The 144,179-nt window shown below is 40.5% G+C and overlaps 5 protein-coding genes across 6 annotated transcripts; 2 read left to right on the top strand and 3 right to left on the bottom strand.

Moving 5' to 3' along the window:
- Window positions 1-4,001: 4,001 nt before the first annotated feature.
- Window positions 4,002-30,346, top strand: rasef (RAS and EF-hand domain containing). The gene is made up of 17 exons (XM_002932243.3): window positions 4,002-5,017; window positions 11,933-12,088; window positions 13,721-13,811; window positions 17,788-17,883; window positions 20,140-20,217; window positions 20,575-20,690; window positions 21,068-21,136; window positions 22,039-22,117; window positions 22,631-22,680; window positions 24,267-24,462; window positions 24,595-24,696; window positions 25,743-25,890; window positions 26,426-26,507; window positions 28,199-28,313; window positions 28,516-28,620; window positions 28,722-28,798; window positions 29,658-30,346. The coding sequence occupies exons 1-17, from the start codon at window positions 4,713-4,715 to the stop codon at window positions 29,752-29,754; spliced, it is 1,962 nt and encodes a 653-aa protein (XP_002932289.1). The 5' UTR covers window positions 4,002-4,712; the 3' UTR covers window positions 29,755-30,346.
- A 2,741-nt stretch (window positions 30,347-33,087) lies between these two features.
- On the bottom strand, window positions 33,088-38,425 carry serf2 (small EDRK-rich factor 2). Its single transcript, XM_004912639.1, has 3 exons — window positions 38,290-38,425; window positions 34,285-34,387; window positions 33,088-33,568 (listed from the first exon to the last, which is right to left on the bottom strand). Exons 1-3 carry the CDS (start codon window positions 38,294-38,296, stop codon window positions 33,505-33,507), a joined length of 174 nt encoding a protein of 57 aa, XP_004912696.1. The 5' UTR covers window positions 38,297-38,425; the 3' UTR covers window positions 33,088-33,504.
- Window positions 38,426-42,656: 4,231 nt separating this feature from the next.
- Window positions 42,657-60,662, bottom strand: LOC100492768 (peptidyl-prolyl cis-trans isomerase FKBP8). Its single transcript, XM_002932260.5, has 8 exons — window positions 60,137-60,662; window positions 51,854-52,023; window positions 51,253-51,341; window positions 49,914-50,131; window positions 48,732-48,904; window positions 47,438-47,515; window positions 44,437-44,583; window positions 42,657-43,418 (listed from the first exon to the last, which is right to left on the bottom strand). Exons 1-8 carry the CDS (start codon window positions 60,531-60,533, stop codon window positions 43,332-43,334), a joined length of 1,359 nt encoding a protein of 452 aa, XP_002932306.2. The 5' UTR covers window positions 60,534-60,662; the 3' UTR covers window positions 42,657-43,331.
- Window positions 60,663-74,444: 13,782 nt separating this feature from the next.
- Window positions 74,445-123,817, top strand: ell3 (elongation factor RNA polymerase II-like 3). 2 transcript variants are annotated; one of them, XM_002932261.5, is made up of 12 exons: window positions 74,446-74,628; window positions 81,294-81,347; window positions 92,812-92,939; window positions 94,925-95,088; window positions 103,648-103,907; window positions 108,505-108,629; window positions 111,671-111,791; window positions 113,725-114,178; window positions 116,281-116,338; window positions 119,668-119,839; window positions 120,999-121,043; window positions 122,326-123,817. In XM_002932261.5, exons 1-12 carry the CDS (start codon window positions 74,491-74,493, stop codon window positions 122,431-122,433), a joined length of 1,827 nt encoding a protein of 608 aa, XP_002932307.1. In that variant the 5' UTR covers window positions 74,446-74,490; the 3' UTR covers window positions 122,434-123,817. The 2 variants fall into 2 exon arrangements, 1 of the variants encoding a protein (XP_002932307.1); XR_208412.3 differs by lacking the exon at window positions 116,281-116,338 and having other exon boundaries at window positions 74,445-74,628.
- Window positions 123,818-124,041: 224 nt separating this feature from the next.
- Window positions 124,042-136,802, bottom strand: pdia3 (protein disulfide isomerase family A member 3). Its single transcript, NM_203998.1, has 13 exons — window positions 136,603-136,802; window positions 134,003-134,081; window positions 132,370-132,487; window positions 130,750-130,857; window positions 129,958-130,087; window positions 129,601-129,720; window positions 129,145-129,270; window positions 127,755-127,937; window positions 126,430-126,538; window positions 126,209-126,337; window positions 126,000-126,079; window positions 125,444-125,501; window positions 124,042-124,518 (listed from the first exon to the last, which is right to left on the bottom strand). Exons 1-13 carry the CDS (start codon window positions 136,752-136,754, stop codon window positions 124,405-124,407), a joined length of 1,506 nt encoding a protein of 501 aa, NP_989329.1. The 5' UTR covers window positions 136,755-136,802; the 3' UTR covers window positions 124,042-124,404.
- Between the last annotated feature and the right edge of the window lie 7,377 nt (window positions 136,803-144,179).

The raw sequence follows: 144,179 nt of genomic DNA, 5'->3' as shown, positions 1-144,179 counted from the left end.
TCTGCCAGTTGGTGTGGGTGTGAGTGCCAGACATTTGTCGTTAAACGATTGTTCCCTGCGCACGTCATGATTGCCAGCGGAAGTCAACGAACATATATTGAGGTACACGAACATTCGTTGTGGAACCTTAATTTGCTTATTGCAGGGTTCACTATAATAATAATTGTTGTCCATGGATGGCATATCGTATGGCAAACCCAAACGATCGTGTACCAATTAGATTATTAGATCGCTGAATGAGTGAAATCGGTTCGTGTATGGCCACCTTTACACTTGCCTTAGGTGGCAGCAAAAGGCCAACCCTGGTAACTTAGTTTAGAAGATAATGTTTTGGGTTTCAATATTGAATTCTGCTTTTGTTGGTTAAGAGAGTATTGACAGTGGTGGGCATCTGGTCTGCCACCAAGGGCAGGAAAAAGCCTACAATTGCCAATGGGTTTACCCTACTAGTTAAATCCAAGTTACTAGTTTGGATTTAAGCACTTAAAAATTTGAGGTATTCATTCATTATGCACATGCCTGTGCCCAAAATGGCTGTCTGCACTGGTGTGAGGGCCAGAGCACTCTAAGGGACTTAGAAAAATACTTTAACAACCGTGTTATGTTAAGAGGACAGTTTTATAAGAGGCCCCTGGATCATTGAAGCACTGTGTTTTTCTAGCTGGATTGCCTAGGGTCTCTACTGTGCTACTTCTGATGCTATTGTTCCAGTTAACTTGAATATCTGGTCTTTTTTGTTCATTCCAGGTCTTATTTAGCTGTAGTCATACTTAGGCTCATTATGGAAATAGTTCTCAGAGACACCCGAGGCACCAGCATGAGAGTTTCCTTCTTGGCTAGGGCTTGTACCAATGTAGTGAACCAGTGGTGGAGTTGCGTGGAGTCAGTATGGTTCCTGTGCTTTATTGCCCATATGTGGTGTGCCCATTAGTGCTATATAGAAAGTTATATGCCAGATTTTCTTGGGGTGGGTTAATAAAAAAACAAACAAAAGAATTCAGAATTTGGTGATTTTAATAGGAATTTATATGTAGATCTGGAAAATATGAGGTGAATGCTTATTTGCTTGTCAGAACACTCAAGGAACTGTAGCATTGCGGGATGTATTCAAAACCTATTCCTGCTTAAAAGCACCTTGTTTTGGTAAAATGGTTCAGTCCATCCAGTAAACAGCCCACATACGCACGCACACTAATGCCAAGTTCACTCTGCACATGACACATTACATGACCCTGTTAATATAAAAGGGGCTGTCTAAATTATCTTTACTATCTGGCACAGCAAGTATATGGAACGGAAATTCATTACATTACTGTAAATGCCACTTCCTCATATCTACAAAAATCAGCCAAGCCCAAAAACCTTTCCAGTGTCAGGTGCTGTGATGGCATAGAACCAGGAATAGAACCAGTCTCTGCCATATCCTTGTTGCACATATATCTTTCCATTTTCTTCCTGTCTCCGACCTGCTTAGGGCAGAAACCTACTGTATATCCGCCAGTAGCTATTGGCTTAAGAATTTTCCTGTTTTTTGGCTCAACAACCCCATAATGCAGTTATCCATGATCGCTTCTCAGCCTTTTGGCTAAGATCGGGTGTAGTATCAAAATGAGAAACACTTGGTCCTCTGGCCTTTAGGTTGCCAAGTGGAAGCTTGATGAAAGCAGAGGAGCTGTTTTCCCATAACGTAGAGTGCCTGGCTTATTTTTTAATCGGAGGCTTTGCATATGCACCTTCTGCCTAATCATGCATTCACTTCCTTTGCCCGAGCCATTAGGCGGGTAGGAAGTATATATTCTCTTTTCTTTTTGGCCGCCAGCAGGAGCCTTACCAAGGCAATCAATGACATTGCACCCACACACTTCAGCACCCTTTTTGTGTTTAGTCCTCTGGGCTTGACCCCTGCCAAGACCTGGTGGGTCTCACCCTAGCTTCAGTGAAGGTGGATCTACCTGCCCATGCTGTTTGTTGGCGAAAGCCTTGGACACATGAGCATCGGAGCCCATGCCTTCGGTTAGGACTTACCCGTGATGATTCATCTAAGCCACTGTGTTTATTTTGCCATGTGGTTTATACTTTTTTTTTATATATAAGGTAGGGGTATGTTGATTTTATTGGACTATGTAAATTTAGGAAATTGGATGACATCAGAATCTTGGAAAAGTCATGCAAGCACCAACAAATTATTAACTTGAATGGGAACACAACAGAGAGAGGCCCAGAGAAAGTGGTGACGAACTGATGCGATATCTAACAACACTTGCATATGTTGTTGGGACCCTCAAATAATGCAACGATCCTAGTCCGCCTTTCTACTGCTATTGTAAGTGCAGTCAGTGTCAGACTTGATCACCGTGGTACCAGGGAAACTGCCAGTGGGCCCTTCTGCTCACCCCACAGAGTGGCTTTATATGCCTATACAAAACTGGTTGCTAGAAAACTGATGCATGTGACATAAGATTAATACCAAGGAGCAGGATTGTTAGTCTAATAGGAGCACAGAGTGATGAGGTACAGACTGGTGGGCCCTGCCGGGCCAGGACTGCTTCCTGCCCAGCAGGGCCACCATCAGAAATCATGGAGCCCCTCACAACAAAAAGTTAGCATCCTCCATGATAGGGGATACTCCAGTTAGGGCCCCACAGCAGAAGGGGCCCAAATGGATATAACATTTGAAGGGGGTGAGGTTCCTGGATGGGGTTTTGGCATAATAGGGCATTGGCAGATTAGGGGTGTAGCCCTGTGTGGCCATTTTTTTTTTTTATTGAGACCCTATTCTGTTTCTTGGCCTGGCCTCTGGTCCAAGTGACTTGTGCACTAATAATTGGTGTCCCCTAAGGGGAGGGGCATGGTAACTTAGAAGTATGGTGTCCCATGACTACTGATGGTGGCCCAGGGAACAACCTTGTGAGATGGTTATTCCATCAGACCAGCCTTGGCTAATATGTTTGAATTGTAATGCAATAGATGGTAATCAGTGGATGGAATATCAATGTAATATCTCTTTAAATACAATTGGTGCCCAATTTGCATTCAAGCAGTTACTGCACATCACAGGATGCCCAGAGAGCTGGGGATTGTAGTTCAGTGCTTATAGAGATGCCAGTAGAGACGACTAGTGGCATTAGTAAAGAACCATGCCTAGCAGAGGATGAGCCAGCTACAACCACTGATAATAGCAGGACTTTCACCGATGACTCCCTATAACTACTGACAGTTATTAAGGTTACACTAAATAGGCACAAGCGGCTACGGAGATCTGCACAAACATACGCAGATAGGGTTCCAAGGAGATGAGAGTTTCTAGTGCCAGGAAGGACCCTTAGTGGCGTCACCGAGATGGGAGGGGCTGGATTTGACAGTGGATATAGGAAGGGGCTACCCTACCTCAGAGGTATCAGAGAAAGCATGAAGTTGTGTCTTGTTTGAAGAGCATTAGCCTTCCCAGGATCTTACCTCCTCCTCACAGCCATTAATAGGAATTAACGGCTCCCCCCAGCATCCTCCTCTGGCTGCTTCCTCTTGCTATGTCCCCCCGCTCCCCGCTGCATCCACACGTTTACTAACATCAGATAATTCCCTGCCCTCTGTGCCCAGTCCAGCTAGGAAGTCACTACAGAAATAGATTCAGAATGTTGCATTAACCCCACACATGATATACATATGCGTGCGTTGAACTACAACTCTAAGAAGACCCAAGATATCCTGAAAGTTTAAAGCTTAAGGATCAACTGCAGAACTGCCCCCACATCACAGTAGAAAATAATAGTACAATCACATACCCTATAGAGCAGGGAGCAGGGTGTAGAACAGACAGGTTGAGCCTAAAAGAGCAAAAAAAGAATAGAAAACAGCAGCCTCTGTCTATACTATCCAATTGCATGCTGGGTATTGTAGTTACATATTTATTCTAGCTGTAGGCTAATTGTTAGCTACAAACTATATTTCCCAGCATGCAGTGGAACAGGCACACTAGGGGAAGAAAACTTTCAAAGTTAGTTTTCAAACTACAAACCCGCCAAGGCTCCAAAACCTAGCCCAAAACTGTACTTTGGCGGGTTTGTACTTTGGAAACCCCTTAGGGCTTTAAATTAGTAGCTCAATCTGGTGGAAAAACACACCAATCTGGCAACCCTGGGTTCCACAGAAGTGGTGCTTGTACCTAAGCAATAAAGGCAGGCAAGTATGCAGCAGGAGGGGCTGGGCGGGGAAGCTACTGTGCGTGCCTAAGGACATAACAGAGAAAGGGGTGGGGTTACAGGAATGGAATGAACAATTTGCCTCAGGGACTTTCAGGGACTACAGGTCCCAAACGCACATACGGGGAAGGTATCATTCCAGCTGGGGGCTGCTGTATACAGGAACTGCCCTACACCGCTCATGTAGCTGTGTTTATATATCGGAACTGGAGCAGACAAATCCTTCCCTATGGACTTAAAGCGACTCATGTGGGAGATCTGCGTATGTGTGTGGTGCTGAACAGTTACTTTCAGTCTGCGCTGGGAGTTCGGAATACACCCCCCCCCAAGTAACAGGTGCACCCCTGAGTTTTAGATTGGAATACGCCGCATAAGGAACAGACGGAACAGACTTGTGTTGCTATTTCATCTCAGGACCATTATTTGGAGCAGGGGAAGCTCTTTGTGGCTGCTGATACTTTGTACAGGTGCGACCCATAGTCAGAGCCGCCGGGTGGTATCGCCTGCGACCCCATGGGCTCCTCGCAGGAATTAACGCGACTTCAGAGCTTGTTCTCAGCGTGCGATGTGAGGGGCTCCGGGCTGGTGGAGCTGGATGACTTCGCCTCGGTGTGCACTGATCTGGGGGTGGAACCCAGCCTGGTGGAGCCGCTCTTTCGGATGCTGGATGTGGATGGGGACGGAATCATTGATTTCCAAGACTTCGCAGCGGGATTCGAGGAGGTCTCCCAAACTCTCAACCTGCAGCCTTCCCATCAGCCCCCCGCCTGGGAGGAGTTTGAGGGCAGGTTGAGGGGAGAGCTGCAGCACCTGAGCAGGTAGGGCGTCTGTGCAGCACAACTCAGAAATAGTCTGGGGCTTCATTTGCTTTTTCACTTGTCATTTGCTTGGGGGGGATTCCATTTCTTATTTACTGCAGCTGTCACTCACCGGGGAGGGGGATTTAATGAGACTCCATTGGTGCAATCCCGTATTGTACAAAGGGACCTGCAGTTGTGTATTCTGTAATTCAATAGAAATCGCCAGTATAAACACTAGGAGCATGGCTGTCAGAGCACTTCTAGTTAAAAGATAACAATCTATGGAGGTCTTTTATACTATTCTGTACTTTTGACAGGTGTAACAGGAATCCACAAAATCAGACATTTGCTTTAAAGCTGAATAGTATAAAAGACCTCCATAGATTATCTTTTAACTAGAAGTGCTCCTAGGTCTACACTACACAGGAGCCTTCAGGGGAGCAGGTCCCTACTCAGTGACCCATTATGAATCATTAGTTAAAATGTATTTTTAGTTCCAAGTTGTCCTTTCTCTGTCTAAAGTCTCCAGGTGTAGGTGAGCCTTTTGGGTGCCTGTACAAAAATATCATATTCTTTAAAGAAATGGGTAATCTTCTTTAATAAAGAGGCATTAATGTTCTCTCAGTGGATGTTAGTACAGAAGTATATCGAGCAAATCATCTTGCTTTAAAGTAGAATGACAGAGATTTATTACTGCCAGCATCACACCTTACTAAGGCATGCATATGAACCGCAATGATGGCCAATCAAGCTGCAGTACCCACAAAGGGGTACCCAACCCTTAGTGCTCAGTATCTTACAGAAACACAACTCCCAGCATGCTTCCTTCCAAGAAAACTTTGTACGATCACCCAATTGCTGGGTTTTAGCCACAGTGAACCGTAAGATTGTAACAATGTATTTTAGTGCCTTTGTCACTTGCAGGTAGTGCAGATTTCCCCCTGGCAATAAATCGCCTTGTCTGCCTTCACCCGCATTAGTCCTACCAGCTTTCCTTGGCACCCTGACCCCAGCTGTTGTGGCATGTAAACTTTTCAGCCACTTATTGGTGCAGATTTACTTAGCCAGTTATTGCTTGTGTAAAAGTTCGCTATTATATTATTATTATTATTATTATATATGTGTTAATTTGTGTAACTGTTTTATTATTAGGGTCAAAAATATCACTCCCTCAAAGTGTCTTTTATTGCAAATAGAATGATTCATTATCATTATTCATGCAAAGAATGTGTATCTGTGCATAACAGCCTTTAGCAAATAAACAGAAGCGATATACAGTATGTGTATGTGGCTGTGTCCCCTTGTGCCTATCAGTTATTTTCCCATACATTTGCTCACACTCTAAGGTATTATCATGTAATTCAGCCATATGTTTGGCCAACAAAACTCTCCCATGCCTGTCTCTGGAAAGACATATTAACTGACGCATTCTTATTAAGGATAGGACTCATTTCAGTATTATATAAAACAAAGCAGATTTTTTTTAAGATACCCTGTAAGATGCCATAGGCAGTCACTATATTGGGCCTGTGGGGGCTCTTTGGGCCTCTGTGTACTGGAAATGCAGCACCTATTTTAAATCCCAGTCTGGGCCTGGATATTTCTGTTCACATGGGGCTCCCAGTGGTCTCAAAGTAGGTGCTTATTTTTTCATTCTTGGCTTGAAGGCAAGTTTTGGTTGCATGAAAATCAGGTGTACTGCCAAAGAGAGCCTCTTGTAGGCTGCCAGACCATATAGGGGCCACCAAATAGCCAATCACAAGCCTTATTTGGCACCCCAGAAACATGTTTTATGCTTGTGCTGCTCCCCAAGTCTTTTTACATTTGAATGTGGCTCACGGGTAAAAAAGGTTGGGGATCCTTGCAGTACCCTATAGAACCTGAACCACTATTTTTTGGGCTACTGCATATGTTCTGTTTATTAAATGGAAACCAATTATATGTATGAATGAATCAATATTTATTGACATTTAAAACAACTTATTAGTATATGTGAATTTACACCTGAAACACATGACGTCTATAGTAGATTCAAGCAACCTGCAAATGATTTGTACAGTACTCGGCAGGGTCTTCCCAGTGGAACTTACTGCTGTAGCTGTTCCCTCTTCAGTCTTCAGACCTCTTCAGACCTTTTAATGGGTTCTCATGGACAAAGCACCATTGTGGACCACCTATAACAGTGATCCCCAACCAGTGTCTTGGGGGCAACATGTTGCTCCCCAACCCCTTGGATGTTGCTCTCAGTGCCCCCAAACCAGGAAGTTATTTTTGAATTCCTGACTTGGGGGCAAGTTTTGGTTGGATAAAAACAAGATTTCCTACCAAATAAAGCCCCCTGTAAACTGATAGGGTGCATAGAGGCTGCCTAATAGCCAATCACAGCCCTTATTTGAACTCCATGAACTTTTATGGTGCTTGTGTTGCTCTCCAAGTCTTTTTACATTTGACTGTGGCTCACGAGTAAGAAAGGTTGGGGATCCCTGACCTATAAAGTCCATCTGTTATAGTGTGTTGGCTGGCAAATTCTTTTCTCCTAAATAATAATTGAAATGCCTTTTCAGATAGGACCTGCTGGCCTTTTGCTGATGCAAGATCCTCCTTGAGAAATCTGAAATTGCCTGCAGGAAAATAAAACTCATAAGTTCCCAAACTGGATGCCTAAGTTGAAGCAGTAGATGGGCAGGGCTAGCCTGGTTCTTACACATGGGTGTTTTGTGCTTCATGTGATCCTTTATGGTGGCTTTGTTATGAATTTCGCGGGAACACATGAGTTAACAGACCCTGTTAACTTCTACCCTTATGTTACAGTACCCACGGCAGTGCACCGAACCACCGCAAATAGCAAAGCATTCTCCACATCAGGTTTTACATCATTGCTCTGAATCAATATATATATATATATTTTTTTTTTCCCTTTATCTAGGTGTGGAAAGGAGGGTAGATATGTGTATGTATTTCTGTAGTGCCACACATGTACTTAGTTCTAGTCTATAAATTAAAAGGGAATGGCAGTAAAGCTAATATGTACCAGAGTGTACTTTTCATGTGCTTCTTTCATAGTTTGTCACATACCGATGCAATGAAAGTTGTCATTATAAAGCATCATCTACACGGCAAAGGTTTCTTTATACACAACCTTTGCTAATTAGGGGCTAATAGAGAACATTGCTGACTGTTGTAGGGACTCAATTTGTACACCAATTACACAGATTTGCATGGTACTTATTACACACATTTTAATGACATTAAATCCTTTTATACAGCCTTGTCTCTGCACCGAAAATAGCCTGCCCTAAGTGCTGTTTTGTTTCTATTAGCCAGAGGCACGGGCCAGCGAGAGACACCAGCACCTCAGTAGCTACACAGGGACACTGCTTGGCATTTTCAGGGATTCTTTTGCTAGATCGGTTTAGGTGTAGTTCATCTGTGCTTTCTACAATTCCCCATTGTTGTACTTTAGCTCCCAGCATCCCCAGCTACACTGTTTGGCAGTCAGAGGGTAATAGGGAATTTGTTAAAATTCAGCAACAACGCCAGGCTGCAATTGGTACACCCATGATATGAAATGTCACTGCAGGCCCCTTACTCCCCAAAAGGTTATTTAGCACTAAAACTGCCTGAACCAGCAAAAGATTCAGACATTTGCCAATATAATTAACTTAATATTTTTCTTTTTGTAGAATCTTTCCCTAAGTTATAAAGGACCTGGTGTTCATTCCCTTTCTTAGATAATAAATTGGAAAAAAGGACCTATATATACACTTTTACAAATAGCAAGGATGTAAGGTAATACATTGTTTAGTTTGGCCCTTAGCAACAAGGATATTAAGGAATGAAAGACTAGTGAATTGCCTGTGAGCAATAAGTGTGTCATTCTCTCATATACACACTGATTCTCACCTGATTACGTTTTTGGCAAATCTACCTTCCTGGTTAGATGTGTTTGACTAGTAAAACCAGCTCCGTTGGCTGACTCACGGTTCATTACAGCACTTCTTAATCCATTCACATTGCATCGGTATTTAAAATACTGAGTATTACATCTGTTGTGTTGGTTATGGTGCTGTACAGGATGAAGTAACCGCAATCTTTAAATAGGAAATTTTAATTTAATAGGGTAATGATGTTCAACACACACACCTATTAAGAGATCTAAAACCTAACTAAAGAAGTAGAGCAGAAAAGTTGTTATATATAATATAAATATTTTGGTTTCCTGTACAAGCCCAAGGCAACCTGAGCCCTTTCACAGGAAAGAGCTGTGCCTCCAAAGATGCCCCAGTAGCTCCCCATCTTCTTTTCTGCTGATTCACTGCACATGCTCTGTGCTGCTGTCACTTACTGAGATTAGGGACCGACTAAATGTTACGATACAAACTTGATTAGTAATTTTTTCACATTTTGATTACATGTTACAGAAACCAGTGCAATTTGCATCAGAATTTAATAAACAGCCCTGTAGCATCAGCTTTTGACAGACCAGCCTAATTTTCTGCTTAATAATTTGCAACAACCCCTAAAGTTAGCTTCTCAACAGCAGAGTGCTCTGAGCATGTCTAGTGTCACTGACGCTTCTAACAAAATCCAAGATGGGGAGCTCCTGTGCACAGCTTTGAAGTCCTGGATGATTAAACTTTGCTTAAACTTTTGGCTGGTGCAGTAATTTTAGGATATACACTATAGTGTAGCTATATTCATTTTTAGGGTTTAGTTTTTCTTTATTACCTACTGCCCAATCTTTGCACATAAAAGTAATGTGTTTTGGTGTGTTCGCTTCCCTCAGGACTCTAAAACATTGCTCGTTTGTGTCACATAGACATTAAATACATGATTACTCAAGAGTGTGAACACTGGGTTGTATAACTTGATTGATCTGTCTTTTAAAACAGTGATATTGAATAACATTGAGAATGCCAGGCTGTGAGACCTTGTAGGATAAGGCGCATTATATTTTTGCTCTCATCTTTGCAAGAAACACCACTTTGGCTGTTCCACACCTTTGCTATAAAAATAGTTTTATAAAAGGGGTTGTTTGGCCAAATACCGGCAAGGATGAGTCACTGGTCACTGACTAAGCTTAGTGCATTCCCACCTACACTGTAAACAGAATAGAGATGCCAGCGGCGGTATTTTAGCTAGTACTAAGGCAGTCTCCGGGCCAGCGTTACACCTGTTTAAAGAAGATAAAGGGCATGTTACCTCCCACATTCCTCACAGTCCCAACCAGGAGTTACTGCATTATATAACGTGTATTGTGCTCATAATGCTGCCTCACTTCACCCCACCCAGCCATCTGATTGGAATCTACCTGCTGCTATTCTCATATGAACTACATTTGACCCAGTTGTGTTTAATGTAGAATAAAAGTCAAGAAGACATGTAGAGTTAGACTAAAGGCCTCTCATTCTAAGAATGAACAATGTATTTATACTTGTTGCTTAGTTGTTGGCAGTGCCAGATCATATTTATATTTCTTATTCTAATAACATTTTGGAGGCTGTCCGCACTAATACACAGATGCAGTGTATGAAGTCCTTACATTGCTATGATGGGGGACAGGAGAAAAGTAGCCTGAAGAGAGTTTAATGGTGGGGGCAAATGGTCTTTGCGCATCAGGGCAAATCCGCTTCTTCCCCTGAATCCTAACAGTGTAGCAATCCTCATAGATTTAAGGCTTTAAGAATAACATTTTTGGTCATGTTGGATGAAATGCCAGCTCTTGAAAGTGGTTGCAGGTAGCTATATATTGGTAGAGTGAGGTATGTGATGTAGATTGAGTGAATCATTTTTTAAATATGGGGGAATGTAAAAATAAGTACCAAGTAAGAGAATGTTGATCGTCTTGGCCTTGCAGACAATGCTTTTCACAAATGTTTCCACTTTAGCCAGCTAATTTGTTGCCAAAAGTAGAAAAAGCTTGAAGAATGGAAATGTATTTGGCAAAGAATTGTTTTCTAAAATCTGTTTATTTGGTGTCGATTTGCTGACAACTTAAGGAAAGCCTTATTCACTCGGGGATGCTGATATGTCCCCCAGTGAATTTGATCTCTCAAGTTTTTTTTTTTCTACAAGGTTGGTGCACTTTTGAGGAAAAATTGGCATCTTCATCGGAAAAAAATTAGTAGTGCAGCACTAGCATCTTGATCATCTTTCCCAGAGCTGTAAACCTTCCCTATGTTTTTGGGGGGTTGTCCGATTTTGGCTTTTTCCCCTCGGTCTCCCATCACCCAGTAGCATTCTCTCAATTTTTTTTGTAATCCCCTGAAGTTTGCGTCAATTTCCGGGTGACAAATTTGTGCAAATTTTCAGTGCTTCTCAGTTTGCTTTCTCAGGCATCTGCATTGCCATTGTGTCGGCCCCGTACAGCCAAACTAAGATCAAAATCCCATTGCATGCGTGTAGAGCGATCTGAAAACTGCAGTTGCAGCAGAGATAAAAATATCAGGTCAAGTGTATCAAGACATTTGTCAATTTCATTTTTACTCCAAAAAGGGTAAGCATTCAGTGAAATAATAAACGTGTTTGCTGAGACAATCTTCCAAAGGTTTATTTTGCTGTTTATTTTTATTTAGCAAATCCTGTGAGTGCCTTCATTGTTCATATCGTTTCTCAGTCTGGGCTATACTTACCTAGTGTATATTTAGTGCACCCATGCATTTTAATTGTAGACTGCTCCTTCCATGATGTTTATATAAAACATAGATAGATAGATAAATAGATATAGATTTTTTTTAGCCTTTACAAATTTGTCAGCTGATGCATGCTTTAGTTTACTTTAATATAGGGTTTCATTTGCCAAAGGCTAGTGTGCGTATTTAATATTTGATCTGTGGCAAATTATATGCCTTGAGTGGTGGGACATGTAAATATGGTAGGAATGCTTCTGTTTGTAAATCTCTTAGTTTACATATTTACTCTATTGATTTGCAGTTCTACAAAAGAGTGGTTGTATGGCTTTTACCAAGATCTGCAGGGGATATCTGTTCCGGGACTCATTCAGCAGTATGAGAGACTGGTTGAGAATGTGTTCTATGATTTTCGGGCTCAAAGGCTCAACATTGAGAAGTTGGAATCTGTACTTAAAAGGTTTGTTTATAAAATAAATAAATGTACTTTTCAAAAGATGGATCTGTAACCCCCTTACCCGAGGTCAAGATCAAAGATTTTCCCTCTGTACCCTTCCTGTGGTGTAACTATGACAACTATAATCATGGGGATTGCAGAGGGGCACCAGATACTGGAGACAATTGTGTGTGTGTCTGACACAGGAATAATGGAGATGATGCCATGTCAGCAGCACAGGATGGGGGGTGGAAAAGCAGGATACTGAATCAAACATCTTGCTTGTCTTAAAGTGGTAGTAAACTCCCTTGTTCAATATAAGTGCAATGAATAGAGCTTGTGCTAAACAAACTTCTTGCCCATCGTTGTTATCATGAAAAATCTATGTTTTTGGTATTTCTTGAGCTAAACATTAAGAAGAGGAAAACTGAAACTACTCCATGTTTGCTCCTTGAAAGGCAGATAATTACCAGTACCCGGGTACAACCTTTCCCTTTTTCATTTATTCCAACTGTTTTGGTTTACAGATAAGTAACCACTTATTCTCAGGGGATTATGTGTGAACTGGAAATGTAACCATCTAACTCACAAGGACCATGGACATGGGTAAGCTTTAATCTCCCTGTTTTCCCTGCTCAAGAAATAACAAAAACAAAGACTTTTCCTTAATAAAACAAAAGGCAAAAAGTATGTTCAGCACAAGCCCTGTTCATTGCGCCCTGTTCAGGGCCCTGCTCAATAAAGAGTGATTGAAGCATCCTGCAGGCTAGTTAAATTAGATACAGAGCATTTGTAATGTAAGTGCAATATTGTTATATAGACAGAGATGCAGGGCTCAAATATGAGGGCAAAAACATTCAGTTGTCAGAAATGTCAAGCCTTTGACCCTCCAGCACCCCTTGCTTTTTAGTAGGTTCTGAGAGTTTTACTTTACCTTGAGCTCAAGAGCCACAGGTTAGACAGCCGTTATGTATATAAAACTGAGAACATTCAAAAACTCTTTCAAAATGTCCCGTATTTGGGGTTTTTTTTGTGGGGGCCTCACGTAGTGATGGGGAGAAAGCAGGCCAAATGTCTTCTCTAACCCCCTGTTCTTGTACTAAAATCATCCCAGCCTGCAAGGTATATGCAATTTGGCAGCTAATGCATCTTCTGCGTTGGCTTTAGAGTGTTATGAAACCTTAGTTGAAGCTGAAACTTTGTTATTTTCTGTTAAAGGGGTGATTCACCTTTAAGTTAACTTGTAGTATGTTATAGAATGGCTAATTCTAAGCAACTTTTTAGTTTTAAATGGGGGTCACTGATCCCAGTAGCCAAAAACTATTGCTCCTCGAGGCTACAGTTTTTTTGTTATTGTTACTTTTTATAACACATTTTTCTATTCAGGTCCTCTCCTATAAATATATTAATCTCTCATTCAAACTACTCCCTGGTTCCTAATGTAATTTGGACCCTAGCAACCAGATAGCTGTTGAAACTCCAAACTGGAGAGCTGCTGAAAAAAAAAAAAAAAAAAACTACAAATAATAAAAAATGAGGACCAATTGCAAATTGTCTCAGAATATTACTCCCTACATTATACAAAAAGTTAACGCAAACGTGAACAACCCCTTTAATTTCCCTGTTCTTCCTCACTCCTGTGCATTTTCTGTGTAGGACTGAAGGGGCAACAGCCAAGCAGATTGCAGAAATGGAGGAAGATTTACAGCATCACCTTACCAAGATGGAGAGACAGATACAAGATGAGGTAAGAGAAGTTTGGGGCATTAACATTAGTTCAACTGGTTAAATGTGGTATCCAAATGATACACACAAAGCATAGGGTATATACAAAATGTGCCCTGCTGGGGAGATCACGCCTATTCTCTCTCAGACAGATGCTTCTGAACTACAAGACAATCTTTTCCTGCTGATTGGTCAAGTTCTAGCGTAGCAGCAACATGAGCCTTTGGGCTAATATGGCCTTCTACTGCCCAGTGTTTCTAATAACTGATATGAATGGCATCCACTTGTTAATGAGCACATGGGGTGCATCTAGGCAAGATGTAATTCATGTCAGTTACTACAGACACAGGAAGTATCTGTTTTCAATGCTAGTGGTAAAAATGTAATTATCCTAATACACAAGACCATATGTATGTATGTGCCAAAAGTCAAGGTTTCCTCTGTAGGAGGATCACCATGGTTTTTCCTGGCAATATTTAGAGCAACAGCCCTGTGTGCCTTCTTGGACACCACATGATGAGCCCCCCCCCAGGCATGGCTTGTTGCTTTTCAAGTATTTCATATGCTACAAAAAGTTGGCCAGGTTCTGTGTGATCGTAAGTACAGGCTTGTGCGCACGTGTGATTTACACATGCCACTGCCACCTGTCCCCACCTGGTGCACCAGATAAAAAGCTGTGGCTGTGTGCCACTGAAATGATGGCTGAGGTTTGGGTGTAAGTCACATATGGGTGTATGGGGGAAATGATGGCTGAAGTTTGGGTGTAAGTCACATAAGAGATAAGTAGCAGCAATATGTTCATTTATTAGGGGAGTAGTGCTAAATATTGTGCTTAGGCACTGCCTTAATGACTCAGGGAATGTGGAAATTCCACACTGCTTATACCACACACCCTTAATACATGACCCCCAGAGGTCTCATATATATAGTACCTGTACCACGCACCCTCAACAATTAACTCTCAGAATGTTAGAATTACACAAACTTCTAATACTTCCTTAATATATTACTCCCATGGCCTAATTTACCAATTTGTTAATTATTTTTTTATTCCTGTTATTTATATAGTGCTGACACATGCAGCGCTTTAAAGAGATTATACATCATTTACACCAGTCCCCTGCCCCAGAGGAGCTTACAATCTAAGATCCTTATCACATTCACACACACTATGGTCGGTTTAGTGAGAAGGCAATTAACCTGCTTGTATGTTTTTGGAGTGTGGGAGGAAACCAGAGTACCCAGAGGAAACCCACACAGGCACAGAGAGAACATACAAATTCATAACACTAATATATTTTATATAGTACCAACACAAATGATATTATTATCTGTTTATTTTATGTAGCACATATATATGCAAAGCAATTTTTTTGTACCAGTTTAGTCTTTCCATGCAGAGAGACACCCAGATGCATCAGTTTTTATTGCTAGGATGAAGTGCAAAAATTTGCAGGGACCACAGGGAGCCACATGTTTAGTTTATTTTTTACTTATCATTGAGGGATGCCATTTCCCCTTCTTGCACCTATAGCACTGATAAAGGAGCTCTTGAAAGTGCTTATACTCTAAATAAGTTTCTTAAATAAATTGTGTGTCCTATAAGAAAGACAACTGTAGGTTGTTCAGTTTGTGCTCTGGTTTATATTCCTGTTTGTATTGCATTGCAATTTGCATAGTGTCCTAAGCTCCAAACAAACACTCTATAATTATAATGGCACAATAATTGTTTATATCTTGGCATGACAATTAACATTTCTGGCTGGCATTAGACAATTAAGATGTTAAGATGCCTGTCTTCTTTATTGATTTTCCTGTATGACTGTCACATATTAAATTATCCTGCAATTATTGTAAATGCCTAAACTATATAAACAACTTTATATAAGTGCTCAGCAGTGAAAGGGCAGCAGCCACACCTAATGTTTTGACACTTGGGGGAATTAGATACATTGGGTAAGATGCCCTACACAGTGGGTCGACACAACAGGATCAGGACATGGCTCGAGTCCTGGTGCTAATGATTTCCTCAGTTTCAAATTAGTTTAAAGGGGTACTGACATTCGATTAAAGGGTTACTTTTTTAAAAAAAGAAAAGAGTTTATTCATGACTGAAAACTATTTCAAATGCATTTGATCAGTAGCACAGGATGATTGTTGATTAGTTTGCAGTCACACCTTCATTTACTTGAACTGGAAATGACTGAAAGCATGTTTTTTCGGGCGACCCTGAAATAATCTGTGGATTCTGGAAAATGCCAAAAGGGGCCGCTGTAAGATGCCATAGACCAGTGCTGTCCAACTTCTGTGGTACCGAGGGCCGGAATTTTTCCGGCCTCCGTGGTGGAGGGCCGATAATGGAAGCTGGTTTTGACCACTCCCCTTTTTGAAACCACACCCACTTGAAACCACACACCCATGTTATCGCATGACCATAGCCATATTAATGGTGGTAGTACAGCAAAAACCTGCCATACTCTGCCTTCCCTACCCTGCCTGTGTGTGCCATACTCTGCCTGTCCTATGCTGCTTGTGTGTGCAGCATAGGGCAGGCAGAGTATGGCACACACAGGCAGCCTACAGTGACGCAATGCTGGCACTGCTCCTACAGTCTTTACAATAGCTATATATTAAAAAACTTTTTAATTGCAGTACCACCACAGTATATGTTCTTTTTATAGTGTGCAGGGATTATTTGTGGGTTTCTACTGCTCCTACAGTCTGTCTGTGGTGTGAACAGGGGAACAATGTGGGTGCTTACAGCCTGAGCCTGAGGTGTGAACACTGCAGGGGGTGAACAATGCAGAGATTAAAAGGTGTGAACAACATAGTGGATTACATGTTTAAACAATACAGGGGGTTTACAGCCTGAATCTGAGGTGTTAACCATGCAGGGGGCCAGTACTGATACCATTTAAAGCTTACACAAAGGTAAGCCATCAAAGCAGCCAGACAGGTGGGGGGCCACACAGAGGGGTGTCGCGGGCCGCCAGTTGGACAGCACTGCCATAGACAGTCACTATTGGGCTGTTGGGGGGTTGTTTTTGAATCCCAGTTCAGGCCTGATCACATTTAAATAAATGGAGGGGTGATTCTGAGCTTTTTGTTCCCTGTCTAACAAGCAACAAAGCACAGGTGTAACAGCCCCAAATCGATCTGTGCGCTACTGCCCTAAAATGCCAGCCCACTCCTCTCCCCACCCCAAGGGCAGTAGCACCGAAAGGAATACCATACACCGGACACATGAAATTGCACACTTTGGTGTTTTGGAGCCAAAATCCATTTAGGAACAGTTTGACGATTTCTCTTCCAGCAGAAAGAATGTCATGTGTACCAGTAGCTTAAGCCCAGTGGCACACACAACTTTTATCTCCTCTGGTATAGATACTTATCTATCAGATCTGCTTATGTCCACCCTGTCTTGCGTGCACACTGATAGGCATGGCATCAGCCCATTACCGTGTAAATCAGGATTCTGGTGAAAAAATACAGTTAAATATTTTCACACCGAAATCTGACTTCCAAGAGCAGCCTTTTCTCTGCTGCCATGTATACTCTGCATACACCTGGCTTGGTGCGTGGTCTTTATCTAAATCACTCATAACTTTTTTCACTGACAAGAGATAAGGAAATGTATAGGGATACTATAACCATATGCTTTTGTTTATTTCCTTATCTCGCCCCCACTTTTCTTGGGAAAACTATTTGTTTGACAGCTGGGTTGGGATGTACAGTATATGAACACAGTTTCATAGTGAGCCCAAGGAAATTACACCACTGGGTGGGAAAAAACCCCCTGTTGAAAAAAGAACAGGCATCAAGTGGCCTATGTATATTTCTGTTGCAATATCTTTTGAGCAAAAGCATTCCCCAGAAACCTAAGGCTCGGGTTGGCTGTAGTAAAAGATAGGTATACTGTTGTGGTTTGTCCATACACTGCATGGCGTGAAACTTGGATCCCTTGGTTTCTGCTCAGCCCTTTCTCCCTTGTGTTACAGGAGTTGCTGCGGCTGAACACTGCTATCCAGGAACTACAAAGAAAGCATGAGATGGAAACCCTCAGCCTGCAGACAAAGATTGATCGCATGACAAAGGTGCACAGTGCCTTCCCTGTTCTCTTTTGCTCTATAGGCCAATGTGCATAGGTATGGCTAGGAGTCGAGAATTGCAAATTGTGGCTCTTTTTATAGAAACATTTAAAGGGCCAATAACACACAAAAAAAATGAAAGGACTTTTATTGAAACTGTTGTTTTATTGTAAAGAGCTGACAAATTACACAGCACTGTACAAGGAATGGGTGTGTACATTGAACATACAGAGTTACATACAAAACTACAGCTGATAACTGCTACAAGAGGAGCAGATTCTAAAGAATTTAAAGAAACAGTTCAGTATTAATAGTAAATAGGCTGTGCAAAATAAAAAATGTTTCTAATATAGTTAGTAAGGCAAAAATGTAATCTATAAAGGCTGTTGTGAACGGATGTCTAACATAATAGCCAGAACACTACTTCCTCCTTTCTACTCTCTAACTTTATAGTCCGTGACTTGAGGGGGGCTACATGGGACATAACTGTTCAGTTAGTTTGATTAGTCCTTAGCATGCAGGTCAGATTTAGAAGCAAACTAACTGAAAAGTTTTGTCACATGTGCCCCTCCAAGTCACGGATTGTTTAATGAATGGTAACAGGTTAGAGAACTGCAAAGGAGGAAGTAGTGTTTTGGCTATTATGTGAGACATCTGTTGCATAGCTTATCTATTTACCCAGTTTGCACAGAACAGTTAATTTAAGGCAGCTTTTATAATTGATACAGTAGTTGCTAACATTGGACAGATGCTGCTGAGAAATGTACCCACTAATGTAGCAAATTGTAACAGTTCAGCTCCTAGATTATTGAGCTGCCAGCCTGTAACATTAAACTTTTAGAAAAATTGTCAAAATAATGTTTTGAAAGCAATAGAAAGTACCATCTGGGAACACCTGAACAGAATAAAACGTTGAAGGTGAACAACTCCTTTCATTTGCTCCTGATAAAACTGACACTACTCTGTGTGAAAGTACTGGGGATTTAGTTTGTAAACTGCTCTGGGGCAGGGACTGATGTCAATGATGTATAATCTCTGTAAATGACTGCAGAATATGTCGGCGTTATATAAAAATGAAGAATAATAATAGCAGTGTAAAACTAAATCTAGATGAGCATATCCCCATGCAGTTCAAATCTTCCTCACGCGGTGCCCCTTTATCTAATGCTGTTAGCTGCATTGGAATGATATACTGTAGTTTTGGAAGTTCTGCTCTAAAATACAGAATTATTGTTCTTATAATCAGCAACTGATATGTTTTCAAGTGTGGTAGGATAGTTATGTAACCCCTGAACCCTTACCCAGAATTTAATGGTGCAGTTAATGTGCTTAACCTTAGGTGTCTATGTGGTCAGGCAGGTTTTATAACCTGTGTGTCAGCTATGCCAGAGTGTTTGGGAGTGTTTCACCCTTAGCAGCTTTACCAGAGGAGACTGGACTTTGCACCTTTCAGCATCAGAAATTAGAACAGAGCTGAGGATTTTTGCTGCTTTCCTGTCCCAACAAATGGGTAGCAGTCAAGGGGTGTTTATCCCTTAGCTTTCACTTGCTACTGGCTTGGCACAAAGGGGCAGCACAATAAAATACCCAATGCTTTAAAATGCATTTATATAAGTAAAATGGCAGAGACTTGCTGAACAGCAACCAAATTGGCTACAGACCACTTAACTACAGAAACCCCACAGCATCCTTCATTAACCTTATACCTTCCATTATAGAAGAAGGCAATCCCAAGTGGCATCATTCTTTTCACTGGTTCTGTAGTCCTAATGCGCCTGCCCACAGTCATTAAAGCCCCACTCCAAACACACAGAGAATAGTTAATTTAATTAGAAGTGAATTCACCTGCCGGTGTGCTTTTAAAACTTTGGCTGAAACCCATGCTGGCATGGACAGAACATACAGTACAGGCTCCATGCAGATAGTCTGATAGTACTCTGGATGGAATTAAAACTACTGTGCCAGTATGTAATTAATGTTGTTTTTTCAGTGCTATAATACACACTGTCTGGGTGGATTACAGGAGAAAGTTTGTTTAATCACATCCTACAACCCAATTTCATGGGTACTGTGCATTTACATGCCAAAAGACAAAGTTCATCTTACTTAACAGGATTATTAGGTGCTTTACTCATTAGTATCCCTTTAGAACATCAGCAAGTACACAAGTCTTCTCTGCTCAGCTAGACAAATTGTGGGAATTTTTTTGTACAATTATAAATCCATAATGACCTCAAAATACTTGTTCATGTTTCCCTAAAGCACAAGGATGAACGGCTGGCAATGGAATCCAAGGAGGAAAGTGCTAAGCTGAAAAACCAGATCTTTGACCTTTCACAGGTAAGCAGTTTCCTCTAGGAATGAACTATAAATGAGCAGTAATTATCTGCCCGAAGACTACCAGAGAAATCCATTATTGCTAATCCTGTCTGAATTTCTTGGAGTTTTCTGTCCAGCCTTAATCCTACACTATACACCACTGAACAAGCTTTTGCTTTTTTCAACAATGTAGGATGTTTGCACTTATATTTTTACGCCACTATATAAAAATGTGAAATGCAAACATGTTAAAAGTGAATACCCTCTGTATAAACAAGCAAAATTTCCCTTTCAGTAGCATTATAAGCATGGGTTAACCTTATGCACCATGTGGTGGGAACTTGTTTGGAGCTGTCATTTTCAATTTTTTTTCTTCAGGAGAACGAGGAGCTGAAGATGAACCTGCTTAGAGCACAAACGGACATCTCTCTGCTGCAGACAGAAGTGGACAGACTGAAGGACTACATGGCTGATCAGCAGTCGCACCATAACAGGTAAATGGGTGTGCCTTACTGTATTAGTTACATATCTGTAGCAGGGGTGAAGAGAACTTCATGGTTTCTGATTAAATGTGAGTTTCCTTTTTTTACTGCCATATGAATTTTGCAACTGCCAGGCAATTTACAGTCTATGACAAATAGCTGATTAATATAATTTATTTTGTTGTTGGATTTCTTTTTGTTGTGTCAAGGAGGAAAGGTATGAAAAGGGCAGGAATTTGTGTCTGACACAGAGGGAGGGGCTAGGGCCAGTCTTATTCCATAACAGCATTAGAACCTTTATAAAAATCAAAAGTTGTAGCCAAACAGAGCATTAGAATGTGTACTTAGAATATCATTTGTTTTATTATTATTTTTCCTATTAAATGTAGAGAGAAGGACCTGCTGAATAGTATGGTAGAGGAACGAAGAACATTTGCAAACCAAATTCAGATACTAAAGTGAGTAAATAATCTCCAGAGAGTTTCCATGCCAAACTAAGAACTAAAAATGTGGAGACTCCTGAACTTTCCTAACATTATATGTATAGCAACAAATGGGCCAGTTATGTGATGTTTGTGGACTGGTGTTAAACAAAAAAAAAAAAGTCATGCATACAAGTCTGTATAGCCCTTGGGCAGGCAGGGGGTCATAAAAATTCTTAGTAGGCCCCTGGTCCCCCCCACAGCTACCCAAAATGTAAAGCAGTGGCAGGGGGCATAGCCCGAGGGCCAGTTAAGGGGAGAATGCCTACTTGCTTTCCTAGGTAAAGTTGAAGGTCAGTTACATTCTAAGCTCTTGCGAGCAGGGCCCTCTGATCCTATTATTACTCTGTACCCCTGTTTGTTAAATCCCCATTTGTTTAAATTTATTGTGAAGTGCTGCGTAATTTGCTGGTGCTATATAAATAAATGATGATAATGATGAGTAAGGGCAGTGACACACGGGGAGATTAGTCTCCGCGTGACAAATCTTCATAGTCACGGGCGACTAATCTCCCCGCAATGCCATCCCACCGGCTAGAATGTAAATCGTCGGTGGGATGGCATACGCGGCGCCACAATTTGCCGAAGACACCCGAAGTTTCCTCTCAAGGCGACTTTGGCAAATTGTGCCGCTGCGGCATCTTGGAATTTCATGAACTAAGGACCAAATTGCTGCTGATAACTCACACAGGGTGTAAAGTAGGGGTAGGCAGACTAGGGATGCACCAAATCCACTATTTTGGTATTAGGTCGAACCCTGATTCCTTTGTAAAAGATTTTTTCCAAATCCCGGACGGAATCGTAATTTGCGTATGCTAATTAGTGTAGTGTATATTTTGAAATGAGAGTTAATTATAGAATGTGTATCCTACTTGCAGTGAAGCCAACAAATCTCTGTATGACAATAATGACAGCATGCGCTCTACTCTCACCAATATGGAAAATGAAAGGAAACGGGTGAGTTTATTTCATGATTTTAACAGTTATGGTTTACTGTGAAGTTAATGGTTATGCTCAACACATAAACATAGTACACAAGAGAAATAAACAAACATAACGTGAGGGGCTGCTGTAAGATGCCATAGGCAGTCACTATTTATTTGGCCTGTGGGGCTGTTTGAGCCTCTGTGTGCTCTAAATGCCAGGGCCTACTTTGAATCCCAGTCTGGACCTGAGGGCTCTGTACCTACCTTTTACTAGATGGTATCTACTGGCTTTTATACAATGATGCAGAGTTTTATGAAAGCTTTTTCTTGATAGTACCAAGAAAGTAAGGAAGTATCAGAAGAAATAGCAATTATAACTTTTTTCTTCAACTCTTATTTAGATCTAGACAAAGATTTTTTTCTGTTTATTCCAAAGTTATTCAGCCACAGAAAGCTGTGTATATAGGCCAGCATTTCAGGCCCTGCCAGAGCAAGAATGACCAAACTCACTATAAATATATTGTATTTCCTTTTCTTCTTTCAGCATTCTTCCCCCAGTCGACTCAGCGAACCCTCTGTGATCACCTACAGTAGGTAAGGTATATGGGAATGTCCTACTGAGGATCTAAAGCTAGAAGAATGAATATAAAATTGCACATTTTGTAATTGTTTTATTCTTTTCATGAAACTACTAATAAATCCCCCTCTCCTGTTCCCTACCCACCCTGTACCTTGTGCAAATTGGGGCAATTGGTCAGGGGGTAAGGACAGTGCAGGAGGCAGGGGGGTACAAGCTCTGGCATCCCCAGGGTCATAAATTACCCCTCATGTTTTTTCTACAGCTATTGTGTTTGCCGCCAGAGGGTTAAATTAATTATGCATAGGGGTGCACCAAATCCAGCATTCGGTTTGGGATTTGGCCTTTTTCAAGAGGATTCGAATGCAGCCAAGTGCCTGGCTGAACAGAATACGAATCTTTAAAATCATGTGTCTTTTTGTCACATGAACATGGTAGATGAAAATTTTAACCGTCCTTTTAGGATTCAGATTTGGCCAAATCTTTTTTGGTATTCAGGGTTTGGCCGAATTTGGCCTGCACTTTTGTGTTTTAGGTAAGAAATGACATTCACTGGGGGTGCCCCCCTTAATGATTAAGCTTTTCCTTCTCCTTTAAATGTGTAAAAGAAATAAAATAGTTACATACCTTCTATTCTGAAAACATAAATCATAAATGCTATTAAAATATGACTACTGATAAAGAGATATTTAACACCCTGGGCTATTGCACCTCTCGGGTAAAAAGATTAGCACTCCTGTGAGAATACTGTTACTGCCTCCAAACCGCAAGGTGGGGTAGCTCTGTAACATCAGGTGTAGGAAACTCAGGAAGGCCACATTATGTCCTTGTTGTACAGATGCTCAGGTTCACTGCCCAAGGTGAATGAGTTCAAGTGGAACTATATAGCAAACTATAATTGGCTGAGCATTCTATATTCTTTCTCTCAGAGTAGAAAGAAGCTCTGTTTTGTTTGTTAGAGAAACCAGCACTGAATTACTAATGTAACTGCCAAATTGCACCAGTGCCATTTCCAGTAACAATGACCAGCATACTGCATGTTAGAAAATGAAACCAGATATGTTGTGAAACCATTACAGTGGTTAGTAAATCAGCCGTAATATGCCTCAAAGACACAAAAAGAATTAAGAGCAGACTGTCAGGTGTTAAGTTAAAGCTGCAAATGTACACGTTTCACCCTTATGCACCTAATCACAGCCTATGATTAAGTGCATTAGAAACACAAAATGCACAAAACTGTATACCTGATTTGAGACTTCAATAAAATGTAACTTTAACCATATGCAATGACTAGTGATGGGCGAATCTGTTTGCAAACAGTGAAAAGTCTTGAAATGCATTAAAGTCAATGGGACTTTTGTTCCTGATTATGACCTATTGCTGATGTTCTGGGGCATAGAGCATATGTCAGCATTACATTCTCTCTTTCTCGGTTTATTGCAGTATATAGGAATAGCCCAGTTCTGATATCTTTGGATAATTAAGATTTTATTAAATTGTTTAAGTCACAAGTGTTTACTAATGGGGAGTCTGTGGATCAAAGGGATTTAAGTGATTTGTCTCGTTGGTCTATGCACCCCTCACACTGTAAATTTTCCTCCAGTTTTACAGCAGATGAAGATCCCTACAGGAAATTCTCTGATGTAGCCACTTGGGCTGACAGATGTATAGACAGTGGGGTATCCCTGCCACGCAGTGTGGGCTACAGTGATGTGGACAGTGAATTTGGAAGTGAGCATAGCAATAGCTCAGAGGAACGCTGGAATGGAAGCATCCATTATGGAAACTCAGAAATTGAGGTAACTTTTTTTTTTTTTGGTAGTTTTTCGATGCCCATTGCATGGCTGCTCACTTGGCTACTGATTATTGGAAACAGAAATGATTTATACAAATCTGTTGTTTAATTTGCTTTCTTTAATATTGTTTTCCAGTCAGAAGTAGATGGAAAACTAAAATGGAGCCCGTCTCGCCCTTTAAGCCGTGCTGAGTCTTCAGCTTCATCTAAGAGAAAGCTTCCTGCCTTTACACCCAGAGTGAGTAGAAGTGATCCCATGCATTAGAAAGTCTCCTTCATTCTAGGGGGCTGAGGTTAAATTAAGATTTTGAGAAAAAAATCATCCTAAATAAGTGTTTCTGTTTAGTTGCATATTGCTTACAGACATATTTCACCTCTATATTGGCTACATTGTCCAGTTTAATACAGGGGCTAGATTTCCTATTTGAAGCTGTCGCATTTTCAATGCACTGTTATTTGACTCTGCATATAACTTCTAACAACACAGGTTTCTGTTGTGCTGAGCAGTTACAATGGCCATAAGGTTAAAGGACAGGGAAACAAAATAACTGGTGGTGACAATATGTTAGGCACCCCCCAATGATTACAGTCGGTAATGTGCTACTGGTGCTTCTCTTTGCTAAATATCACATTGGCCCAGTGGTATAATTCTGCCAACTACCCATTGTCATGTTCTGAATGGTCCCAGAAGTCCCTAGTGATTTACATTTCCCTGACCTTTAAAAGACACCTTTTACATTATTCAAGCTTCTTATACAGCTAAAAAGAATGGCATTTCTAGAAGGCATCATTGGATTAAGAAAGCTGAACCATTTTTTTTGTTGGCACTGCACCTTGTGGCTAAACCAATACCAAATAAACTGCCCATAAATTTCCACAAGAGGAGTCCCAGTGGCCTGGGATCATGATGGGTATGCAGGTATATATTTTTAGAGCGCCTGGTTACTATTGATTTCATAACATTTATGACACACTTTCAATTTCTGTTCTGTTCTAAAAGGCAAGTGTCATGTCATTCTGTGATGTATTTCCTGCTTCCTGCATTGCTCATCAGGCTTCCACATGCAGGTGCAAGTTGAGAGGATTTGAGAGTTCCCTTAGGGAAGATATATGCCCCACCGAAATAAATATGGCCGGGGGAATATTAGGTGTGGCGGCAACTCGGCCAACACTAGCAATGATGTAACCAGCAAAAGCATTAATGTGCAGACGATGCAGATTATGTTGCCTTTACAGAATACATTCTGGGTGTGCTTGCTTATCTTGTGCTTCATGTCTTTACAGAAACAGGGGGTGCCATCAGAAGAGGTTTCCCAGGCGTCCAGCCCAATATACAGACTTGTGCTTGCTGGTGATGCTGGTTCTGGGAAATCCAGTTTCCTTCTCAGACTGTGCCTGAACGAGTTCCGGGGAGACATTCCAACAACATTAGGTTGGGTGTAGTTCTGTTTCCATCCCACCAACCCAGCCTCTAGTAATGCTGATCATGTGTTTCCTCATGATCCTTCCTAGTTTGTGTGTTTTTCAGACACACATGTCTATATTAAGCTTCTGGCATACTATAAAGCTGGTACCAAAAAGCTGCTTCTGCTAACTTTAAAGGGCACATTTTGTGTATAAACAAGAATATCCCAGTGCATGGTACACTCTTAAATTTAGAAGGAATGTGCTTAAAAAATGTAGTCTCGCCCATCGGTTTAACTTCCTGCTGCCTCCTTTTCCAGGGTGTGCAGGGGGCCAGCAACACACTGCACTGTAGAATAGGAATCAGTCAGCAGCTAGCCTGACCTGATTGACTACCTTTTGCAAATGTTTTTAAATAGATCCATACTGTAGATTTCCCAGCATCATGGGACCTTTGCCTGCCTGTTCTGTTTGTCTTTCCACCTGGTGTATCCCTAAATAACAGTTAGCACATTCTTTTGGCTATAAAAAGGCAGCCACTCATTTCTCTTGCTTTCCCTCAGGTGTTGATTTCCAGATAAAGAAGCTCCTGGTTGATGGAGATCACACAACATTACAGATCTGGGACACAGCTGGCCAGGAGAGGTAGGAACAGACCTTGTGCGCAATCTGCTCGCTGCTTTGATAAGGAGACTTGGCTGAAAATAGCACTGACTGAGTCATATAAATAATAGCCCTGAACTACTTCTCTTGCCCCAAGCACAGCATTTGCTTGGTATACAGTTATACGCCTAGGCTTGTAATGATATATCAGGTCCTAAAGTCCTACAATTTCCTAACCCATAAAACCTTCTGACACACACAAAAGTTATAGCAGACATTAGGTCTGGTAGTACCCCCCCCCCCCCTTGGGCAATTGCCCATTTATTAAAATGGCCCCGGGTACAAGTGGGACATAACTGTTTAGTTAGTTTGCTTTTGAATCTGACCTGTGTTCTCACGAACTAACAGTTATGTCCCATGTGCCCCCCCTAAAGACAGTCTCTAACTAAAGGTGGCCATACACAAGCAGATCCGCTCGCTTGGCGATGTCGCCAAGTGAGCGGATCTTCCCCCGATATCCCCACCTACGGGTGGGCGATATCGGGGAGCATTTAGGTAAAAAAAAAAAATAATCCGATCGTTTGGCCCTGGGGCCAAACGATTGGATTATGTGGGCGGCAATGGGGCAGTCGGATCGGGGACCGCATCAACGAGCCGATGCGGTCCCCGATCCGACCAGATTTTCTAACCTGGCCGATCGAGATCTGGCCAATTTCAGGCCAGATATCGGTCGGCCAGGCCGCTCTGCTCTCCCCATACACGGGCCGATTAGCTGCCAAATCGGTCCAAGGGACCGATATCGGCAGCTATAGTCGGCCCGTGTATGGGGACCTAAAAGGTCAGAGAGCTAAAAGCATTAGTAGTGTTCTGGCTACTATTTTAAACATCCCCTCACTAACTATATTAGAAACATTTTTTATTTTGCGCAGTCTGTCTATGTACCCAGTTTCATTTTTACACTGAACTGTTCCATTAAAATTATGTTTATAGGTGGAGGTTATCTTTAAATCTGGGATAGACAACCTGTGACCCGCCAAGTGTTGCTACAACTCTTAGGGGCTGATTTACTAACCCACGAACGGGTCGAAATGAGTCCGATTGCGTTTTTTTCGTAAAGATCGGTATTTTGCGATTTTTTCGTATGTTTTGCGATTTTTTTCGGCGTCTTTACGAATTTTTCGTTACCAATACGATTTTTGCGTAAAAACGCGAGTTTTTCGTAGCCATTGCGAAAGTTGCGTAAAATCTTGCGATTTTTCGTAGCGTTAAAACTTGCGCAAAAAGTTGCTCTTTTTTCGTAGCGTTAAAACTTACGTGAAACTTCGCACTTTTTAAGTTTTAACGCTACGAAAAAGGCGCAACTTTTCACGTAAGTTTTAACGCTACGGAAAAATCGCAAGATTTTACGCAACTTTCGTAAAGGCTACGAAAAACTCGCGTTTTTACGCAAAAATCGTATTGGTAACGAAAAATTCGTAAAGACGCCGAAAAAATCGCAAAACATACGAAAAAGTCGCAAAATGTTCGTTTTCAAGTCGGAACTTTTCCAATTCGGGTCGGATTTGTGGGTTAGTAAATCAGCCCCTTAGAATCCCACTAAAGGGCTGGCTAGCCACAGGCTGCTAATCTCTGTTTTAAGTGAAACAAAAAAAAATTACCTACCAGATAGTCGCTGAGTTTCCATTTTTGCTTCTGGCAATCCATAAAGTCTCAATCTGTGTATTTCCCACAAGGTTCCGCAGTATAGCCAAGTCCTATTTCCGCAAGGCTCACGGCGTTCTGCTGATGTATGATGTTACCTCTGAGAGGAGCTTCCTTAATGTGCGACAGTGGATAGACGAGATCAAGGTAAGGTTCTGCAACTTATTGTTGTTCCAGTTAACAGGGTCACAAGAAATAGGCCAATATTTCAATATGGGTTGGGCACTGGCGGGTTAGAGTCGGGTCAACTCTTTGTTGCCCCACGCAACACTAGTCGTGACAGTGTATAATGTTTCACATATACTCATGGTGTCTGACTGTGCCCCATAATTTACTATTCTCATTATAGAACTCTTCTGACAAACCCATTCCTATGATGCTCATTGGCAACAAAACAGACATAAGGACGGAATTGGATGGCATTCAGACTTCAATGGGGGAAAAGTTGGCCATGGTAGGTAACGAGAATCTAGAATGGTCACAGGTTGGATTCAGGTAGATATTTAATCAGATGGGACCTTGCCCAGTGCCTCATACAGAGTTCCTTTATTGTAGGCTTATAGCTCCCTCTTCTGTGAGACCAGTGCAAAAGATGGCACCAATGTCGTAGAAGCTGTTCTGCACCTTGCTAGGTAAGTGCAGCCTGTAGTGTTCTTCTCTAGCCTGGTCCTGTGATATTTCCTTGTGTAATTAGGAATAAAGCAACAACTTTTTACTGCATTTATATTGGGCTTAGCAAATGAAACTAATATGAGGTAAGATACAGAAACTTTTAAGGGTCTAATTCCTTTAAAGGGGTGGTTCACCTTTTTGACTTTTAGTATGTTATAGCTATAGTCCTATTCATAGCTACTTTGCAATTGGTCTTTCATTTTTTTTTTTATAGTTTTCAAATTATTTTCCTACATTTTTCTAGCTTTCAAATGGGGGGCCACTGACCCCAAGAGCCAAAAACTATTGCTTTTTGAGTTTTATCATTGTTACTTTTTATTACTATATTCAGTCCCTCTCTATTTATATTCCAATCTCTCATTTTAACCACTGCCTGGTTGCCAGAGGGGCAAATGATTAGATCAACCTGAAATCGCATACCTCAAGGTGGGAAAAGATCCGCTGCTTTGGCGACTTTACCAAATGAGCGGATCTTTAAGCGAATGAACACCTATTTAGAGTATCAATAATTCCCATCTAATAGCTCAGGAGCAAGAGTAGAGGTATGTGAAGGTAGAGCATAAAAACTAAAATGGCCCTGATAATTTTTAAATGTGTTTTTTATGCTATCCAGGTTAAACAGATCCAGTAATTATTGTCTTGGCATAGTCTGTATATACAACAATAGAACAAAAATGGCAGCATAAGGAATTAAGGGACCACTGTTCCTTATACATTTTCTATTCATCAACGTAATCTCACTGGGACGGACATATCTGTTTCTCTGGATCATTTTATAGCTTTAGAATAATAGTTTGCTTATGCATATTTCCACTGCAGAGAAGTGAAGAAATGTACAGACTTGGAAGGAGAAAACAAGGAGCCGGTGACGTTGCTCAGCATTCAGGACAAGAAGGCCAATTGCTGCAAGATATAACTTTGTCCATAAACTGAATCACATTGGCCAGAAATCAAGCTTTTAATATGAAGGATTGCTATACGTCTGAACCAGATTTCACTGTAAAGATTGCACTTTTGAGAAAAGCACATGCAAATTGAAGATTGGCACTGACAGCCTTGGGCTAAACCAAGAAAAATGGCTGCACGGGAGCACAAAGCCATTAGGCCTCTTACGATTAGATCATTCTCTTCACTGCCGGCAATTACACACAAACTCCACAGAACTTGAATATTTTAAGAAGCTAGCAAAGATCATTTCGAATGATATAAATTTTCCATGTAAATATTTTCATTTTAGTACTTAAGGTTTTGCCACGCCAGAACAAACTCATCGGAGCATAGCAAAACAGTCAGCACTCCTCACGCCTCTATGAGGCATTTAATGTACCTACTGCTATATAAGTATTTACTGGGGGTTACACGCCCCACCTTGAATGTATTTCTGTGAATTTTAATGGACTGTCTAAAAAGGGAGAAAAAAGACTGCAAAAGAAATTGTACAATGCAGCTTTACTGCATTACATTGGATTTTTTAAACTATTAATAAATATTTTATTTGTTTAAAAATACTTACTGTATGTAGAGCCTGACGATGAATTATTTCTAAAGGTTAATACAGTGATCACTAATCTATAGTGGTAGCTATTTTTATTTACTACTTCCTGGCTGCTATGGTAAACTGGACCCTAGCAACCAGATAGCTTCTGAAATTCCACTGCTGATTGAAAAGCTTAATAAGAAAAACACACAAAAAATTGCAGATATTTTTTTCAATATCATTGTCTACATTATATAAGTATGGAATCTGTTATCTGGAAACCTGTTATCCAGAAAGCTCCAAATTATGGGAAGGCCATCTCCCATAGACTCCATTTTAACAAAATAATTAGCATTTTTAAAAAATAGTTTCCTTTTTCTCTAATAATGAAACGTGTTTGTTCTTGATCCCAACTATGATATAATTAATCTTTGGCAACAGAACAATCCTATTGGGTTTATTTAGTGTTTAAATTATATTTTAGTAGACAATGTATGGAGATCCAAATTATAACAAGACCCTTTAACTGGAAAACCCCAGGTCCCGAGCATTCTGGATAATTCAGTCCAAAATGACAAGAGGTAACCAAAGAACAGTGGCCCCCAGTGCCACCATATTGTGCAGCTCTGTATAACAGCAGGAAGTATATATCAAACATATGAGGAGATTTCTGGCCATGATTTGATGCGGTGATGCCCTAAATATACTTGTATATTTTATCAGCATCTAGTACTGGTGGTTGTTGGATGGAAACCGAAAAGCCAAGACATCATCTTTACAGCAACTTGGATATTCTCATTACTCCACATTGTGCAAAAAACTTTGGTCTGTGTGTGGCCAGTGTAACTGGTACACAAACCCATAATCCCAGGAATCAAACTTACTGCTGCCTGTTAATGTTTGTATAATCTTATGTACACAATGGATTTAGGGCTTTCCAGCTGGAGGCCTAAGGACCAAACAAGGGGTCCATATATTTCTTTTTAGTATATTTTAATAATTATTAATCCAGGATGTTTTATTAGATAATTGCACACTGCATGGAAAAAGCGCTTGCAGCACAGAAGTAGGTGGTGCAGCAAATTAGTTCTGTACCAACAGCTCCATCTACTGGTCTCTCTTCCTACTGCAATCCAGCTGGAAGAATGGAGAGAGAACGGTTATGTGGCTGCTAGGAAAGTCATGTATTCTAAACATCATCAACAAAAAAGTCCTTTCTGTTAACACCAACTGCCAACAGGATTATAGCTAGAAAACTGACCAGCAGGTGGAAAAAAATTCCCATATACTACATATATCTGACATCTTGAAATTTTAAATTGCAAAAGTGTTTAGAAAAGTATTTAGAGCAATTTTAAATTTCCTCACAGTGGGAACAAAGTGGCCCTGTACCATGTAATTATTACTAATTTTAAAAAAATTCCAAGAGTCAAGCTGGGGACACTTTTTTTCCCTCCAAATCAGTGTATGCAACAGTACAGACTCCTGTAGGTGCATGCTACAAACATCTCTATAAAAGGTTTAAAACAAAAAAACAAAACTGGCCTTTCTGATAGCTCTCAGTTCTAACATTTCCCTTGCACTTTAATCCACACAAAAGGCATTTGCTACAGTTCCACTGGTTTAATTGCTGATGTAATCACTAAGTGAAAGAGTGAAGACACACTGAGCTATTAGTAGCAGCTACTTGTCTCTATGTGTATTTTAGCAGAAGCAATTCTCAGTATTGTCTATGGCAGGGTATTTTCTGCGAAGTTAACAGTCATTTTTAACTGCAACCCTTGCTCCAGTTCCAAAATTGCTTGAAATGTGCATTTACCCACTAAAGGGTTGTAGATAAAAAAATGTACTGCTTTTTAATTTAGCTTTCACAACTTGTGACTTTTTAGGGTAAAGATGGATGGAATATAGCAGTGGCACCATGTTCCATACAGAAACGTACAAGTTGCCACAAAGGAAATGTGTGGTGTAGGACAAACTGCTATTTTTACCGTGGCAAAAGTCTCTGCAACTGATTTTTAAAAACAGTTATTATTCACCCTCTGTCTTTGCCCTTGTAGTACCTAAACTTTACTGCCAAACACTGGCAAATGTACTGGGCGCCAGTCACAAATAGCTGCATCAGCAGGGCTGCTAGTAAAACTACTGAACCAAGCCAGATAGTGCCGTGCTGAGCAACCCAGTCTCCTGTTTGCTCCAGCCAAAATCTAAGATCTCTGTAGTCAGAAATAGAAAACTTCAAGCACAATGGATAACAGGAATGGCAGGTAAAGAGGAGAAAAACTGCATGCCACATCTGTATTGATGGCTGAAAACACGGGATATTAGGGAGTAAGAAAATATTTCAGCCTCTCGACCCAAAAGGCAACAGTTTCAGCACTCCTAAAAAAAGGGAAAGCAAAAGACTTATTGCCTATGAAGTGCCTGAAATGCATAAGGCTCTTGCCTTTTAAAGCGAGGTACAGAATGTTTTTGTTATGGGGAAACCTGCTGCTGTCCATTATAGGAAACAGATTGTCCAGCGTCTATGCTGTATTCCTAAGCCTCCCGTATTGCTCAAAAAGAACAAAAGGGGTTTAATTAGCCATTTTCTCATTGTGCTGTTTGTAAAGGTGAGAATGATATGAGTATTATCCTACAGCCATGCCAACACAGGGAATGTTTGTTTAAAAAAGAAAAAACATTTTTATTTCTATTCTCTGTATAACCTAATGCAAGTCTCTGGAGCACTGGCTAATAGAAAGCACACCAAACAAAAATAAATTCACAAACTCACAGAAAAAAATTCTTTATTAAATATTCAACTGGGTCACCGTGAATACAAAAAGAGAGGTTATTTTCATTTGAATGGACATGTTCTGTTTGGTACTCCCTCAAAACATGTATTTTTTAGAGCAGACTTAACCAATGCTAAAGAAGCATGCAGTTAGAGAGCCATCAGCGGGGGAGAGATGAAAACAAAGTGAAAAGTAGTGTGAATTAGGCTGAAGTGGAGTATTTATAGTATGTACATGAGGCAATAAGGGAGCTATGCTACTAGCCTATGACAGAGAAAAGGCTGAACGCAGTGCTTAGCATAGAGAGCACTGTGGTTAAGGAAGGGCGTCAGGTTAAAGTCCTTATCCAGCATTGGATCACGTTGGAAATTATCGGTCGTCTTCCATTGTAAGTCGTAGCATTCCGCATTGGCTATTTCCCATCATCTTTTTTTTGCAGGGCCTTTTTCTGCTTTTCCTGCATTATTTGAGCATCCCTACAGAAACAGAAATGGGACATCAGATTCTTTTGCACAACACAAAGTACTGAAATGCATAGGACACTTTTTACATGAAGTTGCGCATACACCGAGTTAAGACAACCTTTCCAGTCAATTAGAAAAACCAGCTTGGCTTGCAACAAATTGTATTTATTTTTTAAATTATATGTAGTGGATTCTATCAAGCTGAATATTTTTTTAGTTTTGTCCCCAATTTTTTACATAGTAACTTTAAAGAAACAAGTAAAACAGACCTACATTACATCCACTAAGCCCCTTAACCCCTTGCAGTGCTGCAGTTAACCCTTTGTTTACAAGGGAACATTCTGCATAGAGAGCCAAAGAGCCAGCTAGACACGGAGTTTATGAATACAGCACTATGATCCTTTAATGCAGATTCTGTTCTACAGCCAACAGTAGTTAAGGGGTTAACTACTTTTTTTATTTCCTTACATTAAACAATGAAACTGAAGCTACTCCATGGTTCCTGAAGCAGATACATTCCCACAGCACAGATATTGCCCAGACATAATGGGTTTCTGCTTATCTCTGCACTGGCATGTAATCACCTACCTTACAAGCACCAAACATGGAGTGGCTTCAATTCCCCCATCTGCACCTTTAAACCAGCCACTCTGCAAGATGTCTTAATGCCAATGCTGTAACATGGTAGAAGCTGCCTAATAGTGTTAAGGCTGGACTAGAACATGTACCTTTCCTTCCGTGCAGCAGCAGACAAGCCATCATCCTGCTTCTTGGACTTGTCCTGGCTTTTCTTCAGATTCTTTTGTCGAGCAAGCTCACGTTGGTTTCCACCTGCACAAGCATTATTGTTCACGTCAGCTCCATTAAAGGACATGTAAAACATTTGCCTACAATGTATATCAGTTGGGCACATAACCCCCACCCAAATGGCATCATTTGTACTGCATATATCCCCTCCGCTTGCCAGCACCATCACATTTTCACCCGCTGGACATTTTTCCTCTGATACCTAATCACATACATTTAAATCTGCAAACAGCACACACACACAAACCCTTATTCAGCATACATTTCATCAGCAATACAGGCTCACACAGGCACAACAGTCTCTGATAAAAGTTCTGCTTTGTTTGAGCTGAGCTCAGGAGAGAAAGTTAGGAGAAAAAAATTGAAGCAGACAACTAGAGCTAAGTTTCTATGGAAACCAGCAATGCCATCTCTTCACTGGCTGCTAGACTGGAGGGCATGTTTAGTAATCTGAGCTTAGAACAACTGAGCATGCCCACAAGCCAGAAGTCAAAGCGAATTCCTGAGGGAGGGGGCTGAGTGAGTTACAGGAGAAGGAATTAAGGAGATGTTGCAGCTGTTTTTTAAAGAATAAGTAAACCTTTTTTCTCTATCAGTAAGATTACTCTAAACAGCCTCCAGAGAGAATGCTGGGACAAAGGTAGGTAATTCTGGAGGCTGTTTAAAGAATAAGTAAACCTTTTTTTTTTCTGTCAGTAAAATTACTCTAAACAGCCATAACAGTATATAACTGCATACAATCTGCTATGGGGCCTGATCAGCTATTGTATAAAATCAGATTCAGTGACCCCCCACCCCCCCCAGCCCTGCTCAAGGGAGACATGAGGGGACGACAATGCAACTTTAAACTTCAACAGTGCCGGGTCAAGCCAACCAGGCACCCTAGGCAACCAAATCTTTTGACCGATTCAGCAGAATGCTTTAAAAAAAAATATGTATATATAAATGTGACCTAATAATCACATTATTTTAAAAAGAATAATGCTATTCTGCTTCAGAAACCCTACTATAGTGTATATAAACAAAGCTGCTGTGTAGCCATAGGGGATAGATATTCTAATTAAAACAGGGCTAAATGGCACAGGTAAGCTCTATAAAGCACCACTGTATTCTACAAAACATTTTATCTACTATGTAACCTGTGCCTTTTATTGTCTTTCTGAAGCAACCACACAATTCTTACCACTGCACAGCAGCGATACATTAGAACTGAATTACTTAAAGGAACAGTAAAATAATTATAATATAATGTACTGCTGCCCTGCACTGATAAAAGTTATGTGTCTCCTTCAGAAAGATTACTATAAAGGAATACTGTCATGGGAAAACATGTTTTTTTGTGTTTTTTAAAACGCATCAGTTAATAGAGCTTCTCCAGCAGAATCCTGCATTGTAATCCGTTTTTTATATTTAATTTTGACATTTCACATGGGGCTAGCGATATTCTTAATTTCCCAGGGTGCCACAGCCATGTGACCTGTGCTCTGATAAACTTCACACTTTACTGCCGAGCTGCAAGTTGGAGTGATATCCCCCCCACTTCCAGCAGCCGATCAGCAGAACAATGGGAAGGGAGCAAGATAGCAGCTCCCAGTAGATCTCAGAATAGCAACTAATAGTAAGAAATCCAAGTCCGGCTTGGGACTCCTCCAGTTACATGGGAGTAGGAGAAACAATAGGTAACCTGCTGAAAGCAGTTCTAATGTGTCTCCTTCTGAAAGCTCAGACACAATGCACTGAGATGGCGCCTACACACCTATATTACAGCTAAAAAAAAAAATGTTGATTCATGAATAAATGGTTTTAAATAGCTACACAGCAGCTTGTTTATATAGACTATAGTAGGGTTTGTAAAGAAAACACACAACTTTTACCAAAGCAGGTACATAAACTTATTATTATTATTTATATAGGACCATCATTTCCCCAACAAACACCTGATGTCACAGAAAAAAACCCAAAACCACTATATTCAGCCTGTGCTGCAGGAACCATTTCCCCAACTCTCTTGGGCTGACAGAGTGATCCAACGTCTTCCTCGCCTTGTTCTGCCATGAATTAAGGGAGGCTTGAAGTATCTCTTTGGCTTGAAGTCTCTCTGCTGAAGTGAATCTGTGCACCACCCACTAAGGAAAGTATTGGGAGTTCAAAGTGCAGAATCCATCACTTCACAATGGAACAAGATGAGGTAAAGGCTGCATTTCACTGTGAGTCTAAGGAGAGTGGGAATATGGTTTCCTTTCAGTCTGAAGAATTTTGTATGTCTGTGTATAAGTGTACTTACAGCACAGATAGCATTTATGCACCTTTTTTAAATAAACCCAACTGAATGAGCTCATGTCAAAACAATCAAACCAAAACAACCAGCTTACTGAGAAGCCCTCTCTGTAAACAAACCCCTCCCTTCTCCCATTTGCAACCTCTGTTAAAGGACAAGGAAAGGCTAAGTCACTTGGGGGTGCCAAAATGGTAGGCACCCCCAAGTGACTTTAATCGCTTACCTTGTACCCTGGGCTGGTGCCCCTGTTGGGAGAGAACCGCACCAGCCCGGGGTACCTGTAGCGAGCGCTTCCTGCTTCGTTTGGCTGGGACCCCACGACCGGCGCATGTGCAGTAGAGTGAAAAGCCGACTTCTCTGTTAAAGTTCCGCTTTTCACTCTATTGCACATGCGAGTGAACAGGAAGCGCTGCAGCTACCCCGGGCTGGTGCTGTTCTCTCCGAACAGGGGCACCAGCCCAGGGTAAAAGGTAGGTGATTTAAATCACTTGGGGGTGCCTAACATTTTGGCACCCCCAAGTGACTTTGCTTTCCTTCTCCTTTAAACTGGCCATAAACATTCAGATTTTAGTCTTTTTCTGACGAAAGTTCAGAAATCGATCGTATGTTTAAATGCAATGATCTAAGACCAACATTCAGACTTGAATTGTAGGATGAAGTAGTTGGGAGACGCCAATCTTACAAAAGTGACTTTCTGGAAACACACTGTAGGCCCCCCACGGACATTGTCAGATACACAATACATGTGCAGATTTTATTGTTATCCAACCAAAATTTTTTAAGCTCTTCGATCAACTAAACGACCATTCGCCATGGTATGAAAATTATAGGGACAATAATTCCGAAACCACACAGGGTCTGAAAATCATACGAAGCATAGTCTTGTATGATTATATGTGTGCGTGTATGGCCAGCTTTAGGCTTTCAGATAAGCAACAACTCATTGTACAGTGGGTTTGTTAGTGAAGCGATTATCTGGTCTTCCTGTGCTTCTAACAACCACAAGTGAACTGTTATTTTACTTTCAGGATTTGGTGCTTTTAGTGCAAAAAAAAAAATAAATAAGGCGTTTGATTTAGTACCCCAAGGGATCCCTGTACTTACTCTCAGGGCTCCGTACCAAGCCATGGTGCACTACAGAGCTAGTACAGACCCCTAGTACAGGGGAAGGGCAGTGGGGATGGAACTTTTGGGCACAACTCCCAGGCTATATAAGCGCCTATTATTAACATGTATCTATAAACCAGCACAAGAATCCATAAAGACAAATGTAAAGCGCCGGAGCCAAAGAGCAAGGCGGTGCTGCTGGGAGAGAGGACTTTGCCCCAGGGCACAAACATAGAATTAACTCCTGCAGGTCCGGCCGTGTGTCTGTAGGGCAGGGCCCGCCTGTATAAGGCACAATACAGCACTGTATACATGGAGGCCAGTAAGAGTGGGGAGAGGCTGAGATAACAGTCCTTCTTTGCCTTCATTATCTCCACACGCTCCTGGGTAGCCCAGGCCCTGATTGACGTGGCACACAAGGCCGCAGTCTCTAACACGGCCCCAGCCATAGTGCCAGCAAGAGACTACGGAGATTTACTGCAAAAGCTGCACAGTCCTATCTTCTACCTTTCCAAACGCTAGCATTCACTGTCATACTTACGAGTCATCTCTCCGGTGTCCCGTAACCAAGTCGTCTGCCGAGCTCCAACTTCCTCCTCCGTCCGCAGCCGTTCACTCTCAGTCGTGCTCAGTTATTGGCTAATCCTGATCACGTGGCATCAGTGTTTGTCTCGAAACAACTGAGCAATAAGTTCTTTCTACATGTACAATAGCTCCGCCCGTCTTGGCGTTCTAGCCAATTGTTAGTTAGGGGGCGTGTCTACGTGTGTGTTATCACATAGGAGTGGTGGAGTTTGATGTTTTTGTTGTGTCGTTGATAGTGGCTTAGCATGTACACCGTAGTAATGTGAAGAGAAATTCAAATTCAAGCCTTTACCTTTAATATATCTCTCAAAAGTCGAACTTGTAAGTTGTCTGAAAGGTGGCCCGACGATTTAAAGTATATGGTGTGCCCTGGCTAATACAGGCTAAAATGCAATTGCATACCTCCAAATGAAACCTGGGTGAATTATCCAACTTTACCATGAATTCTGTGGAACACAAGGTCAAAATAACACTGAGTGGCTTAATAATAGGTATAGCTACAAATGAAAAAGACCCTGTGATTAAGGGGTGCTGAAATTCAGAGGTCCAATTGTGGCCCTGATGAATGAGCAGGCCGAATGTACTGTATGCTTATCAAACTGGTAAGCAGGGTTGCCAACTTTTCTTAACAGTTTACTTTTTTCCCTATTACTAACATTGACATCAAGTATAATGTTTACTGGCCAGATGGCAACCAAGTTTGGACTGGCCCACCATACCAGGAAAAACATAAAGATTGCAGTGCATGCCTTAGGTAAAAACAATAGGGATTCTACCTCCACCTGACAATTCAGCCCTAAACGCAGATTTTACTCAGGCGCCTTCAACGGTGCCCAACCAAAATCTTTTGTCCCACCCGATTGGTGAGACGGTCGATATCTGATGGGTTTCCGGTGGGCCACCAATCTGACTCTGGTTGCAACCATATTAATGAACTATTAGACATTTTGGGAGTCCGTAAATTGAATATTTAGCGGGGCTCAGTAGCATCTAGTTTCACTGCTGTTCAAGAACTCAGAAGGCTCCTCAAATCATTACCACCTGGATAGTATTTTACTAGACTGAACAGTAAAAACTATGCCTGATGCCAATGTAATTAATTGGGCACCAAAAATTTAGGAAGACCAGTATTTTTTCCAGAAGTAGCAATCCTACTCTGAATCCATTTGGGAATCGGTGGCATTATTTGTAAAGTGAGATACACAATAGTCATCAAACAAAGCTGAACACACTGAAGCAAATCTGCCTGGAAAAATGGGCCAAAATCAGAGTGCTAGGCTGGTATGTATTTAAACCCCAAAGGACTTTAGGCTTTTAAACACTGCTAATATGAGGTCGGAAACAGTAGTGGTCAAAAATTGCTTCCCATATAAATCTATAGGAAACACTGAACAAATGACGTTCATAATTAAATAAATTAAATTAAATTTGTATCTTATTTCATTACTTGAAAATAATAATTAAAAAAAACATAGATTCATACACCTTTCCCACTTTTTTAAAAATAAAATAGCTTAATATTAAAGGAGAACTACAATCAGGCCTGGACTGAGATTCAAAATAGGCCCTGGCATTTTAAGTACACAGAGGCCTAAACAGCCCCCCCACAGGCCCAATAATAGTGACTATTCTTGGCATCTTACAGCAGCCCTTCTGGCATTTGCCAGAATCCATAGATTGCCAGTTCAGGCCTGACTACAATCCAGAAACTGATCAGCTTCTTTCTAGCATGCATATGGATGTTATGCAGCAAGACATGGTGGCTGCTAACCCTGCTGCATTACTCTGCTTTTTCAGGCCAATTACAGGGGCGCTGCTACCATGAGGAGAGTTCTTGCTGCCGCACCTCCGAAGTTACCAGGGGTGGCAAAAGCCACTGCTGGTAATTTTAAGAGACGAATTTCCAGATTTTAAAATGCATTATGCTCCACTAGTGCAGAGTGCACATTAGTTTTTAATTATTTTTTTTTCTCGTAAATATTAAGAATTTAAAATACCTCCTCATTTGTTTTCACTAGCTTTTATGAAGTTGTTTTGCAGCAGGTTGCAATCTCCTTTTCTTCTAAACTGCTATAGTCTCCTTTATATTCTCAAGTAGACCTGCAATGTTATATTCATTTTATAAGCAGCTAAGCAGGGGCGTTGTCTTGTGGATATATACAGATGTGCAATGTCCTGCCACTGTGGTTTGGTCAGTAAATGAATACTCCAGGCATAGAAGGTTTGTGAACAACACAGGTTAATATTTACCACAATGTACCACAAAACTATGCCAACATACATACAGTGGCTTGCAAAAGTATTCGGCCCCCTTGAGCTTTTCCACATTTTGTCACATTACAGCCACAAACATGAATCAATTTTATTGGAATTCCACGTGAAAGACCAATACAAAGTGGTGCACACGTGAGAAGTGGAACGAAAATCATACATGATTCCAAACATTTTTTACAAATTAATAACTGCAAAGTGGGGTGTGCGTAATTATTCAGCCCCCTGAGTCAATACTTTGTAGAACCACCTTTTGCTGCAATTACAGCTGCCAGGCTTTTAGGGTATGTCTCTACCAGCTTTGCACATCTAGAGACTGAAATCCTTGCCCATTCTTCTTTGCAAAATAGCTCCAGCTCAGTCGGATTAGATGGACAGCGTTTGTGAACAGCAGTTTTCAGATCTTGCCACAGATTCTCGATTGGATTTAGATCTGGACTTGACTGGGCCATTATAACTCATGGATATGTTTTGTTTTAAACCATTCCATTGTTGCCCTGGCTTTATGTTTAGGGTCGTTGTCCTGCTGGAAGGCGAACCTCCGCCCCAGTCTCAAGTCTTTTGCAGACTCCAAGAGGTTTTCTTCCAAGATTGCCCTGTATTTGGCTCCATCCATCTTCCCATCAACTCTGACCAGCTTCCCTGTCCCTGCTAAAGAGAAGCACCCCCAGAGCATGATTCTGCCACCACCATATTTGACAGTGGGGATGGTGTGTTCAGAGTGATTAACATTAACATTTATTTATAAAGCGCCAACATATTCCACAGCGCTGTACAATAAGTGGGTTACATACATTGGACATACAGAGTAACATATAAAGCAATCAATAACCGATACAAGAGGTGAAGAGGGCCCTGCCCAAAAGAGCTTACAATCTACAAATATGTGCAGTGTTAGTTTTCCGCCACACATAGCGTTTTGCATTATGGCCAAAAAGTTCCATTTTGGTCTTATCTGACCAGAACACCTGCTTCCACATGTTTGCTGTGTCCCCCACATGGCTTGTGGAAAACTGCAAACGGGACTTCTTATGGTTTTCTGTTAACAATGGCTTTCTTCTTGCCACTCTTCCATAAAGGCCAACTTTGTGCAGTGCACGACTAATAGTTGTCCTATGGACAGATTCCCCCACCTGAGCTGTAGATCTCTGCAGCTCGTCCAGAGTCACCATGGGCCTCTTGGCTGCATTTATGATCAGCGCTCTCCTTGTTCGGCCTGTGAGTTTAGGTGGACGGCCTTGTCTTGGTAGGTTTACAGTTGTAAAAAATGTTTGGAATCATGTATGATTTTCGTTCCACTTCTTACGTGTACACCACTTTGTATTGGTCTTTCACGTGGAATTCCAATAAAATTGATTCATGTTTGTGTCTGTAATGTGACAAAATGTGGAAAAGTTCCAGGGGGCCGAATACTTTTGCAAGCCACTGTATACCCTTCTATTAATCACAATTAACCACTAAAACTTATTTTATGGTAGAGAGTTGCAATACCATACATTTTTCTTTTCCTACTTATTTTTGTAATGAACAGGCAGAAATGTTAGTGCTTTTTCTGCAGATATTACTGACAGTTTTCCTTGTTTTCCCATCACCCTCCAGTAGTAGTATAATCCACTACAATACATTATGGGGGCGTGGCCAAGCAGCACAGGGGCATGACCTAAAATTATTAAATCATAACATCAGGTCAGTTGTTTCCCATTCAAATTCAAATAAAGTTTGTATTTTTCCAGTAGTTATTTTATTTCCACCCATTTATGAAAAATCACATTTCACCATTCACAAATTGCACTCCAGAGCTCTTCAGCAATTAAAAAAATTGCAGAGCAGGGTGCAATGAGTGAAAAAATGGCAGTTTGCACCCTGTGCACATTTTAATTACCCCTCATAGCCCCATATTTATATATGTGCTGCAAGGTCTGTTGGTAACCAGGCAACATTCCCCAGGTGAATAATGGTAAATTGAATATGTAGGAATACTGCAGGTGTAAAATAAACACATTAGAGTGAATCATGAGCAATGAAAGACTGGTCAGCAATCAAACACGCAACTCATTTGCCTTCATTTATTTGATGTAAATATGGTATTTATGGACATAAACCCCATAAACTATTTAGATGCTCCAGTAGCTTCAGCTTCTAATGCCTGAACATTATACATATTCTGATGAATTTACTTGGACATACAGTACATTAGTTATACTGGAGTTTTTTCTATGTACTGATTATTTCAACCAGATAAACATACCAGAACTATACATATTCTGTTAAGAAAAAATAGCACAGTAAACAAGATAAGATGTAGTCTGCCAGTGTATTATGGACATTTGTTGATATTTCGAATCCTACTTTATAAACCATGTAAAATACTGAAAGCCAATGTGCATTGGGGGTGCACCTTATTCATGGGTGGCCATTTTGCTTGCAATCCACTTTTTAGGCTTTGGTCTGAACACCGCATGCCTACAAATTCCATCTGTAATAGCCAGGTATAAGCTAAAATCTACAGTGAGACCCCTCGCTGATATATAAAAAGGACCATCCATTACTTGTAGGAAGAGTAGTTTCTGCAGTGTGTTGCAAAGTTTGATGCAGGCTCCAATAGCTATAACCCAGTAGCCACATGCCTTGGTCTATATTGCAGTTATTATTCTTGCCTCCTCCATCACTGGATAGCTCACACTTTATAAATAGAAAGATAATTATAAAAGTATCCAGTATTATCCTTCAGCTTTCCCGTATAAGGGTTAACGCTGTCACAAAACTAAGCACAGCAGCTACGAGGGCACCAATTATCAGCATCCGATGGGAAACCTAAAAACACAGGAAAAGTGAAAAGTCATTTGTTAAACAAATTGAGTTCAGGTTATGAAAGGTGTATAGCAGGGATCCCCAACCTTTTATACACGTGAGCCACATTCAAATTAAAAAAGTATTGGGGAGCAACACAAGCATGAAAAAGGTTCCTGGGGTGCCAATAAGAGCTATAATTGGCTACTTAATAGCCTGTATGTGGACTGGCAGAAGGCTCTGTTTGGCATTATACTTGGTTTTTATGCAACTAAAACTTGCCTCCTTACCAGAAATTCAAAAATGAGCACTTGCTCTGAGGCCACTGGGATCAACATCCAAAGGGTTGGGGAGCAACATGTTGCTCACGAGCCACTGGTTGGGTAACACTGGTGTATAGTCAGCTCCAGGTCTGGTAACCAATATCAAGCAGCAGATATTTACTTTTGAACAGCACACAAGTAAATGCTACCTTTTGATTGGTTGCTGTGGATTACTAGAACTGAAGACGACTATGCACCTGTTATTATATATATATAAAGACAGTGAGCCGCACACACAGGGACTTTGCAAAAAATAATAAGTTTATTTGGAAAAAAGGACCTTTTTTCCAAATAAACTTATTATTTTTTGCAAAGTCCCTGTGTGTGCGGCTCACTGTCTTTATAATTATTTTTTGAACATCTATAGGGCGTGCTCTGTTTGTTCTTATATATATATATACACAGCAATTTTAAAATCTAGTAAAAAGGCATTCAACAGACAGCCTTCTAGGCCACGCCTTTGCTATTAAACTTCTCAGGTATAAAACTAACGTATTGTGCTTTAATTTATAATAATTAACATCAAAAGACTTGTTCTTGGAAGTTAGTTTATTCACGTGTATCTGAAAGAGAAATCAAGAGCCCAGGCAGAGAAGCATTCATTTTACTATGGTATTTACTAAAGGATTAAAAAAAAAAAAAAAAAACATATTAAATGGCATAGTTATAAGGCTGAGCTAAAATGAAAGAATGTAGAGGAGGCATAGTGACAAACTTACATTCTGCTTTGTGCTGTGACGAATAAGCGGATTTAAGTCCTCCCTAAGCTTTAGATGAGCTTTGGATTTAGCTCTTACTGGGGATTTGTTGACTTCAGGCTGTCCTCGTTGTCTCCTCACCAGTTTAGAAAGTTCAGCATGGATAGCCTGAAAATGGAGGCCTATTACTGAGAAAGACACTTTACCAAGTATTCAAATAATCTATCGAATCATGTACAGAAGGGCCAAATGCATTATCAGTTAGGGATTAGTGGTCCAAATTGTGCTCTGCACAACTTCTTAGTTAGTCAGTGACTTTAGGGGGGCACAAGGGACATAACTGTTCAGTTAGTTTGTGAGCATGCGGGTCTGATTCAAAAGCAAATTCACTGAGCAGTTATGTCCCATTTGCCCCCCCTCAAGTCACTGTTTGGTTACTGACTGCTAACAGCTGAGAGAGCTGTAAAGGACGAAGTAGAGTTCTGGCTATTATGTTAGACATCTGTCCGCTCCAGCCTTTATAGATTACATTTTTGCCTAACTAATTTTATTGAAAACATTTTTTATTTTGCGCAGTCTATCTATTTTACCCAGTTTCATTTTTTACACTGAACTGTTCCTTTAATGACTAACAGTTCTTTTTCACATTGGAACAATTTGTCCTAATGTTAAACTGTTAAATCTGAAAACATAGTAATCTTTTAAGCATGTTACCAGTTACCAAATTAGGCCCTATGTTTCTCGATGACACAATTGATTCTCCATATATCTAAAAGCAAATAGTACATTTAATAATTTCCAGTACATTTAAAAAAAAGTGATGTTTTGTGCATTTCTGGGTATTGGGTCAGAAGTTATTTTCCACAAAGCAGAAATGGCTGTCCATCAGAGAGAAGCTGCCTCTGAGCACAAGTATCTAAGCAATATCTCAGTGTAATTGCAATGACAGTTCCCGTAGCTCACTCAATTTAATCTTTCCAGAGTCAGGGAAACACATGTGGCCAACTGAAAGGTTGTCCTATCCAGAATTTGATATTCTTTCCATCTGCATGGCTGGAGCCACAGGATTAGGGAAATGGTGAGAAATGTAAAAGGATTACCTCAACTCAGTGAGAAACAGAGCAGACCTCCGATCAAAGAAAAGACCTAATAATGATTGCCACACACAGCAGCCCTGGCCAGGTTTCTCACCTCACTCCCTACAGAGATATTCCTTTTGGAAATATGTAAAGATTAAACCCAGAATTATATTTATCTGCCCAGTTCAAGGGTGGCTGTTGCCTGTTACCATCTGGCTGATGCAATTTTTTACAGGTATCGGGCCCCCTATCCGGAAACCCATTATCCAGAAAGTTCCGAATTACGGAAAGGCCATCTCCCATAGACTCCATTTTAATCAAATCATTCACATTTTTAAAAATGATTTCCTTTTTTTCTGTAATAATACCACTGTACCTTGTACTTGCTCCCAACTAAAATATAATTCATCCTTATTGTAGACAAAACAATCTTTTTGGGTTTAATTACTGTTTAAATAATTTTTTTAGTAGACTTAAGGTAGGAGAATTATGGAAAGACCCCCTTATCCAGAAAACCCAGGACCTGAGCATTCTGGATAACAGGTCCCATACCTGTTCCAGAAATGGCAGGGGGCAACAGTAGTCAGTGGCACAGACTGGACATTCCAACATTAAGCTGGCCATACAGGGGCAGATCCGCTCGCTTGGCGATGTCGCCAAGCGAGCGGATCTTCACCCGATATCCCCACCTACGGGTGGCGATATCGGGGAGGCATGTAGGCGAATTCGATCGAATTCTGCACGCAGCAATGGGGCAGTCGGATCCGACTGGATTTTCTAGCCTGGCCGATCGATATCTGGCCAATTTCAGGCCAGATATCTGTCGGCCAGGCCCCTCGTTTCTGCCCCTACACGGGCCGATAAGCTGCCATGTCGGTCCAAGGGACCGATATCGGCAGCTTCTATCGGCCCATGTATGGGGGCCTTTAGTCAGGTTGGCACAGGTTGGATATTTCAACAGCAGCCAGAGTGATTGGTCCTTCATATAGCAGCCTTATCAGCACAGGTTGGACATTCTTCATAGAGGGGCACAAATTGGACATCCAAACATATCTAGAGGGGCAAAGGTTGCCCCTGGGCAGTAAACCATGACCTCGAATTAAATATTTTCCACACTGTTTTTTTTTTTTTTTAAAGGAGAATTAAAGCCTAAAAACAAATATGGCTAGAAATGCCACATTTTATATATTGAACTAATTGAACCAACCTAAAGGTTCAGCAGCTCTATAGCAGTAATGATCCAGGCCTGCAAAATGTTCACAGGAGCTCCCTATCGTAAATTCTGTTAGGATTGTCAGTGACACTGCACATGCTCAGTGGGCTCTGGGCAGCTGTTGAGAAGCTAAGCTTAGGGGTTCTTCTCATGTAATGAAAAACTGAACTAATTACTAATCAGCCTTGTACTGTGACTGTTACATTCTATATATTTAGTATATTGCGAATGGGTCCCTAAGCTCAGTAAGTGACAGCAGCACAGAGCATGTTCAGTGAATCACAGAAAAGAAGATGGGGAGCTACTGGGGCATATACAGAGGCACAGATCTTCCCTGCTAAGGGCAGTGACACACGGGGCAACTTCTGTGACTTCTGCAAATCGCGGTGCTGCATATGCCATCCCATTGGCGATTTACATTCTAGCTGGTGGGATGGCATTTCGGGGAGATTAGTCGCCTGCGACAAGGGAGATTTGTCGAGCAGCGACTAATCTCCCAGTGTGTCAAAGCCCTAAAGGGCTGGGGTTGCCTTTGGCTGCTACAGAAGGCCAAAATATGATCTACTTCTTTAGTTAAGCTTGCATTCTCCTTTAAGCTCCAGCTTTCCTGCATTGCTCAGGCTCATACTTTTTAATTGATCCCTATTTCAGGTAATAATACCAATATATCAAGCTCTGAATCAACAGAAGCCAGCTGTTTGTTTTTACTTTTTTTGATCTTGGCAATTACCTTGGTAGTTGGTTCCAATTTAAGCGCTTGTTTCAGGATTGGCATGGCCTCTTCATATTGTCCTCTCTCTGATAGCACCTGATTGGTTAAATAAGAGCATAGCATGAGGATTAGATTACCAAAGCGTTTCCATCATCTATAATGAAATGCAGATATAGCAGGACTGGATCTACATACTTAGGGACTCCCCAGTTCAGAAATATATTTGTGCCCCTATTAAAAATTTGCAACTTCAAGAACCCCGTAGCTGTGCTGTTGCTGGGATGTTGGGATTGTATTTCAGCCATATCTGGAGGAACACAGTTCCCCAATTCTATCCCTATTTTATAAGAAAACTACTGGTAAATGAGTTTCTCTCAGCCTGAGGCATTGTTGCCATGCAGAAACATCTTCGCCACACTAGACCAGCGAATCTTGTGGCTCCTATTTCTTTCTACATTTGACAGTTTGAATGAGTCATCAGCAATCTGAGTAAGTACCGAAATACTTTAACCCTTCCTTACATGTACCTGTGCAGTGTTATCTCAGTCCTCTTCTTCTTATCTTTTAATTTAGCTTATAAATTGTACATTGTGGTCCAGTTACATTGTTAAAAAAAATGTAAGTACTGTTTTTCTTTCTTTCTTAAACAGACAATAATATTTTCACTCATACAATAGCCAGAAATTAGATATTGATTACCTTGCATCAGCTATTCTCTGTGGATTTTAAAATAATATCATCACCTATGACTGCAAAATGGAGATGTTTTACAGGTATGGGATCAATGGCCTTCCCAAATTACTGGAAGACCATATCCTATAGACTCCAATATAAGCAAATAATTCTCATTTTCAAAAATGATTTCCTTTTTCTCTGTAATAATAAAACAGTAGCTCGTATTGGATCCCAGCTAAGATATAATTAATCTTTATTGAAGGCAAAACACTCCTATTGGGTTTATTTAATGTTTAAATTATTTTCCATTAGACTTAAGGTATGGAGATCCAAATTACGGAAAGATCCCTTATCCTGAAAACCCCAGGTCCCAAGCATTCTGGATAACATACCTGTATTAAAATAGACAAATAATGTAATAAAAAATAATTTTCATACCTAATAAAAAGAAGATATACTATAATTGTAAATAATGGTATATATATTGTATTTATGGTGAAGTGGAATTAAACTCATTACCATGGGCAATGGTACTACTAAGCACAGAAATTAATTTCATGCTAACTACTACAGTAGTAGGGGGGCAGCCTTTTTTGGGCAATAATTGGGTAATCTCAATACAATATTTAGACATTACCTTGCCTTTCCTATAAAGTGCTTTTGCATTGGCCTGGTCCATTTCTAGCACAGCATTGCAAGAGTTAAGCACGTCATCAAAGTGATGTAGCTTTAGCTGGGTGGCTGCCAGGTTATTGAGACATTTGATTCGATGCTCACGAATCTCCTCTTCTTCCTCTGAGCTCAATGGGTCTGAGTAATACAGATAATGGCAAGTCATTACGCAGATGCTGAGTACATAAGAGATTCCCGCAGAAGGGAACCATGACAACATGATCAAATACCCATCTTGTAATATTAGCATACAATAAAACAGTGCTCATAAATAACTCCTAATAGCCCAAGCCTGCAATACAACAAGAGAAGGCATGCCATTTGGTTCTTATATTAAAACAGGGCAGAGATGGAAAATTCTTTTCAGCAGTCATTTTTATTCAGTTGCTTATGGCTAGAGGTGGCAAGCTTGATCTATCGCTGCTGTAAAATAAATATTGAGTTGTAAGTTATGTCCATTTTCTTTGATTCTGCAAATTGTATTTTTGGGTTTTGGATTATTCTGTCTCTTGGACAAACACATTTAAATCAGCAGCGAAGGTTTAATGACTTCTCATGCCTTCAGAGGTCATTACGAGCAATTTGGGAGTTTGTGTACAATACTGCAATTAGTTATACTGGGACATGTACTAAAGCAAAGCATCAAAGAATTCAAAATTTGATTAAACTGTTATAATTTCTGAATTAACCTACTGTCAGGAAGATGGTTTGTTTGGGTTGAGCCCCAGCCTACCAGATTCCCATAATGAGGACCACCTTCAGAGGGCTACATGTTGGCAACTGGGCATGTCAATAGAAGCAAATGATTTGACAGCTTTTGAGGGGGTCGAAGTATATTTCAAGCCCTGAATGATAATTTTAGTTTAAGCTTGCCAACAGATCATCTTTCCTGATGTTTTTTAGGGTGTGGGGGTTGAAACTATATTTCTGTGGGCTCCTTTGGGTCACGCCAACTTTTAGTTACACCAGTGGTGCCAATGGTTATGCAGGAAAGTCATTAGTAGTGCAAGGAAAGATCTTTCTTTAATGGTGGGACTGTCATTATTTATTTTAAAATATTGTGGATGTGGATAAATCCTTAGTCCAACTCATATACATACAATAAAACATCATGCTTTGCCAAGTAGGGCCTGGCACTCAAACATACCTGCAGTGGTGGGAGTGAGGATGCTTAGAGCCTGACTGTAGGAGTGCATGGCACTTCTATACTCTTCACGCTCAAAGTGGAAGTTACCACATTCTCTTTTCTGGTTGGCAAGGCTTATTCGATCTGCAGTTGTTAGAATCCCCAAACTTGGCTTGTCCCGTACTTGAAGCAAAGTCACTTTATATAGTAAAGAGGCATCTGATGGGATGTCTGGGTCTCTGCAAAAGAAATATGATACTAGTTGGTATATTCATTTACTATAGTTTACTATAGTTTCTTTTCATTTCTTTCATCATAAATCCCCTCAGAGAACTATTAACTGCATTGTGAATCCACAGAATTAATAATGTTCCAAATGTTGAACAGTATTCCTAAATATCATTATTTTGTCTTCCAAAAATCAGCAAAGGCCCCCACACTGCCAATAAACTTGTCTATAAATAACAGCAGAACCCTAAGTAAAGATTAACTGTGTACTACACCCATACTCAAATGCTTACTGCCATATATCTTGCACTGATCTGTTTAAAATGTGGCATCTGCAAATATTCGCAATGTCTTGATTTCAAAATGCTCATTAAGGTCAGCATAAACGATAGTCTGGAAGTGTGTCACATCTTGGGAAATCAAAAACTCCAAAATGAGCTCTAGAAATGCTTACTATTGCACGTCAGCTGCAATGTTAGGAATACCTTATGCACTGAGTAGAGTACCTATTTCATACTGTACTACCAGCTGTGAGGTACAGCACCTGAAGCAGTGAATATCCTGCACCTCCTCATCTTGCCCTTTTCGGTAATACCCTTCCCTGTACCCAGCTGCTCTACACTTGGTCAGGCTTACTAACATGCAGTGTAGAACAATAATACAGCAAATAAAAACTGAGGTTCCATTATTCAACTTTACTTTGTACCACTAAGGGCAAGGGCAGGCTGACAATCCGCCCCTATGCTACTAGTTGTTCCTGCAGCTGGAAGCACTGAAACCACCCGGGTGCAGGCACTTGCAGCCATTATCCGCCAACAAACGCCAAGTCTTGCGAATCAATGCTTCCGGGTGCAGGCAAGAGAAGATTTTTTAAGTGTAGGGGCAGATTGTCATCCTGCGCTTATCCACAGGCTCCATGTGCTCTTGCCCTAAGAGATAAATCAGCGACCTCTATGGTTCGATATGTTTGATAACTTTGATAACCAAACTTGACCCCAGCCTTAACTGGTTCTTCAGACTCTGGTGAAGTGTAATTTAGCAGTCATTATTTTGAGCAGTTTGTTTACACTTAGACAGAGGAGTCTATAGATGCTTGCATAGGGAAGTTGATGAAATTTAGTAAGATAATTACCTCCCCAGAAGTCCAAAGGCATAAAGGCTGTTTGTCAGGAGAAATGCCACTTCTCCAAGCTGCATAGTCCGAACACCAAGTTCCAGGGCCTGCATTCATAACAAAAAAAGAAAGAGAATTATTACCATCATATAATAATAATATAAGTGGAAAGAAACTAAACAATGAACCCACAAGTACAAAATGGCTTCTACAATAACCTGTGGATGTTGTAGGATCCTTTATATTATGGATCCTACGACAGCTAACAGAAAGTAACAATGTCATGGTAAGCACAATAAATGGTGGATTAATAGTGGCGTAGGACCTTTGGTTGCTGTCAACATGACCCCCTGTCTTGCATCCAGCCCACCCTGCTTCTGCCCCTGCTTCACCTATATTTGGTAGCTGATCTACCTTGTCTTGCAGGAAAATCTCTGAAACCCAGTGCTCAACCTCCTAGGAACTATGGATCTCAGGCAACCACAAAATGGAATTTATCATTCAAATATCTGTCCTGTACCGAAAAATCATTTATACATAGCTTTAGTATGTCATGTTATATTGCTTGTTCATTGGCCAGTAGGACGTTTCTGCATGGGCTGTGGTAGTTATCAATCACCTGTATGACATCCCCTTCATCGAGAACAAAAGACAATTTTGGATCTTTTTCCACCAGGCTTCCATCCTCCAAAATTCCCATGAGGTGGACAGTGACTTCTTGCCCAGGCAGAGGTATTGTGGCCTTTCCATGTCCTGCCTTCAAGATTTTCTTTTTTAAAAGCTTATCATCTGGAAATAGAAAAAATCCATTTGAAAAGAGGCGATATGGTGATGTAAGGTTTATGTGGGTTTTATGTTGCAAAGTCTGGACACTGGATCTAGTAACCCCTAACAACCAATCAGATTTATGCTTTTAAATAGATGACTGGTAAATGCAATGATTTTGATTGAATGATATGGGTTACTGGACCTAGTACAAAGTCTGATATTATTGTTTTTTTAATCTTTTAATCTTTTTAGAAATAAATTTAATTCCAGAATCTATGGCAAATCAAAATGCAATTTAATTGCAGAATCCACACATTTGTTTGCAATGCTAAACCCACAATCATCTTTTGCATTGTAGAGACTTATCTTTTACCTTTGCCTCAATGGCCCAACTGGAATTAGTTAAGGTAGTGATAACTAATCCATGGCAATTCATCTGTTACAGAACCACACTCAGCAACAACCATTAGAGCTTACCTGGGCTTGCACTGACAAGAGCACTACTAGTTAGAAATTGTTTCTAGCTGCCACAATGAGAAAGTATGTGTGTTTAGTGGTGGAAGAGGAGAAGGTATAGGTGGAGGGGAAATCTGGAGGTGGAGAACCCTAACCATACATTTTTCCTAGCTTGTGCAACTCCCTTTCAGGCCCTTCTTGGCTTACTCCAGAAATGCATACACTACTATTCACATACATTCAGGAGCGATTCTGACCCCATGTCACTTTGAGAATTCCAGATGCTGCCCCCCTGACTCCCCTGCTTACCTTTTTTTGCACTCCTATATTGGCAATATGGGGCTGGATTATAAATGCTACGAGCACAATTGCATTCTCTGCTCTAGAAGATTATAATTTCCAGGTTAAAAACTGGGATTTTGGCTCTTACAGTAATTAGAAGTGGCATTTTGTCACTTCTGGTAAACTGGGAGGGGGATCACTGTCACTTGAGGCAGGTTTCTCAACTTACTCTGCTTACACTCTGTATATTTCTCTAATTTAAAAGAATGATGTGCATACTTAAACTACTAGAACAGGTTCTTGTGGATTCCCATTACTAAATCTCATGTGGCACCTGTATTTGATGCCACATGAGATTCAGTACTGAGGATCCACAAGAATCGGTAGTTAGAAATCTGATTAGGGTTGGACTGGGGGAAGCAGGGCCCCTGCATGCCCCAAGAGGCCCCCATCGCAACCTCCACACCCCCTGCAGGGGCCCCCACCACCAGCCTGACCCCCTCCCCCGAGCACGCATAAATTAAATTTACCTTCGGCTGGTCAGAGGAGGGAGCCCAGCGGCTTAGAGGAGCACCCAGCGGGGATCAGGTCTGGGCCGGCGGAGCCCACTGGTTTTTTTTCCAGTGCCCCACCGGCCCAGTCTGACCCTGAAACTGATCAGCATACAGTCATGGTTGTGCTTTATAACCCTGTGGATAAGCTTTAGCCTAGAGGGAATACCATGCAAATAGGAATCTTAAGAGCTATCCTGGGCCTTTGTCCCATCCTGCAGTATTGAGGATAAAAACAGCAAGCACATGTAGTGGCTCTTTTTTTAATGTATTTATACTTGGATTCCAGCTACAAACATATTCAGCACCACTTTAGCAGAATTCCTGTGTACCTTAATTCATACTTCAGATAATATACTGAGATTACACAGGGTGCAAACCCACTAACCCACCATAATGCAGCCAAAGCTGGTTTTCTAATGGTGTGAAGTGTGGGGCAAGATGTACAGTTCTATATCACTGAAAGAAAGGAAGCATTTCAGATGTTCTTGTTTGCATTCACAAACTAAAAGCAAAGCAACAAAATCTTCAAGAGCAAAATGTAACTTGAACAGAATATGCCATGCTAGCGAGGAAAACAGCACCACCAACTACCTGGCTGAGGATACTTGACAACCCTAGATAAAATTAACAAGCCCATTAAATAATTAAAGGAATATAACATAATCTTAGCAATTGTAAAAACTTCCTCTGCGCTCTGGGCTAGTGATGGGCCTGTGGGTATGCATGTTGAGGTGCGCGCCAGGTTCACACACCAATGATGCTTACAATCTTTCCTGCATGGGATCCTCATTTCATCCTAATGAAAATGAATTCTCAAACTTAGAAACTAACAATGTACATGTTATGAAAGTTGTCATGAATACAAATTTGCACTGCAACCACCTGATGTTACTAATGGCCTCCCAGCCAAATCGCTTCTCTGCGATAATGTAATATGCCAGATTCTAAGGGGGATGACACACAGAGCTACTAGTAGCAGCTACTCATGGCTGCTAAAATAGACAATGTTGTTCATTTACTAATAATTGTCTCTATGTGTGTTTTAGCAGAGGCAATTCTCAGTATTGTCTGTGACGGGGCATTTTCTGGCATTTAGTAGCCATGAAAAAGTAGCTGCTACTAGTAGCTCTGTGTGCCTTCACCCTAATACTTTTTTTTTTATCTAAACATGCAGCTGCATACCATACCCCCCAACTGTCCTGCTTTTCGCGGGACAGTCCCACTTTTCATGGCGCATCCCGCTGTCCCGGATAGTTCCATGAATGTCCCGCATTGCGGGACATTCATTGAACTTTCCAGCACAGCGGGATGCGCTGGCTGTGCGGCGGCAACAGACTTCCCCGGCGGCTTTACTCGTTATGCGGCTCCTTATACTGCGCGACAGGCCCTTTTATAAGGTTGCGCCTGTGGGTACGTGTGACGTCATTACGCACGGGCGCAACCTTATAAAAGGGCCTGTCGCCACTGCACAAGGAGCCGCATAAGGAGAGGAGACGAAGGAGGAGCTCCTGTGGGGGGTAATGTGTATGGGGGGCTACTGTGTATAGGGGGCACTGTGTATAGGGGGCACTGTGTATAGGGGGCACTGTGTATGGGGGGCTACTGTGTATAGGGGCACTGTGTATGGGGGGCTACTGTGTATGGGGGGCTACTGTGTATAGGGGCACTGTGTATGGGGGTACTGTGTATGGGGGGCTACTGTGTATGGGGGACACTGTGTGTGGCGGGGCTACTGTGTATGGGGGGGCTCCTGTGTATGGGGGGCACCTGTGTATGGGGGTACTGTGTATGGGGGGGCAAAACTGGTACATAGTTATAACTCACTTATAACTGACTGCCTTCTTTCTATATTTGTATTTTATATGTAGTAGTTGCTATATTGTTTTCCTTAGGTAGTACAGTATGAGGGTATAGCACACTTGCGTCTGATCCCGCCATTTCATCTATATAAAAGGAGTATTTTTTTAAAAAATGGGGTGTGGTAATTGGGGCATGGCCACAAAAGTGGGCGTGGTCAAAAAATTTGCCAATTACAAGCACTAGTGGTGTGCAAAGGGCAATTTTGGTCAGAAATCACCATGTTTTTTACCCACACTGCAGAATATTTACCCCCCATATAAACCTTCAGTATTAGGGATCAAAAACAACAAACACGTGTTTTTTAATGCACCTACTTACTTACCCTTGCATTTCAACAACAGCTGTTTAACCACATTTCTATTTAGACACTTCCTGCTTCCTCCTCATCATTCATTTGCACATTTTTTAACAAAGAGTTGAGGGCATGCCCGAGTTGTCTACACTTGAGAGTTGAGATAACTGACTTTTGTGTTAGCTAGGAATACGTTTGGAAGGAGAAGTCAGGAAATTAGGAGTTGCCACAGAGTGGATGGCAGGAGGTCAACAAAAGAAATATTAGCACCATGGACCAAGCTTTATGCAGATCTAATATTTCTATACAGGTTCCCCCTGCGATCTGCCTGAATCCACCTGTCACAGGGCACACTGGGGTCTCCTACCTCCACCCCCTACTTCAGTACAACCTGAGTGTTTCTGATTGCCTCTCCATATAGGCCGATTCATTATGTTGGGTTGAAAAACCCAACATACTGTTCTTCGACTTCAGCTTATTCTTCCGCTTTTTCTTCTTCTTATTCTTAGCGCCCCCCATTTTCTAAATGCTACCCCTCCTACAGTTTTAGGGGTACAGCACCCAAACTCCCCACACTTCTTCGCCCTATAGCGGAGCAGGTTGCTTGTGCTTTCCTAAGCAATCCCACCCCCCCCCCCGTCTTTTTGTGTCGCTGCTCTGAACACCCCAATTTTCCCATTGACTTTGACAGGGAAGATTTTCAAACTGCTGCCACTCTTATAGCTTTGAAGCTACACCCCCCAAAGTTGAATAACATAATAATGGGGTCACCCCGAATGAAACAGCGACATTTGTTGCATGACCCAAAGTGTAAGGGGCCAATCAAATTTCACCCATTGACTTTAAAGGGGAAATTGAAACTGCTGCCAACCTTATAGCTTTGAGGTTACACTCCCCAAACTTGAACCACATACTCATGGGGTCAGCCTGAATGAAAATATGATGATTGTTGGATGCCCAAAAGTGGGCGGAGCTGTGAACAGCCAATCAGATTTTACCTATTGTCTTGGCAGAAATCCAACCTGCTGCCACTCTCACAGTAATAACGCCAGGGTCCTCAAACTTTGCAGAGTTAGGCACCAGGTAACTGTGGTTCAAGGTTAGAAAAAGTGGGTGGAGCCACCAACAGCCAATCAGAGTTCACCTACTGAATTTTTTTTGGTTTCAATTTAAAATGCTGTCTTTCTCACACTATATATGTCAGGGTTTCCCAAACTTTGCACAGTCAGCAATTGGCTGATCACATATTCAGGGTTAGAAAAAGTGGGCGGAGCCACCAACAGCCAATCCATTTCCACCCATTAAATTTCATTGGTTTATATTTAAACTGATGCCATCATTTAAGTATTAATTCCAGGGTTGTTAAACTTTCCAAAGTTAGTCACTGGGTATTTGCAGTTCAAAGTTATTGGTTTAAATTTAAACTGTTGCCATTCTTTAACTATTAATCCTAGGGTCCCTAAACTTTGCAGAGTTAGTCACTGGGTAACTGCAGTTCCAGGTTAGAAAAATATGGCGGAGCCAACAACCGCCAATCAGATGTCACTTGTAGACTTTTAGTGGGGAAATTTAAATTGCTGCCATTCAGACACTATTAAAATCAAAGTCCCCAAACTTTGCACAGTGGTTTTTACCATATAACTGTGATCCAAGGTTAGAAAAAGTGAGCCAAGCCAACAACAGATCAGATTTCATTCAGTGAATTTTTCAAACCAACATGAAGTTTATTCTCAAACTTCCGCTTTTAGTTTTACACATTTACACATCATTGTGTGAATAAAAAGCTCTTTCAGTGTATGGCCAGCTTTAGGGCAAGAACCTATGGAGCATTTGAGTCTCGGGCGACAAAGGCTTTCCACCAGTAACGATAGGAGTCACCAGTAGAGAGACCTTTGCATCGCTTCGGTAATTCGAAGTCATGCAAAGTTGCCTGCAGTTGCCTTCCCGCAACTTCACATTACCGAAGAGGACGACTCAACCGCTCTGTGGGTTCATACCCTTAGCGCTCTGCTCTCTATATTTACAGATGAGTAAAGTCAAACATTTGAGATACTGATAGAATCAACTGTGCCTTGGCATGTCTACTTAACATCTCTTCCCTATAATATGACTGACCTGTAAGTTATGACTAACCAGCAAATGCTGTTGCACAATATAATGTAAAGTAGTTTTGTTGCCTAAGGAACATGCACTGCACTTTGCTTTATTAGCACCACAGGCAGCCAAGGGTTTTCTCTAATCCACCATTAATGCAGTAGTGAGAGGTGATTAGAAGGATATTGTTTAATCTGGGTTATTAATTACTGAGTCCAGCAGTCCATTCCCCTCCAGCGCTCCAACCCCCCACCTCCCAATACAAATTTCAGACTATCCATAAAGGAGCTCATGTGGATCAATGGGCAGCGCAGCTGAATGTGACAGAATGACTCACCCACTCATTGTGCTGTGGGTATCATCACACGCCGTGTTTTTAACCCTCTCTGCAGTCCCAGCAGTGCATGCTTATGGGTGCTTATCAGTCAGGGCAGGAAAGGTGCATCTGTAAGGACATCCTACAATCTGCTTGGGCTGAGCACAGCAGCATAACAACAGAGGGGGCAACTTTTAGGGCTAAATTTGTAGCTCAATGTGTTCTGATACGCTACCCCTTAGCATAGGCCCTGTGGGCAATATTGTCCACTTAAAGGGGAACGTTACCCCAAGAAAATGTCATGTTTAGCAGCTCTCCACTCTGCATTCATTAAACATTTACAGTGATTTTAGTTTTATAAATGGAATTGCCAGGAAAAGGAGCATTGGTCTGTTCCTTTCTATTTTTTTGCACTGTTGACTGAATAAGCTAATTGACAAACCTATGAAGAAGCATGGAAGGCATTTTGGGAATAGAAGTTTTGGCTGCAGGAGAGCTTCTGTTACATTGTTTCAAGAATCAAAACTAGTAGCGCAGAAAGGAACACAAAGTGCTTTCCTTGAAACCACTGTATAATGGAAAATTGCAAAATTACAGTGGCCATACACAGGCAGATTTCAGCAGGCAATTTGGGTCCTTCAGACTGATTCAGGCAGCTTATCTGCCCATGTATGGGCCACATCTCAATCAGGCAGGTTTGATTTTCCTATTGGATAGGGGACTGTATCAGCACATCAGTTGATGTGGTCCTCAGTCCGACAGCCCCTAAGACCACCGTTTTTAATTCGACCATTTTGCCCTAGGGCCAAATGATCAAATTAGCCCAATATCACCCGCCTTAAGGTCCCCATACACGGGCAGATTGTAGCTGCCGATATCGGTCCCTTGAATCGATTCGGCAGCTTATCTGCCCGTGTAGGGGCAGAAACGAGGGGCCTGGTCGACCGATTTCTGGCCTGAAATTGGCCAGGTCTCGATCGACCAGGTTGGAAAGTTCAGTCGGATCGGGGACCGCATCGCCCACCCGTAGGTGGGGATATCAGGTGCAGATCCGCGGATCTCAGCATGTATGGGGACCTTTAGGTAGACATATTGGGAGAAGATCCTCATGTTTTTGGGACCTTGCCAAGCAATTGCATTGCACTGAAAGTTTTCAAAGTCCTGGTTTGGAGAAAGTAGTAGCACCAGGGTTCCTCCTGCATGAATAAGGTGCAGCTTGCTTGTTTGGGTAAGTGGGGTTTTATGTGCAACTAACTTCAGGGAATTTTGTGAGCACACAACTGTGTTTGTGGTTGCAAATGACCCTCAAATTCTAAGACAATAAGATATATAAATTAGTTTATATTGTTGTGTCATGTATTGTTTTCCCCCCATTATTTCTGTAGCTTTCAAACTTGGTATTTAAAGTTGGTTGCTAGGGCTTATGTATAGAGCAAGATAAGCAGCAAAATAAGAAAACCAAGCAACACAGTTATTAGTTGCAGGCTGGAATGAATCAGATTAAAAAAAATACCTAAAAAACAGACCTAAAACATTTTATTACAACAGGTTTATTTACCATTATTTATCAAACTAAAGTTTATATAAATGTGAACTTGGTCCTTAAGTATAATTAGCCCACCTCAAGTCTTCTCTTACAAAGCTGAATCACTCGGAGCTCTGGTTTATAGTATATTTGCCTAGTAAGCAGGGTAACTCTGAAAATGCTTTTCCAACCTGTACAGACTGATAAATAAGACATTCTGATTTTCATGGATTTATAGTCTCTTGAAACCACAGCTAAACTTATTTCCAAGAATGTCAGTCAGTTATCAAAAGATCTAAACTGAAAAAGCACAAATTGAAAAAGACACGGAAAAATGCAACTTTTTTGTATTGTTGCACAAAAACGTCAAATGCGAGCGTAAAAAAAACTAAAAACCTATAAAACCACGAAACAAAGAAAAATCTTCCATTTGTAAAAGCAACTGCTATTGACTTCTACATGATCTTGACTGGTTTTAGATGGCTTAATTTTGCTTTTGGATTTGTTACGGTTTTCTTGCATAACAAATTGTGAAAACATTTTCTAGACAAAATTGTATTTTGGCGTAAAAAAAAACAAACCAAAAAAATCAAGCATTATTATATGTCCCCTTATATGTACGTAAAATAGTTAAATACACAGAGAAATGCTTTGGCCAGACTGAATACAATAAGCAATTTGCAATAAAAGTGTGCAATAAAAAGTCTTTTGATAAAAAAAATCCTTTTCTTTTACCTTTTACCCATTCTACAAACCTGTTATGTCTGTCCACTCGTCAGAAAAAAAGAGCTGTTTGAAATTGAAGATTCTATATCCTAGTACCTCTTCGACAGCCTGATAGAAGAGCACCTCTTCCTCTTGGGGCACATTGTCCTCAATTGTAATGGGGGGTAGGAGAAATGTGACACTTTTCCCAAAACTAGGTGTCCGCTGTAGCTGTCTCTCAAGCTCCCTGCTGTCCTGGGGTTGTGGGTTTGGCTCTGCTTCCACCAGCACTGTGGGAATATTACCAAGGCTACCCTTTAGTTCTTGGTCAGATGGTGTATTTTCCATGCTTTCATGCTCTTTCATATCTGTGCAATGTCCAAGCTGTAAATCTTCATGTTGTAGTCCTGTCATTACCATTTCCACCAGTCCCACTTCCACTGACATTTGTTAGAAAAGGGCTCTTTTTTTAAGAAATCTGCCAGAATGACAGTCTTCATAAAACAGTGTGTAAAGCAACTGCATTACACAGACAGTATGTCTTCTAAATGTCTGTAATTCAATTACTGCTATTAACTGTATGATTATCATAAGCCTCTCTCCCTGTTTCCATTTGTTTAAGTCTTAAGTCTCTTTGCTGAGTGCACACACCAAGCTCATATCCCAACTGTGCTGAGATTTAGTGCACTGCCCCCATAGAGCACAAAAGAACAAGTTTAACACACATGTTCCATTTACACCAACTTCTGTTTTGGGCATGATGTAATTTCTATAAATATAGCAGCTTCTCTTATAATAAACGTTACCAGAAAACACTTCCATGGCCCCTTAACACATAAAGCTTGCAAACAAATAGTGAAAATGTGCACCATTCAGACCCTACTGAACCCTGTATTGTTCTGGGTTCTGTTCACAAGCACTGCCCAAAATCTACATTGCTAGAAATGTTGCATTTCTGTGTATAAGACTTTAAAATAGGCCCTGGTATTTTTAGTACAGAGAGGCCCAAACAGCACCCCACCGGCCCAATGAACAGTGACTGTCTACGGCATCTTATAGCAGCCCGTCTGGCATTTGCCAGAATCCACAGATCACCAGTCTGGGCCTAATCTGGGTGGTTTCATCTCATTAGCAGGGGAAGCCAAAATTCTGACTTAAAGGAATAGTGTAAACATAAATAGATAGGCTGTACAAAAAATATTTTCAATATAGTTAGTTAGCCAGAAAGCTGTTAGCAGTCAGTAAAGTGACTGCCATATGGGACATATGGTTATTATGTGAGACATCTGCTCACTCCAACCTTTATAGATTACATTTTTGCCTAACTAACAATATTAGAAATATTTTTTCTCACAACCTTTTTACCCAGTTTTATTTTTCCACTGCTCTGTTCCTTTAAAACTTATTTGGGGGAGAAGGACCTAAATGAAATATCTGTGGAAAGTCTCTCTTTTTCTCCAGGATCAAGATGTTTAGACTTTCTTGCATCTTCTCTACTGTATGTTTTCAGTTAAAAAAATTCAAGAGCTCAAAAATTGCCAAGATCCATTCAAAATAATCTATTTGTAGGAAATCTTTCTATCAATCAACTTACTCGAGAATTCTTGCTACTAATAATTCTCCAGTTGCTTTACCATTGAAGTCTTTAGGAACCTTGCACAATGGGAGGAAAGTGTTCTCAAGCATTTTCATGCTCTAAATAACTTTTTACACTGAAATAGTCACAAAATGTTCTGCACGATTTTTTGAGCATGAGATTTAGTGAAAAAATAATTTTTAAAAATGTTCATAAATCGGGTCATTGGATAATCAGTTTGTTAGTTTAGTGGTGGGATCCACAGTGCTTAGTGATGTCACTTGTGTCACATGGCTCATTAAAACTTTTATATCATATGATGCATTGTACCTCCTTTTTTAGAATCTAAGAATATTACAAATCACCTTGCGGTTTTCTGTACAGGTCAGATTTACCACCCTGGGCATCTTTCATAATGTACCAGACACACACAAGCCCCCACGGTGATGCAAGGCCAGAAAATAGGCATGTATTATATCATTTAATAACAATTACCAGAAAATACCGAGGCACTGCAAAGTTTAGAAAATTAGGTCAGAAAATGATCAAAAATTAATTTCAATAAAATGGAGACAGCAACACTGCCAATAAAAGAGTCATTTAAGATCACAAATGCAAGTGCAGTCGTGCTAAAGCAAACACAACTGTTGCACATGTTGCACATTGGACTCCACCCAATAAAGGCATTTTTATCTAAACATGCTCCTTATACTTTTATTTAGTTGTCTCCTTGTACTTAGTGCCAATGTGCCCCTCATTCTTCTCTGATGAATTGTGTGCAAATGCTCCAGACTTAGAATCACAGGCTTATGGCGTTTTAATTCTGCGCACCAGAAATGACACAATTCCCACTCAGACACTGCTAACAACAACCTGCCCCTGATCTGCAAAAACAGATACACACAGTTAATGTATTCATTTTGACTCATCGGGTCATCTCCCCATGTGGCTTTACTTACACTGAAATGCTGCATTGTGGGAAAAATGTGCATCCAAAATTGTACTTTGCACACTGTGCCTTGCATATCATTGTTTTTCAGAGTGCACTCTTATGTCCTATGTCAGGGGTGGGCAAACTATGGCCCGCAGGCCACGTCCGGCCTGTTGGTGTTCGCAACTCCTAACAGAGACCGCAGTTCCAGATCGCTACTCAAGCCTTCAGAAAACTTAACAGCAAACCTCACGCTTCTGTCTTTCAGAAAATCCGACTCCGCAAGTCTCTTCATGCGAGACTATGCATCACGTGCAGGCCCATCTGTCAAATTTTAAAAGTCAATGTGGCCCCTGAGCATAAAAGTTTGCCCACCCCTGCCCTATGTTATGGTTGTTAGGTATGGCTAATGCCACAAGGCTGAGAATGAATCAGCCCTGTGCAGGTACACAGATCAGATTTTGGCTCCCATATGTATACTCTTGTGTTTCAAGGCCAAAATCTGCTCCATGTGCCTGCACCTGGCCTGACACCATAGCTCCAGCATAGGGGCTGAAACTTGGCCTGCTTTTATCTGCAAGCCAAGAATCAGCTCAGCTAAAGGTTCTCCTCAGCATTGTGAGCAAAGCAAGGGCACCTCACTTACATGGCTAATAATAACAATTGGTTGCACTTAAACATACAGAAATAGTATATACTTGGTAAAATATATTGATTTTATCTGTGAATGGGCTCTTTATGTCCTTACAAAGTGGACAAACATGTTTTTAAAGACTTATACCTAAATAGTTTAAGAAAGAACTCTTAATACTTATAGTATTTTGATCCTTTACTGAAACATGGGTGTGACTTCAAAGTAAAACAAGGCATATGTAATCAGAGGACTGCACAGAGATTTTAGATTGTTGTGTAATAAGGCTTCACAAGGATGAAATTTAGGGTATAAATGTTAAAAAAACATCTCATCTGAGTTTGATCTGCCACTTATTATTGGAACTGCCAAGATAAACTGTACTTATACCGGTGGGGGAAGGAGCGGTAATCTGTTCTATCCTCTACTACCCTAGAATGAATGCGTGGATTTGGGATTAAGAAGGTGGATGTTTAGTACATCTTAAAGGCATAGTTGACCTTTTCTAAATTGCTATCAATTTTTTTTGCAATTTTATTTTAGAGAAAGAAATAAAACATTTTTTTTCACCCTGTGATGTTTCCCAGTAGCAGCTTAGTTAGCCAAGTCTGCTATAAAGAAATGAATTGTCTCATGGGGCACATTTACTAAAACATTTCTAATGTTTTGATTTTTAAGAATTTGAATAGACTAATTTCCACAAATGTCTGACTAAATACAAACCTACCAATAATAATTAGGGAGCACAATGTGTCACTTTATGTCTCTATATCAGCCCACTATTGCATTTATCTTATATATACAGAGGGTTTGATGGGCATATATTAACTAATTCCCAATTAAAAAATTGAAAAATGAATTTTATCAGGGTCATTTATTAACAATATGCAAATTTGGACCAGGGCAGGAGCCCATAGCAACCAACCAGTGATATGTTATATATAAACAGCTGCAGGAATAATAATACCATTTCCCTGTGTACAATATATAACAGATTGTAAGATGTAATGCGCCGCCTGTCTCAGAGTAAGGGGATTCACATACAGACAGACATGTCCTTACAAGGTGATAAAATGGGGATCCTGCTCACAAAAAAATCCTAAAAGGAAGAGGAAGTAAGACATACTGGTTGGTAAAGGGTAATGTCCCATGGAGTGGTTCAGTCACCCGCAATAGATTTCGGCTATCGGGCGACCAGCTGCTCTGAAAGACCTTCCCACTTGCAGCAATAGGCGTTGCCGGTCAGCGCCGGATTTAAAATCCGAGCGCCCGGAGGCCACCCAACTCAGCTGCCCCCCGCGCATGCGCAACTCGCCCAGAGCACGCATGCGCAACTCACCCCCCCCAGCGCACGCATGCGCATTTTTGCGGGCGCCGATATGAACACATACGGAGCAGCGGGGAGAGGTCCCCGCTGCTCCGTATGGGAGCAGAACTTCAGTGCGGCGGGGCGGCATGCCTCCCCTAAATGTTTGCCGCCCTAGGCCCGGGCCTTTGTGGCCTTGCCACAAATCCGGGCCTGTTGCCGGTGGAAAGCCCTTTGCATCGCTTCAGTTTTCCAAATTCACACAAAGTTGCCTGCAGGAGGAAATTTTTGTGCGATTTTACTACGTCAGACATCACCCTAATACTGTAGTGCAAAGTGAAAAAGCCTGTGACTGAAGGGGAGGGGTGTTAGATGGGAGTAGGAGGGACTGAGGGTTTAGATTATAGGCTTGAATAAAAAGCATAGTTATATGTGATTGTCTAAACTAAATCCAGGAAATCAACCATTTCTACCATCCTAGAGTAGGAATCCGAAAATATTAATGACCTTATCATAAAAAATTTCTGCTGGTGGTCAAGTCTCCTCTTCCTCTTGCATGTGACTTAAAACATCTGAATGGTTGCTACCAAATGTTTTGTGTTCTTCAGGGGTTATTGCCTAACAAATTCCAGCGCTCCCATAGTTAATACTTTTTTGGCCATTGGGGTTGATGCCTCATTGGCAAGTATGCATGGTATTTCATTTTACCTTGGAAGATGAAGCAATACAGAATTTATCAGATATACAGATAAAGCCAAAGAAGCATGGAAAAGTTCAGATTATTATTAGACTGTTTGTATTTAAACCCTGTTCTTTCAATAAATGCCGCAAGAAGAAGGTTTCATCTGTTTAGATTACTTGCATACATGTCTATACCAATGTCTTAAAGACTCAGCTGTACTTGTAAACATGTTGATTTAAAGAAAACACTAATGACAGTCACCTATACAGGTTCTGTAACCTCTCTATGTCTCAGCTACTGTCCTCAGCTTCCCTACAGCAATGATGTAAAGAGGATCAAATGAAGGATAAGCAGTGAGCACAGCTTAGGAGATATCAAACAAACAAGTGAAATGTAAAAAAAGATTAATTGGGCAAAAGACAATTCTATCAAGATGTTATTGTAAACATTCTATTGACGCCACACCTGTTCATCCTATGGATGAAATCTATGGAACATTTATTGTGGGGCACAAACACTGAAAACATGATTGGGGAGGAATGAATAACTGTAGGATGTTTTGTTTCAAGAGCCATAGCTTAGAATGTAGATTCCTGAGGTTATATAAAAGCAAAGCAGAGATTTATTTTGATTTTCCTGTTTTAGTTTTTTTAACATTCTGGGTAAAATGGGCATGGGGGAAATATATATATATATATATATATATATTACTGTTCAGTTCATATATAGGCACAGTTCAGTGGGTTTTAGGATTCTCAGTTCCTGGCACCCACACCCCAAATGGTGGTGCCTCTGCAAGCAAATATTGTACTTTATAGTATTTATGGTTGACATGTTACATTCAAGTATATGTGATGCTTGACTGTAATGGAGAAATTGAGGCTGGGGTTTGGAATAATAAAGCTCACTTGAGACTAGTTGATTCAAGTTATTTTAAAACCAACAGCGGGGCAAACCAATAGATTTAAAGAATATCTAGTGCCTCCCTATAAATCTTTATGTTACCCAGCAGAGAATAGTGCTCTCTCTAAACACAACCCTTCATGTTTAATAGAAGTTGTTGACTGCACCAATTGATGCAGGGGAATGAGGGAACCCTGGAGCTACCGCCTGGTCAGGAAGTGGAGATAGCTCCAGGGTTCCCCTACAAAAACCAGGAAGGGCTTAGTGGCACTGAGCAGAACCATACAGAAGTGTATTTAACAAAAGTGGTTTTACGCACAGCTCAATGTGAGGAAAGTTCAAGATGCCCACTGTGCTTGTAGATGTAAATGAGCTGTATACTATGCCTTAGAACAGGAATCCCCAACCTTTTATACCCATGAGCCATATTCATATGTTTCATGTTCATATTTGATAGCCCCTATGTTAACTGGAAGCCTACAGAAGCTTCTGTTTGTCAATTACACTGGGTCTTTATGCAATCAAAGCTTGAAATTAAAAAATAATTGATCTGTTCTATTTTGGTTGCTTTAACAAACATTACTCTCCATCAGGATCCCAGCTTACCATAATAACTTATGTTACCCACATATCCCTCATGCTGAGTTAATAGCAAAATGACCTGAAGCACCGCCTGTAGGAATATGGTGAGATAGTCCAATGACTGTCAGTCTGCTTTTTTGCTGGGAATAGCTAACATCAGTATACTCCACAGCACTCTGGAGTAATATGGCCTCAATGGATTACATTTAGTTTGGCTACTTGATTACAAGGCAATTAATATTTGCTGCACTTCCAGAAACCTCCACCCTACCTTAAAAGTATTTTTTATTTAAAAATGATCTCCCTTTTGTTGGTTTCTCATCCACTAGTGTGGAGCTGGTAGTATTCACATGAAAAGGGGTTAAATGCAAAAAAGCTTATTTAGCCATATAATACTTGGCTTCTAAGCTACCGTCATTCATGATGTGGGCAGATGTAATCTTCAGATATCTAAGCAAAACACATCACTGAATGACAGTGGGAATGCCACAATGTTTATATATGCATGTTTCCTCTAGAAGGTCAGTTTACCAATTAAATGCTGAAAGTTTAGCTACAATTTTATGACCTTATAGATAGATACTAAAAAATTTGCTTCATGGCCCAGAACCTTTTGGTTAGGTCTCTAAATTGGTTTTGTTTGTCATGTTTCGCTGTATAAACTAATACACTACAGAAAATAAATTTAACTTGCTTACTTTCTTTGTCCTCTAAATTTAGTTTAAAACTTGGAACCTAATTTAGTCGCCTTTTATGAGGAGGTGAGTAGGAACCTTGATGCTGGAATGGCAGTTGATGTCATCTACTTGGACTTTGCTAAAGCGTTTGATACAGTACTTCACAGAAGGTTAATGATCAAATTAAGGAATATTGGCTTAGAACATAATATTTGTAATTGGATAGAGAACTGGCTGAAGGATAGAGTACAAAGAGTGGTTGTAAATGGAACATTTTCTGATTGGACCAGTGTGGTTAGTGGAGTACCGCAGGGGTCAGTCCTTGGGCCTTTGCTTTTTAACTTGTTTATTAATGACCTGGAGGTGGGCATAGACAGTACTGTTTCTATTTTTGCTGATGACACAAAATTGTGCAAAACTATAAGTTCCATGCAGGATGCTGCCGCTTTGCAGAGCGATTTGACAAAATTAGATAACTGGGCAGCAAACTGGAAAATGAGGTTCAATGTTGATAAGTGCAAAGTTATGCATTTTGGTAGAAATAATATAAACGCAAACTATCTACTGAATGGTAGTGTGTTGGGGGTATCCTTAATGGAGAAGGATATAGGGGTTTTTGTTGATAACAAGTTGTCTAATGCCAGGCAGTGTCATTCTGTGGCTACTAAAGCAAATAAAGTGCTGTCTTGTATAAAAAAGGGCATTGACTCAAGGGATGAGAACATAATTTTGCCCCTTTATAGGTCCCTGGTAAGGCCTCACCTTGAGTATGCAGTGCAGTTTTGGGCTCCAGTCCTTAAGAAGGATATTAATGAGCTGGAGAGAGTGCAGAGACATGCAACTAAACTGGTTAAGGGGATGGAAGATTTCAACTATCAGGTGAGACTGTCGAGGTTGAGGTTGTTTTCTCTGGAAAAGAGGCGCTTGCGTGGGGACATGATTACTCTGTACAAGTACATTAGAGGGGATTATAGGCAGATGGGGGATGTTCTTTTTTCCCATAAAAACAATCAACGCACCAGAGGTCACCCCTTTAGATTAGAGGAAAGGAGCTTCCATTTGAAGCAGCGTAGGTGGTTTTTCACGGTGAGGGCAGTGAGGCTGTGGAATGCCCTTCCTAGTGATGTGGTAATGGCAGATTCTGTTAATGCCTTTAAGAGGGGCCTGGATGAGTTCTTGATCAATCAGAATATCCAAGGCTATTGTGATACTAATATCTACAGTTAGTACTAGTGGTTGTATTTATAGTTATGTATGTGAGTGTATAGATTGGTAGGTGTGGGTTAGGTGTGCTGGGTTTACTTGGATGGGTTGAACTTGATGGACACTGGTCTTTTTTCAACCCTATGTAACTATGTAACTATGTAATGTGCCTGTATAAGATATTTTTTTGATTCAGTCATTGCCAAGTGGGCAAACAATCAGTTTAGCCTGATTTATGGGTAAAGATCTGCTTCTTTAGCAAAAGAACCAAATGAACTGATCTTGCTGATATTGCTTAAGACTGCAGCAATGCAAGGTAGCAATGCTAACCACTGTACCACCATATCATTTAAAACTTCAGTTTCTTTGATGCTGATTGTGGTTATCAAAAATAAAAAAGCAGAACAACTGATTAACTTAAAGGGGCAGTATACCCCCATTTCAATATGAATTGAGTGAATATGGATTATGCTAAAAAAGGGCAAACATGGAAACTGAAGTTGCTCTATGTTTAGCTCTTGCAGGTAGGTAATTAGATTCCGATTGCCCAGTGCAGAAGTACATTAGCAGGTAATCCTCTGGTTAACCTAATTATCTACCTCTCCATAGCCAAACATGGAGTAGCTTCAATCTTCCCGTTTGCCTGGTTTAGCTCAAGAAATAACAAAAAACATTAGTTTTTTCATGATTAAAACAATAGTACACAATAGTATGTTCAGCACTAATACTATTTGTTGCACTCATGCTGAACAAGAGAGTGTACTGCACGTTTAATCTGGCTGCAAATGTTGCACACTAAAGTCAGGAGTCTGAAAAATCAGTTTTGCTTTAAAAAATTCTACCACCAGATGTCGCTGTCTAACTTACACCATAATTACATTTACCCTAAGTAAAAGTCTTAATAATAATTGCAATCAGGCATGATATTGTATTGAAAATAATAACTGCATTAAACCTGTGCATTTCAACTCACGAAAGACTTTAAAAAAAAATCAGTAAAACGCAAATAAAATGTACGATGATTGTTTGACATGGCTTTTTCCATCATGATTTAAGAGGGCTATAAATTATGCTAGCTACTTTAAATCTCTTAAATGCCTTGTAATACCAGGCAGCACTTGTAAAAATGACAGACAGGAACTTTAAATATGGTCTTTCACTTCTGCTGCTACTGAAGGTGTATTCATCCATATTCCCATGGCACGATCCATAGTTTACTTGTTATTTTGTTCAAGCCAATTACAATGACAGGTGTAGTATCTGAAGTAACAGAATTTATGGTATATTTCTGGTTTTGACTCTATCATGTATACCGATATTAAAACATGCAGGAACAGAAAAAATTGGTGAAAAGGAGGTGCAATCAAGTTTACTATGTCCATATGATTTTTTTTTAGGAATTGCTGTCAGTCAGTGGTAAATTGTGTAAATTGCCATAAATTGCCTGTTTTGTGTCTTTGGTGGACATCATGTTTAGGTTAATTAAAGGAGAAATGTTCTTTGCCTTAAAAGGCTTACTTTATTTTATATAAATGTTCTGTAAAACACAAGTGGGCAGATATATCCTGCACAAAAAGCCTTATTCAGAGCTATTAGAGCTTCTTAGTTGAGTTATGGCTGAATTGTGCTTGAATATATACCAATATTATACATTAATGGGTCTTTAGTCTTCCCAAAGTATGTAGCCCTATAAGGCTTTAGGTATGTATAGTTCTTTGTTACGTATCTTTCAGGTTCCTGCAGTCAATCCCATCTCCTCCTCTTGGCCAAGTTGAAGTGTATAAGTCGTGCACTGTCCTGGATCCCAGGGTTCTGGTGAATAAGCGAAAGTGCAAGTTTGAGTTCTGCCTCTCAAAATAATATATATTATATATTATTATAATAATATATATTATTATCCATGGCAACATGCCTTGATACCAACAGTAACTTTTTGGGGCCCTAAATTACTTAGAACTTACATGGAAGTTACATGAATGACATGAATTTTTCCTGGTCCACTATTTTCCAACACAAGAGACCAGGTATTCACTTCATGTCATGGCTACCATTCAGGCTGGAAAAGGTCACACAGATCTATTTTTCCAAGGTGTGGTAAGTTGAATGTATGTGAGTGAATGTTACAACACAGTCTTTCAAACACTGTAAATGCTATTCATTTGTCTGTTCCCGAGCAGTCATCTTCTGCTAATCGGCGGTTCTCAGTATTGGAGTGGCCCAACCTGTATTAATAAGTGGCATCCTTGTGAAATTCTTTACAGAAAGGGTGGTACAGTAGATACAATGAACAGCCTTCTAACAGATGCAGGGCAGGGGTGACATGCAGCACAGCTATTTTAATCCTACATGGTTCATTTAAATTCCCATAACAAATTTGTTTCCAACTGTTGCAAACAACATGTCAGGCCCAGATTGGCAATCTGTGGATTCTGGTAAATGCCAGAGGGGTTGCTGTAAAATGCCATAGACAGTCATTATTTATTGGTCTGCTGGGGGGCTGCTTGGGCCTCTGTGTAGTTGAAATGCCAGGCCAAAGCCAATGCTTATTTTGAATCCAAGTCAAGGCCTGCAACATGTGAAGGCAAACTGTCAGCCTACTGACGGCTGATTATTTTGGACTTCTGGGTCACACGCTAATGGGGGCGCACGTTTCATGTAGCTGCCTTGGCTAAGGAGGAAAGCTGGAAACTTCAGTTGAAATGATATGATCACCAGTATGCATCATGAACTGTCAGAGCCATCCAACCCCTTCTACTTTATCATTTCCCAGAAAAGGGGAAATTACTAAATGTGCTTTGTGTTTTTGAAATTCAACCCAACTCCTCCGTAAATCACCCATAATCCTGAATTAAAGAAAAGGACAGTTTCAAGGGGAGTGTGGTCAGATTACAAAGTAAACACATCTGAAAAAAAGTAATAGCTCACCAGCCGTCCACTTATGTAATATGCATAAGGCATGTTAGGTAATATGTTTAATTCATAAAGACTGCATAGATTTCAGAACATCCTGTGGGGGATGGACAGATGGACACACACACACCAATGTACTTGTAGCTGATCACATGCACATAGAACTGGAAATCAACCCAGGATCTCTATGGACTGTATATGAGAAGGTGGATTAGCGGAAGCAAAATGTTAGTCATCCCATTGTATAGAGAGGATCAAGTTCAAGGTTCTGCTCCTGCCCATTTTGTAAAGGTTTCAATTAGAAAAGTGCCAGTCTCTCTGGCCAGTGTTTCCAGAGTACTGGTGCAGAGGTGCCCGCATATGGTATTTAATTCAAGGACATGGCATATAGCTGGTGAGTTTTCCTTGAAGCAAATGCACTTGCTTACTTCTGTACAAAATGGCTTGGAAAATGGTTATTGCTTATTTAAGTACAACATGCTCTTTCTTTTGGTATAATGTTTCAGTGCTAGTGCTACTCTAGAGGTTCTAGACCCCGATGTAATAACATCACTACAAGTAACCCCCAAGTTTGGGCACTAAAATGCCTGGAAGAAATCCTTGCTTCCTGCTGCAAACTGCTTCCTACTGACAGGCAGTTATTGACCGTAATCCCCCCCTGTCAGAACATTGTAGGATTTCCAGAAAAGTTTTATAGCAGAACTCCTTTAAAATTTGGGGTTTACCCATCCAGATGCTTAAAGGCGAACTCCACCCAAGCACAAAAGCTTTTTGAAAAGTAAACATAATTTTAAGCAACTTTGAATTAAAAAATATGCAAGAATGTAGAAGTAGTTGACTGTCCTCAGCCTGCATCACTCCAAATCCCACAATCCCCTGCACACATGATGTCACTGTGATGAACATCACAATGCAATGCATTGTGGGTTATGTAGTTCCTGCATGCTGTCTGTAAACTGTGGAGAAGTTATTATAATTTGTAACTTCAGTGTTTTAGTCCCTCCTCCCCTGCCAGGATTTCAAATGATGCAGAAAGAGAAGAACTGTTTTGCAGCTGGATTTCAGCATGTAAAATGGTATTTGTTCACACTGTTTGAAGAAACAGATTACTGGGATAGGTATATTAGGGGTTTCTGTGTTGTGTCGTGCTCTTTAAAGAAGAAGGAAAGGTAAAATCACTGGGGGTGCCAAAATGGTACCTCCCAGTCATTGTAATCGCTTACCTTATACCCCGGGTTGGTGCTTCTGTTAGGAGAAAACTGCACCTGCCCAGGGTAGCTACAAATGCGCAACCCTCTGCCTTTTCTCGTCAATCTTTGGAATCCAGGGGCCAACGCATGTGCAGTAGAGAGAAAAAGATGGCTTTTTTTCTTAAAGTTCGGCTTTTCACTCTACTGTACATGCATAAGCGTTGCAAACGGCTGTTTCTAAACAGGCCAGGATTTGTGCAAAGGCAACGAGCGGCAAAGGCCTAGGGGCGATGAGTGGCTCAGGCCTAGGGGCGCCTACAGTTTAAATCCAGCCCTGTTTCTAGACGTAATTCTGCCCCTTTGGCCCCCACACTTACATTTACAGCACTGGAGGGGTTCCAGGGGGTACTGCAACACTAATGCAGAGAGAGCAATTGTGCTTCCTGCACTAGAAGAGCTAAATTTACAGTTAATAATTGTAAATTTGGCCCTTAAAGTTACTAGGAGCAGCTTTTTGCCACCCCTGGTAACTTATGAGGCGCTAGCACCTGAGGTGAATTCTCAATTCTCCTCATGGCAGCTGCACCCTTGGGTGCAAAGACAGAAGTACTTGTACCTTGTACCACATTTTTGTTCAGAAGCCAAAGTTCCCCTTTAAAAGTTTAGTTTGATTACCATTTCAGACCTTAATACAATCCCATTGGTTTCTAGCTAGTCTGTCAGGGCATAAATGTCACTGTACTGAATTGATAGGCAATGTTTGCATCCTAATAATCTGAAGGTGCTACATCATTGGCAGGCTTTCACTTTTCTTGACGACAATGTTGCAATGTTGTTAGCAGTAAAAGCATTAATATGTGGCACCTTGCGTATAGCCTATGGACCTAGTTACCTGGCGCTGTTTCTCGGGTCATTACAGGCTATAATGTGAGGCAGGGCAGTAAATGCCTTGGCCTGGCACTACTCTCTCTAGCTTTTGCTTTGGCCCCTTTCTTCACAACAGAACCGGCAGAGTTTCAGCAGTGATTAAACTACAGCTCTCATATCCATGTTTGACTGTGAAGATCCTGGGAGTAATGATTTAGTAACATATAGAAGCTGCAGGTTGGAGAGCTGTGATATATAGGTAATAAAAAGTAAGGATATTATAAGTCACCAAGTAGTTCTATGACCATAAAAAGACATGAGGTTGAACGCTCCGATATTTTACAACACAGGTCCATTTTTAATTATAGTTAATACATTTTAGCAAGTCATTTGACAACATTAGATTACGAAACACCTGTTCTAACTACTGACATTATCATGCACTGTTCATGAGGATATCATTTACATGATATAAATGACTATTGTGTATTATAATATTGTGTTAGTGCCCCAATCATTTATAGTTGCTATCATACAGTCCCCTTCCGCAAGAGCTAAATCTGTGGGTGCAGTGGAGTTTTTTATTTTCCCTTTTTCTGAGTGCCTCTGTACTTTGGCCAGAGCTGGAGAGCCACAGGTTGCAGCTCACAACATTTCCCAACACCCTGCTCTTCTACAATCCCGTCACATACCGGTATTTATAGAACAACTGGACATATATCCCCTCAGATAAGCGTGGGCCATTCCCTCCCCACAGTGCCTCTCACTGCTCTCCTCTCCCTCGCCCACCTTACCGCACACTCTCCCCTACCCCTCCACACGGCTAGTTATTAGCCCGGCCCGCCCCCTGCTCCAGCGCCACGCCCCCTGCTCCAGCGCCACGCCCCCTCCCGTGCCTGCTCTCCGGTTCCCCAGGCTGCTAGGTGCTAGGCTGTCAGTGACAGGAATGTCTCGGCCCGGAGATGAGCTGCTGGGGACCCTTCCTTACCGGACTGAACCCCGGAGGAGCCCCCGTCTCAGCCTGTTCCACCTTAAGCTGACAGACTCGGCACTGCGCTGCCTGCGAGACTTCCAGAGGGGACAGGTAAAGCGGGCACTGACCTTACCCAATCCCACTGCCAACTTGGCCATAGGATCCGCACCCCCATATTGATCACCCACAGCAAACTGGCATTGCCCCTCATTCTACCCTAAGAACTTCCTTAGCCCAACACTTCCTCAGCTCCCCTCATAGAGATCATACCATTGCCCTAACATATGTTCTCTTCTGCCCCAACCTCTCCTGCCTTCTTTCTACTCATCTGCTTCCCCCAATACCACCCCTGTTTAATGGAAGGGTCTCCCCAACATATGTGCCCATAACTGCTCTTTCCTATTCTTATGAATAGTGTGAGTGTGTACTTTGTACAACCCCTACCCAACATGACATGCATTTCTTATTTTCCCAATATGACAGACACCATTGCAAGTGCTCCTACATTAAAGGTGGAATAGCTGTTGGGGGATGATGGTGGTTGTAGTCCACTGATAAGAGGGCTGCAGCTATCTGCTCTGTATTGGTGCACAAATATTGGTTTTATGCAGGTTACTTGGGTTCGTCTGTAGATTTTCCATGCAGACCTATGCAACTGTGCTGTTCACTTTATGTACAGTACATTTCTTCACATTTACATTATTCCATCATTCGGCAGCCTGTAATGTTAGCTTCATTGGATCTATGTTGCCAGTACAATGTGCTTGCTGATTTTGCCGTAACACCTGTTGTTGCCCATTGCCTCCTCCTGCAGCCTGCATACTCACCACTGTGCAAGTTTAGCAGCAGCCCACTGTATTCCCTTTCCCTTGCACCCTGCATGTTTTCTGCACTTTTACTAGGATATACTGTATGTGCTGCTAGCACCTAGTAACATCTCTTCTACACCCTCTCCCCAGACTCTGTTCTGCCCTTTCCCAGTATCTGCTTCTCTCTCTTGAATATCTTCATTTTCTCACTCCTCACCATATGTTCTGTTGTCTCCTCTCCACTCTGCTCAGTGTAAAATCCTAGGCTCGCTCTTTGCACTTCTAGCTAGTGACCGTTAGTGCACTGATATCTGCACTGTGTCCCTTGTGCTTTGTATAAGCCTTGCTTTACTCAAACGTCTCTCTGCGTTCCCTAACATCTGTTGGCTGTTTTGTCCCCTGTAAGTCACTGTGTACTTTGCACCCTAAATAACATCTGTTTGCTCAAGGCACCCTGACATCTGCTCACAGCCAACAATGGTGGATTAAATCTGAAAATTGATACTTTAAATACTAATTGGGGAAAAGAACCCTTTTTCTAACCTTGTTTTGGCCATTGGGTTATAGGCAGTGGCATGGCAAGGGTTAATGACCAGTGCTATCCGGTATTCAGCAAGCACTGCCCTTTGCTAATGTTTGATTAACACTGAGCAAATTATTTTCTTCCTGTAGGTATATTATAACCCTTTAATCTCCTGACAAAGCCTTATAATGTCACATATGGCTCTATCACTATGGGAAATGGCAAGGTTTCATATTTATGCTTGTTTTTATTGACAGTGGGTTTTAGCCCTGATTGGAACAATAGATGTATATTCCATTTCTGATTCATGTATATTTCTCACCAGGGATATATAAAGGGGATATAAAGACAGCAGACCATGCAACCTGTGAGGGGAGCACTGGGGCACTGACTGATAAGCAGCTTCAATATAAGTCTATAAAAAAGATATAGACTTAGTTATTAGCAAGGAGGTAATATGAATTTTCTATGGTGTACATTATTCCGTTGGTCCCAAACACAGTAATAAGAGGATCCCATTTTTTTGTTATGACCTGTGACCCATTTATATGATTCCTCCCTGCTGCACCAACTGGCAGTCGCTGGCTGGCATGGAAAGAATGATTTTAGTCTCGTCTAGGACCAGTGTGTTGTGTCTAAGCTTTTTTTAAAAAAAATAGTGCTTTGGGTACAAAGTCAGACTTTGCTTCTGTATTTTAAAGAAAAGCAAGAAATGATGTATTGTGCTAAGTTTAGTCTATTCTCTGGGGGTTAAGCTCAGCTGCAAAACCAGGACGATTCAGCTGCACACAACCACCAAGCGTGTTTTCATTTGAAACTATCAGTTATCAAACTATCGGCTCACCAGCTGGTGAGGAATAAACTTGTCTTCTATTGAAATAATGCAAATGCATTTTATTTTATTCAATGATAGTGCGTCGCCAATGTGCCATGTTATATAGTGGTAACTGGTCTACAAAAGAGTAGGTAAGACATCTGCTTTGCTGGATGGATAACATTTTGTGGGACTTACTATTAGTTTTATATGTCACTAAAAGGCAGTAAAGGAACAAACTGCCTCATTTATTGTTCACAGGGTGTGCCACCAACACCCACTGTGGGTCCTTCTTCAGCCTCCCGCTGTAGTAGATCACACAGCACCCTGTGTAAGGGTAATGGGCCATGGGGATATTGGCTGTGTTTCTTTATCCTAGTACTTTATTGGGCTGAGAACAACTGCAGGAACTTTAAGGGCTACCCAGATCGTCTCATGTATTTGAGCCTTGCCTAGCCCTTTTAGCACTGTTACTAAACTTTGTGAGTGCAAGAAGCAGAGCAACCAGCTCTTATGCACAAGGGAGGCCAAGCCTAGAACTTAAAGGGACAGTACACCCCCATGCTCAACATGAGTGCAATGAAAAAAGGTGACCATAAACAGGCAGATTTAAGCTGCCGAATAAAGTCCTTTAGACTGATTCGGCAGCTTATCTGCCTCTGTATGAGGCTCCCCGATTGGCCTCCCCAAACAATATCTGAACTGGGAATTTTATTTTTGGCCTCACAAAGACCAAATATCAAGTAGCTTCAGTTTTCCTGTTTGCCCTGTTTTGTTCAAGAAATAACAATAAACATAGCTTTCTGATTAATACAATAGGGCAAAAAGTATGTTCAGCAGTATGTTGTGTTGAAAAGGGGATGTACTGCCCCTCTAGGCAGTGGCTATGCTTGGGATCCTTTGTGCATGACAGCTCTGTACAATGCTTCTTGCATGCCCCTTTAACTCAATAAACCATAGGTAAGTACAGCTACCCCAACTGCATTGCATCTCCTGGCACTTCACAGCTTTCACATTCTGAATGAAACCCAAGCTGCTGGTATTCCAGGGGACATCAATGCACCACCCACCTCCTATTCCTACTGTACAATCAGTGCAGCACACCAAAAAAGGTACAACTCTTTATGCTTATGTTTAGTTACACTTGTTTTTAGGCACTTTTAGTAACAAGGTCAAAGTGCCTAAAACATCATGCAGATAAATGTCTTGCACGGACATACAATGGCAGCATGAGATTGGTACTGGAATGCCCTTGGATTGGGCTGATAAATAAACATACTGTAAGCCAGGGATCCCCAACCTTTTTTACCCATGAGCCACACTCAAATGTAGAAAGATTTAGGGTGCAACACAAGCATGAAAAATGTTCATGAGGTAGCCAAATAAGGGCTGTGTACAACTGGCTTTTATCCAACCAAAACTTGCCTCTAATCCAGGAATTCAAAAATAAGAACCTGCTCTGAGGCCACTGGGAGCAACATCCAAGGGCTTGGGGAGCAACCTGTTGCTCAAGAGCCACTGGTTGGGGATCACTGCTGTAAGCTATGAAAATGTGGCACTGCTGCCATGGCAGAAGAGAGAAACAAGCACTAATAGGGGTGCATTTTGTTTTGATTGGTTAGTTGTGTTTGTTGATATATTGTCTATAGAGATTTGATATAAAACTGCTGCACAGACCAGTTTTCAAGTTATTCTTATTATACTACTATTAGCAGGCTTTTGGCTCAATAGAACTCTTTAAGGGCCAAAGTGTGAGACTCTTTAACATACTCTCTATGTACTTTCTAGATTCAGTGAACACTAGCGTTTCTCACTCTCAGTTTCTCAGAGTCAAAAACCCCATGTTAGTAGGCTAAAAATGCAAATAAAAACCGCTTTGAAACTCTAGAAATATAAAGCTAATGTAAATTGCCAAAGTGCAGTACTTTGGGTTTATATCTCCTTTAACCCCTTATTACATTCTTACTTGTGCAAATGCTTGAGATGCTTGAGATGCATCTCTATCATTTTTTTTAACCCTATTGCTAAATGGCAGTTGCAATCTGTAATTTGGCAAAATGTTTCATTTTTCAAAAAGTTTCTGTATGAACAATGAAAGGGAAGTAGGCCCCTGAAATGTTTATACTCTCCTTATGTGTTTCACAAAGTTGGAGGTGCAACAAACACTAAAATGCCTTTATGCATAGGTACATTTGCAGCAATTGCCAGGAGTGCTAGACATTCAGAAAAAGATGATGATGCTAAAGTGAAAAAAGTTGTATTTCTCCTGGTCATAGAAGAAGCTACTCTTCCTATGTGAACATATATCACCTTGATAAGAAAGGATTACATTACATTTTGAACATATTTACTAAGACTGGGCAGAGTTGCATCTGGCAGTAATATTTTGCAAACCCCACCGGGTTGGGGCAGTTGTAGGGGTTCTAGCTATAAATTTGTGGGTACTCAACCCACTGGCTTGGGGATAGAGGGCTCAGTGGGATGAACCCTCCTAACTGCTGACCTGTTCCCCTATCTCCCTAAAGAGAACAGGTAAGCCTGCCTTAACTTTTTCCATTTATTTTTTGCATTGTTACTATTTTCTAGTGGGGATTACAACATCCTCCCACAGACTACTTTGCAGGTTATGTAACAACACTTATTTTTCTCCTTTCTTGCCACGTAAGGGCATTGCACAAATTGCCTTTTATATTTGAAATTCAGACAGGTTGAATAAGCATCCTTTATCTATAGATAAAATATATCTGTTCCTCTCCAGTTATGATGCTGCTGTACATGACAACTGAGAACTTAGCTGCTTGATTAGACTACTATTTGGGTCTGTTGTTCTAGTCCCTATCTACATTTCAGGGTCTCTAATAGGGAGCCACTATTTTCATATGGGTGCTGTACAATAGCATGACAGCAGAAGGGCAGGTATACCTGATATTTTAATCTTTTACCTACCTTATAATCAGGTATCTTGCTTGTTTGCTAATGGTAAACTGGCTTGTTTGATGCAAAGTAATATCTGCAGTTAAAGGAATATTTATTTGTGCTATTGCTAATATGTAGCCTAATCAGGGCCTATTGTAGCTGTTGCAAATGGCATTTAATATAAGCCAAAGCAGTTGAAGTCATTTCAGCCGAGGAGTCATTTGTAACTGATTGAAATAAAAACATATATGTCTGCCTGTACAAATGTATCACATGAGAAGTAGAATAATGTAGGGTTAACTCCCCCTAAAAACGGTTTCAGCTGCTATCTGTCCATATATAATTAAATGCTCTTGGAGTATGGAGCCTATTATTAGCTTACAAAAAATGCAAAGCTAAAATAAAGAACAGATACAGTCTAACAAAACATCCATCAGAGAGAGAGACCGTGCGGCTGACAGTTTGCGGCATTGCTCTCTGGATAGACTGAGAGTCTCATTTCACTGGTGCTCGTGTTGCCAAATGAAGAAGTATATACGTGGCTGTGGTGAAATAAATGCCAGAAGCCCCTGCTTAAAGGTATAAGATGGCAATGCAACCTCAGTTTTAGAGGTAAAACAGAACAGACAGTAACTAGAAGGTGGCCATACACTGGCTGATATACAGTAGGAATGGGAATCTGCTTTTCTAAGAGACCTCGGGTATAGTGACCCAAATTAGAGAAAGATCACTTATATGGAAAACCCCAGGTCCTGAGCATTCTGGATAACAGGTCCCCTACCTGTACCCGGTATCTGACTGAAGAATGGCCTTACACAATTTGGCTACCTTTGTACTGTCTTATTCATTTGACCACCCGAACAATTGCAACTTCAGGAAGAGAGGAGGAAGTGCAACTCCTCAATGAGTATCTATGGTTAAAAGATTTTGGTTAGGATTGTTTTCTCAGCATACAGGAACTAAAAGTCACAAAAAAATGTGTGCAGTTCTGTCATTACAAACTTTATGGTGTGGATACCATATGACAGGGCTGTCCAACTGGAGGATCACCGGTCAAATGATTCTTATGGTCTTCAGTCTGCTGAAAATCTCCACTCCACTGTATGACATCATCTTTTTAATTTAATCCTACCCTTGAATGTGCTGTATGAGAATTAATTGCCCCAGTGCATGTAATAAGTTGGACACCACTGCCATATGATGTCAGTAGCTCCTTGCTGCCACCCTTGTAAGGTCTATGACACACAATGAGATTAGTCTCCCCACGATTAATCTTCCCTAGCCGCAGTAACTAATCTCCTCGAATGCTTTACTACTGGCAAGAACTTAAATAGCTGGTATGAAAACATAAGTGTAGCTTTGGCTTTACGAAGTTGCTTTGCAAGGAAACTTCAGGCGACTTTGGAAAGCAGAAACAATGCTTATGTTTTCCTATCAGCAATTTACCGCTAGGAAAGAAATCGAGGAGATTAGTCGCCACCTGCGACTAATCGTTTTGTGTCTCATTGGCCTAAAATATGTTCTTTTTCTGTTTTCCAAAAGAGAACTTACTTAACCCAATGTTAGCTAACTTCCTGTACTATCTACTTGTACTTAAGGTGTAGCATATATTTAATGAAAAATAATGAATGTTTTAAGGTTATTTATCCAGTTGTAAATAGTAATTTGCTTTTTTTAAGGCAAACTCACTGACTTGATTTTTTTTTCTGTTTAGGGATCAGGACCCTCTTCATTACAGCCTGTGATTACCTTCCAAGGCAACCAAGGGGTAAGCAACAGCAGCAAACAGTTTTTATGATTAAACTAACACTGGGCACATTTGACCCAGTATATTAAGTAATAGCGACCAATCATTTGCTTTTTGTTATATTCTAGCAGTAGAGATCTCAAAGCTGACTTCTGATTAATTTGGGGTATAACACTGGGGCAAAAATGCCCAAAGTTGTTTTGGTGTTACCCCCTGAGTCATATCCCATTTTGTTGGCTTGGGGAAAAATACTTGACAAATGTTTCATAATAATACAGTATAAAATAAAAATGGTATAGTCAGATGTACATCTAGGTGGTAGTAAATTCAAAACAGGGCCATCCAGCAGGACTGTGAGTATAAAGAGACCCACACTGGGAATTCAGTATGTCTTGTAGTTAGACTTTGCAGTTAGTTGGGAGGACCAGAGTCCATCACTTGTTTGCTTTTAAGTGGATATGGAACCACAGCCCTATTACAACACTGAACAGTGACTTCTTTTCACACTGACATTTACTTTGTGGATTCTTCAGGCTATAAAAGTATATTTTCGAACATAGGTACATATTGCTCATTTAAGTTTGTATCGGTTTATAGGGCTGCCATCTGTTCATTATTATTTATGAAGCCTAAGGTCTGACCCCTGATATCTCCCAATTCCCAGTGCTCTCTGGTTTGGCTGGCACTCCACTTGGTGGTTGGGAGATCTGGCATATGTGACTAGCAACATGCATGGCATTGCTAGGGAGGAAATGAATCAGAAGAAAAAACATTGCAAACATAAGCATATGAAGAGAGCTATTGGATCTGTTATCCAGAATGCTTGGAACCTGGGGTTTTCTGGATAAAATCTTTTTACAGTACTTGGATCACCTTAAGTCTGCTAAAACATGTTTAAATGTTTAAAAAAACTTTATCGCTTAGTTATCATCAAATACAAGTTACTGTTTTATTATTGCAGAGAAAGGAAATGATTTAGAAATATTTGTTCATTGGGAGATATATTTTCTTTCCTGTAATTTGATGCTCTCTGGATATAGGGTTTCCATACCTATGTTTTTTCTAATACAGTGCTGTCCAACTTCTGTGGTACCGAGGGCCGGAATTTTTCCGACCTACGTGGTGGAGGGCCGATAATGGAAGCCAGTTTTGACCACTCCCCTTTTCAAAACCGCACCCACTTGAAACCACACCCGTGTTATCACATGACCATACCCATATTAATAGTTTTAGTACAGCAAAAACCTGTCATACTCTGCCTTCCCTACCCTGCCTATTTGTGCCATACTTTGACTGTGTGTGCCATTCTTGACTGGTTTGTGCTATACTTGGCCTGTGTGTGCCATACTCTGCCTGCCCTACCCTGCCTGTGTGTGCCATACTCTGCCTTCCCTACCCTGCCTGTGTGTGCCATACTTTGACTGTGTGTGCCATTCTTGACTGGTTTGTGCCATACTTGGCCTGTGTGTGCCATACTCTGCTTGCCCTATGCTGCCTGTGTGTATGGCACACAAAGGCAGCATACAGTGACACAATGCTGGCACTGCTCCTACTGCACCAGAGGAAGGACCCCAGAGGTCCGAAACATGTAGTGCGTGCTATGCATCTCTAAACTAATAAACAACACAGAACGCATTTGGCTCTCCAGTGGATTTTTTTATTTTTACACTGCTCCTACAGTCTGCACAATAACTATATATTAAAAAGTACCACCTCAGTATATGTTCTTTTTGTAGTGTGCAAGGGATTATTTGTGGGTTTCTACTGCTCCTACAGTCTGAGGTGTGAACAGGGGAACAATGTGGGTGATTACAGCCTGAGCCTGAGGTGTGAACACTGCAGGGGGGGGAACAAAGCAGAGATTAAAAGGTGTGAACAACACAGGGGATTACATACAGAGGGTTTACAGCCTGAATCTGAGGTGAGAACCATGCAGGGGGTCAGTTAATCACAGTATTGATACCATTTAAAGCTTACCCAAGAGTAAGCCATCAAAGCAGCCAGACAGGTGGGGGGGCCACACAGAGGGGGGGCCGCGGGCCGCCAGTTGGACAGCACTGTTCTAATACATTCTCTCTAACTTCCCCTCTCCTGTCACTTTACTTCTGGTAGTGTTTCCAGGGATCTGACTGTTGTGGGCACAATACATGCAATGGTGTGTAAGCCCAATAAGCTTGTGTTGTGTAGTCCTTCTTTATTGTGTGCTAAAAAAAGATATGGTGAGTTTGTGTATCTTTAAATGTCCAACCAGCTAAAGGCTAATGTCACATAGGGCAGGGGGTCTGCTTTTCTCTCCCACAGGCGGAACCACTCTCTTCAGCTCCTAAGTGACACTGTTTCAGCCTGTGTGCAGATACACCAAGTGGATTTTGGTGAGAAACCACAGAAGTATGCATTTTGCCGCCGAGCTCTTCTCATCGTATATGCACACAGGCGAGGCAGATACAACATTATATTTCAGTTAGATGTATTATATACACATACTGAATGAGGGGAAGCAAAACACACAGCAATATGTGGATATGTGGAACATCTGCTTCTTTCTTCAGTACTTTTAGGAGATAATTTAAATACATAATTAATTGAAAAACTTTGTGTCTGTTAAGTGGGGAGTAAGATTCATTCATAGACCTTTTAATATATTATCAAAACTCCTTGAACCAAATATCTGGCAGGCACACATTAGGATCTGAAGAACGTCTACAGGAAGTGTTCAGATCAGATGTTCCACGGACCAGTGGTTCCATCTGCACTAAGTGTTGCTGCCTGGACTGTGTGAACTCTTTGGACTTGGTTAATGTATACCTCATATAACCCAACCCCTTTTTAAATATCTTTCCCTAATAAAACTACTCTAAGGGGCACATTTACTAACCCACGAACGGGCCGAATGCGTCCGATTGCGTTTTTTTTGTAATGATCGGTATTTTTTCGGAAAATTGTTGCGACTTTTTCGTTACTAATACGATTTGTGCGAAAAAACGCGAGTTTTTCGTAGCCATTCCGAAAGTTGCGCAAAATCTGGCAATTTTTCGTAGCGTTAAAACTTGCGCAAAAAGTTGCGATTTTTTCGTAGCGTTAAAACTTGCGCGAAACGTCGCACCTTTTAAGTTTTAACGCTACGAAAAAGGCGCAACTTTTCACGCAAGTTTTAACGCTACGAAAAAATCGCCAGACTTTGCGCAACTTTCGGAATGGCTACGAAAAACTTGCGTTTTTTCGCGCAAATCGTATTGGCAACGAAAAAGTCACGACAATTTCCGAAAAGTCGTAAAGACGCCGAAAAAATCGCAAAAAATACGAAAAAGTCGCAAAATGTTCGTTTTCAAATCGGAATTTTTCCAATTCGGTTCTGATTCGTGTCTTAGTAAATGTGCCCCTAAGTATACAGTAAAGCTGGAGTTTACCAGGTCAGTGACCTTTCCACTCTCTATGAGCATGATAAGCAGTGGACAGAGCAGAGACAATGACACACTGGTCGGCAAACATATTCGAGTGGACACAAGAGGCCAGTTAGATTTATTCAGTGGTGTGCTGTGAACTGCAATCCACAGCACCATATTACATCATCTTGTGTGGCCCCCTTTGTATAATTTATGTTTTTTTAGTGGAGATTGTGCTAACAGGGGAGTTGAAAATTATTATTAACATTTATTTATAAAGCGCCAACATATTCCGCAGCGCTGTAAATGAGAAGTAAATAGCTTTATAAATGTTTTTGTTTTGCACTGAACATTTAACAGGATTGACTATTACTCACTCTTTTCATATTTTCCCTATACATTACTAAGGCATTTTTATTAAGCCATTCTCTAGATAGAGCAAGCGGGCAGGGAAAACTCTTTTGAGAAGGGTCCCTATAATTCAATGCTGTGTGACCAAGGGATTTAGCAGCTACTTGTCACGGCTACTAAACACCAGAAAACACCCTCCATAGACAGTACTGAGAATTGCCTCTGCTAAAACACAAGTAAAGACAATTATCAGTAAATGATCAGCATTGTCTATTTTAGCAGCCGGGACAAGTAGCTGCTACTAGTAGATCTGTGTGTCTTTACCCTTATACACATATAAAAAAGAATTCACTTACATTCTAGTAGCATGGAATAGATCAACCAGTGCAGGCCACACAGATAAAGTGATGTTATTTGTTGATCTTTTTCATTTTGGAGCTCAGAACGGAAGGAACTGGATTTGGTCATTGGTTCTTATGCATTAGTGGATTAAGACCTAGGCCTAGTTGGCATCAACCATTTCCTCTTTGAAAGGTGCTGAATGCAGTGCCGGCAGCCAAGAGCTCAGTACCAGGTGCTAACTGGTTACATTGGCAGGCTTCAGTCTCAGAAAAGTGTGTGCTGTGATTGCTGCAAGGCTGTGCATTATGAAGAGTACAATACTATGAGCCAATAAGTCCATTAAAGCATGCTACAAAGTCATTCAGTGGAGTGTAAACAACCCCCCCAGGAGGCCACCTGTAGGTTCTGCCATACACTGATTCCTTTTAGGAGGGAATTTCATAACCTGACTGCCCTTAGTTTGAAGAACCCCTTTCTCTGCTGATGAAATCTGTCCTTCAGTCTCAGGACTTATAATAAGTAACTTGTAAATTAAAGGGAAATTTTAAGCATTTTTTCCTCAGTTTACCCATCATGTACATATAGTAAGACCTGCTTTCTCCCCTTCATGCAAAAAAAAAAAAAAATATGTTTGTGTGTGTGTATGTGTGTTTACTGCCCCAGGGGATCAGGGAAGATTTCATTTATGGGATGGATCTATAGACCTATGGCACAGGTAATGTTTTTCTGATACAATAGATAACCCTTTGCACTGAGGACAGACAGGGTTTGGCTCTTTTACCACAGAACTATCAGCATTTTTAGACAATTATTTCTAGGTATATTGCAGCTTATAGCAATTCCAGGTAATTTTCTCTGATTTGCCTTTGCCACTCTGGGCCTGCCAGGCTTACATTGTGAGTTGCTCAAACAAGCCATACTTGTATTTTAATCTATCTGATATGTCTTTTTTTTACCAGATTGGGTTAATAGATTTGTTAGTGTAACTCACACGGAAAATTTCCAGCCATGAGTAAAGCCTGGGACATATTACCATATGGAGAAAGATACACAGGTCAGGCATGATATGTGCCAGTAGTCCTAGCTGGAAGCTTGCAGGTTGTATTGTATTGCAGAGTTGCTGCACATATGCTTTGGAAAGCAGCCAACTGCAGTAAGCCAATAGTGGAGTTTTGGGCCCTCCCAAGGCTGTAACTAACATTTGCTCCCCTGTGTCCCTGTATGACTGTAGCCTAACCCATGGCTACCTTTGTTCTGTTGCAAAGCAATCAGCATGTGACGTATTGGCGGTGTTTTGTCTGTTTGAGGAAAGCTTATCAAAAATATGCGGTCTAGGACTGAGCTGCCTGTTGTGTAGCTTTGTTAATAGATTCAATTTAGGAGTTATGCAGTAAAGGCCCGCTTAATATAAATCATAAATTAAAGGGACAAATTTCATCAAGGGGCATATTTATAAATATGGGTTCTTCCCGAAACGCAACAGGCTGTCTGCTTCACAGTAGCCACAAATGTTTTTATATTTAATGAAATATAGAACTTTCTTTAGAAGAAGGAGTGCAGCTTTTTTTCTTTTTCATGGCATATTTATAAATGTTATGTACTAATAAAGGTGCCTGCATGTTACTCTTTATATAGCGCCTTCATATTCTGCATTATTCTACATAATTCACCTTAATCCCTGCTCAACTAGAGCATACAATCTAAGATTGCTATCACATTCAATTCATTGCCTATATTGTCCTGCGTTGGGATTGATCCTAGCACCCCAGCACCATTATAATCACTGTGCCACAGGTACACCATATTTAAAAATATGGGACACACAGTATTACATAACCAGTATGCCTGCATTAGACAAATGGATTAGACCCACTTGGTACAAAGCATGATTAGCACAGTGCACAAATAATTGTTTCACAGCATGGAGGGATCTACAAAATGTGGATACAGCATTAGCTATCCGTGGCTTCTGTAGCTCAGTAGGACGTGCAGTATCAGGCATGTGTGGCAGGAGGGAGCTGCGTGTTTTGTGTCAGTCATCAATTTGGTATCTAGTTGAACTGGTAGAGGGAGAGGATGTTAAGACACCTGCATGTAGATTTGCAATGCAGGGCTCACCAAGTATTCCTCTTTCACTATTGCAAGTGGCAGCTTGTCAGCTTGGAAGGAAGCTCAGAATGGTGTAAGACCTGGGAGCTTAGAACCTGTCAGGACCTGAACACCCAGCTTGCATCCACGGCAGCTCCATTGTGGTTCTGCAGCTAAAAGATTAACCTTCTCTTAGCTAGGGCACTTGTGTTAAACGTCAAGCTACCACTGGCAATACCAAAAAAGATCAACCTCTAGATAGATAGATAGACACACAGGCAAGTAGAAATGTCCTTAAAAACTGGACTTTCTTAAAGAAGGCATAAGTTGTAGTTTATTCATAAATAGTGCATAGTTATTATATAATAACTAATAATAATAACTATATTAAGTATATTATACACTATATATTTTTTTAGACTTACTAATACAGAGTTGCTCTGCTGTACTTGATACTTACAGTGGCTTGCAAAAGTATTCGGCCCCCTTGAACTTTTCCACATTTTGTCACATTACAGCTACAAACATGAATCAATTTTATTGGAATTCCACGTGAAAGACCAATACAAAGTGGTGTACACATGAGAAGTGGAACGAAAATCATACATGATTCCAAACATTTTTTACAAATAAATAACTGCAAAGTGGGGTGTGCGTAATTATTCAGCCCCCTTTGGTCTGAGTGCAGTCAGTTGCCCATAGACATTGCCTGTGCAAAGTTGGGTGTGCGTAATTATTCAGCCCCCTTTGGTCTGAGTGCAGTCAGTTGCCCATAGACATTGCCTGTGCAAAGTGGGGTGTGCGTAATTATTCAGCCCCCTTTGGTCTGAGTGCAGTCAGTTGCCCATAGACATTGCTAATGACTAAATAGAGTGCACCTGTGTGTAAATCTATTGTCAGTACAAATACAGCTGCTCTGTGACGGCCTCAGAGGTTGTCTAAGAGAATATTGGGAGCAACAACACCATGAAGTCCAAAGAACACACGAGACAGGTCAGGGATAAAGTTATTGAGAAATTTAAAGCAGGCTTAGGCTACAAAAAGATTTCTAAAGCCTTGAACATCCCACGGAGCACTGTTCAAGCGATCATTCAGAAATGGAAGGAGTATGGCACAACTGTAAACCTACCAAGACAAGGCCGTCCACCTAAACTCACAGGCCGAACAAGGAGAGCGCTGATCTTAAATGCAGCCAAGAGGCCCATGGTGACTCTGGACGAGCTGCAGAGATCTACAGCTCAGGTGGGGGAATCTGTCCATAGGACAACTATTAGTCGTGCACTGCACAAAGTTGGCCTTTATGGAAGAGTGGCAAGAAGATGCCACTCACATGCCAAACATGTGGAAGAAGGTGCTCTGGTCAGATTAGACCAAAATGGAATGTGTGGCGGAAAACTAACACTGCACATCACTCTGAACATACCATCCCCACTGTCAAATATGGTGGTGGCAGCATCATGCTCTGGGGGTGCTTCTCTTCAGCAGGGACAGGGAAGCTGCTCAGAGTTGATGGGAAGATGGATGGAGCCAAATACAGGGCAATCTTGGAAGAAAACCTCTTGGAGTCTGCAAAAGACTTGAGACTGGGGCGGAGGTTCACCTTCCAGCAGGACAACGACCCTACACATAAAGCCAGGGCAACAATGGAATGGTTTAAAACAAAACATATCCATGTGTTAGAATGGCCCAGTCAAAGTCCAGATCTAAATCCAATCGAGAATCTGTGGAAAGATCTGAAAACTGCTGTTCACAAACGCTGTCCATCTAATCTGACTGAGCTGGAGCTGTTTTGCGAAGAAGAAAGGGCAAGGATTTCAGTCTCTAGATGTGCAAAGCTGGTAGAGAAATACCCTAAAAGCCTGGCAGCTGTAATTGCAGCAAAAGGGGGTTCTACAAAGTATTGACTCAGGGGGCTGAATAATTACGCACACCCCACTTTGCAGTTACTTATTTGTAAAAAATGTTTGGAATCATGTATGATTTTCGTTCCACTTCTCACGTGTACACCACTTTGTATTGGTCTTTCATGTGGAATTCCAATAAAATTGATTCATGTTTGTGGCTGTAATGTGACAAAATGTGGAAAAGTTCAAGGGGGCCGAATACTTTTGCAAGCCACTGTATATATAGAACAACTCAGTACTTATATACTCAATACTAATATTTATACACACACACACATATACATACATATTTGTGGCTTGGGTGACTTCATGAACAATCATAATAGCCAGAGAAACAGTAATCCTTTTTCCACAAAAAAACTACAGATCCTTCTCAATTAAGGATCCCCCTAGCACTCTACCATTTAGTGTATAACTCACATTTATATGATTTATACCATAGTGCAGAACCTTTTCCAGTTTGCTCCCCAGTTTTCCAATTTAGTTATATTGCTTTGCAAATTGGCACCAACCTTCATGGAACTTATATTTTGTTCCAGGCCAATATTCCTTAATATAACTAATAACCCTTGTGGCACTGTATCTATATATGTACTGTGCATCAGTCAGGACTCCCACCAGTCCCCTTATATTTATGATCCCCTCTATAACTCTAGGGTTTGCTGTCTTCATGTTTTTGCCCCTGAGATCTACAACATGTAACATGTAAGCACAGTCACTGTGCAAAAGGATTTTCAAGCCTTGATTTTCTTCTATTCCCGAGCTTCTCCAAAGACTCTCACCATTCTAATTGTGATGTCCCAGGGGCCCCTCTGTTTACTGATTGAGGGACCCAATGGATTTATTGCCTAATTGTTGGGTTATCCAGGGCAGCATCTGCCTAAGCCCCCTGAGGAGAATCTGAGCAATTCTTAACACTCCTTGTTGCACAGAAGGCACTTCTCACTTACTCTGTCCTTCCCATTTTCCTTCCTTCCTAGAATGAGCCTGTCAGCACCTACAGACCCACTTACCAACTTTCTCTCTTTTATTGGTTAGCACTCATACTGTATCTGCATAACTTATTTTAAATGAGGACCGGTGCTTTTTTAGATCAAGGAATATTAAGGTGCAGTACTTACTTTGACAACTTTTTGGCTTCACACCTCATTATAACAATTAACTGTACAGCATAAATTGTTTTTTGTAGTTACTGGATGGATTTATATCTATTCAGTACCAGCCAGATGATTCATTTTATTTGTTAGGGTACAGCCATAAAAATGTTTCATAGGATTGCTAAACGTTAATTTAAACACTACTCAGCACTACAAGTGACTTTAAGGTTTTGGATTTGGTTCTGCTAAACAATAAAAGGGGTCATTTACAACTACAGCCATAGTGTGAAAAGTGCAATTTTTAGGTGCAATTATCCATGTTCATTACCCCTAATGCAGCCTTTTGCTGTTGTATGCCAAATTGTGCAGAGCGATTTGACAAAATTAGAAAACTGGGCAGCAAACTGGAAAATGAGGTTCAATGTTGATAAGTGCAAAGTTATGCATTTTGGTAGGAATAATATAAACGCGAACTATCTACTGAATGGTAGTGTGTTGGGGGTATCCTTAATGGAGAAGGATCTAGGGGTTTTTGTTGATAACAAGTTGTCTAATTCCAGGCAGTGTCATTCTGTGGCTACTAAAGCAAATAAAGTGATGTCTTGTATAAAAAAGGGCATTGACTCAAGGGATGAGAATGTAATTTTGCCCCTTTATAGGTCTCTGGTAAGGCCTCACCTTGAGTATGCAGTGCAGTTTTGGGCTCCAGTCCTTAAGAAGGATATTAATGAGCTGGAGAGAGTGCAGAGACGTGCAACTAAACTGGTTAAGGGGATGGAAGATTTAAACTATGAGGTGAGACTGTCGAGGTTGAGGTTGTTTTCTCTGGAAAAGAGGCGCTTGCGAGGGGACATGATTACTCTGTACAAGTACATTAGAGGGGATTATAGGCAGTTGGGGATGTTCTTTTTTTCCCATAAAAACAATCAACGCACCAGAGGTCACCCCTATAGATTAGAGGAAAGGAGCTTCCATTTGAAGCAGCGTAGGTGGTTTTTCACGGTGAGGGCAGTGAGGTTGTGGAATGCCCTTCCTAGAGATGTGGTAATGGCAGATTCTGTTAATGCCTTTAAGAGGGGCCTAGATGAGTTCTTGAACAATCAGAATATCCAAGGCTATTGTGATACTAATATCTACAGTTAGTACTAGTGGTTGTATTTATAGTTTATGTATGTGAGTGTATAGATTGGTAGGTGTGGGTTGTGTGTGCTGGGTTTACTTGGATGGGTTGAACTTGATGGACACTGGTCTTTTTTCAACCCTATGTAACTATGTAACTATGTACCCCCTTCTGCACCCAATAGCACAAGGCAGCTTGATAAATAAGGCTCATTTTGTTAGAATATCTGTGTCCGCATCATATCAAATATTTTATTCTATGTTTAACTTGTGCATTCCCTCAGCCTAATTTATCTTCTGCAAAGAACTATGGATTGATACTGGCACAAAAGTGTGTGGGCATTATTGTATTGTTACTCTCCTTTCAAACAAGGCACATCACTGTACCAGCTCTCAGCAATCTTGCCCTAACTGTGGTCCTACTGTACTTTAAACAAAATAAAGAGGTCCGCTACACGCACCCATTATTAATATATACAGGACATGAAGACATTCTGTGCATTAAGCTCCCAAGCAACGCCCTCCCCTTTAAAGGACAAGGAAAGGCTAAGTCACTTGGGGGTGCCAAAATGTTAGGCACCCCCAAGTGACTTTAATTGCTTACCTTGTACCCCGGGCTGGTGCCCCTGTTAGGAGAAAACCACACCAGCCCGGGGTAGCTGCAGCTTCCTCCTTCCTGCTTTGTTTTGCCGGGACCCCACGACCGGCGCATGCTCAGTAGAGTGAAAAGCCGACTTCTCTGTTAAAGTTCCGCTTTTTCACTCGCGCACGCGAAGCAGGAATGAGGAAGCGCTGCAGCTACCCCGGGCTAGTGCTGTTCTCTCTGTACAGGGGCACCAGCCCGGGGTACAAGGTATGCAGTTTAAGTCACTTGGGGGTGCCTAACATTTTGGCACCCCCAAGTGATTTTGCCTCTCCTTGTCCTTTAAGCAAAACAGGGATTGTTTGTCCATATATTGCAACATAATCAAGCTGGCCAACTGCATCAGTCAACCCCAGTCTGGCCAGTCCTACACTCACTTTTATCTGATCCAACCTAGGTTTAATGGAAATTTAAAGAGGCGAGGAGAAAGCTGTGCTTTGGTGCATGTTATCATGATTCCTATATCGAAGACAAACTTGTCATCATCATTTTAAAGAGGTTTATTTTCTTCAGTTATTTATTGTAATTATTCTCTTCCTTATTTTCCATAATAAACAGTATATCAAGATCCCATCTCCTAGCCCAGGCTGTGAGGACAGAGTTCGAATATTTGCCTTCTATCTCTCCAGGGAGAGTAAGGACAAGCCTCAGTCCAGTTTTGAGTGCATAAGACAAGGCACATCCTGGTAAGCTGCACTCACCTCCACTCCTTAGGCAAAATGGGAAACAATGTTGCATTGATATAAATTTGTATTCCATCACTATGAACAGACATCTAGCTGTAGTAAATGATAGAGCATCAGTTATGTGGCATGATATTACTATATGCCCTTGCTTATCTCCAGTTCATATGCTGGTACTGTCAGATGAAAGCTGGTGGTTTGCTTGCAACTGGGTAGATAATGGCAGTGGAAAATCATTTTTTTATTTCAATACAATTTAGTTGTGATTTCTGAGTGCCCTCGCAAAACCTCTTATCCAGTTACAACTGAACTAGCATACGGGTATAATTCAGAGATCTGCAGAAGGCAAAAAGCAGTTGTTTTTGGCAAATGTCATTCATGGTGATCTTGTATTAGAAATGTTTAAAAATAGTAATAACTATTATTCTGTTTTAAAATCTTATTGAGCTGACACAAAAAAAGAAAAAAAAAATTACAAATACAAGAGCAAGGTAAATGTCCAAAATCGAATGCAGTTTTGGACACACCTATAAACAAATGTAATTGCATCTAAATATGCTCCGGAGAATTTGCACCATGTGCCAGTTCAGTTCAGTCTAATTTAATGAATTGCACACAGTTGTGCTCAAGGTGCAATGTACAGCTGAATTAAGGTGCTGTTATTTCTAGGTTTTCCTATAGCATGTTGTGCCTACATAGGCAACTGACTTGCCCTTGGTAAATAGCACACTGGAGTATTGCCAGTGCGCAGCAGCAATGTCATTTGCACTAGGGAGGCACCAGATTCAGTGTTTCAGATTCAGCGTTTCAGATTCAGCCACATCCTCGATGGAGGATTAAAACCCATAATTTGCATATGAAAATAGGTAAAAACCTCCTAATAAAAAGTTAAGCATGCAAGCACCTTCCATTGTCATATAGTTTAAAGCAGGGGTCCTCAAACTACGGCCCGCGGGCCGGATATGGCCCCCCAAGAGCATTTACCTGGCCCCTGGTGTCAGCCGGTGTGTTTCGGTGACGTGACACGCTAGGGCCGAGGGCCATGCTGAGGCAGACAGGTAGTAACCAAGGGTGAGGATGCAGCAGGGGCCGTAGTTTTAGGGATAACTATAGTCTGGCCCCCGACAGTCTGAAGGCCGTGAACTGGCCCCCTGTTTAAAAAGTTTAAAGGATGCTATGTTATTTTAATGGTTTGAATTTGACCAGTCACTTGGATTTGGGCAAGTTCTGATGATAAAGGCTTGAATTTCTTTGAATCTCAAACCAAATCTGGGATTTCTTGCTTCCCTAATTTGTTTGCACATTAGCTATGAAAAACTGGTGCTGCGGGTTGCACACAGTTTCCTAACATGGACCCTAATGTAAACATGCACTGGTAAATCACCCACAGGTTGCAATGCATGTTATATACTGTTATGCTGGAATTCTAGAAAAACACACTTTGCACTGCCTTATTAATGACACTAAAGAATTTTGCAATTAGAGTTTTGTTGTCATACAATTAAGGCGTTCTGGGAAAGCCATGATAAATTCCCAGCTTTTAATCTTTGTTAAATTGCTGAGAGATGTTTTCCCCTTTCAGAACTGTTTCCTTGGTGCAGATTTGGACAAAACTGAATAGTGTGACATTGCTCCAAGCCAGTGACAGATTGATTGACTAGAGACTAGTGAGTCATCCCTTTATTAAGCAGGAGCAGTGCAATCTCTGTGTGAGCTGAGATATAAATCAGATGAAGAATGTCAGAGCATCAAGTGCTGGTGCACAGTAGGAGTGCCACCATACAGGTGCTTTTCTTTTCTCTTCTGCTTATTGGGGCCCCCCTTTGTGTGAGGCCTAGGGCAGATGTCCTTTCTTGTCCCCCAATAAAGCTCTGTATGCTAGAAGCTGAACACTCCTAACTATACAGTATATCCAGGCAGGCCCAAGTGTCTTTGCTCTTTGTAGTTCTCCCACTGTAAAAATCTCTTCTCTGTATTGTGTACTATAGGTCAGGGGAGAAGCAGCTCAGCTGCATTGGCAGTATACAAGACAAGATCACCGTCTGTGCCACAGATGAGTCCTATCAGCTAACTCGGGACCGTGTGTCTCAGGTTGAGAAAGAAACTTGGAGCCGGACAGCCATTGAGATCAAACCTGAAGCTTCACATCGAAGTAAGCATATATGATTCAGTGTGCTGGAATCTCTGTTGTGGATCACTGTACTGTTCCCAGCTTCTTATTTGTTCATCTACTTGACCAGTCCTTGCTGGACTTTAGCCCCCATTGGTGGTCCAGCCTTTGGTCAGGGTACCAAAAGGTACAAAAGTTAAATATGTATAAAAACATTGGTTAGATTCAGCCACAGTTCCAAGAATAGCAAATATATTTTCACAAATCTGAATCCTAATCTCGGGGGTATCTAGGAGAGCAAATAGGCATTCTCCCCAAATCTTATTTAGGTTGAGCCACCCCTACCTTTGCTCCAAGCAGCGCTGGGCCAAGATGGCCACCTGCCTGGTGCTCCCCCACCGTTGGTGGTGCCTCTTCTGCCTACCCCTAGTTCCTGCCCTGGCTCCAAGCCTAGTCAGGGGGCCAGCCTTACAGCTTGGGAACCACTATACTATAGAATGCTGCTGAACTGCTAACTGGAATGTATACATTGTAGGCGTTATGGTATTACAAGTGCAAACAGAATTTGGGTATTAGAGAGCTGCATTTCCTAAGTCGTCATAGTCCCCAAAGCCCTTGAATGTCAGAGTGATTGTTTTATTTGTGTCCTATGTGTGTCTGTGAGTTACTCACCAACTTAGACTGTAAGCTGTATGGGGCAGGGATTCTATGTCACTCTGTATATTTACTTACAATGTTTGTCCTCTTTTTGTACTTCTACTGTATTTTAAAAATGTGCATCACTGTGTATACAAGTAGTGTTTTATATTATTACTCTTCTTTATATAGTACATTCATTAGTCCATAGAAGTTATATAAATAATGATATACATACATACAGTCACAGAGGAAATTTGTGCAGCCTCCCTTATCTGATATGCATATAAGAGAGGAAATGTACACTGAAGTCCGCTTACTTAATCAGATTTGTTTTATTAACCACACACAGAATTTTGCCATCACTGAGGTTGAAGTTGCTGCCTGTGGAACTCAGATAATCTCCTTTGTTACGAGCACTTTGCTGAAATGCTGAGACATCAGGGCCTGATGCTGTAGCCACTGTGTTTTAAACAGGTGTGGGATCTATTATCCAGAATGCTTAGGAACTGGGATTTTCTGGATATGGGTTCTTTTCATAATTTGAAAAACTGGGCCTTAAATCTACTAAAGACATTTAAGTACAGGTATGGGATCCCTTATCCAGAAACCCGTTATCCAGAAGGTCATCTGCCATAGACTCCATTATAAGCAAATAATTCTAATTTTTAAAAATGATTCCCTTTTCCCTGTAATAAAATAACAGTACCTTGTAATTGATCCCAACTAAGATATAATTAATCCTTATTGGAGGGAGAACAATCCTATTGGGTTTATTCAATATTTAAATGATTTTTAGCTTTTAGCTTAAGTTATGGAGATCCAAATAACAGAAAGATCCCTTATCCGGAAAACCCTAGGTCCAGAGCATTCTGGATAATAGGTCCCATACCTGTATTAAGAAAAACCTATAATATTACTGTATCTAGTATAAATAAGTCTAAAACAACTAGACCCTATGACCTGCAAAATTGTAAGTGACATCACTCCGGAGGTGGAGGATTAACCAAGTAAAAGTAAATAATAACATTACTATTAGGGGTGGATGGGAATAATTCCACACTTCCAGGTACCCAAGCAAGGATGCATGTTTAGGGAATCAGGGACTTTCCACCCAAAACCCATATTCTACAGGCCTACATGCCACCCACTCCCTTAACTAATACAGTGCCGACTAACACAGTCATAGCTGTTTTGGTAAAGGGAGCCACAACAGAAGCTTGCAGCTATTTGCAAGCTCCCAAACACAGTGTGCAAAGAAATGGCCAATTGGGTTTGCAAATAAGCTCTTAAATCTTTCAGCATACACAACAGTATCTTATTAAAATATGGGGAGAGGGATGCAAAGCAATTGTATTCTATTCAATTAGACACCATAGCTCCCAGTCAACATTTTATTCACTCTGCTGCAACCCAGCTAATGGTTGGTATTGGTTTCTAATCATTTACACCAGTTTTGTGACAGAATCTCGGTCAGCTACTGAATACTGGGAGCTGAAGTTATTAAGCCTACACTTACTCCCTTCTGGTAGAGCCAAGGTACATAGTGTATATATAGTGCTTGTCCTCATGTGGAAGTTAAATTGGTATGCATAGAATCACAGGGATCATAATTTACCCTGTGCCAAACACCCAAATATATATATACTTAAGATTTTGCATATTGACCTTGTAACATGATTAGCTGTAGGAAGTTGATAGCTTGTAACTCTTATTGCTTCCAGTATTATTCTGCTGTACTGCAGGGACAGAAGGGTGATGAGTAGAGATGAAGGGGATTAGAGCTATGTCCTTAACATAGAGATATCCAGTAGGTCTGCAGGTGGGGGAAGGGTACCTGCCATTTCTCACCCTGTATGTCTGTATTCTGTCAGATGCCTAATTACCGCATCTACAAACATCATCTTTTTTATGTCCTCCAGGCATTAAATTGTAAGAAAGTATCATTCTAAGCAACTTTCCTATATATATTAATTAAAAATGCTCAATGGTTTTAGAGTTTTACTGCACTTGAAAGAAGTATTTGTTATTGTTGTATTTTTTTATGCCCCGTGCTGGTTTTGACTCTTCAAACAATGTAGCAGAAGTCAGTTCCCTTCCAGGTCTGTTGGCTTCTGCTATAAAAGGATCAGACGGACACTGCTTTCAGTAGCAATTATAGTCTGTTATTATTACACTTTATTTACGTTGTGCCAACACATTCCGTAGTGCTTTACTGAGATTGTAGATCGTTCACATCAGTCCCTGCCCAGTGGTTCTTAAAACCTAAGGTCCCTGTGACAGTTAAACACTTTGGTCAACTTTAATGGGAGCAAAGAAACCTTCCTGTATGCACACTTACAAATTACTTTTCAAGCATTCAGCAAGTTAAATTAATGTATATTGGAAAGTTGCTTACAATTATGTTTTCTTTCATTATGAAAAAAAATGGGTGGACATCCCATTGAAGAAACTAGAACTGCTGCATGAAGTTTGTTATTGTTACTATAACCATACATTTTGACTCCCAATCATTAAATAGTACACAGAGGAAGAAGAAGGAAGGGTAAAATCAGTGGAAGCATGCCAAGTTGTTAGGCACCCCCCTAGTGATTGTAGTCGCTTACCTGCCCTGGGCTGGTGCACCCATTCTTCATATAATGTTCTAGCCCAGGGTGCTGCTTCCAGAGCAAAACACTGACATCTTCTTCCTTTTTCTAGGCTCCCCTCCCCAGCAATTCTGCAGGGCGCATGTGCAGTATAGAAATTATATTCCCTTTTCTTTAAATGCACTCAAAAATGCTTCTTGCTAGGAGAATGAAAGGTAATTACTAATGAAAGGTAACTGCTTATAATCTGCAGTGGGTTATAGCACTGATGCAAGATTACTAATTTATTTCCCTGTAGTGTTCAAAGGTGTAGCATTTAGTGATAATAGTGCATATGGCATTTATTTTTACACTTCGATCCATGGGTCTCTGCCCCTTGTCAGAGCTGATGATTCAGTTATTAGCGAGCCACATAGCCACATGGTGACAGTGTCAGGACGATGACAGTACAAGTGCAGTCTTCACCTTGTCTGTAAAATTTGCTGTCACACATCGCAGTTTCCGCTGCATATTATATGTTGTCAAAGATTAGCTGCAGGCTGCGATGTATATAGACACACGTAGCTGCTAATATAAAAGATTTCCCAGAAGTGTCTCTTAGAAAGGAGGGGTACATTGGCAGCTCAGTGACACATCTTTTCCTCCCACCTTTACTGTTATCAAAACGCAGTCAAGGCACCTACGTCATTGTCTCGGTGTGTACCAAGGACCATCGTGCTGGACACTCACCAACCTGAAATTTAACTGCTTGCATCCCAAAGACTTTATATCCCATTCACCAGCGCCAAGTGAAAGCAATAAGTGTATTGCATGCTGATAGCTGCCCCCATGGTTACACAGCAGAGTATTTATATAAACTACAGCAGTATTTCTGAAGGAAAAACACAACTTTTACCAGAGCAGGGGCAACAGTACATTATATTATAATTACAGGTATAGGACTCGTTATCCAGAAACCCATTATCCAGAAAATTCCGAATTACTGAAAGGCCATCTCCCATAGACACCATTTTAATCAAATAATTTACTTTTTTACAAAGTATTTCCATTTTCTCTGCAATAATAAAACAGTACCTTGTACTTGATCCCAACTAAGATATAATTAATCCTTATTGCAGCCAAAACAATATTAAGTAACCCTAATTACTGTTTAAATCATTTTTTAGCAGACTTAAGGCATGGAGATCCGAATTACGGAAAGACCCCAGGTCCCGAGCATTCTGGATAACACGTCCCATACCTGTACTTTTAAACACTTTAATTTTTTGGTGTTACTGTTCCTTTAAGCAGGCAAGGGGCTCATTAGCAAGGAAAACAGATAAAGCAGCCACCACCTTCTCCCATTTTCTATGGGCTGCTGGAATATAAAATACATTTGAGTTTCCTTGTTGACCCCCCGGCTTTAGCCAACATGGCATGGGTGACAAACCTGGTGGGGGACCTTTTAACTACCAACCTCTGAAGGGACGGTATTTATAGAAAATATTGATGTTCCCCCATTGCTGTACTTACTACCCTAGAAGAATTATGGGCTTATTTTTGAGTTTGTGAATTTGAGTTTTTTTTCTAAATTTGAATAAACTCGCATATCGAATGGTTGTTTATTTATTAATTTGAATACAAAACTTGACTATCTCTTATTGTTCGAGTTTGAGAATATAACTTGACTTTGCCTATGCCAACTCCCATTGACTTGTATAAAAACTGACAAGCTTTTATGTGGTGAATTTTTACATTCGAGTTTACAGATTTTTTGTAAGCTATAACTTATAACTCAAATTTCAGATTTTTAAGCACAAAAAACTTGAAAAAAGAAATAAATCAAACTCAACCATTGATAAATCACCCTCTTAATCTAACTCAAATACAAACATGAGATGACCCCCACTTAGTCCTTATTTTGGAGCCCTATGGAGTTAAGGTAGGAGTCCCATAATAAATAAAATGATAGGTCCCTGTTTTAGTTTGCACCAGGCCCAGTGTATTCTGGCAAATACCAGAGGGGCTGCTGTAAGATGCCATAGGCAGTCACTATGTATTGGACTGGTGGGGGGCTGTTTGGGCCTCTGGGTGCTTGAAGGCCTACTTTGAATCTCAGTCCATACCTGGTTCCCCCTACTTTTCCCCTTCTTTTCTAGATGTTTGAAAGTTAAGGTAGGCATCTGACCTTGGCAAGAGTGTTACCTCTACTGTATGGCAAGGGAACAATAAAAATAAATGATGTATTTCAATAGATTTAAAGAATTAGTTGCTGCAGGAACAAAAGCTGGCCAATCAGGAGTAAGGGTACCCAAACTTAATGACATAGCTCATCAATTACATATTTCCCACTGCACCAACGCACATGGGGTAATAATTTATTTTAGATTGCTGTGTACATCACTTAATTTGTGCTCATGAATAAGTGCTGCCATACAGCTGTAGGCATTTTTCTTATACACCTATAAAATATCAGCCTCTAGTGCGCTGTGCTGTAAAGGCTAACAGAGCGTATACCATCAAACAAAACAATAGCTTCACTCTCTCAAGTAAAAAAATACAAATATACCGAAAAGACATGTTGCGTGCATTCAGTAAAGTCCTCCCTTGTACTGTACTGTCAGTTCAAGGAAAAGTAAATGCAATCTAAACACTACTAAGACATATGGTATATTTTTCTTTTATGGACACTCTGGATTCTGTGCATTTCCGTGTGCACTCTGCAGCCAAGTGAAAGCAACGCTTGTTGTGCCTTGTTAGTCTCCTCCGTGCCGCTCCTGCCATTCTCACAGGGGCGTTTTACCTGTGCTACATTGGGGGTTTAGGAGAACGCAGCTGCTTGGTGACAGTTCTCTAACAAGCCTCTTGCTGACTCCTGCAGTAATTAGGCCCAATTAGCCTGTTTTCCCCTTTTTGATGGGTAGTTATTTTAATATTTCCCTATGTGAAAGATGTTATATTGCATAAGAAGTGCCTTCAGTATATGGTTTGTAGGGACAACTGAAAAAGATGGGCTATTTTATATAATATATTTTAATACAGAGCTGCAGTGTTCGGGGGTGTATTTTCCCTTTAACATGTTCATTCTTGTTGCTTTCCATACTTACATACAGATCTAAAAGCAGAAAAAACAAGTTTTTTGTTTTGCAGCTGGTTGTTGTGACAGTGTTGCAGCCAGGCAAACCATATTTAGTTGGTGCCGATGCACTTTTCATGAAGAGGGGGATTTATTAACATTTAGATTTTCAATGAAAAAAAGTTGCTGAAAAAACGAGACAAGTTTCATTTTTTTCGAATTGTTGCAGGAAAACTGCAACTATTTCATATAGTCGCACAAAAGCCAGCTTTAAGGGCTCTGGTACACGGGGAGATTAGTCGCCCGCGGCAAAACTCCCTGCTCGCGGGCGACTAATCTCCCCGAGTTGCCTTCCCTCTGCCATCCCACCGGCGAACATGTAAGTCGCCGGCGGGATGGCAGACGCGGCGGCGCGATTTCGGGAAATCGCCGAAAAAGACTCGCGAGTCTTTTTCGGCGATTTGCGCGAAATCGCGCCGCCGCGTCTGCCATCCCGCCGGCGACTTACATGTTCGCCGGTGGGATGGCAGAGGGAAGGCAACTCGGGGAGATTAGTCGCCCGCGAGCAGGGAGTTTTGCCGCGGGCGACTAATCTCCCCGTGTACCAGAGCCCTAAAAAACCCTGAAAACCTCTAAAACCACAAAGTAACGAAAGATTTCTACATGATGTCAACAAGTTTTAGCTGGCGTATTTTTGCATTCGTAATTGTTGCGGTTTTGTCACGTAATAAATTGTGACAAGACATTGGGTTTTTTTGTGTCAAAATCAGGTTTTTGGAGAAAAATTGACCAATAATAAATTCCCAGCTATATTAAATGTTGCAGTGTCACAGAAGTGCTGTATCATTGGTGATAAGGCATAAGGCCATGGAGGAATTGGTGAGGCACTCGTTACCTTGCCATGACATGTCACAACCACATTCAAAAGAATTTTAAATGAACCACACTTTATTTTTAGCCTCAAGGAATTGTGGGTAAGATTGGTAATAACCCTTCCTGAACCCTACTTCCTTCCTACTGCCTTCCCTTTTTTTTTTTTTTTTTAAATAGGGAAGAAGTAATATTAGAGCTTTTTTTACATTCATGGAGCTGATATTAATAAATAAGCAGAGCTTTCTGGGAATTGAGACTTTAAAGTAGAATATAGGTATGATTAACCTGCCTGTTGAGAATCAATTGGGGGAGGGAACCAACCAGAACGGGTTTAGCTCGTCGGCACAGTTCCCATGAAGAAAGCAGAGGAAAAAGTGAGTGTTGGATGACAGAGAGATTGGCCTGGGTTGGGCTGTGACATGCACTGGCTGATCTGCACATACTCTGAAAACTTATCATCTTTTCCAAAGTTTTCAAGTTAGGGGCCCTGAAAAGATTTTGCTGCAGGGCTAAGTAATTGTTGTTGTAGTTGTTATGTCAGCGTGACTTTTTGAAAAAAAAAAATGGCTTTGATAAAATGCATGCAGTTGTCTCCCTATAAGTGTTTTGGCAACTTGATATACATGCTCAGGTAGTGTGGGCAAAATGGCCTTTTTAAATGTTTGCCCAATACATCATTACAGTCAGGCCATCTAATATTGTGTTTGAAAATCTTGTCTATAATCTTGGTAGGTGGATGTAATAATCCATTGTTATTATTAATCACCTTTATTTATAGAGGTGAATAGGCATAAGCATATGTAGAAGTAAGAGGGTCTGCAGCCCTTTCACACCTGCACATTTTCACTTATTGGGCCAGGCAGTATCCAGGTTATATTTATCTTTATATATTTTTCATTATTTTTCCCTCCATTTGACCCTTTCCCTCTTGCTTCCATGTTTAGTTCTGTCTTCTACTTAAAGCTCTATCCTCCTTTTTTTAGATTTTCAAATTTTTCATCCCTATTGTTAACTTTCCTCTTATTACCCTTGTTTTTCCTTTATTCACCTTACTTTTATTTCCCCACGTTCAGGCTTATAGTTCATGGGGTAGTTAGACTGCTCACGTGCTCAGGTGAAAACCGTCAATGGTCGGCCCAACATTGCCTCCCATAGGATATATGGAAAACGCTCTGCCAGTGATAACCAGACTGCTGTTTTGGAGTCTGATTATTCCAATCAAATTGTGGAAAGTCTTGGTAGTATAATTAGCAGTTGGCAAGAAATTCTCTGTTCTCAATTGTTTATGTGATCTGTTTATAAGTAGGATTTACATTTACAAAGGAATATTTTTCACACTCTACTGGCATAAGTATGTAATGTACTTTTTAAATTTTACATACATTTGTTGGCAGGGGCATTAGGATATGTAGTAGCATGTAATCTTCAACATTGATGCTCTTATTTCAGGTAAATATGCGAAGATCCCTGCTAAGAACACCGTGGAAGCCAATAAGGAGGAATCACAGTGCAGTCGTCGACCACATGTGTTTCTAACTCCAGCCGCAAAAAAGTGTAACCGTGTTGGTGTCGAGAACAGGCCCCTCCAGGAATGGGTTGTTCATCTCCTAGCCCTTAAGCCTTACAAGAAACAGGACATCATTGCAAGGCTAGAAAAAGCAGGTGAAAACCTCAGGGAGCAGAAGGAGCTGCTGGCTACCCTGGATCTGGTGTGTATGTGTATACAGCAGCCCGACATAATGCCACTGATAATAGGCCATTAAAAGGTTAACACAATGCTCACGTACCTAAGAGACACACATCGGGAAGTTGGACTTAAATGCCATTATAATATATAAATAACAATAGAACAAAAACAGCAGAAGTGCAAACGACCGTAAGGAAAAAATTCCCAGGTAGAGAGCTGAGAAATATTGCCAGTGTGTAAATCCCAAAGTCCAGGCACACCCTTAACACATTGTTCTGACAAAAAGGACTTTGGTGTGTTATGTTTCACAGTTTAGAAAAAAATTGATTTCTATACAAGTGCTGGAAGGCAAGGCAGCTGCTATTTGTGGCTTCATTTATAGCCATAGAAGATTGACTGGCCTTGAGATTAGATGTGGGCACCTCTTGCACTCTTTAACCGGAGCTAACGTGGTCCTGCTTACATGATATTTCCCAGTATTTTATGAACAAAGGCAGGAATATTATTTAGTTGTGCCTTATTATACTAAAATGTCAGCAGCAAAGCACAACAAATAGTGCATATTAGAAATACAGATTTGTCTGCACAAGCAGCACTGCATGTCCATTTCCCTCTACTACATCAGTACAGTAACTGACCTGGTTAGCATTCTGTGATCAAGGCACACTAACTAATGCACACCCTGTAACTGCAGCACTTCCAGTATTTATTATATGTGTAATGGGTAAAAAATATCTGGCTGTGAATAAGAGACAGACCAGCTGAGCATGTGTGTGCAGGTCAGTCCACCCAGGGAACCGCTAGCATGTCATAAGGTTCCATCCTGGAGCTTAGCAGGTTATAATGCACCATCATTGCTGCAAGTCCAATTAGACACTCACCACTTGCCTCCACTCTAGCTCACCATCCTAAGTGCATGGCACTTTTTAAATATTTACATACTGTAAATATATATATATATACAGTATATATATATATATATATATATATATACTGTATAAAATAGTCCAAAGGATGCACTCCATTTGCAGCAACAAAACCTGGGTGCTAGTACCAAAAAAAATACACTAGAACAAGGACAGCACTCATAGGATTTAAAGAATTGTGAAAAAAAATTGTAAATGCAAAAAGAGAAAGGTTTATTACGTGACATTTCGGTCTCACACAGAAACCTTCATCTGGAGGAAAAACAAATTTCTGTGTGAGACCAAAACCTTGAGTAATAAACCTTCCTCTTTCTCTTTTTGCATTTACAATTTTTTTTTTACAATTCTTTAAATCCTATGAGTGCTGTCCTTGTTTCAGTGTATTTTTTTTGTACTAGCACCCAGGTTTTGTTGCTGCAAATGGTGTGCATCCTAGGAGTGCTGTCCTTGTTTCAATATATATATATATATATGAACTAGGCTTCCTCACTATTTTAATGCGGGGGTCTTCTCTTAAAGAGAAACTGACAGCAGAAATTAAATCTTTATTTTAATCTATCATAACATTGTCTTACATACTATACTAAGGGGCAGATTTATCAAATCACAAGTTCGAATCCTGAATAGGATAAATTTCGATTGGATACGAAAATTTCTGAAGATCGCAAATATCACGAAAATGCTTACGAAAAAATCATTTTAGTCATGATAATATCGTATTGGCGATCCGAAAGTCACGAAATTTCCGTACCGAACAATTGTAAACAGCGGGAAAACCTTCCTGATTTTTTTGCGCAAGCATCAAAAAATTTGCCGCAAACACGGTCGGAGCGTTTGTGCATTTGTAAATGTGCCCCTAAGGATTTGTTGTCAACAGTTCACTGCCATGTCTCTAGGTTACCAAGAGGCACAAGGTACCATGGGGGAACTTCAGGCTACTAAACAATGCATATATTTTCCCACCTGTGATTTACATTAATGCTGGTGGGAAGGGAACTTTGAAGATTGTGTCGCCCACACTGGAGCAGATTAAGTCCAAACAAAAAATATCCTGTGTGCTTTTAAGTGGTTTGACTAAAGTGGTGGTGGGGGGGGCGAGATGTGCAGCATTTGGTTTTTTTTGTTACATGCTTTACTATTTGTTGCTGCTTGGTAGAGTAACCTGAAGCTCCGGGCCTCACAACAAAAATGTATTTAGGCCCATCCTGTCCCGCACACCATGGGGAAGGTAGATGTCTCCTGGCGCCAAGCATCTGCTGGGCCATCAAATCCCACTAATTTCCCTTCTATAAATCCACTTAAGCCTTTGGTAAACTTTTACATTGTTTCTGTGAAAGGCAAATGTTATTATTTACCGCATATAACTTTTGTAAGAGAACTGGCCTCTTCCTTTGAAAACAGACTGTATAGTTACCAGCTAGGTGTTATTCATAATAGAATAAACATTCATTAAATACAGAAATATGGAAGCCAAAAGCTTTAGTGCCAGTTTGTAAATCCCAGATTCAATAGAAGTCCAGTCTCTCGCTGAATTCAAGGATTACAATTTAACATAATTTTACCTTGAGGAGGAAGTACATTGAGGGCAGGATTTCACAGCATCTGTGTTAGTGAGTGCAAGGTTTATTATGATTCTGGTGCATTATATTGCATAGTGGCAGTGTGACATCCGTGTATTCTGTCTGTAGTATATTATTTGCGTGACTCATCTGGGGACGGTGACCAGCTGCTTGCTTGTAATTGCAGGAAATGGAAAGCAAGAGGCAGCCAGGGCTTCAAATATTCCCAAAAATAATAACTGCACTTCTAGCATAATTCATCCTAAAAGCTCACCTACAGTTATTGCACCTAATAAGCCCTACATCATATAATTAGATTAATAGCATCGGAAATTGCACATTGAACACAGCACTTATGTACGTAAATGACCCCTAAGGATTTATACATATGGCTCAGCTTAATTCCTCTATGGTTAAAGCTTTTTTGGGTTTAAGCCTCTATTTTTCTTCCAACATTTGGTCAGTGTTCCTCTTAAATAGAATATATGCTTTTTCGACATGAGCTTATTTAGTTGAGTTTGTATAAAAAAGCTGCATAAACATTTAAACACTATATAAACTGATAAAAATAAAAGAAGAGGGATTTCAAGTCCCAGAATCCATCACTTCAAAATAGAGCAAATGAAAGGCGGGCTGCATTGCACCATGAACGTAAAGGTTCGACCAGAGTATCATGGTTTCCTTTTAATCTGAGGGATCAGTTATGCCTGCATACAAAATATATATTAATATGTATTTCTGTCAGTTTGCTATTTTACTTAAGCTCATATCATACAAGGGTTTATATTTTCATTTTAACTAGTAACAGAGTTTAATATATATATATATGTGTGTGTGTATATAAACACTCAGTCCCCTTTGCTTCAGTTCCAGAAATACCTAGGATAACAAACAAGTCTCCCAAATCTTGCCCTCACAGGCTTTCAGATGGATTATCCATGAATGCCTAGGAAAGAAAATAAGCCTTTAAGGGCTGGAGTAAAGGCCAGAGGTTGGGTTAGGAATATGTATGGGGGAGGCATCAGAAAAAACAGACAGAGGTCAAAGGCTTTAAGTCTGTAACAAACAGTATAAAGTTCACTACAGGCAACCCTTAAAGGAACAGTTTGGTGTAAAAATTAAACTGGTTAAAATAGTTTTCTCTATAGTTAGGCAATAATATAATATATATAAAGGCTGGAGCGGGCAGATGTCTAACATAATGGCAAGAACACTACTTCCTCCTTTACAGCTCTCTAAGCTGTTAGCAGTCAGTAACCAATCAGTGACTTGATGGGGGGGCATATGGCACATAACTGTTTAGTTTGTTTGCATTTCAATCTGACCTGTATGCTCACAAACTAACTGAACAGTTATGTGCCATGTGCCCCCACTGACTAACTAAGAGGTTAGAGAGCTGAAAGCAGGAAGTAGAGTTCTGGCTATTATGTTAGACAAATGCTCACTCCAGCCTTTATAGATTATATTTTTGCCTATATTGCAAATATTTTTTATTTTGTGCCGTCTATCTATTTTACCTAGTTTCATTTTGACACTGAACTGTCTTGTTAAACAGATTGATTCAGTATGATTGGGCTCCCTTTTGTATATAGTATGAGGTATTGTATCATGAAGCTGTTAGCAGATCCATGGAATTATATATTTGATACGGTGTAGCCCTGATCAGTAGCTAAATATGTGTAGAGTGTATAAAAAAACCTACCATATAACCCATATATTAAAAGAACAATATGTGCTTTCCCAGTTACCTTTTCAAAACACACCCATTTTGGCACCCATTCTCTTTCAAATAAACCTGATTGATATTAATGATCCTCCTAAAAGCAGCATATGCCTCTTACTGTCCTACACAGTTCACTAATTGACTTTGCTCCTGGGGAGGTCAAACAGCATAACTGTCAGTCAAACGGCGCCCACGTAGGATAGATTAAGCTATGGATGTTCAAGTGCTTGTCATTCACCACTATTAGATTTACCCAGTTTCCACAGCCAGCTCTAGTTGTTTGCTAAGAGCTAGAGAGTGACTAGTTGGTTGGTAACTGCAAACAGTCTAGGGTGCTTCTTTGACTTTCCATCAGATCTCATCTGCTTTTAGCACCTTGTGTAGTAACTCTGGTATTTGTGCAAACTCTAGGTGGGGCAACTAAATCCTAAAGATGGCAGCTACAGCTTGAAAGAAGAGTTCTACATCCAGGTGCAGACTGACTGGGTGGGATATAGCCCAGAGGAGAGGCAGCATATAGAAAGTACTCTGTCCAGGTAAGATACATTGCAATGTGGACTTTGTAGTTCATTCCTTGTAGGCATGAAACAGAGGACTGGCCTTTATTCATTAGCACCTTTAGCAGGGTTGACATTTCCAGTGTAAAGATATCAGGTAACATTACATTATAGGTTACCTGATAAAGTCAGTGGTCTGAAGGACTGTTCTGTAGCAAGGAAACAGGTTGGCAACTGCATGTAATTCATCTGAATAAAACAAACCTGTGACTTGGCCTGTGTGTGATTGCAGAATGGCGAGTCTGAACACAGAGACTCTGCTTCAGCCTGTGTCATGCGTGTCATGCGTTTTGACGCCAAAATCCGCTTGGTGTGTCTGCACCCATAGACTCTGCGTCAGCATGTGTCACGTGGTTTGACCCCAAAATCCACTTAGTGTGTCTGCACCTAGGCTGACACAGAGTTTCTGGGTGTAGACACAGATTCTGTAGATTGGAGCAGAGGGCGGTTTCTCTGCCTGCACTTATGCACAGACAGAGAAAACTGCCTGCTTAGCCTTTAAGAACTAACAGGGGAAGGTAAAAAAGAGGCAAAGTTTAATCTAGTTACCCATAGCAATCAGATATTTGCTTTAAAACAGACCTGTGGATTGGTTGTTATTGGATACTAGAACTGGTGCAAGCTTAGGGACTTATTTATGTTGCTCCTGAAATCATTTGTTCTGTTTAAAAGATCAGTTTTGGTATCCAAGCTTCAAAAATTTTTGTGAACTTTGTATAAATTACTTGCAAAAAAAAGCTTTAGCTCCTAGTTGTTGCTCTGTGCTGCAACCAAATACAATTGTAGAAATCCAAAAAATAGGGAAAAAAAAGCAGCATGTTCAGCAGGTTTGCTGCAAAACATTTATTCTGGGTATTGTTACCACTACCCATAATAAACATTTTGCAGCACACCTGCAGAAGCTTTTTTTTCCTATTTTTTGGATTTCTACAATTGGTATCCACGCTTATTGGCCAAGACATTTAAGACTTAGACACACTCAGTGTCACTAAGGTAAAACCCAATGTTCCTCATTACAAATGGCTAATGGAAAATGCTGTGCAATGTAGTTTAGCTAGAATTGTGTGTCACTGGTTGGCTTTGATTGTATAGTTATAGGAACCCCCACCTTTGTCTCACTGGATACTGATGGGATAGGACCAACTCAGTCAATGTTGTTTAATCTCATTTCTGCAGCTGTTTCCTCATTATAGAACGGAAGGAATCTCACTAACAGAATACAGTGACTGGGGAAACAGGCTGCTGCACTGACTAAGGGCTTCTTTCTATAATGGAATGTGACAAACCGGCCAAAAAGTTGTAGTGCCCTATAAAACATACAGCCTTGTAAGAAAAGGAATATGCTATTTTTAATACATTTTTAATAGAAGCCCTGGGCAGGTGGCTGCTAGTTAACTGATCTCCTCTTAATTAAAAGCAGAATTGTTTATTGTAAGAGTAAATTCAAACTCAGGGAACGCTTGACTTGCATTTGGCAGTGGTCTGGGATACTCATGACCAGGGAACACTGCTGCAATTGGTGTCAATAGAAACGCCTGAATTGTGACAAGCAGAGTTTCAGTTAGGGTTTTTACACATGTGTTAACTGAGCCTGTTAGTTTCTATGTGACTTCTGTGTTACATGGCATGGTGCACTGCTGAATGCAGGTAGGGCTATACATACGGTGTCCCACCTGAGTACGCCGGATGAATGAATGGGCTCTAGTAACGTGTGGCTGCACTGACACTGTACAGGAACTCATTTTAATGCGTGTGTGTAAGAGCCCTTACAGCTCATGTAAATCGGAAGATATGCAGAAAACAATTGTGCTCAGCCTTCTGAGGATGTTTATTCCATAAATGGAACATATATGCGTATTTTATCTTGAGCCATAAGAGCTGTATGTTAAATTGTATGACCCACATGCAGTAGTGTTTTATAACATCTGGAAATCAGCTTTTCTGTATTTTTGTTTTAAGTATTTGTTATAGAATGTAACCCTAAGGGCACATTCCTGTTATCTGGGACAGGGGCACGTGTACAAACACCTGATTTGCTGCCTCTGGCTGATGGATACTCTCCAGGCTTTTTGTTCCCTTACTAATTGCACTATAGTGGGTATGATTTTTCATGCCCATAACCTCTAAATAAAGAACTTTAAAAAAAATGCTATCCACTTTATTGCAGTTAGTTGCTTGTACAGTGAAGGGTGACCACTGTGTCGTGCACTCTTCTTTTAGAGATATATATGGTGAGTGCTGTCCCTGCACAATTTTCTTTTCCTTGCACCCCCAAATTTCTGTGTATTTTCTGTGTTCTCTCCGCACTTAGGCTATTCCACTCTCATGTTTGGTACCTTCACTTTTTCTTTAGTACTTGCCTCCTCTGCAGGCGATGCTTCTCCCTCACTGATATGGCTGCTTCTTCCCTAATGCTATTTTCTCTATGATTCACTACTAGTTTGCTGTTTCAGGCTGCCTTCTCCATCCTTTCTTCTTTTCCCTGTATGCCCTGCCTACACTTAGCTAATCCAGAGCTCCATACTCCTTCCACACCCTTCAGCTCTAGACCTCATTTCTCTATAATCCTTTATAGCTTTGCTTCTTTAGACATCCTTACTCCTCTCATGCCTGCTGTTCCAGGCCTCCTGACTACATTCCCCTACTATACCCTGCTCATCCAGGCACCCTTGCTCTTTCTACATTCTGCTCCTCAAGACCTCCTTTCGTCATGCTCTTGCCACACTTTGCAAACCATGTTCCTGCTTGTATCACCCACTCCACGTACCCCACTTTTACAAAACATTTGATCACATGGCAAGACCATGATTGGTGGACATTGCATGTCTGTGATGACCATTAAGATAACTTAGAATGCTGAAGGTTTGTGAATGTTCTAAGAACTAAATCTGGCCCAGGTAAGAGATCAGTTCCATAAATCCAGTGTTTAGGTTCTTTTTTTACTTAAACAAAAGTAAGCCAGCCAAGATGATGGCTAGTGTTAGGAATTAAAATCTTTTTGTAATTACACACTTCTGCAGGAAGCATCTGAACATTTCCGCATCACGAAATATTCCGGCATCAATGCCAGCTCCTCCTCAGAGAACACAGCATGGCCCCCCTTCTTCTTATTCCAGTGCAAGAGGCCAGCACTCTGAATCAGTAAGTAACGTTATGCAAAGGACATACCAGGCTACAAGTAGGGCATAAAGCAGCACTTTTTATGCAACTGAATGCTGTTGAGCAATACCTCATGGGCCACCCTTCCCTAGGTAAATTCTGTTGTTAAATAATGATGGAGGTTAGTAATCATATAACTGATCTACATTAAAGGGCTAGTAAAGGTTAAACTATGCCATATTCTCATATGCCTATCACAAATAATAACCCCTTGACTCCTGTGTAAAGTTTCCATATTTATTGTGCAGGTTCCCCTCCTACTTACAGTTACTTTACTGGTGCTTAGCAACCCTTAAGCCATCCTGTTTGTTCTCACTAATCACCAGATTAAACTGCATGAAGGCAACTATGCCGTTAGTTTAGCATGCATGACGCTCACAGTTATTTGAGGTTCCATTGGAGGATAATGTGCTGTAGAATAACGTTTGGATCGGTATGATGTTGTAGCATCACAGTCAGGGTTTTGGATACTGGTATTAATTATGATTTAAGCAGGCAGTTTACCTTGAAATCGACTTATAATATGTTCCAGAGAATGGTATTCTCAGACAATTTGCAGTTAGACGGCAGATTTATTATAAATAATCAGAAACTTTCCCAGCAGTTTGATCCATTTTGTTATTCATCAAAACAGGAAAGTTGTTAATGAACTGATACCTGTGTCTTGGCATCAGTATGTTTTCTACCGCCTTGAGCAGCATCACCCACCTGAATCCCTGCTCCCCACTATGTCGGTTTCAGACAATTATTTTTGTTTCAGCTCAGAAAAAATAAATGGTTAAATTCTAAAATGGCAGTTTTGTTTCTTTTTTTTATTCTTTGTGTGTTTAAATCATTACAATTTTTTCCCCTAAATCTCAAGTTCAGCATTTTAGTAACTTTTGAATGACAGTCTCAATTTGCCTTCTGGCTGCCAGGGTCAGTGACCATATACCGGGTAACATCTACATCTCCTTCTAGAGAAAAGCAGAATTGAAAAGCTACATAAGATGAAGACCCAAAGAAGATTGTTGCAGTATATTGTTTAAACTCATATTAAAAGTAATTTTAAGGTGAACTTCCCCTGTTTGTTTTTGCTGGAAAACAATGTAGGTTGGCCAGTGAGGCAGGGGCATATAAGAGCTATGGAAATATTTGCTTGCTTTGCAGTGCTTTCCAGTAGGAGCAGCCAATTCATGAGTATGTTCTATGGGGCAGGGACCTCTATTCTCTTGTCTCTGGTCCTTATTGCAACTGATCCTTGTATTTATTTATTTGTATTTATTATCATATTGTATTTATTTATTATTGTAATAACTTCCTGTTTGTTGTATTAATTTATAGTACAGCGCTGCGTACATAAGTATCGCTTTATAAATATATACATACATACATACAATTGCCACCAGTGACTCACCAGGGCACTATGCCTTGATGTGCTGTGATGACCTATTGCCAGGACTGTGCATCCATCACACTTACTGACTGTTTCATGATACTTAGCCGTGCAACTAATCATTGTCAGTCTTTTTGTGACCTCATGCAATGACATCACAGTGACACACCTCTAGTGCCCACCCATGTGCACAGCGCTGATTGAGTTGTCTGCTAGCAAAAGCTGTTTACGTCACATAGTATCAAGATGGGCAACTAGTGACCCATTTGGCCCCAATCGAATTATATTAGCATAAGCTGTAAATTGCTTGGGCGTCAAACGCTCTGAATCACTAAATCGTTTATTGGTGTTGATTTAAATAAAAAGCTGTGTCTCATGCCTGCCGTTCAGATTCATCCCTATATGCATCTCACATATGACTTGATGGAGTCAATTTGATTTATCTTCTCTATTATAATGTACCAAATGGCTTTGTAGGACTCATATTAGTGAATACCATTCTATAGTGCTCTAAACACTGCTTTTTGCTTATACCTCTAGAAACGTCCACATGCTGCAGAGACTGCGGATAATGGCAGTTGTAAAAAAATTAAAACATCACATTTGGAGAAACATCAGAGACACTCAACGTCCCCCCCAGTTCTGAACTCAAACTCTAGCCATCAGACTAGTCCAGAAACCTGTGCAAGTTTGTGCCCCGTGCCTGAAAATCATAGTGTTTACTCTCTACACACCCACAAAAAACAGAGTTACCATCGGTCAGTGCCGAAGAGCCAAAACAGGGAAAGCCACAAGGAGAAAATTCCAAGGGAAGCCCAGAACTCTGAAAAGGCCAAGCCCAGAGGGGCCACATCCCAGTGTTCCCAAGCGCAAAAACAATCTGAGTGGAACAAAGCAGGAAAGAAGGAGCAGGACTCCAGTGAAGATGAAGAGGAGGAGGATGACTGGGAAGAAGAAGCTCTTCAACTGGAACGATGCCTCTGCTCTCCAGAAGGTACACATATCACTAGTTGGAGTTTTGTACTGGCTGTGCCATCATTTAGCTTCTCATTTGTTTTTTTTATCTTTTTGCTATATCAAGGCTCATCCAGTTTTTGTCTTTTTCCAGTGCAAGGTGCTTCATTGTTGGGCACAAGCACCCACTGCAATATTTTATTTTATTGTGCCCCACTCAATACATTTCTCAGAATTCCCATGTGTCATATTAACAAGCCAAGTACCTTTCAGAAAAAGTCTGGATAAGTTTCTCAATAAGAGTGATTCTGTTCTGTTGTGGTATCACCCTAGGCAAGGTCCCCACCCATTCTCTATCTGGGTCATCATTAACATCCAGTGCAAATGTACAACAGTAACGCCTGTCTTAATGATATTGTATGATCAGCTGTCATATAGTTTTGTATTCAAGGTACTTTAATTAGCTCCATCTACTGGGGTACACAGAAACTAGTACAGTCTGCAGTGCATCTCATTTCTGAGTATCCATGGCTAGCATTGCATGGCTCCACATTTATCCATGGCAGGTGGATCCTCAGCAAGTGGGATGCTTCTCATCTGTACTGGCTCATACGTGTTCCCTTCTAAATGAATAAGTACCTTTGGTGGTGCTGCTACCTGCGCCCTATCTCTATATAGGAAACGCTTTGATTCCTCAAATGGGAGTCTTTCCTATTTGGGGGGCGGGAAGGGTTCTGCAACCTTTGAGAGCATTCTGGTAGGAGCATGATACCAAGCTACTGATAAACCTTCTAAAACATAGAGCACTTTGGTTGGCTCTGGACATCAATACTTTGTGGATGTTCAGGTCCAGTCCTACAACAAATTATCCTCTGGGTAAAGGACAATGATACGAGAATACAGGACATAGTATTTCCTACTCAAAGTGTTCCCACAGATAGTAGAGCTGATCAAGGTGTGAGAGGTCCCCTGCCCTCTTGCCTGCTGCTCCTGGGCTCGGGATCCTCAGGCCTTTACAGTGAGAAAGTATTGATTCCTCAGGTGCTTCATATGTATTTCTACACATTAATTGTGGACATGGAACAACCCGTCTCTGTAGGTCTAATATATAGCCTTATACTATAATTTACTATAAATTAGGGATGCACCGAATCCAGGATTCGGTTCGGGATTCGGCCAAGATTTGGCCTTTTTCAGAAATATTCGCCCAAATCCATGCCTCTGGCCAAACCGAATCCTTAAAATCATGTGACTTTTTGTTTAAAATGCTTCAAAGTGCACAACTGTCTTTAGTATTTCCTTACACTAATTTGCATATGCAAATTAGGATTCGGGTTGGTTCAGTATGTGGCTAAGTCTTTCACAAAAAAATTTGGGGTTCAGCTGGATTCTAAATTTGTGGGTTCTGTGCATCCCTACTACAAATAAGCAACTTTAAAGGGAATGAGCATTATATAAACTTGCAGTAGAATTGGCCTGTGCCAGTAAACAGTGCATATTCTATATTGGCATGTACACAGCCCAGCTAGTATGGATACAATGTACAATAGCAATAGATAGCTGTGTATAGTCTGTAGAGCGGATCTGTAGGCCACAGAGCGCCATGCTATTGGGAACGGGTTAGACACCTGCGTATGAGGGTGTTACAGAGCAAATAAAGGCTAATGGATATGTGATTACATGGGGTAAGTGACTGTGCAGTGAATCATGAAACCTTTTCAGCATTAGCCCTGGCTGAATAAAAGCGATGAACCATCAGAGTATGAGCAGCTAGAGCCTCTCTTGGTTGCCTGTTTATCACTGCATAAATAGTACTTTAACTCTTTCATTGGATCATATTTGTATGTTCCTCAGTAGAGCAAGCAGTGCAGCAGCCCGAAACTATATATATATGTGTGTTGTGTGTAATGCTCTTGCTAACTAGCACAGGGCACTGAAAATCCCTCATATCTGGGAGTCCCAGACATTAGTGGTGGCCCTACAGGTGGCCCCACTAGTAAAATAAAAGCTTCTTTGGCTGGCTTTCTAGCCTAGCCTTTTTCATGGGGTAACTCTTTTAATCTTAAATGGGTTGGACATTATTCCTTATGTAGAGATAAAAACCTAATTAGAAAATTCATTATATGTTTATTTTTGTTCCAGAAAAGCCCCAGCGAGCAGAATCCGCTTCTCCCTCTGCTGAGATCCCGGATTATTGCAAGTAAGGTTCAGAATAGCTCTGTGTTGGCATTCAGACTAAGGCTAAACAGCAGATTTGCTTGTAGAACAATATCTCATGATTAAGAAGGAATATATCATTTTTAAGATGAATGTTTGTTATAGATAATGTTAACAATGAAGAGTTATTCCAATATGGTAGTACTTGGCAATATAAGACAAAACTCACACTTTCAGTGGCATCCTACTGGCAGAAGGAGGGGTAAGTCCCCTGATACACTGAGAGCTTTGACCATGAAGAACAGCAGTGGACAAAATGCTACTCTGTGTCTTTGACCACTTGTTATACCAGTGAGTGCCAGTGGGCTATTGATCTTGGCGCCAAGGCACTCAGAGAGCAGTGACAGGTGGAGGGGTGCATTTAGGTCACTGCTGTTCTCCATCTAAGGCAGCGGTGAACGCAAAACCCTGTTTGTCAGGGCCCCAAGGACAGCACTGGCTTCAGTTGCTACTAGCTTGCCTAGCTTATTTTCATAGGATTAATCCTATTGGTTGGCAGCAATGCTATGCTAAGGTAGCACATCTGCCTTGCAGCGGTGGGGTGCTGGGCTCAATTCCAGCTTGGGCACTATCCTTAAGGTTAGTATGTTCTCCCTGTGTCTGAGTAGGTTTTCTGCTTCACTCCAAAAACACACAGGCATGTTGATTGGTTCCTGATAGAACTAGTCCTAGTGTGTGTGAATGTGGTAAGGGCCTCAGCTTGTAAGCACCGCTGGGGCAGAGACTGCTGTGTACTTATGTATAGCCTCTGCAAAGTACAGCATAAAGGCTTTGTTTCTATATCAATAACAGATAAATATAATAAATCACACACGTTTGAGATTTTCAATTTGGAAAAATTTGGAAAACTGGGCAGGATTCTCTTAGATTGACATGGCAATTGGCCAATCACTGATTGCTGCCTCATAGCCTCACCCCCCGTGACTGTAGAGTTTATAGGGGTTGCTGACCCCCCCAGCAGAGGGTCTGTGCAGAAGTGAAGGATCAGCAGATGAATATCTCTTCAGATGCACATTTTTTGTTAACTATGAAAATTGCAAAGATTGTTCTATTAGTGTGATTTGTTGTGAATGTTGTACAAAGGTGAACAACCCCTCTAAATGTGGTTTGCTTGGACTGTTGTGTAATTGGCTTCTTCCATTTTGCTGATGGGAAGGCAGGTGTCTCTCAAAATAGCATCTTACCTGTCCCTTGTTGGCTGTGTTCTTTGCCTAGCTAGGAGACCCCCTTAGCTGGTGACAAGAAGTCATTTGCAAGGTTAAATACAGTCTATACATGGAGATAAGTCTCTTGGCACATCCATCCTCCCAGCAGCTTAACTCCCTCAGTACCATAGCGCTGCTGCACAAAGCATTAGCAAGTGAGTGACAGAGGAACTGGCGTGTAGAGCCCACTTTGTCTGATCACGTACTGAGTGAGTAAAGGTGGCAGTTTAAAACTCTTCATTAGGTCTCTGTAGTACAGCTGAAACATTCATGCATCATATATCATCACGGTGAGTCTAATTGGGATGACCAGTTTGTTTGATCTCTGAGACAAAGATCGGATCGGAATGGGGGCCCACAGGAGACCCGCTGGGATAGGACATATTAATGCAACAATGTGGTGCTCACAGGATTTAACCTGACATCCCAAACCCCCTATACTTTGGCTGAGTCTGTAGCTTTTACCACCAATATATCTAGGGTCCCAAGTATCCCAGATAATTGATCCCATGCTAATATAAAGATCACATTTGGGGTACCATTGGAGAAACTCTTCTGCTACCCACTTGTGTAAAGGTGGCAATACACATTAAGATCTGCTCGCTTGGCAAGGTCGCCAAGCGAGCGCATCTTCTCCCGATATCCCCACCTATGGGTGGGCGGCAATGGGCACACTAAATCGTTTAACCTGCCCGATCGATATCTGGCCAATTTCAGGCCAGATGTCGGTCGGGCAGGCCCCTCATTGCTGCCACTACAGCAGTCTAAGGGGCCGATATCGGCAGCTACAATCGGCCAAGTGACCTTGCAGGGAATTTGGCAAATGAACTGTTAAAGGCAAAGTTCACTTGAGGTATATTTATTTGTATCATTTAGTCACCAATAGAAGCAACATTTTTTATCTTACCTGGAATTTAAAATGCAATCTCATTGTTAGGGTCAGAGATCATAGTTTCCAAAGGTAAGAAAATAATCTGAGGATGCTCTATACACTTAGCGGCAGATTTGTAAAAATTCCTGTTTGTGGAAAAAAAAAAAAGGACATGACAAAAAATGCAACAAAATATTCCCACGTGTTGCACAAATGTTGCACACTGGTAAGAATCACATGGTTCCATTCATTTTCAATGAGGGTAAAAAACTTGAATGTTTTAATAAACTGGGAAAATAAATAAAGTTGTTACAGACAATTCTCATTGCTATTGAATCTTGCCAGCTTTTACTTGTGGAGTTTTTCTAGCAACTTTTCCTGGATTTCTTCTTTAATAAATACCAAATGTTCACGGTTCTTAAGAATATTCTGGAATATATTCGTGTTCATGTTTTTTCTTGAATCGAGAAAAAAAGAATCTTGAGTTTTGATGAATCGGCCCCTTAAAGTGAACACGCCCATATATTTGGGAGGCCCAGATGCATTTGCCCCCAAGCCTTCAGCCAAGGGAGTGAACAAAGTGGATATGCAGAATAGGCAGTGAGTCTAGTAACCTGAAAGTTGTTTCTTAGGGAAGATTTTCTATGATTTTTACTTTTTGATTAGTATTCCTTCCTTGCTATGGTCAGTTAACCCTGCAGTAGAGAATCAGCAAACACCTTTGTCTCTTCTGCCACTAGCCCGGTCAGTTCTGTAACCTGCAGGCCTCACTCATTGGACACTAGGGAATTATAGGGCGACAGGTGATCAGTGCCATCTACTGTCCTTTTGGCAAATGGCAATTGGTTAAAATGATTTGATTGGCCACAGACTGGTTTATTTCAGTGGTTACAATAAATCACTTAATAAACAGTTTAATTAATTCCAGTTTTGCTGCTTATAGTATGCTGGTGCTTTGGAAAAGCTATCAGCAGTGGCTCAAAATGCAGTATGAAAAATGTAACACTTTTGCTTAAAAAAAGCAGCAATTACTGTATAATTAAAAAAAAATGTGTTCCCTGCATTTGGGCCCAAAAAATAGTGGATCTTTTGGGTCATCTGGAAAACTAGCCTGTGATTCCCATAACTCTGTGGTGTATTCCTCCCTGTATTCTCCACCCGTACTGAATATGTCTGTGGCTAGTGAATGAGTGCAGGGGCACGTCAATCTGACTGCACTTTCTTGTACCTGGCTAGGAAGTACAGGCCGATTACATCAGCAGATCAAAGGCAAGTGTATGAGAAGGACTTCACTGCAGATTACACAGAGTATCTGGAACTCCATGCCAAAATTGGCAAAGTGCAGGATCGCTTTGTGCGGCTCGGAGCCAAAATGAAGAAGCTTCAACAAGGAACAGTAGAGCACAAGGTAGGTTAAATGGCTCACCCAGGATCATAAATAGCTACCACGTTGATCCTGGGCACAGCATTACTTTTCCATAGCCATGAGCCAAACTCTGCAAATTCCATTTTCTGTTATGGGAAGCCATCTGCAACTGTTCCGTGGGTACAATGCTTATGTCAGGTACATACAGATGTCTGAACTACAGCATCCACTAAGCGCTATGGTGCACACACAGCATTTTGCCAGGTCTCACCCAGGATTGGCAAGGGCCACCTAATGCTTGTATATCAACACATGCCATGTTCTTTAGTAGTAATGGGTGCTTGGGGAAAGCACGGAGCCTGACTGTAAGAGGATCATGGGAAAGTACTGGCAATCTAACAATCACCTTACAATGCACCTTGCATCAGTAAAACCTTATAGGTGCAAATAGTGGCACTGTACTGTGCCCAAACATAACCGAGGGGCCTGCTTACAGGACAAACTGAAAACACAGATTCTCATACAATGTATAGAGCACTCTCCACCTTCTCATGCATCAAGGATTGCTTGGGTTTGCTATGAACAGGGGTAATTCACATTTTAATTACCTTTGAGTATGATGTAGATTTTTTTTTTTTTTTATTCTGAGACAATTTGCAACTTATCACTTGTCCATTTTTTTTGTTTTTAGATTTAACTTTTAGCACAGCTACTTGCCAGTTTGAAATCTTAGCAGATATTTGGTTGCTAGGGTTCAATGTACCTTAGCAACCAGGCAGTAGACAAGAAGATGAAAAGTAAAAAGTAATAAAAAGTGTCCGGGGTCAGTGACTTTCCTCATTTGAAATATGTAAATTGGTTGAAAGAGCTGGCAAATCATTCAAAAACTAATAAAATGAACTAGTGATGAGCAAACCTATCCCCTTTTGCTTCCATCATGCCTGCCAAGTTATTTCACCCATCACTAAAATGGACCAACTGAAAACTTGTTAAACATATAGGACATGCTGTAACATACTAAAAGATAACTTAAAGGTAAACTACCCATTTACAGAGTAGTAGTCTTTACAGATGGCTGTCATCGTTACCACAAGGGAACATTCCTGCCTCAACTTTCATATACTTAAATAACTACCTGTATAGTGATAAAGATAAGGATGTGCTGATATATAAAGGCTCTTCTCATTTGCTTCTCTTTCAGATGGTTGGAAAGAAAATACTCGCAGAGTACAAGAAATTCAAAATGGTAAGGGAAGTTAAACGGTTAGTAGAAGTGACATTTCTATAGAAAGGCTGGCATCTCAATTCTTTGTTTATATTGGCCATTTCATACAAGGTTTGGCAACAATTGAGACTGCATATAGATTGCTGGGCAGATACTCACACCAAATGGGCTATCATATTAGGTCCATACACTAAGGGGCAGATTTATTAAAATCCGAGTATAAAGCTTAATACATACAAACTCACCCATGTTCTATTCATTCTCATGGGATTTTTAAAAGCATATTCATCAATGGGTAAAAGTTAGAATCCACCGTTTTATAAATACCCTTTTACAAATCCCATAGGAATGAATAGAATGTGGGTGAGTTTTTATGTATTAAGCTCTAATCTCAGATTTTGAGAAATCTGCCTCTAAGTGTCAGGTTCTATGAACAGTGAGAGACAAGTGGTGATATTTCTAGTCATCTCAAAAAATATTGATGCAGGCCACCGACGACTATGAAGGCTCGTCAGGACACTATGGAACAAGTGATCCAGTAACTCAAATCAGATTTAGATTGTAATGTACAAGTTGGGGGCCCACACACCCCTATTGTCAGAAAAGACCAAGATTGACAAACCAAGTTGTACTATAACCTTAAAAGGAACCATAACAAAAAATTACATATTTTAATTAATTAACAATCATGTACTGTTACCTGCACTGGTAAAAGTTGTGTGATTGCTTATATAAACTATAGGTTTTCTGAAGCAAAGCTGCTTTGTAGCCAAGGGGGTAGCTATTCAAATTTAAAAAAAAAAAAAAAAAAAAAGACATAGGTTACATAGCATATAACAGATAAGCTCTGTAGAATACAATGGTGTTTTACAGAGCATATTTGTTACCAGCTACGTAATATGTTCCTTTTCTCCTTTTTTCAATTTGAATAGCTACCCCCATGGCTAAACAGCAGATTTGCTTATATAAACTATAGAAGGGTTTCTAAAGCAAACACACAACTTTAACCAGTGCAGGGCAACAGTAAATTATATATTACTATGATACAATTCACTGTTTGTTCCTTTAAAGTGATGCACTGCCTTTCAGAATTATACCTGATGCAGAAGTGCAAACCCCAGGCCAAATATTGCTAGATCAGCCTTAAAATACGACCAAGGGCTCCCTCCAGCACCCAAAGTTGTGTTACCATCATAAAGAAGAATAGATTCCAGTGCTCAGTTAGGGCTGTATTTCATAGCTGCTCCAAGAAGAACATTATCAGTGATTGGCTAAGTTGGAATGTTTTTTTCTCTTAATACAGACGTACCCAGGATATCGAGAAGAAAAGGCCAAATGTGAATACTTACATCACAAACTATCACACATTAAGCAACTGATCCTGGAATATGAAAAAAATCCCCCAACCTAGCTCAGTCAGTGCACAAATATGGAAAGAAATACCGCACCAAAAGCAGGAACTCAACCAATCTTGAAAGGTCACGAGAAGCCAAAGATGAAAGGGAGGCTCCATTGACAGCCGAGAGCCTAACTGGCAAAAGTTATGAATAATGTGCCATTCAAACAAATGTGTAAAAAAAAAAAAAAAAAAAAAAATTTGCAGCTCTGCCTTAGAATTGACATATACTGCCTTACCTTTTGTCTCTTGTACAGGTATTAAAACAAGTAGGAGGTGAGGGGGGGAAAAAAAAAAAGCTGGACAGCATGAGAATGAGAATTGGAGGTCAAAAGTCTCATATAACATAAGGTTACTGTAGACCAGAACCGTCTGTTTTCTGCATAGTATTGCAATATCCAATACAGCAGATGACTGGGGGTCCTACATTATCAGCCTCTGATCGGTCAGGACAAAACACACACACAACTATCCAACAGATTAATGCGCTACCATAAAATCAGGACTTTTTCATCTTTTATTGTGCATGTTACCCTGTTGTCTCAGAATAATGAGGATTTTATTGATGCCCTTCTGGATGGGAGCATGTGCATGTAGAACCATTAAACATGGCTGCTTACATCATCATTATCTCATAAATAACCTATTACATAGAAAATCACTAATACCCCTGTGATTGCCTATCCCCCTGTCCCAATTATTTGAGTCAAAAGCCTATTCATTCTCCAAAATGATGTGGATAGTTAGATTCTCTAGCTTCTGAATCAGGAATCCATTGAATGATTCTATAACCTTATAAGAAGTGAAATAAAGTGATGTATTGTATGTATTGATCTGTAATCAAATTGTCCAACTTACCTCTGTAACTAAAAGATTGTCAACTGGCCTTATATTACACTCTGCTTACAATATCACTGGAAGCATGTCTGCAATGAGAACCATCCTCTAACTCCAGGATCCCCAACCTTTTTTTATTTGTGAGCCACACAAGCATGAAGAGTTTTTTGGGGTGCCAAATAAGAGCTGTGATTGGCTATTCGGTAGCCTCATGTGGACTGCTAGCCTGCAGGAGGCTCTGCTTGGAGTAAAACTTTATGCTTCTAAAACCTTTCTCCAAGGCAGAGATTTAAAAATGGGCCCCTACTTTGAAGCCATTGAGGGCAACATCAAAGGGGGTGGTGAGCAACATGTTGCTCGCGAGTCACTGGTTGGGGATCACTGCACTTAACTCCTGACCAAAATATTCACTTCCAGTCAGAAATCCCTTGGTTTCTACAATGTGACTGCACTAAAACAGAAGCAGGAACCAAATGCTGAACTTACCTGTTGCATGGAGCAGTTTTGTTACCCAAGCTGGAAAAACATGAAGCTGTAAAATAAAACCTTTGCTTTTACTGAATTCTGCTGGGTGTTCTAATTTCTTAATGGCTTTGGGGAAACGTAAAATAAAGTCTGTGCATCTTAGAAGTAGGTTATAATTATATACATTTATATGTATATATAATGACCTTGTAATTTGGGCTAACATGTGTTGTTTGTACTTGCCCTCTGGGTAAGCAAGGTCCTGCTGGTGCCACGCATTGAATGGCTATGCTACTGCACATAAAACATATACATGCTAGGTTTAAAGGTAGGGGGCATTTATTGATTGTTCCAAATGTACAAAAAATAAAATTAAAAAAAAAAACAAAAACACAAGACCCCCTTAGTCTCCCAACCTAGATGGAAAAAGTGGTGCCCCCCCTTAACAAGCCACAAATTGTAGTAGGTCCTTGGATGTTTCCGACAGTGCATCTAAGAAAAAGGATCTAGTCGTGAGACATATCCTTGTAAAAAAAAAAAAAAGGAAAATTTGAATTTTTGCTGCACAATGAGTCCACCACACCATTTGTTCCCCCTTGAATACCAGTGACGTCAAGATGACAACCCCACCCTGCAGCGCTGTGTGGTTGATATAAAATGCTGCTTGTCAATAAGCATTCACAATTACAACTCTTCCTTCTTCTTCTTCTTTTTGGGTTTTTCATCTTCCTTAACGACTGGAGGATTTGTTGCCTCCTTCTTCAGATAGCTGAGGAAGTCACTCACCTCTCGCCCACCCTAAGGAAAAGAAAACCCAGAGTTAGATGCAAGGCTCCTGCACCAAACAACTGCTTGATTACTGGCACTCTTCCAACCGTGCAGCTCCATGTCGGCTGATGCACTGGTCATTCTTCTGAAAAAAACATTATACATATACATATTTTTAAACACAACCATATGTTGTATTTAGCCCAGATTAACTTTTCAGTGTGTTGAATGGGAACATAAAAATCTGTATAATAAAAGCCGTGTTCATATTAAACATGAATACCACCATCTAACTGTGTAGCCAGAGCTCTCATTCTGGCACATAAATAAGATTTTGATGCAAAGCTTTCCTTACTAAAAAAAAAAAAAAAAGAAGGCACCTGCCTGGTTGCTGTAGTTGTGTAATTAAAAATATTTATATTGTTTATATAGTGTGCGTAAAGTTTATCATGCTTGACTAACCCAATAGAAAAGAATTTGGAATTATTTCTTAGTGTAAAAGGTCCTCTTGATTACCCTACAAACTTTTGTTAACTTTGTTAAAGGGTAACTACACAACCAAACAAAATTAATGTAAAGTTGGTTTTTATTCTCATTTTCATGACATACACAGTTGTGAATTTGCAACAGTAGGCCTCCTGCTCTGACTAGGCACAAGAAAGTCAAGTAACTAATATGAAAGTGTCTGATCTTATTTTGCTCAGTCCTATTGTTCAGTGTCAGTATTAAAAAAAAATCAACTTAAAAAGCAAGATGCTCATATGGGGAGGGCAGCCGTCCATGAATGCAGCCTGCTCCACATTTTCAGATGAATTTCTGGCCTGCTCATCTGAAAGACTAAAGCAATGGCTGTGACCCACAGCAAACAGGCTTACTAAGTGCCAATGTGACAGAAGAGTTTACCGTATCATCTAATTTGTAGCTGCATTGTGTAAAATGGCATACAACTACCTACCTCATATCTCTTTGGTTTTTGCTTACTTCCTGCAGGAGTAAAGTAAATTGTGGGGAATCTGGAAGAAAAAAAAAAAGTTAAAAAACATATTCAGATTTATATTAGTACCCTTAAGGGTTAAACCATAAATAGCATTTTGACAACCAGCCAGACTAGTTCCAAATTACATGGATAAGAATTACTGTGAGTAACCAGTTACCTAAGTTACTACATTACCAGATTGGAACTGTATTTGCCCCAAGATAACAAAATTGTGGAAGTTATATACAGTAAGTAGCAGCAATCAAAACCCTGCACGTCCCTTATCCCTAATTGACAGACGTATCATATAATGATATGATCACATAGTAATGAAAAGTGGAGAACCCCTCAGTCAACCTAGAGCCCCTCTAGATAAGATAAAACTACATTTCAGGCTGCTGAGAACTCAACAAGCCTAAGTGTGCCTACACTTGCAAACGGCACTGAAAGTAAAAATGGGTACAACGTGCCTATTAAAAATGGCACAGGCACAATGCTCTTCCCTCTGTATGAACACATACAGGCCCCAACTTACCCTCGAACTTCATACTGGGATGGCACATCATTTGCTGTGGCATCCATCTTGGCAATCACAATGTTTGGATCATCACCAAGCTAGTTCAAAAGAAACACACTTGTTAAATATAAAGTCCAACAATATAGTTTGTCAGAAAAGATTAGGGACAATAATGTAAATCAGAACTAAGAAGTGAATATATTGCACACAAAGCCATGTAGTCATACCTTCTCTCCAAGTTCTTTGTATTTAGGCTCCAAGTTCTTACAATGGCCACACCATGGAGCGTAGAACTCAATTAGCACATCTTTGCTGTCATCGTTTACAATTTCATCAAAGTTTTCAGCTACCACCACCTAGTGGATAAGAAATAGAATACAATGATATTAACCCTGTTTCTTTCCCTCCTACAGTCACCCCCCTAATCAAGGCATGAACTGACACTTACCTTAACAGGGCCGTCATTACTTTCTGGGATGGCTTCAGATTTCATGTATCTCTTCAGTTTACCATCGAAATAATCCTGAAGGAATCTTTCCAAAGCTTTCCCATCACGGCTGCAAAAAAAATTTGGTAGGTTTGAAAGTGCTTAGATTTTCTTTTTAACAGAACATGCAGGGATACAGATGTTTTATTAATGGTGTATTTCTAAATTACACTGTTTACATAGCAAAAAAAAAAAATCCCTGAACCAAAAAATGCCAAATGTGTGGCTGTGTAGGCAGCCATCTCAGTGCTTTGTGCCCGAGTCTGAGCTTTCAGGAATCAGCACTACACATCAGAACTGCTTTCAGGTAATCTATTGTTTCTCCTACTCCCAAGTAACTGGAGAAGTCCCAAGCCAGACTTGGATTTCTTACTATTGGAGTGCTATTCTGAAATCTACTGGGAGCTGCTTTTCCTTCCCATTGTTCTGCTGCTGGGAAGGGGGATATCACTCCAACTTGCAGCTCAGCAGTAAAGTGTGACTGAAGTTTATCAAAGCACAGGTCACAGGCACCCTGAGAAATGAAGAATATGGCTAGCCCCATGTGAAATTTGAAAATTAAATATAAAAATTATCTGTTGGCGTTTCTGAAAAACGGATTCCAAAGCAGGATTCTGCTGGAGAGGCTCTATTAACTTATTTCCCATGACAGTATTCCATTAAAAGTAAAGATATCCTACTATCATGTTAGCATGGATCAGTAGCTTGGTCTGGGACTGTTAATTTGGGAGTGATAAATGCCACCACCATAGATTCCAGGTTCCATTTTCCACCATGGGAAGAACGTGTTGTAAAAGGTTAACAAAAAACCTGTATAATTTAAAGGGACAGTTCACATTACAATTAAAAAGGGATAAGGCTTTTTTTTTCCAATTAACACCTTAGTAAAATTCTTAGAATACAACTCTCCAAGTCATAAAAAAACTGAACTGCCCTTTAAAGGTTAAGCAAGAAAATCTGCAAATGTATATATAGATACGTGTAATGGAGACGGACCATGACTAAAAAGTTAAATTTTATTTAAGTTAGTCTGTATAGCCTAAGGAGAATGGCACACAGGTGTTGCATATAACAATACCTTAAAATCTAAGGTTTTGTTTTCTAAATACTTAAATAACTATTGTCTATATGTGTATTATTGTATTAAGTATGCTTGTAGCCAGAAGGTGCAGAATGACATTTTAAAAGATAAATATTCTTCACAATTGCCTGCTTTATTAGTACACAGAAAAATCACCATTCAGGGATAAAGGTATTAGCAGTAGTGGGGAAAGTCTAACACTTACGAGAATTCTTCTTGCATGGCATATTTCTCCCCCTTAGCAGTTTTGATTCCAACAACAGGAAGTTCCCCAGTACCGGCATCTAAACCAAATTCTGTCACTTCATGTCCAAAGGCTTTCCTGTTAGCAACGGCAAAATTAAGCTTTTTGCCAGCATCAACGAATGACTTTGCAACCTTCATGACTCTGGTTAGGGGAAAAGACATAAGGGATAACATTTGGTTATATAAGGCAATGTGCAGGAAGAAATCCTATTCACATTATCATTTGTGTAATAAGCCACACAGTATCTCTTGTAGGCAAATATTTGATTCACCCCCACCCCCATAACAGGAATACGTATTATGGAAAATGCAATCACTTATTTTATCCAAAACAGCAAACATGGCTTTAGCCCAAATTACTTTATTTATGTAACACTTAAAAAGGTGTAGGAATCAACAGCTGTACCATTTACTTTTCAGGCTTCAAATCTATATTGCAAAAGCACAGTTATGCTATTTTGAAAGGGATGCTTGGTGTAAATATCAAAATGTAATTTCTGGTGGTAGTCACCTCTTATATGAGGTTTGATACAAAGAACTGAAACCAACGCCTCCCCTCATTTTTATGTCACTGAATTTATGCATTGAAACAGAGGATACCTCTTAAATGAAAACTATACCCCCAAACAGTGTAGTTCTCTATAAAAGAATATTGCATAAACAAGTTTATATGTAAAACCCTGCTTCATATACTTTAGTAGTGTGTGCCACTGGGTAATCCTGAATAGAAAACTGCCATTTTAAGAATTAAAGGCCGCCTCCTGGGATCATAGGATTCACAGTGCACACATACATTCTAGCCCATATCAGCCAATTAATGGACAGAGTTCTGCCTTTTGCTCCCACACATCTTCCTGGTACAGTTAGAGCTGCATTATTTCTGGTCAGGTGATCTCTGAGGGAACACACAGCCCATCACTAAATGGTGGATCAAGGGAAAGGATGTAAAAGGGCAATATTTATGGATATATAAATATATTGCAGTTTGGGCAAGATTCTTTAATAGGTCACTTAACACAATATAAACTAGCTGTTGGTTAAGTATTCATTATGGGGGTATAGTTTTCCTTTAAGACATAATTAACAGACTAGTGCTGTGCAGTAAACTTCTTAGCACTTGCATTGCAGGCCTACATAGGAGTACTGATGCTGAATTTAGTTTCAAGATCATAGTTTTTCCCCCCCCCTCCTGTCAACAAAAAAAACAACCAGTATTTACATTTTTGTACTTAACCAAGTGATTCACCCACATTTAATTTAAATTTAAGATTTGCTGTAATATCTAAATGTGTTCTTCCCAGGTGTACCAGTGCCCTAGCCTTCTCTCTAATTTTAAAAGTAGTACCTACCTGTTTCGCCAATAATTGGTACCCTTGACATTCTTTTCATAGTCAACGTCATAATATGCCACAAGCAAGTCCTTTCCTTGAATCAAATCTTTGTTGTCTTCTGTCAAATGAGGGCAAAGACCGAAACTGCAGAAAGAATAATAAAGTCATGACTACTAAATACAGACACAAGTATGTTTCCTGCAAACTGAACTGAGTAGCTGATAACCAACTGGCATGTGATGTAGGTTGAAAGCATCTGTGCTGTTAGCAAATATAGAACTCTAAAAAGCTTTGTTGGCTTGTAACATGTTATACAGCCATTTATGAATTCATGAGGCTGCAAGACTTTAGTTGCACTTTTTGCAGTTTTGAGTGCGCAAGTGAAAGACATCATTTTACTGCTAGGGACCTGGATGTTTGCATCCTATATCCAATTTCATACCAAAATGTAAAGCTGCTGGATTTTTAACTCACATGTTATCTTGAATGAATTTTTTAATTTTGCTGCTGGTAATTTTCTCATCAGCAGGGAAAGTCACAGAGCTATCTTCAAATTTGTTTGCCAGATGTTGTGGACGGAACAAGACAAAACCTCTGTAAAAGAAAAACAAATCAAGTTAGAATCCATGTTTATACATCCTGTTTAAATGAATGGAGAAAAAGAGTAATGTGCTGTTCCCAGAGTTGCCATAAGGTCATGAATATATTGGGATATGTAATAAGCCTATCAGTGGCTGCAGAATGAATTCTAAGCAATGTAAAGTGCAGACATTGTAAGACACTACCAACGTGTGAGACAGTTTTATGTTCCAAAAGAATTAAAACACTTACTCTCCATTTGAATCATATTTGTCCACAAGCTCTTTTTCATCTGTGTGAGCAAAACGATAGTTGTCCCTAAGGGTATTGGCAGCTTTAAGAAACTCTGAGTGAGGGCCACTATACAAGTCCCGGAAAAATCCTAGAACAGAAGAAAAAGTCCATTACTTTAAAACATTTAACCTAACAGCACATGGCTGATTACCATGCAGTCAGTCAGTTCACTGACCCCACCCGGTCACTGCCAGGTAAGCCATGACTCCACATGCCTCTATAAAATAAATATATACAGGTATAGGACCCCTTATCCAGAATGCTCGGGACCAAGGGTATTCCGGATAAGGTGTATTTCTGTAATTTGGATTTCCATACCTTAAGTCTACTAAAAAATCAATAAAACATTAATTAAACCCAATAGGATTGTTTTGCATCCAATAAGGATAATTTATATTTTAGTTGGGATCAATTACAAGGTACTGTTTTATTATTACAGAGAAAAAGGAAATCAGTTTTAAAATTCTAAATTATTTGATTAAAATGGAGTCTATGGGAGAAGGGCTTTCCATAATTCGGAGCTTTCTGGAGAACGGGTTTCCAGATAAGGGATCCCATACCTGTACTAGTGTATATGCTGCCCTGACTGAAAATTATTGTGCCATCAATTTGTAACTGGCCTAAGCAGTCTCCCAAAGAGCCCAAACAGAGAAATGTTGAGATTCCATCTTTTGGAACAAAGAATCAAACAACCTCCTTTTTGAAATGACCACCTTTAACACTTACGTACTCAAGAGATAGATCACTCACCCACCACAGAAGCATCTTTATCGGAAATGAATTTTTCAAATTCGCCTACAGATCGGAGATCTACAGATGCTGGGCCAGCTTGTTTCTTCATAGTACTGACAATTCCATCTAAAGAAAAAAAAAATATGAGTGAGGGAATATTTTTATAATATGCACTTAAAAGTCATTCTGTATAGCAGCAAGTATACCATAGGGCGTTTGTTATTCAGTAGTATTTGGACCAATGTCAGGCAGAAAGGGGTGTTATGGCTGCCACACCTGAGGGCAATTGTTGACAAAACTCCAAATTGGCCTAAGTTTAAGGGCATTAGACCAAAGTAAGTGCTTTATTAAAACAAAAAAAAAAAAAAACAGGAAAACCCCATTTATTATGCGCACATTGTTAAAGGGTAAATGTACTTTGTTCAATTACATCAAAGCTGAAGCAGCACGATGAAACAAATGAGCAAAGGCTGGCGTGTAAGAGCCCTAAAGGGTTAGATCATGTTCCATTTTTTTCCCTGACTTCCATTAGCTTGCCATTATTTTTGAAAGTTTATTTTATAGGGGTACGTTGGTCACTGAATCTAAAATATTTCTAATTTCATATATTTCTTATTTCTAGCCCTAAGCATAATCAACAGTTAAGGTGGCATACACTATAATATCCTCTTGTTTGGCTAGGTCATTAAACAAGTGGATCTTCCCCCCCCCCCCCCGATATTCCCAACTAAGGTGGGCAATATTGGACTAATTAGATAATTTTGCCCAAGGGCCAAAGAATGAATTACAATGAGTATTGGAGCAGTCACAGCGAGGGCTGCATCAATGAGCCCATCCAGTCCCACATCAGATGGGGAAATCAAACCTATCCAATAGACACCCCATTGATTTTTAGCCAGATATCGGTCAGGTAGGCCTGACGGGGTCCACAAACACTGTCATAACCTCCTGAAACAAACAGTCTGAATGACTCTAATCAGCAGCTTACACCTGCCAGTGTATGGCCACCTTTTTATCGATACATACTATATGCTGGCGCAACCAGCCTGAAACACCAGCTGCTTCAACTACAGTTTCACAAAAATACTGGAAAAAAAAAAGGGGGGGGGGGGGGGGGAGTTGTTCTTTCTGGCATACTATCTGAAAAACATTTAAAAAAGGTGAACTACCCCTTTAAAGAAGGATCAAAAAGGGCTTCCCAGACAAACCAAAGCATTGTTACCCCTAGGAACAGGGTATAACATTAGTTTATCGGTCCTTTATATACAAAATCAGATTGGGGATACAGAGTCAATTCTTCTACAACACTCAAATTGTGTAATCAGAAATATGTGCAATGGTAGTTTTGAGTAATTACGAGATTTGAGTGTTTTAGCAGAGGTAATTGCCATAGAGGATACTAACAATGTAGTCTCTAGGGGTTTGCAGCTGCGACAAAATGCACTGTCACTGTCCTTAATTTGATCTTTTTGTACTTACAAAAACTATAATTTGAATTACAAATGCACTGGGGGCTCTTCAGAAAGTTAAGAGAAACAGCAATTGTACTTCACCTCCAACGATATAAGCCACATTTATTTTCCTTTCAAAAGGTGTTGCAATTATAACACAAGAAGTATTTTTCCTTATTCAGCTTACCAGCAGTTCTTGGCCCATCATAAGATCCAGAATCCTCTCCATCTCTGAATATTTTTAGAGTAGGGTATCCACTGACTCCATATTTGTTGCAAGTGTTGGAATTTGCTGTGCAGTCAACCTGGCAAGAGATAAAGGTCCAGTGACTCTCCAGCAATAAAACGGACACCATATCACAAAGAATTTGTGACATTCTGGATTTTAGAATTACAAAAACCTTTGAGAAGCTTCTATGTAATAGGTTAATTTTGAAGAACAGGTCTGCACTCCTTGTCCAAAGCTTTTCACTCTTTAAGAGCTCACAGCATGGTTATTATGGGCAAAATGTAAAGTTACAGGATTTTCATCCCCTTTCGCCATTCTTTCACATACAGTTTTAATATAAGTTTTATGTGCCGATAATCTATTTTTAAAGGGCAAAACTGTCGTCCCTATGTATACTAGGGAACATGGACACTTTATTATCCTGTAGCTTTACATTTTGCCAATAATAATCAACCTGTGAGCTCTTAAAGAGCTATGGTGATTGAACAATTACCACAGCTTAGTAGGGGTGGAGACAGAGCAAAGAAATGATTGTGTTGAGAATCCTTTTGGATTCAAAGGTTGAAAAATACAACCAAAAGGTCTAAATTCATACCTGTCCTTTAAATGCTTTTTAAAATGTCGGATGATGGATATGTTATGTTTTATACTTAGGGAAGGGTTGTTCACTGGACCAGCCTATTATGGGTGGTTCTTAATGTTATGATATAAATGTTTGTTTCAACACGATGGGTTTTTGTCCTGAGGAAGACACCCCTCTGTGGTGTTGAAACGTTGATATAATAATGAAAATGTTTTTACAATTTTGATGCAAAAAATACTGAGTGCATCAGAATATTTTTTGGACTGGTGTAAAAGGTTAATTTTAAAAATACAAAGAGGAAATTAAAAAATAATTTTGTGCTGGTGGTTGTTTAGACTATCTGCACAATTTATTAAATGTTGGCACACATTGGTGGAAACAAAATACCAGCTATACTTTAGCTGCTATTAAAAAAAAAAAACAATGTCTGAACGAAGCATCTTTCAGAAATGATGAATTATGTATCAAGAGATAAAATCAATTTAAAACAGTTAATGCTTCCCTGCTAGACACATTTAGCAATATACGATTAATCCATAACACACTACAGACAAATGTGCAGTTGGTAGCCACTGATCCCCTTAAGTAGGAGACTGGGTAAAAATACTACTTTTTTATGGAATATTGAAATGTATTTCTGTTAAATGTACTGAAAGGATGTAGTCTAATTACAGTGCACTCAAAGAGAGCTAAATGCACAAGAAAACTATTGGTCAGCAAACTTATCCTTAACCTTAAAGTTTCCCTTTCTAACACTTAACCCCCAATTAAGTTACAAATACATATGCAGGTTTGGGTTGCTGACTTGGCAAGGCTTTAGTTGAGAGTCCATTAGCCAGTCCTAAAATGATGTATACACCCAATCAATATCTATCAGGGCTAGGTCAGATATTGTTCGCAGAATAGGGAAAATTTCTGTTGTTAAAGACCACAATGTAAAGTAATTTAAACCTTGGCAGTTGACAAGAAAAAATAAATAAAATATAGAAATGCCACTAGTAAACTCACCTTAGCCAGGGAAAGTGTCCCTTTAAGCTTGGTTGCGGCAATCTCATATTCAGGTGCTAACTTCTTACAATGCCCACACCTATTTTAACAGGGGAAAAAAAAGTGAATGTCTGGTATTTACAAACTCTGCACATACTAGACCAGGGATCGCCAAGCTTTTTTACCCATGAGCCACATTCAAATATAAAAAAAAAAAAAAAAAACTTAGAGCAACACAAGCACACAGAAAGTTCCTGGGGGTGCCACTTTTGGACTGTAGCCCCCTATGTGGACTGGCAGCCTACCAGAGGCTCAGTTTGGCAGTGCACATGCCAAACTGAATGCTTGCCTTCAAGCCAGGATTTCAAAAGAAAGAACCTGTTTTGAGGTCACTGGAAGCAACATGTTGCTTGCAAGCCACTGGTTGGGGATCACTGCGCTAGGCCAAGAACAAAGTGATCAGTGAGCAATGTATTTCAAATAAGACTTCTAACTGTATGCAGGTTCTAACATCCAGTGCTACAAAATGTGAGAAAAAAAAAAGAAAAAGTGTATAATATATTATATATATTTATATAGAACATACATACATACACACACACACACATAGTACACAAGGAGGAGCACACCCTAGTCCAAATGCCCTTGGTGCAGGTCAAAAACATATTAGAAAGAGTGTTGCACTTATATATATATATATATATATATACACACACATACACACACACACTAAGCAAGTTGTTTTTATGACAGAGGTGTATTGTGAAAGTCAGTGGTTTAATACAGCTGAGAAACTAAACACCTTGATTCTAGCAATACCCACTGTCTTACCATCTAAATGTACAACACCAACAAAGCAGAACTTGGCAGTGTACAAAAAGAAAAAAAGGGCCAAGGCTAGCCAATCAGAAGAGGCCACAAGATCTCTGGCAGCAAATAAGAAGCAGACACCACAACAAGGACACACCCATCACTTCCGAGTAGAAATGTGCAGAGTAAAGAATGGGAAAGGCACAATCACAATAGTTTAACAGATTTAAATTTAAAAAAGTCTGGATTACAAGTCCTGACAGAAAACAGAAGTGTAAGATTAGCATAGGGATGCACAGAGAGCAGCAAAGCACTTAGGGTTCCATGTTAGTACATATAACACTGTAATTGCTTTGCAGCTCTCTGTGCATCCCTATGCCACTTTTACACTAACAAGGCCCTCGCAGGCTTTCTGAAGTCCATTATATACTGGCTTCATTTGAAGATTTAGAGGAGTAGTACTCCCTGCTGATTTTCTTTGCTAGTCAGCATCTTCCCACTCAGTCCCATTAAAAGACATATAAGTCTGGTAGTATTTAACATTGGGGTGGTTTGCAGTAGGGAAATAAGGGCATGTTATCTACTGAAATTAAGCAACAAGTGAAAGTGTGTGCCATTGAACATATAAACTGAACATGAACTACCTTCTATGCATGCATATTATTACTATCACTTATTAGGTGAGGGGGCTGGGAAGGTGCAAAATGACACAAACATACAGGTTTAGGTTTAGCAGCTGCTGTCACATCATACAAAGTTATAGTTACTTGCTGTCTCCCAGCCTCTGCAGCTGTGATTCAGGTGTCAGGAGATGCTACAGGCAGTGGCTCATAGCTCAATGAGTGGCACAGATGGGAACCTGTAAAGCCTCCTGACTTTAAGCTACAACTCTTTGCACTGCCGCGTCTGCCCAGGGAGGAGAAGTTCACGACAATGAGCTGAATGTCTATGAAGATTTTCATTCATCCAGGTCATGGTATATCTAGTATAAATAAATTTAAAGCAACTGGACTTGTTTGGTAATCATTGAAGACGTTTCACTACTCATCCGAGCAGCTTCTTCAGTTCAACTGACTGGTATGGGAACGTCTTCAATGATTACCAAACAAGTCCAGTTGCTTTAAATTTATTTATACTAGATAATGAGCAGTAACTGCTCATTGCAAATTTGCTATAGACATATATATGTTGCTAAGATGCGTCGGCCTGGCCTTTGTTTACAACTGTAACAGGAGCGAAAGTGAAACTACTTTTATATTTTTTTTTTTCTTCTTTATCTGCCTGCAAGAATGCCATAGAGCAGTGGGCCCGAAATAGAGCCTGGCTCCCAGAAATAACTAGGCTTTATGTTTAATTGGGAATGAAAGTTTTTATACTACCCTGAAAATTACAGCAATAGTTTCCTATAACTGTAAAGCCCATTAGAGCTATAAGGGTCCCCCGCCAAATGTGGATCCTCAAAAGGGAATGTGACTTGAAAAGGCCCAGTCAGTACAAAGCACCAATGCATGAGGCTGGAAATGAGCAGCCAATGGGCAGAAGTAATACAACTACATGAAAATGTGAAAAAGCCACATGGAATTAAGTAAAATCTAAAAAATACAAAATTAGACATTTTCTGTGGAAGGGGCCATTAAGGTAGGCAAATATTCTCTCTAATAAGCAGCCCTGCCTGTAGTCAGCCATGGGGCCATTGAGATAATGATCTTAGATAAAGTGACGATTGCCATTAACTGAAACCTGTCACACACCCAGGGACAAGCCACACGGGATTAATCTCATCTGTACATGGACCCAACCCTTATACCAACCAGGGAGCGAAGAACTCCACTAGCAGGATGCTGTGCTGAGACACGGTGCTTTCAAAGTTATCGTCAGTGAGATCCAGGACGTCTGAACCTGCGGCCTGAGTGCCGGCGGTGACAGCCAGGAGGAAGAAGGCGCCGAGGAGTTGCCGGTTCATGGTGGACAGTTACGGTCACGGAGCTTAAGGACTCGCCTTTACCTCAGCGCTTTCTTGCAGCACTGCAGGACCAAGACAAGGAGGGAAGCTAGGGAGAGACGAGAAAAAAAATCCCACAGCCGGAAGTAGCTGCTGCCGGACCCGGAGCCGCAGTGTGGCAGCCTACCATTGGTTGCTGGGAGCGTACGTCACCAAGAGGGGCGGGTCTTTCTGAATCGGAAGGCGGTCTAGTAGAGCAGAACCAGAACTACTTGAATTGGCGGGCGGGGAGACTAATAAAAGACAAGCGGAGCTCCAATCGAATCCGGACACGCGTATCACGTGATTGCAGATTAGCGTTACCCTGGGCTTTTATTCACTCCCTCAAAATCTCTAGGCCAAGATCAAGTTCCAGGCAAAGGGTTAAACGCATTCACGTGTTTCTTGTCAGTGGGGGCCGAGATTGGCCTGAGACTGGGCTGCTGGGAAGTAGGGGAGTCAGTGTGACACAGTTGGTTTATAAGACGATATGTGCGATATATATGTGTGCTATATTTCCCTTAGCTAACCGGATCTGTTGGTTTCTGAGGAATTTATTTCACGTTGCAGCCTGGCTGAGACGTCAGCTAGCCCCATACCATGAGGGTGATATTGACACCCCTCCCCATTCACATTTAACACCTTATTTCATGTTGCCCTTTTGTGTGAACTTGTGAAGAGGAACCGTTTCTTTAATAATACAGGACTGCATTATTAGTTTATGGCACAGTGTTGTGAGTTTATTGCTCTGGCCCAGTGCGGCACAAAGCAGCGAGCGCTGTATAGTTCATTATGTGGAATATTATATAAAGATGGCTGTATATGAAGCCCCCGGGCAGCTGAGGACATCACCAGGGGTGTAACTTGGGATCCCAAATCACCCACAGGCCCAGTGAAATAACCCACCCAAATCCATTCTTAAAACCTTAACCAAACAGTTTAGGAGAGTTTAAGGAGAGTTAGAGACCATCAACAGAAACAACAGCTCAAGTTACTCTTCTGAGGAGATGTTCTCACAGATGAGTGTTTTCTCTGAGTAGACAGGGCTGCCTCACCCCTCTGTGCTGCTGCCATGAGGCAAATGGAGAAACTTACCATAGGCAGCAGTTCCCTTGAAGATATCAGGGGTGCCAAAAAAATCTCCTGGTAACTTCAAGAGTTAGAGAATCTGAATTTTGGCTCTTCTAGTGTAGAGAGCACTATTGTAGTTTCTGCACTAGTGTAGCAATGCGGCACTCTCTTGTCTCCCTCCAACGCAAAAAAAAAACGATTTCACGCTTGCCGAAAATATCCGCCCTACGCCTCGTGTGGCATTAGTCTTAAGGGAAGTGACAGACGGGGAGATAAGTCGCCCCGGGACAAATAATCGGGACAACTACCACTGGTACATCACTGTGCCCAAGTGTCTATATGTCATTGTTGAACTATGTTGCCATCCTGTCTATTCCACCTACGGCACATTTCATCACAAATATTAGGGATCCCCTCTAAAACCCCTGAGTATGGAGCAGTTTAAAAGCAAACATCTAATACTTTTTTTGACCTTGTTTTATTTTAAGGACCCCTTCCTGTTTTTCTTATTAGAGGTTTGTTAATTTAATAGGAGGGTTAAATTCAATTAAGGCTGAAGCTTTAGCCAATATATTTAGTGCTCATTTACATTAAAAAGGAGTTTCTGTGCCTTCTTCCCCACATCTCACAAGCTCTGCTAAAGACTGAAAGCTTACAGTATACGATCCTCTTCTGTTTGAATACAGATCTGTAGTTAAGCTTTTCCTTGTAAGCAATGCCAGTAAAGGGTAAGAATGAGCTTTGATACTTTAGTGTAACCAGATCCTCAGGACTGATGTGGAAACATGGAAAGTAGACCTAGCTACAACCTAGTGATTTACAAATGTTTTAAAGGTCCACTAGTTAAAGGGGAGGTCCAGTCACCATAACATAAAGTGGTAAAATCTACATAATTGAACTTTTGCACTCTGAGTAATAAAACACCAGTGAGATCCCTTCTTAAACAAAGCCCCCTTTCTTTACCGCAAAGGTATCGTCTTGTGCGAGGTGAATGGGGGTACTTTGTGTTCCACTTACAAGAATAGCATTGTCATAATGGTATGATCCAACCAAAAGTTTCTATGTGATTCATTAGTGTTAGGGCATATTTTAACATTGAAAACAATGCAAAACAAAGTATGTGGCTTAGTCAATGTGGGTATTGCATCTTAAAAAAACTATAATTACTTTGCTGCTTGCAGGTAGTAGCTTGGGCTTCCACCTATGGCTTGCCTGTATTTTTATCCTATTTTCCCTACTAATAATATTGACATCAGACATCCTTTTTACTGACCAGGCCAGCAAAATACCTACACTCTGGCAAAATAAATAAATAAATAGATAGATATGGCCAGACTCAATTGCCAAAAGTACTGAACACCCCTTTAAAGGAGAATGCACACTTTTGGCTCATCTAATCAAATATTTACTCAGTCACACTTACTTCACATTTTCTAGAACAGGCAGCCATCTCTAAAAATGTATTCTCCCTTCCTTTCCCTCCTTGCTTCACACTGCACATGTGTTTCATTCCCTCCCCCCCTCCCCTCTGCCAGATCCGCTTCTGATTGGCTGGTGGGCATGTGTAGCTCAGAACAGGAGATAGGATCAAGTTACACACATGCTCAGAGAATAGGAAGGCTGCCGCTGGCACCTACAGGAAGGACAGAGAGATTTCAGTGATGTCACTGCTGTAGGCTGCCAGCACCATATCTCAGAGAAGCAAGCAGGGATCTGGGAATTTAGATGTGCAGTAAGTACTTAAAAAGAATGCCTTTAGACTTACTTTTAATTTATATTAACCTTTCATTGTCCTTTAAAATCACAAATCCTCAGAACACTCACTTCTAAGTAGGGCTGGGCGATATACCGTTTAATACCGAATACCGGTGTTTTTTTTTAAAACTATATTCATTTTTCAGATACCGCAATACCGGGGTGTCAAGGTACTCACCCGTGCGGACCGGTCTCGCGCGCCTCCTTGCGCGCATCCCGTTGTCCGCGGGACGTTGCGCACGCGCGTCCAGGTGCGCGTGCGTCAAAGCGCACGTACATGTCAAAGCGTGCACGTCCGCGACGCGCTGACGGCGCCGGTTCTGCGCATGCGTGGGGGGGTATTTAAAGCTATCAAACGCCTCCTCCTGTGCTATGTTGTCTGCGGCCTTGCCTGGGAAACTAAGCCTGCCTGATTTACCTTACGACTTTCTGTTGCCGATCCTTCGCTTGCCTGACTCTGATTTTCAATACTGCAGTAATTATTCTCTAATTTATTAGGAAATGGGGTTAACACCTAATCATGCATGGAAAAAAAAAATACCGTCAAATACTGTGACACCGATATAATTTTGAAAAATACCGTGATATAAATTTTTGGTCATACCGCCCAGCTCTACTTCTAAGTACTAAATTATGGTGAAGATTAACTCACTTCCTGTGTTGATAGTTATATGTGGTTTGAAACAAGTTAACCATCTTGTTTCATAGCTGTAAATGTTTCCAGGATACACACAAAAATGTGGGATATGAAGAGCAGCAAACTGAAACTATGGGCATATTCATCAGGGCAAAAAGACAATTAGCCACAAATCACCTAAACATTCCCCACACCTCTGTATACTTGTTTAGGAGTTTTGTATTCTCTTCTAGTGAACTGTAGTAAATTCACTGTTGATATATATGTACTTTTGAGTAAAGAACAACCTCTAACAGCACGGTTCACACAAAAGGGGAAATATAAATATTTGTTTATCATGGTTTCTTGCTTATTTTGAGCTTATTCTGGGCAAATTCTTTTAATTACAAAACAAATCCAACTTTTCCATTCTTTTATTTTACTCAACACTGCAAATGCAATATGTTCCAGTATATACTTCCTGCCCACTCATTCATGGTCAAGAAGACAATAAATATTTAGTCACAATGTTAACTCCTTTCTTACTAAAAAAGTTAAAAAACAAAACAAAAAGGAGGTGCACAATGCTTGCTCACTTGCAAATATGAGCCTGCCAGGCCCAGACTGGCAATCTGTGGGTTCAGGCAAATGCCAGAGGGGCTGCTGTAAGATGCCATAGACTGTCACTATTTAGTAGGCTGGTGGGAGGCTGTTTGGCCTTTGTCTGCTTGAAATGCCAGGGCCTATTTAGAATCCCAGTCTAGACCTGGAGCCAACCTAGTCAATAACAAACAATAGGAACAAAGGCACACTTCACTTCAATGCTTCTGCTCAAAGAACCTCAAATCTTTTTTTAGGTGAGGTCTCAGCAGACATTTTGGGGACAAGCCCCTGCACTTGATGAAGGGGGCTTGTCCTCGAAAGTCTGCCGAGACCTCACCTAAATAAAAGAATTGAAGTTCTTTGAGCAGAAGCATTGAAATAAATATTTTATTCTTATTTTGTTTAGTAGAAGGAATAAAATGCTTACTTTTTACACTCTGTCAGGCATAATACATTAAGGGGGACATAATTATGCTCTGCTAGAAACAATAAAGGAGCATGGGACTAAATGTCCTGATCCCCACCAAAAGTTTTATATTACTTTCTAATATATACAGGTATAGGGCCTGTTGTCCACAATGCTTGGGACCTAGGGTTTTCCAGATAAGGGGTCTTTGTGTAATTTGGATCTCCATATCTTAAGTCTACTAAAAAATCATTTCAACATTAACCAAATAGAATTGTTTTGCCTCCAGTAAGGATTAATTATATCTTAGTTTGGATGAAGTACAAGGGACTGTTTTATTAGTGCAGAGAAACAGAGAATAATTTTTAAAAGTTGAATCATTTAATTAAAATAGTGTTTATAAGAGATGGCCTTTCCATAATTCGGATATTTCTAGATAACTTTTTTCGAGATAATGGATCCCATACCTGTATTTTTTTTTCTATGTTTGTGTATGGTTGCCTAGCAACAATATTGGCGCCCTTTTTGGGTTCAAAAATGTGTGTGCTTCACTGTGGTGTTTGAGTCCCTGATGAAAGTTCCAGTGGGAACTGAAACGTCGGACCAATAAACTTTCCGTTTATTTTTCTAAAAACTTTGACTCCTGAGTGAAAATTCCTGTAGAGTGCCGTTACCTCCTGTTTATATAATCTCAGATTTTTTTGCACAGGCACCCAGGTATTGTCTAAGATTTGTGGTGTGCAGCTTCCCAAACTATCTACATATATATATATATATATATATATATATATATATATATATATATATATATATATATACAGTCCACAAAATTTTCAGCACACCAAACCCGTAATATAAATCACCTGGGTGCTACCTCCATGTGTCTAATTATCCAGAAGTCCAAGAATTTGGTGCACACCAGGATATTTTTTCAAAAATTAAAACGTTACTTTTATTTAAACATGCTGTTAAAACAGGCCAATAAATTGGCAAATCGCCGAAAAAGACTCGCGAGGCTTTTTCGGCGATTTCCCGAAATCGCCCCGCCGCGTCTGCCATCCCGCTGGCGACTTACATGTTCGCCGGTGGGATGGCAGGGGAAAGGCAACTCGGGGAGATTAGTCGCCCGCGAGCAGGGAGTTTTGCCGCGGGCGACTAATCTCCCCGTGTACCAGAGCCCTAAAGAATAATCTTGACTTCTACTTGTACAGACCCCAAAATAATTTAACATGCAAGGCAACTACTAGATATGCTACCTGTGCCAGATAAGTGCTTGTACCACTTTTTCCTTATGATTTAGGAAACATGTTCATGGAGTTTACAGTTTAAGTTAGTAGTCACCCTCAATTATTTTGTTTGCACAGTAGAAACAATTTTTCCTAATTTAGCTTTATTTTTACTCTTTTTCAGAGTAAAGTTTTAATCTAGAACATTATATGTGACTTTAGAATGATCTTTATAAAATTATGCAGTACTTCTCAGCCCCTCCAATGCCCTAGTAGTGTAGAAGGGAAATATACAGAGTACAGTACTCAAACCACAGCAACATCTTACCTAAATCACCACCATCTTTGACATAAGGCACTAAAACATTATTTTGCCCAGTCCTGCGCTTAAGGGCAAATGCCCATACCTGGTGCACTCTTACCTTCCAGTTTGTGCCTGTATGTTACCCAACCACTCAGATTGTAAGCTCTACGGGGCAGGGACCTCCTTCCTACTGTGTCTCATACCACATGGCACTTATATATATATACATATATGTATTTATTGTATTTATTTATTATATCACTTGTCCTCCCTGTGTGTAATTTTGTATTCTGTAAGACTGTACAGCACTGCGTACCCTTGTGGCGCTTTATAAATAAAGACATACATACATACATACATACATACATACATACATTAACCACACCACACCTTTCACCTACTGATAAATACCCTTTTAAAATCCCATAGGCATGAATAGAACATATGTTTTCATGTATTCATCTCTAAACTCACATTCTGTTAAATTGCACCATAATATATAAATGTGGTTATTAGACATAAGGGTTGTTTTGTGTCTGTTCACTCTAAGAAAGGCTATTGTTGTAGCTGAAACATCTGCCTCTAATAAATTACCTAAGTGTTTCTATGTAAAGCTGGCCATACACAGGCAGATCCGCTCGCTTGGCGATGTTGCACGCGGCAATTGGGCAGTCGGTTCGCAGACCGCATCTACGAGCCGATGCGGTCCCCGATCCGACTGGATTTTCTAACCTGGCCATTCAATATCTGGCCAATTTCAGCCCAGATATCGTCGGCCAGGCCCCTCGGTTCTGCCCCTACATGGGCCGATAAGCTGCCGAATCGGTCCAAGGGACCGATATCGGAAGCTATAATCGGCCCGTGTATGGGGACCTTAAGACCTGTGAGTGCGGACTTTTCTTTCCTGATGGATATGTTACCTTCATACTGGACTGCACCAAGCATCCTACCCTCCAGTATACATGAGTGCCAGCAGCATTGCCTGTGAACTATATTTATTCTGTATATATATATCCATTCATATACAGTACATATACACACAACACAGCCAAATCCTGTCATTTCATATGTGCAACAACCCCTAAATTCACTCTTAGGTTAGAAACAACTAAAACACTTATTCACATGTATTTTTATTTTTTCACATAGTCTATGGTATCTTTGTCCATAAAAGCATTCCAATTTACCATCTGTAATTTTAAGTTGTTTTTGTTCAAATGCATAACCTTGCATTTATCATCATTGAACCTCATTTGCCATATTGCTACACAATCCCCATTTTTTCAAATCACTCTGTAGTGTGTAACCCATATTGTTTTGCCCCATTTTTGTATACACTGATAATACCAACCCTATTTATAAATAAGTTGAAAAGCAAAGGACCAAGGACGGACCCCCACAGTCTGAAAGTTTCAGTCACACATAG

This window comes from Xenopus tropicalis, chromosome 3 (assembly GCF_000004195.4).
Source record: "Xenopus tropicalis strain Nigerian chromosome 3, UCB_Xtro_10.0, whole genome shotgun sequence".
In the NCBI taxonomy this organism is placed as follows: Eukaryota; Metazoa; Chordata; class Amphibia; order Anura; family Pipidae; genus Xenopus; species Xenopus tropicalis.
Note: the sequence above shows the minus strand (reverse complement) of the source record. Positions and strands in the feature narration are given on the sequence as shown.

Bases quoted from the DNA above. Each gene is read 5' to 3' on its own strand.
- rasef (XM_002932243.3), top strand. From the start codon at position 4,713: ATGGGCTCCTCGCAGGAATTAACGCGACTTCAGAGCTTGTTCTCAGCG. The intron at 5,018-11,932 runs GTAGGGCGTCTG...ATTGATTTGCAG, and splicing joins GAGCTGCAGCACCTGAGCAG to TTCTACAAAAGAGTGGTTGT. The intron at 17,884-20,139 runs GTGCACAGTGCC...GTTTCCCTAAAG, and splicing joins AGATTGATCGCATGACAAAG to CACAAGGATGAACGGCTGGC.
- pdia3 (NM_203998.1), bottom strand. From the start codon at position 136,754: ATGAACCGGCAACTCCTCGGCGCCTTCTTCCTCCTGGCTGTCACCGCC. The intron at 132,488-134,002 runs GTGAGTTTACTA...ATCTCTTGCCAG, and splicing joins GGACACTTTCCCTGGCTAAG to GTTGACTGCACAGCAAATTC. The intron at 124,519-125,443 runs GTAGGTAGTTGT...TCTTTTCCTTAG, and splicing joins AAAAACCAAAGAGATATGAG to GGTGGGCGAGAGGTGAGTGA.
- serf2 (XM_004912639.1), bottom strand. The intron at 33,569-34,284 runs GTACATGTTCTA...CTGTTTCTGTAG, and splicing joins GCTGCTGCACGGAAGGAAAG to GGATGCTCAAATAATGCAGG.
- ell3 (XM_002932261.5), top strand. From the start codon at position 74,491: ATGTCTCGGCCCGGAGATGAGCTGCTGGGGACCCTTCCTTACCGGACT. The intron at 74,629-81,293 runs GTAAAGCGGGCA...TTTTCTGTTTAG, and splicing joins GAGACTTCCAGAGGGGACAG to GGATCAGGACCCTCTTCATT. The intron at 108,630-111,670 runs GTAAGATACATT...ACACTTCTGCAG, and splicing joins ATAGAAAGTACTCTGTCCAG to GAAGCATCTGAACATTTCCG.
- LOC100492768 (XM_002932260.5), bottom strand. From the start codon at position 60,533: ATGTCAGTGGAAGTGGGACTGGTGGAAATGGTAATGACAGGACTACAA. The intron at 51,342-51,853 runs GTGATTGATAAC...TTATGAATGCAG, and splicing joins ATGAAGGGGATGTCATACAG to GCCCTGGAACTTGGTGTTCG. The intron at 47,516-48,731 runs GTAATGTCTAAA...TTAACCAATCAG, and splicing joins CACTTTATAGGAAAGGCAAG to GTGCTATCAGAGAGAGGACA.